Source organism: Pteronotus mesoamericanus, unplaced genomic scaffold, assembly GCF_021234165.1.
Source record: "Pteronotus mesoamericanus isolate MK-2021 breed Mesoamerican mustached bat unplaced genomic scaffold, CSHL_Meso_final scaffold_85, whole genome shotgun sequence".
Classification (NCBI taxonomy): Eukaryota; Metazoa; Chordata; class Mammalia; order Chiroptera; family Mormoopidae; genus Pteronotus; species Pteronotus mesoamericanus.
This window is the reverse complement of record NW_026555329.1, coordinates 41,171,294-41,315,472: the sequence shown is the minus strand read 5'-3', so window position 1 is coordinate 41,315,472 and position 144,179 is coordinate 41,171,294. Positions and strand designations below refer to the sequence as shown.

Sequence of the window (144,179 nt, the reverse complement as noted above, 5' to 3'; positions counted from 1 at the left end):
AGGCCCCACAGAGGAGCCAGCTCTGGCCCGACTCTGTGCCATCATGGAAAGTCTGACGACCATAATCAGCAATTTCTTCTCAGACCAGCCTCATTTTTTCGGTCACTTTTCTTTTTCACATTCTTATGCTTATAGGTTCATAAAAAGAAAAATATATCAGATAGAATAGTCATATGGACCATTGTTTACAGAAGAGGATTCTTAAAGCAAAAACCTTTCATTTCATTTTAGACTCTTTTCTGCCTATTAATTCTATATGCAATGAAGCTGATCAAGAATTCATGTTAGTTGACTTTTAATTTTGGTTTGTATTTCTGATTGATGGTTTCAGTTATCCTGGTGGATTACTGACTTTGAAGTTCAAGTGTTAATAGGGAAACACCAATTATTGACCCAAGATTTTTCAAGGGTCAATTTATAATGAGGCTGGATCATCATGAATGCTAGCCTAGTGTCATAACTGACAGTTCAGCAAATAATGTGCAGCATTGTAGTATTTAGAGTAGAATTCATATTAGTCATGGAGAGTATTAATCAAGCAGAGAGATTGGAAATTAAGTCTGAAAAAGTAGCTCTTAAATAAATGCACCTGATGTTCAACAAGCTCATTGTCACATATGAGCAGCTCCTCCACAATTCCTCTCACACTCTTCCTGCAGCGGCTCCCAGAGTGTGCAGCTGGGCAGGGTGTGGCTCCTTCCAAAACTGTAGCCCACACATGTGACATTCCTGGAGGAATTTAACAAGTCCTTCCAAAATGGCATGCTTTTAATTAGCTACTTTTTCCTAGTATATAGTCTCTGAAAAAAATTTTAACCCCAAATAAATGTAATAAGATTATTTGTTTCAGGAATTTTCAAGATCCTATATTTTCCAAAACAGTGAAAATTAAGAGGAGGAGGGGGAGGAGGAGGGGATAGTAGCATTCTCCAGAAATGTCTATAGATAAGGAATGAACCCATTTTTCCATTTCAGTGAATTTTCTAAGCGACCTGTGAGTAGTTAGTTTTACACACTGTGCACACTAAGTTGAGGGATCCTTCCATTTTCCTTTCTCAGTCTAATTCAAGTTCTCGGGCCACACTTCTGTTACTGGCAGTCGGTCTGGACCACTGGGTGTGGAATGAGGGCAGGGAACAGGAGGGACAGCAGGGGAGACAGAGCTAGGCCTTGGGAACGGGACCTGGAAGCAGCTTGTATACCCAGCCACACTTCTCAGGGACAGAGGTCGGTGGTTCGAGGACAGAGGGTGTGGCGTGCAGCCAGGAATGCCTTCATCAACCACCCAGGGCCATTGCAAGGATGTTGATTTTTGCAGCACCAGGCTTCACTTCTATTGGACTATGAGGCCATATTGCCTGAGTAATCAAGCAGGTGCCTTGTGGATGTTCTATCACCAGTGCGGAAGTCCTGCTCCTGGCTGTGCTTCATTATCCACATTACAAACACCTGCCTTGAGTTCCTCCCTCACAGTAGCATGAGACCCTGCCACCTGATCTAGGAGCCGTCCTCATCCTGCCAGGGAAGACCAGGTGGTCCGTCTTGTCTCCCTGATCTCCCACTCCCTCTTCTCCAACTGGCCTGTGCTCCTTAAAGCATCTGCTATACACTGATGTCTAAATGTTACCACTCTCACTTTTTTCCCCAGCTCCCCTCCCTGCACACACTGATGATGAGTATCTGTTGTACGTCCTATCACGTCCCTGCGCCTCCGCTTAGCTTTTCAAACCCGCCGTGCTTTCACCAACATCCTTCTACATCCTTCAGATGAGCCTCCGAGTCCCCTCACTGTTCCGTCCTGCCCTCCGACCGCCCCCAACACTCTGCTGGTTCTGTTACAGCCTCCTCCTCCAGGAGCGCCCGCCCCTCCCTGTTTGCTACTGCAACGCCCCCTCCCTCGGGGCACAGCTCGGGTCCCACCCCCTGAACAAAGCCTCCTCCAATTCACTCCTCTGCCTGCACCCATTTAGTATAATCAGGACACCATTTAGCCCTTCCTTCCCCATTAACTGATAAACTCTCTATCAACCTTTTTGTGCATTCTGGATCTACTCTAGGGACCTCAATACAAGTGCATGAAGCAAAAGAACAAGAGACTGTGTGACCAGCTCTTCAAAAATATCTGGAAATTCCAATCCTAGGATCAGAATGGACTGAAATCTGAAATTAAATAAAAAGAAAATATAGATTACTTTTGTGTCATGGAAGTGAGAAAAGTCTCAAGTCTCCAAAGTATGCAAAGTATTGTAAGGGGGCACATCCAGGGGTCCCCCAAAAGGTATTTGTAACAGGGTCCGGAGATTCGAGTGTCCAAGAAAAATATATTCTCCCCACCGCAAGGCGGGCAGCCATGGGGGATGGGAGCCTTGAGCAGGGCCATTGAGTGTCATTTTGCATGTCAATAACAGGATAGCTTCATTCTTCATATGCAAAGAGGGTTATTTTGCATATCACCAAGGCTAATCAGGAAGGTTTGAAAGACAATGTAGAATGTGACTGGGAGAGGAAGGAAGAGAGACAGGGGCCTGCAGGAGAGACAAAGGGACACAGACTCTGGGGAACAGTGTGAAGACTATGCGGGAAGAAAGAGGAGAGAAAGGACTCTTCCTAGTGGGCCATGAGTAGGTGCCACATGGTTATGGATTAAGAGCTGGAGATCGCAGCAACACAGCGGATGATGCTGAGAACTGCGAGAGGCCTGCCTAGCCGAGCCCCAGACTTCTGTTCTTTTTCTTCTGAAGGACGGTACCCCAGACAGGCCTGACTGGCCTAACTGGGCCAGGCGGGGAAAGGCAGGACTGTGGGTGTGCTGGTGATTGTTTTAAAAGAATTTTGAGGTTTAAGGGCGACATTTAGCCATTAATCAAACCTGTATAACTTTTGAATAAATAGTTCCTTTCCTTTTCACCAAACTCTGCCATTCAGAGCCATAATTCTAAGGGCGGTGGGCAAAGGACCTACAACTGAGGGACCCTGGGGACGGGGGAGCTGTTACTGTTTCGGTAATAGCATCTGGGCAACACCCCCTCCCCACGGGTTCATTTGTTTGGTAACAGTTTATGGCAAAAAAGTTTGACTACAGTACATGTTACTTTAGACAATGTTAGTAGACAGATGATAGATTTGCTGAGGATATTTGCATAACAGCCAAAATTCACAAAGGATGACTGTCTAGCAAACATAAAAAAATACATTCAAGTCAACAAGAAACTAATAACAATAATAATTACTATAACCTTAATATAATTTTAATAATTCAATCATGTTTCTACATCTACAATATTAATAAATTACTGTTTATAGTTAATATAATAACTAACCTTTGTTGCATGTCCATTAGTTCGCACTGCCAGTAAACGGCAGGGCCAGGCACTCCCCGGGCAGCCTGGCTCTTACGTACGCCTTAACCTTCTGCTTTTCAGTCTTCTTTCTCTTCCTAAAGGGCATGAAAAAGCAAGTCTCTGGAGGGGGCACTTTAATGGATCCCAGGTGTGTAAAGAGACCCCCAGCTTTCTAATAATCTGACCAGCACCAATAATCTCAGAGGACATTGGGATGCTGCTCTGTGGCCACCAGGTCACTAAAAATTAAAGTTGGATAACATTGCCTTGGCATTATTTAGTAAAAATGTGTGTGTATTTCCTGTGATCAGCAAGCCTGGGGATTGAATGCTTACTGGGCTGAGGAGACCCACTTAGGTGTCCACCTCAGCCCAGGTGGTGACAACTAGGACCCGGAAGCAGTTGAGGTGTCCTTACTAGGAAATGGGTGAAAAAACAGAGTGGATGCAAGTGGAACAATGAACACAGACAGGAGGAGTGAACTGGGTGTGCAGACATGGATAGACAAGGATGGTATCTATTTATATAAACCTCAAAACACATGAGTCACAAATACGCTATAGTTGCCAGAGAGATGTAGGCTCGAAGGACATACATCAAACACAGTAGACTGAACATCCCATAGGGAGAGTAGAATGAGGAATGAAGGGAGAAAAAGAATAACAAACAACAAATATATAAAACTATACAACATGACTGGCACAGATTAATGATGATAGTGTAGCACGCGCTGAGAAATACAACAGAAAAAATACCAGAACTAGGATTTTTTTAAAAAGCAGAAAACAAAACAAAATATATACCATGGAGACACTGAGAGAGTGGTAATTTTGGTGTAACCTCTTGAAATCTCTAATCTAAGCTTTGAGACTTTTTCATAATCTTTCAAAGTCAGATAGTCATTTCAACTAATCAAGATAAAGATAACTCAAGGGAATTTATTTATTTTTTTAGTGGTTGTGGAAAATGCCACATTTTCCTTCTTCAGGGAAAACCGAGGTACGCTGGCTGCCAACTGACATCTGACTGGTTCTGGCCATTTGCACTGGTCTTGGGGTGGCCCACATCTTCCAGACAGTGTTCTGCAAACAAACCTGGAATGAGGGTGCATTTAAGAGCACTGAACTCAGACATCCATACAAGCCCTTGGGAGCTTAGTGATATGAGAATGAAAGGAGGCATGAGAATCTAGTTAGCCAAGATATTTTCCAAACCATAAACAACTACCACGTCCTCCAGAGACAGGCATATTCAGTATGGTGTTGACAATCCTTTTGATTTTTAAAAACCATGATACATGGGAACACTCCAAAGTTGAAAAAAAAAAGTAAATCCTGAATCATAGTAGGGTGGTGCAGATGGATCACAAACTCCAAATATCCCTAAGAGAATTCTACTTTATATATACATATTGATTTACTAGAAGTGTTCTCTATAGTTTCTAGACAGGACCAGAACCAATGACCTGTAAGAATGAACACAACTGAGCCTTTTGGATCTACTGGAGTTGTATGCAATGCATGTGCGTGTGTGTGTGCACATGGGCTCCCTCCAAGGCTGTGTTCACATCCTTCTTGGCAATAAGAGCCTTGTGTAGTGGTTAAGCTGGGTAACAGACCAGCAGGCTAGGTGAACACATTAATGCCCAAGAACCAACCCAGATTAGAATTTTTCTAGACCAGTATCAAGTCAAGAGGACACAAGCAAACTGCAATTGTTGGATCAAAATAAAAATGATAAGCTTCGATTTTTAATTCCAATACACCTGTTATTTCAATATCTAGAATATCTGTTTAATTCAGAATCACAAATCACTAGAACCGAAAGGGACTAAAATTATCACCCAATTCCTCATTTGAAGCTGGTGAAATGGGGGCCTTGCAAGGAGGAATTGGTTATACCACTACCAATCACATGAAGAAGGAAATTGGTAAAACATGGTTCCTACTTTGCGTTTCAGAGTACTTTCATTCATTCTGCTGAGTCTATGCTGCTAATAGACACAAATTACAGGGGCTCCAATACTGAGCAATGTAACATGTATGACACATACCTCCAGTGGCCAGGAGGGGATGCTAGAAGTTTGTGTAAATAAGTAAATGCACTCAAAATAGTGCACCTTTTAAGCAGGACACATGGAATTGAAAACAGGAAGTATAACATCATCACATTTTACATTGAAATGCAACAAACCAATGAGTACAGAAATTAATCCCTGAATCACAAACAGCCAAACAGTTTTCTCAGGGCAGAGGTTCGGGAGACTCAGTGTGATTCACATTCTCGGTGTGCTCTTTATTAGCTAGGCAATCTCAGTAAGTCACTTAACCTACCCAAGGCTGTATTTCACCTGCAAACGGGGAGTGAGTAACAACTACTTCATGTTAGCAAGAGAAGAAATATGTACAATGTTTGACCTTCACTAAAGGGTACAGGTTATCACATAATGGATCAGTGACTTCTGTTGTGACCTTTAAAAATTAGTGTTTTACAGAAGGCAATAAACTATTTTCAAATGTGCTAGAAGAAATTTCTACTCCCTCTGATGTTCACTTCATTAAATGAATGAGTCCTCTTTAAACTATCGTATGCTCTATGCTTCCTGGCATGTGAATTTCTGCAATAATTCTGGAATTGCCATCATGGTCCATTATACTTTATAGTCTAAAAAGAACTTCTATATCTATTGAATTGGTTTTAGAATTTACTAGACCTGGGTTTGAATCTATTACTTATCTATCACTATTACTTCTCTATCACTTTCTACATCATCTATATTTTGGTATCAAGAAAGACCTGGTCAAGCCATGCAGTTCCTGCTGCACATTTCATCTGACAACACTGTAAAAATGGAATCAGGCACTGCATTGGGCAAATATGAGGTAGACAAGATATCCAAAACTTCTATATCTACCCACAGCATTCACAATGTAGAGAAACAAGACTTGGCCACCTACTGTTGTGCCTTGTGGGGGGTGCACAGCAGCAGATATTAGAGTTACCTCATTCAACAAATGCTCCTTGGTTCTTCATTCACTATTATGAACTGGAAAACCACAGTTCCCCACCACACGTTTCATACAGTTTTCTAGACACATTTTCATATGGATAATCTATGTAGAGTTTCCAAATTCTTGTTTTTCATAGAGTAAACAGCATAAATATGTACAAATGACCAGCCTCATTTTTCTGAGATCTAATCTCTCTCCAGTAGGATCATCCTGGCACCCATGTTTGTTCTTCTGTCCCCACCAAGACCCACTCTCCACGGTTCTCCACCCTTCTGTGGGTGCCTGGAGGCCAACCCCTACAGATTACACAAGTGAGCATCTTTGTTCTCTGATTTCATAAAATTTTGGCCAATGGAATTTGAATTTCAAAGGAATCACGCAAAGAAATCATGACTGTTCACCTGACAAAAGAATTCCTATCTTGTACCTTAGCGTTTTCAAGCCTGCAGATCCAGGGTCTTGGGGAAAAAAGAAGCCAATTCCTCCCATGGGTTAATTGGTAAAGAAGAGAATGGCCTCTTCCACCTGTGCCTCTTGGTTCCTGGACATAAGCCTCTGGCTATGGGTAGATAATACTATTTATTGACCAGCTGTCCCCAAGGAAGCCATAACTTCAGTCCCCTCCCACTTCCCAGTCTCCTTAACTGCTTCCGAACCACAACCAGAGGAAAAGGAAGACTATTACCACAGCCCACAACGGTTCAATTCACAAGGCATGAGAGAAGGAAAAGGGTGGCAGAGGGTCTATCTGGAGGAGCAAAAAGAAGGAATCAAGTGGTCACATAAGTGGATTGTATTTGCCCTCAAGAGCATAACAAGTTGGAAAGTAAGAAGAAAATATTATCTAGTTTGTTTCATTTCACTTTCCACAATCCCAACAAGAGCCCATCTCTAACAGAACATGATGTGTTGCTGTTCCTTCAGTAACAAAACGGCAAGTGAAACAGTGTTGAGAGATTATCATTAAATTTCATGTTTTTCTAGTGATGAACTTAATAATAAAGTGCATGTAGATTATCTGTAATGCTCTTGTTCTTGGGTTAAATGATGGATTCATAGGTATTTGTTGACATATTAAATAAATTATCAACACATAAATAGAATAAAATAAATAATATAAAAAGATCAATGTTTGTATTGCTTTATATATAATTTTATTGCCTTATGAATCAACATTATGATTAATTCAACTCTGTGTTCTTGTTCTTTAAAACAATAATGTAGACAACTGTACTTGAACAGCAATAAAAAATAAAATAAATAAGTATAGTGAAACAATCTCAGCTCTTAATAAATGATTCAGACTAGAGAAATGTCTGCCAGTTTTATAATGTCAACTAAAATCCACACACCCCAGTTAAAATTGATCTATCTCTTTCTGTAATTCCTTAATTTATTTTCTGGTTACCTTCAAGACATTGTTTAACTGCTTCATTCACACACTAATCAATTATTATTATACTGTAATTCTGTTGCTTTTATTTTTTAACTTAAAAACTAAATTTATGGAAAAATTAGCAAAAATCTATAGTTTTATTCTAATAGTGCTATAATTAGATTTGAGGTCTGTGGGTCAGTTGATTTCTATGACTTTTTCTTTGCTTAACCAAAGAAAAACAAGGAATTAATTTACAAGTACAGAATTGACTATATAGCCATTCTATCAAGGATCTCAGTTCTATATGAAAATAGTGGGTTGGCCAAAATGTTCATATGTTTTTTTTCCATAAAATAAGAGACATATTTTTAATTTTCACCAGTAACTTTATTGATGTGTATATTTTTATTATTTCTGCTACTTCTTGCATGGTATAACATGATTGTTCTCAATTAATGTCTCAGTTTGATCCCTAACAACTTCAAATGGTCTACCCAACTGTGAGGCATCATCCAGTGAGACATCTCCAGCACGAAACTTCACAAACCACTTTGGACACATTACATTAGTCAGAGCACCTTCTTCAGACACTGCACCATTCTTCTTTCTGCATTTCAGTTGGGTGTTTACCTTTCTTGAAATAATAAAGCATAGTATGCCAAACATGTTGCTTATTTTCTTTCACCTTCAATATTTAAATGGCTACGCAAAAACTCACCAATTTTGATGATTTTTAAATGAATGCTGATATGACAGCTGTCACAATACAATCTAACAAAATTATTTCAAATGAAGTTAAAGACAACTAAACGCTGCTAGAGCCATCATATAAAAAAAACAAACTAATGAGTTTTTAGCCAACCCAATAAGTAAATGTAATTTAATCTTCTGCTAAGAATATTATAATATTCAATAATAGATATTGTTTATTGAATGTTCCTCATGTGTGAGGCACTGCGTTAAGTACTTTATATACTTCATGTTATTTAATCTTAATAACAATGCTGAAGGATAGCTATTATTATTATTATCTCAATTTTATGGATATTTTATAGACTCAAATTTAAGACTTTGATGAATGAAGTGATTTGATAATAGGAAGCAAGCCTCGGATCTGAATCCAGATCTGTCTGGTTACAAAATATGTTCTTGAACCAGAGAAATGAGCAGAGAAATATATTTTGAAGGATATATTCTGGGGAAAATAGAAAATTTAGCCATCCATTATATGCTTAGTGGTGTGTTTTTTCTGCAGCATGAGGTTCTATTCCCCAGAGCCACATGAAGTTATTTAAATTGATACCTGCAGTGTTCACTGAGAGATAATCTGCACAAAATTCTCTACAGACAATTTCACTATGCAATTAATTTCTTTCTGACTTTTGGGTTTTATGAGGCTTTTTTAAAAGTACGTTTTACTGATTATGCTATTACAGTTGTCTCATATTGTTCTCCACTTTATCCCCCTCTGCCTGGTACCCCTACGCCCTCCAGCCACTCTCCTCTTAGTTCATGTCCATGGGTTGTACATATAAGTTATTTGGCTTCTCCATTTCCTATACTATTCTCAGTCTTCCCCTGTCTATTCTCTACCTACCATATATGCTTCTTATTCCCTGTACCTTTTCCTCCCATTCTCCTCCAGGCCCCTCCTCACTGATAACCTTCCATTTGATCTCACTTCTGTGATTCTGGTCCTTTTCTAGTTGTTTGCTTAGTTTGTTTATATTTTTTGTTTTTTAGGTTCTGTTGTTGGCAGTTGTGAGTTTGCTGTCATTTTACTGTTCATAGTTTTGACCTTCTTTTTCTTAGATAAGTCCCTTTAACATTTCATATAATAAGGGCTTGGTGATGATGAACTCCTTTCACTTGACCTTATCTGGGAAGCACTTTATCTGCCCTTCCATTCTAAATGATAGCTTTGCTCGTAGAGTACTCTTGGGTGTAGGTCCTTGTCTTTCATGACTTTCAATACTTCTCTCCAGCCCCTTCTTGCCTGCAAGGTTTCTTTTGAGAAAGCAGCTGATAGTCTTATGGGAACTCCTTTGTAGGTAACTCCTTTTCTCTTCCAGCTTTTAAGATTCTCTCCTTATCTTTAATTTTGGGCAATTTAATTATGTTGTGTCTTTGTGTGTTCCTGTTTGGGTTCAATTTATTTTGGACTCTCTGAATTTCCTGGGCCTGCATATCTATGTCCTTCACCAGACTGGGAAAGTTTCCTTTCATTATTTTTCAAATAAGTTTTCAGTTTCTTGCTCTTCTTCTTCTCCTTCTGGCACCCCTATGATTCAGCTGTTGAAACACTTAAAGTTGTCCCAGAGGTTCCCAAGCCTCTCCTCATTTTTTTGAATTTTGATAAATTTTGTTTTTGTTAGAAATGTTATCCTTTTACTTATAATTGAAATTGGATACATAAAATTAAAGTAACTGAAAATATTTATGGCAGTAGTATAAAGGAAGCATATATTTTCACTTAGGGTATCCAGACATAATATTTTATACATGTACAGGTACTGATAGACATCATATCAGACATCTGTAAACCAGATATTTACTAGAAAAAAAGAATTTCCTTGTATAAGGTCAGTTACTGGCAAAGAACTACAACCATAAGTGTCATTGGAGTCAAGATAATAAACACACACTCGCCTTACCATGAGTGTGACCATATCCTTCCCAAGAAGAAGCATCCTCAGTCTGGAGTCCAAGCCTTAGCCCTGGTTAGGCCTCAGCCTCAGTTTGCAGCACTTTCTGTGCTTCTCACATTGATGCCTCAGACTTAGAAGAAAGAAAAGGGAGTATTGTGGCTATCAATTGTACCCCGACAAGTGCCACTAACTTTGCCTCCAAATGTCTGGTTTGACATCATTTCATATTGACTTGGGTCCTCATTTAGAGACCCATATATTGAAAGGCCTGATAATTTCAGAGAGAAGGCAGGGTATATTATTTCATTTCTCAGAGGTTTTTGGTAATTATGAAAATCTCAGGCTAAAGGCACTGGCAATGAATAAATGGAGTTCATGTCAATTTTTCCATCATGGCTGTCAGATATTATGCTAGATGTTTTATGTGTTTAGAAGCCCATGTGATAATCATAAAAACCCTGCAAATAAAACTTTCATGAAAAAATAATTGATGCTTGTGAGGGGTGTGGGGAGTCAGTAGTCAATCCAAACAAATAGTCTGTGATGTTTCAATTGCATTATTGGGCCACGTTGAATATCTTTAATGTTTATTATCTTTATAAAACATACTGTGGCATTTGTGGGCAAATATGAGTTGCCCAACCTGTTTCCCCATCCATTAGAACCTGGTCAAGACAGAATGAAGAGTCATTCAACAAGCCATGACTAAAGGATTGCTGTGAGAACATATATGGAAGAGTTCCCTTTCTGGACATCCTTCCCTAAGGGAAAAGCCTAAGAAAAGCATCTATCATATATAATTTTGTGAACTTGGTCTAACAGGAAATATGGGATACATGGAAAGGGCTGAAATCTCCATAGCCTGGACTTAACTACACAATCAAAACATTAAATGAGGATAATGTTTTGGAAATTTGTAGCCAGAATATTTTTATTCTCCCACACAAGTCAGGTCACCTGTAGTCCTCCCTCTATTAAGAATAGACCATGAAATTTACCACCCATGGAAGGAGATGGTAGCTGTGCCCAGAAAACAATCATGTTTTTTTCTTATTCTTTTATTTGTTTTCCAGATTTAATCAAGATATAGTTGATACGTAGTATTGTATAATTTTATGGGATGCAATGTGTCCATAAGAAACAAAAGCAAAAATAAAGAAGTAGGTTGACATAAAACTAAAAATATTCTGCACAGCAAGGGAAACAATCAACAAAATGCCAAGGCAATGTACATAATGAAAGTATATGTAAATAACTCATACAACTCAATGGCTAAAAAACAAACAAACCTATTAAAAATAGAACTGAATAGATATTTTTCCAAAGAAGACATAACAAATGACCATAAGATACATGAAAAGGTGTGCAATATCTTAATCATTAGGTAATTTCAAATTAAAAACACAGTGAACTATCACCTCGTACCTGCTAAACTGGCATTCTTCCACAAGACAAGAGATAACAAACACTGGGGGGTATGTGGAGAAAAAGAAGCACTTGTACATTGTTGACAGCATTGTAAATTGGGACAGCCAACATGTGAAATAGTATGGTGGTTCCTCAAAAACTTAAAAATAGAACTATCTTATGATTAAACAATCCCTGTGGTAGGTATATATCCAAAGGAAATGAAGTTAAGATCTTGAAGAGATATCTACATTCCCATTCTTATTGCAGCATTATTCATAGTAGCCAAAATATGGAAACAACCTAAGTGTCTGTCAACAGATGAATGGATAAAAAAGATGATATATGTATGGAATTAAATGTTAGCCGTGAAAGAACATGAAATCCTGCCTTTAACTTTGATAAAACTTAATGGCATTAAATGCTAAGTGAAATAAGCGATACAGAGAAAGGAAAATGCCATAAGATCTCTCATACATTGGGTATCTTAAAAAGCCAAACTCATGGAAACAGAGAGTAGAATGGTGGTTAGCAGAGGCTGGAGGGTGGGAACAATAGGGAGATATTAGTGAAAGGGTACGAACTTCCAGTTATAACAGTAAGAAGTAATGGGTATCTAATGTACAGCATGGTAATTACAGCTCATAATACTCTATTATATACTTGAGAGTTGACAGACTCACTTTTTGAGTTAATCATGAGATAGTGGGCTTGAAAGTCTGGTTTAGTTGAAAAAGGAAAGGGTTTTCTAAATTTCCAAATGTCCTGTTTAAAGGTCAAGGCAAGCTGACAAATTAGAAACAGAACATTTTACTAGAGATCTAGGTACAGTTAAGTGGGGAAGTTGTGTCAGGAAAGACAGGATCCGCCCTAGAGGAAGGGGTAGCACTGCCAGCTGTGATGTCTTGTGAGAAAAGGGGAGAGGGCAAGAGGAGGTGCCTTTCTGGTTCCCTTGCTTCTGAAGGTCTTATCCCAGGGAGGACAGGACTTCAACAAAAACTCAAAATAGACGGAGAGAGAATCTGAGATTATCTGGTGAGAGCAAGCTCCCCCAAAATGGCTACAGTAAGTAAAACAACATGAACAGTGGAAGGCATCTATGAAGGTGAGCCCAAACCAGCACTGCTTTCCCCACAGCTTCACGTGGAGGAGACCCGAATGCCTCTCAGGTCCCTAGGAGGGTGAGATTTGCTGAGGGGACAAGGACATGCAGCACAACGATTTGGGTGAGAAGCTGCAGGGTGGGAACTTTGTACCCAAAGGCGTAGTGTGGAGACAGTAGTGGGGGGTTCAGGTCTGGTCATGGTGCCAGTCAATTCAGAGGAAGAACACAAATCCCAGACATAAGCAGTGCAAAGAGCTGGAGTTGGAGAAGAGGCAAAGGGGGGCAGACACTCCCGTTCCTCTCGTACGCACTGATGCCATCCTGGGGAGAAGGCGAGGAAGAGAGGGAAACACAGAAAACACAAGGAAGGTCCCAAAAGAGACTTAATTAACTGTAAGAGACTATTCTAAACTGAAGAAAATGATTTCATTATATATGATGTATAATATCTTGTTTAAGAACAGGATTTCCAGTGTCAAACCCTTTGGTGCAAATTATTGCTCTGCCACTTACACCTGTCAGGCTTCGGACAAGACACTGCTCTGTCAAATCCTCCATTTTCTCACCTAAAAAATGAGAACAATATTAACAACACCTACTTCATAGGTTTTGTGAAGATTAAATGACATAATGAAACCAAAATGTTTGTAGTACATTGCCTGACACATAGAATGTCTTTAATTATCACAAGCTATTAATATTGAGAAGCAAATGCAATAAAATGCCTATTTTCTGAAAGTGTTTAAAATAAGATGTAAAAGATAAATTCTAACTTTGTTTACCTCCTTGTTAGAAGAAATTTTTTTTTTTTTTTTGCCAGAAATGTCTCTGAAGTGGCGATTTATCTTCTTTTTGTCTTGTAACATTTAAAACCCTGCCCTAAGGGTAGGGAATTTCCCACCTTATAAGTCCTGGTGAAAGAATAAATCCATCTCCCAATATAGAAATGACAAATGTCAGATACTTTTTCTCAGCTTTCCTTGCAGCTAAAGTCAAATAGAGAGTGTGAACTCAACCAAATAGAGACACTCCAAACAGCTGCCCACCACACCATCTGCCATCTGGAAGGAAATGTCTGGATCTGGAAGGAAATGTCTGGCAGTGATGGAGGAGTGCAGGACTTAAGTCTGGGGTGACTATAGCTCCCGAGCAGTGGCAGCACCTAGGCCCCAGAGCAAGCACTTGCAGCAGCACTGGCCTGGGCTGCAGCATTAGTGTCCAGCTCCTCCTCTTTCTCACTCACAGGATGCCCCTCTGTGCACAGAGAAGAGTCACAGGCCTTCTGGTCTACCACCCTCTACCTTCTCGAAATTCAACTTTCCAGTGCTGTCATCTCAGAAATGGTATTTATTGGACAAGAGGGAAAATAGGGCAGCTGCCTCAGGAAAAAAATCTAGCCATAGTGATCTTTCTTCTTCCTCTCTTTTCTTCTTGAGAAGACCCAAGCTAGTCTGAGTTCATATCTGCTCCAAACAGTATATTGCAGGGCTGTACATAGGTTTCAGGGACAACTGCTGTCCAGGGTTCAAGAAGCTCTAATACATAAAATGATTTCGGAGATAACCATAAGGAATGAGTTGACAGTGTAAGGAAGTTAAATTATTAAGAAATGATAGTAGTATTAACAATAATATCTAATAATCACTGAAGATTTACTATATGCCAAAATCTGTAAAGGAACTCAATTATTTAATCTGCATAATCTTTTGAGATAAGCTTTATAACTGCATCCATTTTCAGGTGAGGAATCCGAGGCACAAAGAAATTAGGAAATTTGCCAGGATCAGGCAACTTCTAAGTGACAGAGATGAAGAGTGATTAGCTGCAGACATTAAAAATTACTTCAGTGGGAAGGGAAGTTATTCAGAATATAATGTGAACTGAAAGAGTACACACAATCCTGTACATATTCTCCATGCAACTTAAATATATTTATCATCCACAAAAATTACATTACTATTTCTATATATGCACAGAAGAAAGCTATACATTAACTCAAACATATTAACAAATAATAAATAGATTTTGTCTTGGTGATATAACTATGGTTATATTTATTTCTATCTTACCTTGTTTCTCTGAGTTTCTTCAAACTGCATCTTTGGCAGCATGTCCCAAGGTGCCTCCAAGGCCTGCTCACATTCATGCCAAAGAGCCCTACAGAGACCACCAGCCATATCCTGAGATCATGAGGCCCACAGAAAGGAGTAACACCCGACCAGCAGCCAGCACTAAAGGCCCAAGATCCTGCTGACCCACCACTTCCTTCCCTCTCCCCAGTTTAGGCTACACCCCCTTGCTACTGACTTGAGTTGCCCTGCCACCAGGTCTCCACTTTCCTGCTTCTCTCTGAGGACAGAGTTTGTTCCCAGGATGTCTCTGCTGGAAGCATTCACCTTCTTGTCCTTCTGGGCACGTGAGTAACAGTCCCTGACCATTTCAGTCTAGATGAGTGAGTAAAGAAATTATTTAGTATATCTTATATTATCAGAAGTTCATTGGAAATTCTCTTCATTTACATACAGTCGGACTTGGGTTATCAAAACTGGAGCAGTATCAGATATCAGTTTCCACAGAAGTAAAGAAAGTGTTGACATATATTGCACGGTATCAAGCACAGATTTTGAAAAAGACATCATTCACTGGTACCGGCAAAAACACAATCAGGCCTTGGAGCATCTGCTCTATGTGAGCTCAACAAAAAGCCCAGCTCGAAGTAACCAAGGTGGGAAGGCAAACAAAGTTGAGGCAAGAAAGAATTCTCAAACTCTCACTTCAATGCTGACCATAAATTTCATAGAAAAAGAAGATGTGGCCATTTACTTCTGTGCTGGCTGGTACTCACTATACTAGAACTGTCAAGAAACCCATACAAGATCCCCTCCTTGGATCTGTGCCCACCCACATCCTTCCCAACGGAGGAAACCACAACCAGCACCCCCTCCCCAGCTGGGCTCCAGCCCTCAGCCTCACCTCATCAGCAGCACTTCCCGAGCTCTCCAGGAAGCCATCCTGGATTACGCTTGCACGTGGCTTCCAGTAAATTCCAGGACTTGTGTTTCCAAAACTTTATTCGTCAATACATCCTAATTAATCAAAATCTTGTGTAGGGACAGAGAGCACAGGCTATGCCACTATCCATCATCTCACCATCCAGAGACCCTCAGCAAGTGGTCAAAGTTTCAGGCTGAGAGAAGGAATGGTGGAAACCATTACTGTCATGCATACTCAAGACAACCCCTTGGCAATGTAACTATTATTGGTCTGTTTTTCAATGAAAAAAAATTAAGCTTATAGAATTTAGGCTTAAAGATCAGCCAAAGACAAGAAGTTCATGCTTTTTGAACTGGACTAGGAGACCACAACATTAAGTTCAAGGATTCAGTATTTTAAGTAAACACGAGGGTATCTGGAGTAAATTAGGGATGGAGCAATGTCATTTTTTCTGGGAGGTGTGGGGGAAAAGGTTTCTGCCAGAATGATGTCATCAGACCAGAGCTCCTAATTCATTGGGAATGTTTTGATGAGCCCACCATATCAGATAACCCTTGATTTTGCCTGTAAACAAAGAGGGAACCTGCCATGATCCAAAGAACTCACGGTGTGTGCTGTTTATGGGTTTGGGTTGGGCAGGGTGTGTGTGTGTGTGAGTTGCCAGTTTATGCTCTCAATTCTTTTAATATATTAGCTCCTTTAACTCACACAACCTATACATCTGTTCTGTTATCACCAAGCATATTTGACTCATGCAGTAAGTGAACTACTAAGTGATTCACCCACTTGTTCAAGACACACAGCTGATATGTAGCTAGTTGGCAGAGCACGGTTGGAACCCAGATAATCTGGCTCCTCTTGTCTGTTACACTAAAACCTTTCCAACTGCAAGACAATAAAAGGAAGAATACACTATTCCCATCCCCTCATGGAAAACAGAAATAATCATGGGACATTTACTGACCCAATTTATCAATGTCTGCTAAAGCATGTGCCCAGGGTTTGAGTGATTCGGTGTCCTTACAGAATAAATTAAATGCAATAAATTATCAGTTGACTTTTTAATGTAAAACAATACAAAGGTCCTTATTTTCAATTTCTAAAAGTAGTGTCTATAGTGGGTTTCTTTAAGAATATAGCTATCTCCATTAAGTTTCCTATACACACTGCTCACCTTAGTTAAAACTTACCCAAATAAAGTCAACATGTTTATTCTCTCTTGTCTCTATTTCAATGATTCACAGTCTACTACTTCATTCTGAGATGTGCTGGAAGGGAAAACAGAGTAATTTTCAGGCCAGGCAGACTCAGGAGATGGAATTAGACATGATCCATCAGCTCTCTCCCACCTCTACTACACTCAGAATTCATTGATTTACACAGAGACCAACACTGTTTGTGACCATGACAGCATCTAAGTTGTGGCAATGTTGTGTTCTTGAGCCTAAACAAAACCTCCGTAGTCCCGTATATATTTTATGCAAGGACATTAGAGACCAGAACCTAAGTGGCAAACATCGCATGTGAGAAGATCCATTTCCAAAAGGAAAGCATGCAAAGTGTGTATCTCCTCAAAATATCTTTGCTAATGTACAGAGAACAGTATCCTTTAGGAATATAGTGTCTTCAGAGAAATACATATCAGGAAATAAATGTTATAACAGCTTTTCAGTATGACTCAGAAAAAAATTAGTGATGTTCCCTCAACAAAAGAAAAAGGGCAAATAGTTTATGCTGCTTTCAAAAGATAGAATATTATTAAGGCATTAAGAGGGCAATTTGAAGATTTATTAAAAGTTAAATAGTTTATACTTATAAATCAAAAAATATAAAGTACAAATGAGAATACATTAAATCTCAAATATATAAATGTCTAATTGGTGGAAGAAATCAAATGAAAGGAAATAGTTCTGTTTTAAGACAGATGTTTTTATTTCTGGATGGGTTATTTTCTTCTTTGTACTTTCATTGATTTTATACACTTTTACAAAAAGACTATGAGAATTTTACAATTAAAATATTATTTATAAGTTCATTTTCTCTGGTTTTTCAATAATAATAAAAACACAACTTGAAAACATAAGAATAGGCTTATTATGTGCCAGACACTATATATACTTTATGTTCATTCTCATTTTTAGTTTGATAAAGTACCTTTCTTAAGTATGTGAAAAATATTTATTTAAGCAATTAGAGATGTAGGACTTGAGACACAGAGAGATTAAGTAATTCAGTCAATGCCAGAAAGGGTAGGTAAGTAGTAGAGGGGGGTGCTTATTTTCATAGGTCATTTATAATGATGGTCGCATAATATTTTTTTAAAGATTTTACTTATGTATTTTTAGATGGAGGGGAAGTGAGGGAGAAAGAAAAGGAGAGAAACATCAATGTGTGGTTGCCTGTTGTGCACCCCCTACTGGGGACCTGGCCCACACCCCAGGCATGTGGCCTGACTGGGAATCGAACTGGCAACCCCTTCGGTTCACAGGCCAGCACTCAGTCCACTGAGCCAGGGCGATAGTCACATAAATTTTTAAGGACATATATTTTGAAAAATTATATGTTTTCAAAATATAAAGTTAATAAAAAAACTATAAAACTCTATCAGCAAAATTTAAAATAAAAATATAGTGAATATATTTTACAATTTAAAATATTTTTTAAAATGTGTAATGATCCAAGCCAACATACTACTTATGTATAAAAGAGTGGAAAAAACAATTAAAAGTAAATGACAAGAGATTTTATTTTTTAACATTCTATAAAACATTTACTCAAATTTTCTTCAAGGAGCATTTGTAACTTATCCAACCTCCCACATTCACCAGCTTTGTGACTTGGGACAAGTCACCTTTGCCACACTGTTCCATCTATCAAAAGGAGATAATAATACCACTAATTCTAAAAGATTGGTTATGTGTTGTATAAGTGAAATAATACAGGAAAACATTTAAGCAGTGCTATCAAATTCTCAATAGATATTAGATATATATGAATGTTGAAGGCTTATTATCACATATAAAAATGGACATAAGCCCTGACTGGATGGCTCAGTTGGCTGGAGCATCATCCTATACACCACAAGGTTGCAAGTTTGAGCCCCAGTCACAGCAAATACCTAAGTTGTGGGTTTGATCCTTAGTTTGGGTGCATACGGGAGGCTACTGATTGCTATTTCACATCAATGTTTCTCTCTCTCCCCTCCCTTCTTCTGCCTCAAAAATCAATAAGTATATACTCAGGAGAGAATTTTTTTTTTAAAGAGCATTAATTTAAAATAACCTTCCATGTCTCTGTGACATAGTGTTCACAAAACTGTTACAAGGTCCCAGGCAAGTAGAAGCTGGTCCCATTCTCACAGATTGTGCTATCTGACGTTGTGCTAGCAATTTCAGTTCTGTCTCCCCTTGAGGGCACCCAGATTATAAGTGAAATTTCATTTCTCTGAGTTTCAGATCTGTATGGCAACATCCCGATTAATTATAAAACAAAATGCTCCATTGTATTCCAAGTTAAAATGCTTATGACTTTTAAAATAAGGCATGAATAAGTGTCAGTTTGAAACTTTGGTTACCTTTTAAAAAATTGTGAAATATTGTCAGTGTTTCATACACCCAGGCCCTGAATCCAAACAAATTAAGAAAGGGACCAATTTTAATTTTATGACACAGAAGCTACACCCTCACAGCTCTGGAATAATGTTTCTGTAGCGTGAAAATTAAGGAGGGAACAGGTAAGTTTAAAGCTGAATTAAGTCACCTCCAGACCTGCCTCTCCCCAGCCCACAGTCACATGCCTGTCTAGGTCGTGACCCGTATTCCCGGTCAGTTCAGCACAACTGAGTCATCAGAACCCTGACACGGCTCAGGCTGCATCAGGCCACACAGGCCCCATGGGGCCACCTGTCCCACCGCTTCCTCTTCTCACACCCCCTCCCCCCGCCCTGGACACTCCAACCAGAGTCCTCACTTTCCTGCCTTCTCCCTGGTGACATAGTCTGGCAGACAGTGAGATGTCACTGCTGGGAACATTCATATTTTTCTCCCTTGTGAGAAATAAGTTAACTGAAAAAAGGGAATAAAAAGCCAAATATTCAAATTCCATTAAAATGTTTATTTATATATAATACCAAGCAATCCTCTTTCTATCCATAAATATGTAGAGAAATATTCAAAGTAACAGTAAAGTATGGGTACCTTGTTCTGTCATTTTTTATACCTCATTTTACTCAGACTTTCTTTACTGAACAACTATTGCGTTCTCCTATTTCCCACATCTGGGTCTTCAAGTCACTTCTCTTTGCCACTGTTCTTGTCACCAGATGGAGGTTATCATAACAGCTACCTCACAGGAGTGTTGTAGACAGGATTAAGTAAAATAAGTAAACATTTAGAATATTGTCTTACAAATAACAATTCTTCAATGGATATTAGAGACTATATTAATTTGAAAGCTTATTGTTACATATTAAATATAACATGACTTTGAAAATACTCCTGCATGTGGCATAGTATTCATGAGACAGTTCCGAGGTCCAGAATGGGAAGCTGAGTCTCCCAGATTGCTCTGTCTCCTCTACCTGCCAGCAACTGCAGTCCAGCCCCTTCTAAAAGGTACCCAGATGGTAAATGAAGTTTGGTTGCTGTGAGTCATAATCTGCGTGGTAACACATAGATTAATTTTTTTAAAAAACACAGAAATTCTTCAGTGCTTGTGCATATGGCATCATGTTAGTGAGGTATTGCAGTGTCTGATTTTTATGTTGTGGTAAAGAAAAATAAAGGTCAAGTTTCATACCGAGGTCCTGAATCCATAGCAAATCACAGAAAGATAGACATAGGTCTAAACACAGCAGGTATGTCTTCACTTTTCTGAAGTAATGTTTCCATGGCCTGATATTCCCCAGGGAATGGCTGAGTGGGTATGAGAACTGTCTCTGCCTCACCCCAAAATGGACATATCTCTCCCAGGATCCCACACTCTTACCCAATCTTCCCAGCACTCATGGGCCACAGGAAGCCCTAGAACGGCTCATATTTGTAGAAGACCATGAAGAACCGCAGGGAACTGTCTGAGCCATGACTTCCTGCTAGAAACCAGACCCAGCCCTGCCCTCCTGACACTGGTCTGCTAACAGAGACCACAGTTTCTTACCTTCTCCCTGGGGAGCCAGCCTGGTGTGCAGGATGTCGCTACTGGAAGCCGTCCTCTTCTTCTCCTTCTGGGCTTGTGAGTTCCCCCATCATTTGTTAGAGAGAGACCAAAGAAATCCTTTATTTTTACACCTTTACGTGTCATTTGTTCATGAAAATCTATTTAATTATTTTTGCTTACAGGTGGCCTTGGGCAGTTAAAGTTGGAGCAACGTGATATATCAATTTCCAGGGCAAGAGATAAGACTGCCCATATATCTTGTACCGTGTCTTCTAGCACCTTTAGCACAGACTACATACACTGGTACCGGCAGAAACCAGATCAGAGTATAGAACATTTAATATATGCTCACTCATCAACCCCTACTCGTGGGAAAAACAATAAAATTGAAGCAAGTAAAGATCTTCACACTTCCACTTCCACCTTGAAAATAAATTTCTTAGAGAAACAAGATGAGGCCGTGTACTTCTGTGCCTGCTGGACTAGCACGCACAACGTTAGAGTTGCCAAGATACCAGTGCAAGAACCACCCTCAGTCTGTGCCCACACACATCCTTCTCAATATGGGCGACCGCAGAGGCTGCACATCTGGGCACCCAGCCTGAGCCTCCCTCCCCACAGAACTTGAGTCGTGTACTATTTTTTTGGCTACAAGGATTACTCATAATGGAAATGGTATGGCGCAGGCTCAAAGAGGAAATCAAGTGCCAGGAAAGATGCCTGTGATATTATATCTTATGTGACCATCACAACACACTTGCAATGTAATGATCATTTTTCCACTTTACTTTTAATAATAGGTTAGAGAGATAAAAATTACTTTCAAAACCTGAAACCCCACACTGCTTCAACTCTGCCAGGCCATCCTAAAGGTGTTCAGTGTTTATTTACTCCATACATTTTGCGGTGGATATAGGATGGAGCGCCTGCCCTTTCCTCTCGGAGAGGAAGATTATCCATTCCATATTGAGGGATGTGTCACAGCCTGACCAACACACTTTTGCACAGGCCTCACGTCCCCTGGGATCATGAGATGATCACATGACAGGGTGGATACTCATCAGGGTCCACTTCCCTAGAATCCTGCTGGGATCCTGGGAGGATCATAGTGGTCATTCACTTCGGGCTGCCACTCTTTCTCAGGCACTGTTCTAATTCATCTCATGTTTGTGAGAATCTGTTGACATACTATCATGATTCACCCTTTACAGATGAGGAAACAGAAGCATAGAGATGTTATTTACTTTGTCTGTGGTCACTGAGATACTAAGGGTGGATAAAGGGCTGGGCTTCTGGCTTCAATGACTGTCCTTGCAACTGGCATGCTACCTGCATCTGAAACACAGGCAATAGAAATGGCATCTAGTCTGTAGTTCCTACAGTGAAAGAGGAAAAACTCTCATTCAAAAAATAATTACTGAAACAGATTACTATTCTAAGCTGAGTCTGAGTTTAAATGTTGTCTATCTAGAATAAGTATAGATATCATGCCCATTTGACTTTCAAAGTGTAAAACAAAAAGCAATAACATTATTTTACTATTTTTTTGAGTTAACAGAAATAAATGTAAAAAGAAACCCTGCTGGTAGGACATTTTCTAACAGAATATCTGTCCTTGACATTCCTGGAACACAGCCACACCTATACATTTACATACTGTCTATGGCTGCTTTGGAGCAGCTATAGGAGCAGAGATGAGTAATCACAGCATAGATCTATGGTTACAAAGCTAAAATATGTTATCTGACAACCTACGGAAAACATTTGCCAGCCTCCGTTGTGTACCATGAAGTTAGGGAGTGAGTTTTTAACTATAGAAAAAACTCAAAGATGTAATAAGAGAAAATAATGGTAACTTTTAGTACATGAAAATGAAAGCAAAGTTTGAATGGTAAAAAGCAACATAAGCTGAATCAAAGAACAAATCACAAACTATGGAAAATATTTGCAAGCTGTTTAGCCGATGAAACCCTACTATCACTGACATGAAAACTACATTTTTAAAATGGAGAAGAAACATTGAAAATATCCTATATGAACATGGGAAAAGACATAAAAGGCCAATTCATAAAGAGTGATATAAAAATATTTCTTAAACATATAAAAATGCTCATCTTCACTTATAGTAAGGTAAATGCAAATCAATACTACTTTGAGATACTATTTCTCATCCATGAGATTTGCAAGAATTTAAAAGTTTGACACTGTACTCTGCTGGTTAATCAATGCAGAAAAATAATATGCATTGCTGGCAAAAATACAAAATACAACTTTCTGTAGAGATATTTGGATATATCTAAAAAAACTTCATATGCACTTAGTTTTTCACCAAGCAAAAAATCTTTTGAAATTTACCCCAAATGCACAACTTTCAACAATATAAAAATATATATACTAATATTAATCATTGTGTGACTGCAAAATATTGGAAATCACATAAATATATAAACATAGGAGATTGAATACATGATAGCACATGCATAATGGAGTATATACAGCTCTGAAATAGAATGAGAGATGCAAAATTATTCATATTTCTATATATAGTTGACCCTTGAACAACATGGGAGTTAGGGGATTTGATGCCCTACACAGTAAAAAATTCTGTAACTTTTGACTCCCCAAAAACTCAACTGCTGTCTATCTTTGGTTTCAGTGGGGCAGTGGTTTCAGGGCCCCCTACAAATACCAAAATCTGTGGATGCTCAAATTCCTTATTTTAAAAAACATAGAACAATGCATAGAGTCAGCCCTCTGCATCTGTTGACTCCCAACTGCAGGCTGAAAATGCTATTTTTGATCAACCTTTGGTTGAATCTGTGGATACTAAACCCATGGGTCCATGCAGTTTAAATCTGTGTTGTTCAAGGGTCAACAGTCCTGACCATTAACAGTTGGAAATTTAAATTTTAAAAATAATACTATTTACAATAGTAACAAAAACCTATATAATATTTAGAAATAAATTTAAGCAAAGATACCAAGGATTTATATGCTGAAAACTATAAAACTTTGATGACAGAACTTGAAGAACAACCAAATAAATGGAGAGATGCCATGTTCATGGATTGGAAGACTCAGTATATTTAAAATCTCAAATTTTCCCCCAAAAGATAAATAAACTTAATGTAATCCTAATCAAAATCTCAGGAAGACCTTTTATAGAAATCAAGATGCTGGTTTTAAAATATATATGGGAAGGCAAAAGACATAGAATAGCCAAAACAATTTTGAAAAGATTAAAATCTCAGATATACTCTTAAGATACAATGATCTAGACAGTGGGATATTGCTGAAAAAGACAGAAACATAGATAAAAGAATCAGAAAAGAGAAACCAGAAGTAGGCCTACGAATATGTGGTTAAGTGATTTTTATCTAAGGTGCTAGGTAAATACAAAAATGAATAATGGATAGACTTTACAACAAAGAGTATTAGAACAATTGTTCATCTATTTGAAGAAAAAAAAAAACCCTCCATCCATACCAACCCCATAAGCAAAAATGAACTTGAAATGAATTACAGGACTTATATAAAACTGAAAGTGATAAAACTTCTAGATGAAAATACAGGAGAAATTTATTGTGACCATGGATTAGACAAATATTTTTTACTACAAAAAAAACCACATATAAATTCCATGTTCATAAAAATTAATATTTCTGCTATTTTTAAGACATTAAAAATGGAAAAAAAGAAGCTACAAATTAGGAGAAAACATTCTCAAAACACATGTCAAAAAATAAAATAAAACAAACCAAGAATGGTGTCAAAATACATACAGAGCTTTCACAACTCAATTTAAATAGCAATGCAATTAAAAAATGGGAAAGAGGACCAGCATGTGCTCAGAGATATAGAGAGGGGGAAATGACCTCGCACCCTCTTACAACAACATAAAAAAGGGACAAACTAAAACTTAATGACTTGCACAGATTGAACTTGCACAGAACTGAGTTGCAGGGAATGTGACTCAAAATCTGGAGGCAAAGAGACACTTTAGGGAGAAACATGAGCTAAGCATTTGTTTACCTCGCACACATGCTGCCCATCACCAATTAAGCTGGTCAAAGATTAAATAGAAATATTTACTAAAATAATAAGACCTGAGTATAGACAGGTACAGAGTGTGAACACTTAGGAATCACAGATATAGGGTATTTTCCACTATCTTTTAAGCTTTTTCTCCGTCCACGGATTCCTACACAGAAGATCAGGGAGAATCTGGAGAAAGCTCCACCGATAGTGCTGGCCGCAGATGGGGGACAGAGCTGCTGCTGCAATCCACCCAGACCTCATCCACTCCGTCTCCGCTGGAGGAGAAACAGAGACCTAATCTGCAGGGGAAGGCACAATGAAAACTTTGCCTGGAACCATCTCTTCTAATTCCACAAAGTAATAACTTTTCATCGGCAGGAAAATGGGCATCAAAGTGGTATTGGGAAAAATGCAATAAAAAATAAAAATATATTTATTAATTAATAAATAAATAAATATTTCTATGAGGGGAAAAAACAGTGTGAAGTGGGTGGGTACCTACTGCAGCTGGGCTAAGGAACATGGGTCAGAGTGTGCTGCCTCTGGGAGAGGGGCAGGAACATTTATGAAGGCCCCTTTTTCAACACCCAGTTTTACTGCACCTGTTTACAACTGGGTCAGAAAATATCCACTTTCCTCAACTCTCACCAGCATGCAGGAAATTGTGAATAAAAATCACTGGAATATAGCTATCGGTGCTTCAAGAGACAGACTTTCTCTGGGGAGCAGAGCAAAGGGAAGACTCAAAAAGTGAGAAGACAAAAACAAAGAATGACCGCACAAAGTTTAAATCTCTGCACCCTAAAAACAGCAAGCTCCAACTCTGATAATCAAACCAACCTCAAAATTGGTATAATTCCTGATTAGAATACCACAAATCCCCACACTAAAGTCCTAGCAGAAGGAAAGGTGTGCTCATTTCCAAGCATAAAATATATTTACCTCAGCATCTACTGTACCATACATGTTCATATTCCAACCAAGAATTTCAGAGGCACAAAAAAGGCAAGAGGAAAATCAGTCTAAAGACTCAAAGCAATCATTAGTGCCAGGCTGACACATGACACAGATGTCGGAGCTAACAGTCAGGGAATTTGAAATAAGTATGATTAATGTACTAAAGGCTCTAATGGAAAAGGTAAAGCAACATGTTATATCAGGTAGGTAATTGCAACAGAGAGATGGTAATTATTTAAAAAAAAAAAACAAAGAAAAACACAGTAACAGAAATGCAGAATGCCTCAGAAGGGCTCAACAGTAGACTCAGTAGATAAGGAACGAATTTGTTAATGGGAGGACAGGCCACTAGAATTTCCCCACATTGCAATGCAAGGAGATGAGGTAAAGAAAGAGACAGAGCATATAATCATACATCATAAAAGTATGGAACAATGGACAATATCCAGTTTTCAAACACACTTGTAATTACAATCCAAAAGCAGAAGAAATACAAAATGGAGAAAAAAAATATTTGAAGAAATAATGGCTTAAAGTCTTCCAGACTTAGTGGTAGGGACCAAAGACAAAGACAAAGAAAAATTCTTGAAGGCAGCTAGAGGAGAAAAAAATAGCAGACCTCCATCAGAAACAAGCAACCAAGGAGACTTTGCAGGGAAGTTTCTAAAGTATTTTAAAAAAACAAACTGGTAACTCAACAAAAATATCCTTCTTTATCTCTCCCTATCCCTCCTCCTCCCTCCATCTGTCCATCTCCCCATCTCTGTTTTGGACCAATAAAGGACTTTAGTTCTTTAACCAAAAAAAAAAAAAAAAGAAAAGAAAAGAAAAAGGCTTCCTTACAATAATATCATTGGTGGTGACAATCACACAGTAATGACAGAAATCTGCTGATGAATTTCATTAGCAGACCCATTTCCACAGGATGTTTTGGGGAAATACCTCTAACCCCTTTTACTGTAGCTTCTGGGTCTTAGCTGTGTGTTCAGTGCATTACTTCCTCTTAGTAAATTCGCCCTTGGATTTGCTCTACGATCATCCCATTATTCAACCTCCTCAACAGCCAAGGGCTGGCAGAATGCTGCTCCTGCCCCAGGTCGTCGTGGTGGCCTACCTTTGGACTTGTGAGTGGCTTTACTCAGTAGAGTAAATCTTATTTACTCGAATCTTATTGATTCAAAGGGAGGCAATAAAAAGCCTGGACATTCAAGTAACCCATGAAGGTGGGAGAAAGTCACATGGTCATTCAAACTAAACTGACAGATTCCACCACACCTTGAATTTTTCAGGAAGAAAATGGAAACTGCAGATTTCAAGATTTTCATTATCAGAGAACAAATATGTAGTTTTAATGCATGTCAAAATTTCACTAATTTTTGCTTTTGTTTTTCTTTCAGACACAGCTGGAGACACTCAAATAACACAATCCATAACATCTATTACCAAGAAAGAAGGAAACACAGCATTTCTTGAATGCCAAATAAGAGATATCTCAAGGAAGAATGTATATATACACTGGTACCGACTGAAGCCAGACGAGCCACTCAAACGAATTCTGTATATTTCTTCAAATGACAATGTTATCCATGATCGAGGAGTTAGTGAGGAAAGATATGAAGCAAGGAAACAGCAGAGTAATTTGCTGGCCAGCCTCAGGATACACCAAGTGACGAAGGCAGATGCTGGCCTGTATTACTGTGCCTGCTGGGTGGAATACACTGCATGGAAACCCTCACTGTCGCTGAACGAAAACCCTCCCGTGCTGTGCCATCTGTGCAAAAACACACCCTTCCTCCTTTCTGCCACCCACAGGGGCCTCCTAGTAACTGGAGGACTTTTCTCCTGTACCTGTGTCCTGAGCAAGGGCTGAGCTAGAGTCCTAGGAGCCAATTTATGATGGTCCTTTCAGTAATGTCATTTTATCATCTATGCTCACCTCTCTGGGGCCTATGCTGGCTTTTCTAAGTGTCCTAAATTGTCTCTGCTTCACCATCTATGGGAAGGGAGCCTCCTTGAAAAGAAGCCATAATCCAGTGCTCAACATGGTTTGTTGACTTTGAATGAATGAATGAATGATGGTAGATATAAGGGCTTTTGGGTGACATAGACCTAGGTTTCAAATTTCTGCTCAGTCTCTTACTGACAGCATAATCCAGGAAAGTTACTAAATTGGGCTCATTCTGTTTTCCCAATTTTAAGTGGTCAAAATGTTAACACCCTGATAAGGTTGCTGAGAACTGCATGGGTTTTCATGCATGAAAGTTTTTACATTGTGTTCAACAAATCACAATGTCTTTCCCCATGATCACTAAACCACTTCACTGAGCCATCTTAGGAACTTTTTGTTTTGTTACGTTTTGTTTTGTTTTGCTTTTTTGCAAAGAGAAAGTTTTTATTTGTGGGATGGGCTACAGGAAGGCACAGATATCTATTTCTCTTTATATATATATGTATATGTATATATATTATTGATTATGTTATTACAGTTGTCCCATTGTTTTCTCCCTTTTATTCCCCTCCACCCTGCACATCCCCATCCCAACAGAATTCTCCTCCCCCTTAGTACATGCCCATGGGTTGAACATATAAGTTCTTTGGCTTCTCCATTTCCTATACTATTCTTAACCTCCCCCTGCCTATTTTGTACTTACAATTTATGCTTCCTATTCCCTGTATTTTTCCCTTATCCCCTTCCCACCCCTCCCCACTGATAAACCTCCCTGTGATCCGCATTTCCGTGATTCTGTTCCTGTTCTAGTTATTTGCTTAGGTTATTTTTGGTTTTTGGTCTTTTTAAGTTAAGTTGTTGATAGTTTTGAGTTTGTTGTCATTTTACTGTTCATAGTGTTTGATCTTCTTTTCTTAGATAAGTCCCTTTAACATTTCATATAATAAGGGCTTGGTGATGATGAACTCCTTTCACTTTCCCTTTTCTGGGAGGCACTTTATCTGCCCTTCCATTCTAAATGATAACTTTGCTGGATATAGTGATTTGGGTTTTAGGTCCTTGCTTTTCATGACTTCGAATACTTCCTTCCAGCCCCTTCTTGCCTGCAAGGTTTCTTTTGAGAAATCAGCTCACAGTCTTATGGGAACTCCTTGGTAGGTAACCCTCTCCTTTTCTCTTGCTGCTTTTAAGATTCTCTCCTTATCTTTAACCTTGGGTAATGTAATGATGATGTGCCTTGGTGTGTGCTTCCTTGGGTCAACTTCTTTGGGACTCTCCGAGCTTCCTGGATCTCCTGGAAGTCTATTTCCTTGGCCAGATTGGGGAAGTTGTCCTTCATTATTTTTTCTAATAAGTTTTCAATTTCTTGCTTTTCTTCTCCTTCTTTTTCTGCATCTCTATGATTTGGATGTTGGAAGGTTTAAAATTGTGCAAGAGGTTCCTAAGCTTCTACTCATTTTTTGAATTCTTGTTTCTTCATTCTATTTTAGTTGAATGTTTATCTCTTCCTTCTGCTCCAAGTCATTGATTTGAGTCCTGGTTTAATTCCCTTCACTGTTGGTTCCCTGTATATTTTTCTTTATTTCACTTTGCATAGCCTTCATTTTTTCCTCCATTTTTCAACCATATACAACCATTTCTGTGAGCATCCTGATTATCAGTGTTTTGAACTGTGCATCTGATAGGTTGGCTATCTGTTCATCACTTAGTTCTATATTTGGAGCTTTGATCTGTTCTTTCATTTGGGCCACATATATTTTTGTCTCAGCATGCCTATTTCATTGTAAGGGGTGGAGCCTTAAGTATTCGCCAAGGTGGGGCAACCCAGTTTGCTGTGTTGTGGTGCTGTTTGTGAAGGAGGTGTCTGAGAGGGAACAATGCCACTTGCTTGGCTCTCGCCTGGCTTTCAGTAACTTACCCCACTATCCATAAGCACATTGGGCCCTTCTGGTGCTGATTCCCAGGTGGGTGGGTTTCTGTACATTCTAGGGCCCTGTGGGTTTCTCCAATGAACTCTCCTGTGAGGCTGGGAGTTTCTCCCCCCCCCTGCCACAACCCCCATAGGTTTTTACAACCAGAGGTTTTAGGGCTTTGTTTCCCCGCACTGAAACCCCAGGTTGCATGGTCTGGTCTCACTCCCCAGTTGTTCTTCCAGGTTTACCCACAAGCAAATGTGGGGCCACACAGTCCTCCAGCCACTGCCTTGCCATGCATCCTCTCTGCCCGGCTGCCCATCTCCGCCCCTCCAACCAGTCCAAATGAATGTTTCTTCTTTAACTCCTTGGTTGTCAGACATCCATACAGTTAAATTTTCTGGCAGTTCTGGTTAATTTTTGTTTTTAAATTTGTTGTTGTCTTTCTTTTGATTGTGCAAGACAGCAAAGTATATCTACCTATGCCTCCATCTTGGCCAGAAAAAAAATGGAACTCTTTAGAAATCATATCTTACATTGTCCTCCAAACAACAGTAGAATGTTAATTCTGAATAGCTAAGAATTGTGAATAGGAAAAGAGTGGAAGAAAGCAAACAAGATTTTTCTTCTCCAACATCCTTCTTCGCTCACAGCAGAATATAATAGCATCATAGTATTTAAAGAAATACCTACAATAATTGTTAATATTTACTAAACTTTGTAAATTTTCTGCAAATGATCTAGAATATGTTCATATTTCTACATACATATGTGGAAAGATGATTTTATTAGTGGTTATAAAGTAATGATACTTTCCATTCTTATGTTAGCCATAAAATAGCTACACACACTCACACAAAATATGGTTTAAAAAAAATCTATAACTGAGCTCAAGGAAATGTATGTTTGAAGCAACACTTTAAGGAAAAATGGGAGGAAATTGCTCTCAAGAGGAAGTTATTGAATTATTATAACACAGGTGTTTTGATGTGGTATTCTGAGACCTGAGAGATCCTGAATACCAGGAACATGATAAAATAACACTGCGACAGATTTTACTGAGAAAGACTTTCCTGGGTTATAAAGCAAGGCTTCCTCCCCTGTCACTGCCTCTGCAGAACAACAGTGGTCACTGTACCCCTGGTTTTGATTAACACCCCTCGGAGTGTCCACTCTGACTAGTCACTGGCAATGCCGAACCCATGGATTTTCCTTGTGTCTTTGGTTTGGGTTTGTAGGTTGACTTTTACCCTTACTTATCTTTTCATTGTTTTTATCTCCAGGGTCAACTTTTTCAAGTGCCTCTGAATTCCCCTCTTTGCTTTTCAGATGGAGACACCAAAATGAGAATATCTCAGGATCAGCTCTCCTTTACCCGGACACCAGATAAAACAGTGCACATAAACTGCAAGCTCTCTGGGCTTCCCCTCGAAAATGCCATTGTGCACTGGTATCAACAAAAAGAAGGGGAGCCCCTGAGACGAATCCTTTATGGCTCAACCAAGAATAACAAGGATGACAAGCTCAATCCCCGCTTGGAGACATACAGGAAAGAAGATGGCATCTTTTACCTGATAATCAATAATGTAGTCAAGTCCGATGAAGCCACCTACTACTGTGCCTGCTGGGATCTCACAATGTCACAGAGTCACAAGGGACCTGTAAAAAAACCTTCTCTGTTATTAACTCTCAATGCCAGTTACACTTGAACAACCAGAACATACCTTTTAATGCCTTTAATCATAAATTCATAAACTCTTGGGACAGGAATGGCTCTTAGGACATATTCAGCATAGTGCCTACACTGAAATGAGGAAGCTGGGGCCGCCTCAGAGATGGCAAGTGACTTGTCCAAAGCTAGTTAACCACAGAGGTAGGGCTCCACTTAGGTTACAGATTTTCAGTCCAGTGCCTCTCTAATGGTCTGTGTGGAAACTCTTTAGCAAAATTGTAATTCTTTCAAAAAGGAAGCTATAGCAACTAACTATACCTTGTTTCCAAAGTAAGGTCCCCAGAACTTGATACAGTCTGCTATGTAGGCAAAGTATGCGACTTCACACTGCTGAGAAGAGATAAAGCTCAGCAGGGGATGGAGTCCAAGCTCCTTCTATCTCCATGTTGTTTCCCCTTGGCTGCTTACTCCCCTTCATTTCTATAGTATCCTATCAGTTCAGAAATACCCAAGAACTGGAATAGTTTCCTGGCATACACATCAGATGTGTGGGCATGTAGGAGATAGAGTTTGGTTTTTCATTAATATATTTGTAAATGTTTGCCTGTTACAGAACAATGTGCTAAACCAAGTTTCAAATTTCCTGCTCTTCACTCTGACACCTGACACCTACCCTAACTGCATGGTTATACACTTGGTTCTAAACTTGATCGCCCTGACCTGCTTTCTACACTGTTAGAGTGATTTGAGACATTTTCACGTCCAAGGTCTTAGCAGCCACAACTTGAAAACAACAAATACAACAGTAGTAACAACAATCTACACCATGACATTGCAACTGAAAACCTCCCTTCTTGGATGTCTAATAAGTATCCAGAACACAATTATTGATTCTAATCTCACTCCCTCACCCCAACTCCCACAATTTGTAGTATTTTTCTCCATGAACTTTCCTGTCTCAGGAAAGTACAAAGGTGTATTATATCATTGAACACAATGGCAAGGATGTTTTATCAAACAGATGGTGTTTTCTTCATTTTTCTACATCTTTTACTTCCTCTAGTAACAAGAGAAAAAGAGGTGACAAAATCTGAGGATTCTTTAGTTTTTTCCCATGATATTAGATCTGAAAAAAGAGACAGGAGACCCTGGGAACCATGGCTTCACCGGCCAGAAAGTAAACCACAAACCCAGCCAACCCCAGGGGCACCGCCTTAGACTAGAATTGGCTTTCATTGGAGAGCCCCAACCTAAACCCTTAGATCCAGTGCAGAGAACTCGCACTGCTCTCTCTCTAACCTAATGCAAGTTTAGAAACTCTATTTTCTCACTGACTTGTGCAGGGTTGTCAGTGAGCTCATGATAGAAATAACCACTTAATCCAAATAATATGTATAATTTAAACCGTGTGGTTCAAATGTTCTCATGGACACTTTAATCTCCTAGTATAAGTCAAGGAAAGTGAAAAGAAACTATATTGTAGAATTTAATTGGATATTCCAATTAAACTAGACCTAGTCCTCCCAGATTCTTTTGCTAGGTGCTTGCACTGACTGCACAGTGCTGTTAGGATAATCAAAACAACCATTTCACCTGCTTTTTATTTAGGATGATACCATGATTCTCAGAAAGCAAGACCCAATGTCTCATATTTAACCATTTGAGACACAGGTCCTCTAATAATGTAGACCTGGAATGGGCCTGGAAACTGTCCCTGCCATACACATCTTTCCAACTCCACCCAAGAAGAGTGAAGTACTTGAAAGAACAGCGTTTGGGATTTTTTGACCTTGAAATCATATCCCTGCTCAGTTTGAAATCCCTAGCTTTCAGTTCCCTCTCTGCCTTCTAAGAGTAATAACCATTGTATAGGTAAAGCTGAGTAATTTATATGTATGTCTGATTCAGAGCACACCCTACATGTGTGAGTTTCTCTTCCTTTTAGTATGAGAGAATGCAGAGCCATGTCTTATGTCAGAGCAAGGAGAAACAAGAGAAAAGGAGATTTGGAGCTGAGATACAGTGTTCCTTCTCAAAGAACAATTTTTTTTTTCACAAAACCTGCCTTTCATGCATACCTATTCAGAAGAGACGAGCATATCTTGTTTACAAAATACAAACAAATGTTTCATCAAACATGTTTTCCTATAGGTGCTGTATGAATGAATTAAGAAGTGTCTGAATTGCACATAATAGCATGTGAAGTACCCAAAGTGGAAAGAAGCCCTGAGAGACTAGAAGTTCTTCAAGTTCAGAATGAAGACAAGTGGTAAATCTGCTAAAGGCAAGAACCTGATTGAATGTAACATGACCTGGCCTCTGCTGAACACAGGCCTGAGTTTTTGTAAACAAATAAACATAGTACTTTCCAATGATCTATTGTACTATATAGAAACATAACATATATGATCTAAGTGATGGGTAAATCAAAATTATGTCAGACTGTGAAAGCTAGTAGCTCCAGATAGTAATGATTTTGTCTTTTGTTCATGTCAACTAATATGTTAATTTTGCTTTAACTCAGCCTTTAGGCCGTCTTTCTTACAGAAGTTTCTGTTACTTACTCATGTACCAGATTTAATTAAGACAGTGAAATTTTTAGAACATAAACCAACATGGGAAAGATGCAGACATTCTTATTTTTTCAAGATGTCCACCACATCCTTAAATAAAACATGAAGTGTATCTTCATAACTTTTTAAACTATTTGATTGTTTATGCCATTACAGTTGTCCCAGTTTCCCCCTTTGTCCCTTTCCACCCATCTCCCCACGCCCTCAGGCAACACCCACACCATTGTCCTTTCCATGGGTCATGCATATATGTTCTTTGGCTGCTCCCTTCACCTTCTTTAAGCCAGTTCCCACATACCTCTTCTCTCTAAGAGATCTCAGTCTGTTCCCTGTTCCTATGCCTCGGATTCTATTTTGTTTGTTAGTTTATTTATTTCATTATACTGCATGAAAAAGTGAGCTTGTCCTTCATGACTGGCTTATTTCACTCAGCATAATAGTCTCCAGGTCCATCCATACTATCACAAAAGGTAAGAGTTCCTTCATTTTTACTGCTGTGTAGTATTCCATTGTGTAAATCAGGGGACTTCGCAGGCCGAGTATATTTTCCATGGATGGAAGAGTCATTCCAGACACCATTTGCTGGTCAAGGAAGGGGAAAGCAATTCTCTCTAGTGGGGAATGCCCTGAGCCCCCGTGCTCAGTGGCTTTTATTGAGAGGGTTACAAGCAGGGGATAGGTAGCAGGAATGTATAGGTAATCTAAGTACATCAGTAACTTAAGCTTACACAGAGAATAGGTGATGTTTAAAGGAGACAATGGCAGGATTCTGAATTGCTGGGGTCCGGGACAAACATTATGGCCCCAGGTGGGATTTGGATCAGGGTCCAGGAATTTTGTAAATTTCTTTCCCAGCCTTGAGCTGGTTATCTGGTATAAGATTAACAGAGCTTGAGGGAGAAACAAAGCATGCTTCAAGGAGTATAATTTACTTCTAGGCCTGATTTCCCCCCAGGGCCCTCGTAGTTATTATGGGGTCCTGCCTATCAACCGCATTACCAGTGTTCCAGCCAAGTCTTATGGGGCCTCTCCCAGGCCCCAGCTTGCATGGGACTACAGTCCCTGATACCACTCAAAGCAGCCCCCTAAATCGTAAATAACTACAGCTCTTTTATTCACTCATCTACTGTTGGGCACTTAGACTGTTTCCAGGTGTTCGCAATTATAAACAGTACTGCCATGAACATAGGGTTGCATATATACTTTTGAATTGGTGTTATGGAATTCTTTGGATATATTTCCATAAGTGGCATCATCTCTGGATCAAATGGCAGTTTCATTTTTAGTTTTGTTAGGAAATTCCATACTGTTTTGACACTGGCTGCACTAGTCTCATTCTCAACAGGAATTAGGGTCCCTTTTGCTCCGCATCCTCACCAGTACTTACTGTTTGATGATTTATGAAATGAAAACCATTTTGGCAGGTGTGAGGTGATATCTCATTGCAGTTTTAATTTGCATCTCTCTTATGATTAGTGCTGTTGAGCATTTTTTCATATGACTATGGGCCATCTCATTGTCCTCCTTGGAGAATTGTCTATTCAGATACTTTGCCCATTTTTAAATTGGATTGTTTGTGTCCTGGTTTTGAATCCTATAAGTACTTTATATCATTTGGATATTAAACTCTTATCTGATGTATAATTGGCAAATATGTTCTCCCATACAGTGTGTTCCCTTTTCATTTTGATGATAGTTTCTTTAGCTCTGCAGAACCTTTTAAATTTGTTGTAGCTCCATTTGTTTATTTTTTCCTTAGTTTCCCGTGCGCTGGGAGATGTGGGCAAAGATATTGCTACACAAGATACCTGAAACTTTACTGCTTTGTTTTCCTCTAGATATTTTATGGTATTGTGATTTATATTTAAGTCTTTTAACCATTTTGAGTTTATTCTGGTGTATGATGTAAGTTGGTGGTCTAGTTTTGGGGGTTTTTTTGCATGTATTAGTCCAGTTTTCCCAACACCATGTACTGAAGAGACTGTCTTTACTCCATGGTATGGTCTTGCCTCCTTAGTCAAATATTAATTGACCATAAAGGTGTGGGTTTATTTCTGGACTCTATGTTCTGTTCCAAGGATCTATATGTGTGTTCTTATGCCAGTACCAAGCTGTTTTGATTAGAGTGTCCTTACAGTATAGTTTGATATCAGGTATTGCGATCCATCCAACTTTGTTCTTCTTTCTCAAGATTGCTGAGTCTATTCAGGGTCTTTTTTCATTCCATTAAATTTTTGGAATATTTGTTCAAGATCTGTGAAATATGCCATTGATATTTTAATAGAAACTGCATTGAATCTATAGATTGCTTTGGGTAGTGCAGGCACTTTAATGATGTTAATTCTTTCAACCCATTAACATAGTATATGTTTTCACTTATTTATATCTTCCTCAATTTCTTTCTTCCATGTCCTATAGTTTTCCAAATACAGTTATTTTACCTCCTTAGTTAAATTTATTCATAGATACCTTTTCTGTAGCAATAGTAAGTGGGATTGTTTTCTAGGTTTTTCTTTCTGATAGTTCCTTATTGGTGTATAAAAATGCAATCAATTTCTGAGTACAAATTTTTGTATCCCACTAAATTGTTGAAATAATTTATTAAGTTGAGTAGCATTTTTGTGTGTTGTCTCTAGGGTTTTCTATGTACAATGTCATGTTAGCTAGGGCTTCCAGTACTATGTTGAATAAGAGTGGTGAAAGTGAATATATTTGTCTTGTTCCTGAACTTAAGGAAAACAATTTTTGTTTTGGCCTATTGAGCATGATGTTGGCTGTATGTTTTTTATAGATGGCCTTTGTTATGTTGAGGTATGATTCATCTATTGACACTTTGCTGGGAGTTTTTATCATAAATGGGTGTTGGGTTTTATCAAGTGCTTTTTCTGCATCTGTTAATATGATCGAGTGATTTTTATACATCATTTTGTTTATGTGATATATCACTCATATTGATTTGTGAATATTATACAAACCTTGCATCCTTGGGATAAATCCCACTTGATCATGGCATATGATCTTTGTAATATATTGCTGGATCCAGTTTGCTAATCAGGGATACTGGCATATAATTTTCTTTCTTTGTTGTGTCTTTATCTGGTTTTGAAATTTGAATAAATTTGGCCTTGTATAAAGAGCTTGAAAGTCTTCCTTCCTATGGATTTCTTTGGAATAGTATGAGAAGGATAAATGTTAGTTCTTCATTGAATGATTGGTAAAATTCACCTGAGAAGCCATCTAATGCAGGACTTTTGTTTGCTGGGAGTTTTTTTTTTTTATTATTGCTTTGGTTTCATTAGGAGTTGTTGGTCTATTTAGGTTTTCAGCTTCTTTCTGATTCATTTTTGGAAGAGTGTATGTTTCTAGAAATTTACCCAGTTAGCCCAGGCTGTCCAATTTCTTGGAATATAGTTGTTGATACTATTTTCTTACCATCCTTTATATTTCTGTGATATCAATTGTTACTTCTCCTCTTACTCTTCTGATTTATTTATTTGGGTCCTCTCTCTTTTCCTCTCAATGAGTCTGGTTAAAGGTTCATCAATTTTGCTTATCTTTACAAAAAAGGAATTCCTGGATTCATTGATCTTTTGAATTGTTTTCCTAGTCTCTAGGTCATTTATTTCCTCTCTGATCTTGATTATTTCCTTCCTTCTACTCACTATAGGCTTTGTTTGTTGTTTTTCTAGTTTTGTTAGGTGTAAGGTCAGACTGTTTATTTGATATCTTTTTTGCTTCTTAAGGTAGTCCTGTAATGCTATGAATGTCCCTTTCAGAACTGTTTTCTCTATGTCCCATAGATTTTGGGTTGTTTTATGTTAATTTGCATGTTTCCAGGTAATTTTTGACTTCTTCCTTGATCTCACTGATGACCCATTCATTATGTCACAATATGTTATTTGGGATCCATATATTTGAATGTTTTTGAGATTTTTTTTTTATAGAGGTTGATTTCTAGTGTCATGTCATTGTGATCTGAAAAAATGCTTGATATAATTTCAATTTTCTTGAATTTCTTTTTTTTGGCATATTGTATTTTATTACTTCAAGAAAGGTAAAAATGCAATTGAAACTCAAAAAATAAGATTCATACAGTGTATGGAGAAGGTGCTATGACTGATTAAACATGTCAAGAGTGGTTTGCGAAGATTTGTGTTGGAGATTTCTCACTGGACAAAGGGCCATGGTCAGGTAGACCAGTTGAAGTTGATAGCAATCAAATTGAGACATTAACTGAGAACAATCAATATTATACCACATGGGATATATCTGACATACTCAAAATACACAAATCAATTAAGTCATTGGTGAAAATGAAAAATGTATCTCTTATTTTGTGGAAAAAAAAAAAAAACAACCATACAGGCTTTGTGGCCAACTCAATAGTTATTTATGCCAGAAATGTAAGTTTTATCCTGATTTTCCCATCTGGACAGGAAATGTAATTACTTTCTTTATTTTTTACTGATAATTTGTATGTTGAAAGAGTATCAATTGCTCTTACCAAATTGTTTTGGCTTCCCCCCCACCCCCCAAAAAAAGGCTGTTTTCTTTTATGTATATTAGATTCTCACCCAATTGTGAAGATTAATTAATGAGAAAGAATAGCCTAAATTAAAATGGTACCCCTTAAACATTTTTTCTTTAATATCTTCCAAAAGAATTTTGTAAAAGTATATGTATCTTTGCACATTTTAAAGTTAACATTTAAATATTTTTATTTAAATACTTTTTGCAAAAGATATGTTATCTAGCATACTGCAAAAACTGACATTGAATTTCTTAAAACTTATTTTGTGTCCTAACATGTGATCTATCTTTGAGAGTGATCCATGTACACTTGAGAAAAATGTGTATTCTGCTGCTTTGGAATGAAATGCTCTATAAATGTCAATTACATCCATTTAATCTAGTGTGTTGTTTAAGGTCGTTGTTTCTTTTTCAATTTTTTTTTTTTTTTTTTGGTCTGGAAGACATATTTATTGGTGATAATAGTGTGTTAAAATCTTCTACAATGACTGTATTGCTGTCTCCTCTTCCTTTAAGCCAACCAAGAATTTCTTTATATATTGAGATGCTCCTATAAGAGGTACATACATATCTACCAGGGTTATGTCCTTTTGTTGGATCTATCCCTTTAGTATTATGTAGTGTCTTTCTCTGTCTCTTGTTATGGTCTTTGTTTTGAGGTCTATTTTGTCAAATATAAGTATTGCTACCTCAGCTTTTTTTCCACCTCCATTTGCATCAAATATTTTTCCCATCCCTTCATTTTTTAGCCTGTGTAAATCTTCTGTTCTGAGAAAGGTCCCTTGTATACAGCATATATATGGGCCATATTTTCTTATCCACTCAGCTACCCTATGTTATTTAATTGGAGTATTTAATCTATTTATATTTGAGGGTGTTACTAAGAGGTGTTTATTCATTACCATTTTATCTTTATACCTGTGTTCCTTTCTCTATTTCTTCTTCTTAAAGCAGTCCCATTAACATCTCTTGCAGTGCTGTTTTGGTGGTAATGAATTCCTTTAGCTTTTTTTTTTTTTTTTTCTGGGAAGCTTTTTACTTCACCTTCAATTTTAAATGATAGCCTACTGGAGAGGGTAGTCTTGTTTGCAGGTGCTTGCTTTTTATTACTCTGAATACTTTCTGTCACTCCCTTCTGGCCAGAACCGTTTCTGTTGAGAAATCAGCTGACAGTCTTATGAGGGCTCCCTTGTAGGTAACTAATTCTTTCTCTCTTGCTGCCTTTAAGATTCTCTCTTTGTCTTTAAACTTAGCTATTTTAATTATGAGGTGTTTTGGTGTGGTCTCTTTGGGTTTGTGTTGAGACTCTTTATGCTTCCTGAAATTGTGTGATTTTTTTCCTTCAGCAGGTTGGGAGAGTTTTCTGTCATTATTTCATCAAACAGGTTTTCTCTTTCTTTCTCCCTTTTTTCTCATTCTGGTACCCCTATGATGCACATATTTTATGTTTTACAGTGTTTCAAAGTTCCCTTAAACTATCCTCACTCTTTTTATGTCTTTTTTTCTTTTTGTTTTCTGATTGGATGTTTTTTCTACCCTGTCTTTCACATTGCCAATTTGATTCTCTGCTCCATCCAGCCTACTTTGAATTCCTTCTAGTGAATTCTTCATTTCAGATATTATACTCTTCATTTCTAACTCATCCTTATTCATAATTTTTTGTCCTTTTTCATGCTGATGTAATTCCCACTAAGTTCCTAATAGTTCCCCTAAACTTTCTTGTAGTTCTCACTAAATTCCTTGAGAATCCTTATAAGGATTGCTTTGAACTCCATCTCTGATAAATTTCTTTCCTTAATTTAGCTCTTTTTTCTGAGGATTTTCCCCACTAATTCTTTGAGGTTGTTTCTTTATATCCTTATTTTAGCTGTCTCTTTGTGTTTGCTTCTGTGTATTATATATACATATATGCCCTTTGACTCCCAGTCATTGTGGGGTGGCCTTATGTGGTAAGCATTCTATGGGAACCATTGATACAGCCTCCTTGATCTCTCCTGAGCTGGATGCTCTCAGAATGCCATTGCTCTCCTGTTGTAATTGGGCTTTAATGTTATTGGCCCATTTAATGGTTGGATCACCTCTTTGGCTGGCTGACTGAGAGGCTCAACCACAACTCAATCTTGTAAGCTGTTGCACAAGTGCTAACAGAAGAAAACAAAACAAAACAACTTAAAAAAAAAAGCAAAAAACCCCAACACCAGCAAAATCAACAATAAAAAAGCAAAGAATAAGAAAAGAGAAATAGAGTAGTAAAAGAGAAAAAAGAATATTAGACCAAAGGGAAAAAAATGATTATGAGCAGAAAGAAGAAATAGTAATAAGAATAAAGATCAGAAAGACAAAGATGGCAACAAAAAAAAGAACAAAGTAAGAGAAAAAATAAGAAGAGGAAAGAAGAAAAAATACATTAAGAAAAAGAAAGAGTAAAATAAGAGATATGAAAGAAAAATAGGGAGAAGTTAATAAAAAGTCTATGAAAGACAGAAAGTAATGAAAATAATGAATAAGAACAAATTAGAATTCATCTCCGTAGAGTTTAGTACCTGCCTCCTAGGATTTCCCTTTCAATATTGCTCTGATGTTGCCTGATGCTGGTGTAAACTAATGTCAGGTGTTGTCCATATCTGCCCCTTGGCAGCCTATTCAAAGTTACAAGCTATCTACACAGGAAGGGCCAAGCTGTGCTGGAAGGCCAGCTTTTACTGGGACCAGGGGTGGGTCAGCAAACATCCCAGGGCAATGCAGGATATGCCTTTGCCTTCCTCTTCCTGCCAGCCTGACACTGACTATTCTTGAAAGGGCTTCTGGCAGAACTGGGAGGATCTCCCATCAGGGGAGGTGCCATTGAAACTCAGGAAAAATGGTGGGTATGTTCCTCTGTCCGCAGATCACAAGTCTGAGTATGTTCTGGATTGTTTCTCTGAGCTCAGCAGGGCAGATATCCTCATAACATTTGATGGTCTATCAAATTTGGTTGAAGTTAATTAACCATGAAATCATTATCAAACCTGAAGAAATGATACAAAATTTCAAGAATTCAGTTGACACTTGAGTTGACCTCACTTGACTTGCTTATTATTTATATATTTATTCATCCACTACCGTGTTTGAAGAATTTTTATTGTCTTAACTGGTCACCTCAGAATATGGTAAGTGAGTTGTGTGGGTGTATGTGTGTGTTACGTAAAGCCAAGTTAGAGACAAAATTATTTCTTTTTGTACACAAGATCAGGAAGTTTCCATTCTGTCTTAGGAAGTGAATTCCCTGTGTATGAACTTTCACATCATCTGTTCTAAACCCATTAGATAAAAGTCCTGAGAAATAGATGTTATCACCTCCATTTTAGAGGTAAGGAAACAGGCTCTGAGAAGGGCCTAAGCATCACCAGCAGTCGAAAACCTGGAATTGGAACCTAATCTTTCTGATTTAAAAATGCCTTTTTCTTTACCTTCAACTTCCTTAATGGTGATTTGATTTATCTCATGTGAGTTCTTTTACAGCTCTAATAAAGCTTTAAAGTTGATTGCATCAGCCCTTCTGCCCATTCCCACTGTCACTACAATAACATGGACCCTTAGAGTCCTCTTTGTGGCTTATGGTCATCATCTTTGAAACACTCATCGACCAACCTATCTTCCTGTTCATACATTATCTTTCTAAGCATAGATCTGATATGTCCCATTCCTTAAGTCCTGATCATTTATTATTTTTTAGAAAATGTTCATTTGAAAATACTATAGAGTAAAAATTCTCTAAATTCCTCTTTCTTACAAATTAACTATAAAGTAAAAGTGTCTGTTACTCACTTTCCATGGAAAGCTCCTCTAACAATGGACACAGAGTTTCCTACTTGTTCTTTCTAGTTTATTGCCATGTACTTTCTAATTTAAATGTTAATCTACCTAGAAGCTCTTTTATATGGCATGAGGTAGGGAGCTATTTTCATTTTCACTGCAGATCATCAATAGTGCAAAGTCAGATTTTAAGTAATCTATCATATCCATGGAATTTTAATATCGACATATACTTAGAACATTTTGTAGAGAATTTCTGATTATTTTGTTTCATATTCTACACCATTATCATGTTATATCAGTGGCTCTGTAATAAGTACCCAATATCTATTCACTAATATTTTACAAAAAAATTGTTTTTTAATTATTTCATATTTATTCTCCACAATAGCATTTAAAATCAAATTATCTCACCCATCCCAACTCTATACCATAGAACAAATATAAAATGTAATTGTGATTGTAGTTGCAGTCAATTTACTTATTGGAATTTAAGAAGGGTTAGCATAATTTTTATTTTGAGGTGTTTATTCATGAATAGGGTATATCTATCATTTATTCAAGTTTTATTTTATGTCCTTTAGTAAAATCTTATACTGTTTTCTTCATATAGTTCTCATATTTTCTTGTAAATTTAATAAACAATTTTGTAATTCCTTACTCTCTTGCATTTTATCACTTAAATTCATCATGGATCAGGAACACAGACAACTCTTAAAGCTCCAAATTATTTTGCTATGATCTTACAATAAGGAAATAAAGAGGACAAACTATCTGTAAGGACTTAGGTGGGTAGTATTTACATCTACAATAGGTGCAAAAGGTATTTGATAGCGCTAAGTAATAATAACTTGAAATGCTCTGTTAAAAAATAAGCTTTAAAATACAATTTTCATCCAACCCCACATCCTCTCCCATCGTGTTTGGTGCTGTCAGCTGCTGTGAATGCACAGTTTCCCACCATGACCACATCACAGCTTCATTCTCAGGGACAGAGGCAAAGTTTGCTCATGGGACCCAGGTCTGGACCTGGATCTGATGTGCACATGGGGGTCATCAGGCCATGTCCTCCCTGGATCCTGGCAGATGGGCAACTCATCCGTATTCCCAGGAGCACTTGGAAGCTTCTCTCCATTACTTTTCCCCTGATTCAAGACAAGAGGCAGAAGATTACAGAACAACTTCCAAGAGGATTCTTCTTTCAATATATCGTAGAACTGGGTTTTGTTTTAAAATTTCAATTTAAATAAGGCATCTGTTATTTTGCAAGATATGGAATTCTACATATTTCTTCTTTGTTTCAGGAATAGTAATGCGGTCAAAATATTATTTTCTCATTTTGAATTGCCTGGTAGATTATCACAATGTCAAATGATAAATGTGGCTTTATTAAAAATGCTGTTCACATTTGTCAAGTATATTTGTGTTGGCAGATTTACATTTTTTGCTACTGAAGAGGTTCCTCCTTTCAGAATCACATTCCGAAACTGCTGAAGGACCAGCCCTGGAAACTGTGAGAACAGAAAGAAGGGGCTTTCCTTTTGATGCAATCTCTGAGGATTTTCACCCAATTGAACAGCTGGAAGTAAAAAAGTCTTAATTCTCTGAATACATTTCCTGGTAATTTAGAAAAGTTGTGGTTGACGAGTTGGGCTTGATCTCTTCTTTTCCTGCCTTTATTCTTTTCATTTTCTATCAGTTCTTTACAATAATTACTCCCAGATGTCCCTTGATAAAAAACAGACATCTGGGTCAGTTTATCTGAGAAAAACATAAATATCAGATGCCACAAAACCTATATTTAAGGGTTTCCAAAGGAACCCAGAAGATCAAATGTCCATTTTTGTTTGTTTGTTTGTTTTTGTTTTTTGCAATGCTGGTCAGAACATGAAGCTTAGGAGAATGATGAGATTTTTTGTAGGAGCTGGAACCAGTGTGTTAGCTCAGGCTGGATCAAGATATTTGCAGAAGGGACTAAGCTCATAGTAATCCCCCATGGTAAGTAACTTTTTTCTATTTTTGAAAAACTGGTAGATGCTATTTAGGTAAAAACAATTTAGGATCACTCAGGTCTGACTCCCACATTCTCAGCATATGAATAGCAATTTTGTAGCTACTTGTCACCGTATGTGGAAACACTACTTTGTAAATGGTTTCTTTCCTTCTCTGCTTGTAACCAGATCAAAATTCTTTTCTTTGAATACACATACACCAAAAAGGGTAGACTCGGGCTACAAATTAAAATATTTTAAGTACAATGTCTGTAAATCATTGGTATCAGTTATGGGTTTAAGATGCTTTTCTTGTAGGCAATCTTTTAATTGAGAGATACTTTTATGAATGATCTCTACATTTTCAGATAAAACATAGTGCTTAGTTCTCTCAATAATCTGATAAATTATTTGGTTTTTATCTCATCCCTAACAGCCATGCAAAACCTGAATTCTTACAGTGAATGAGTAAAGAACTTCCCAATTTATGCTGTAACAAGTCTTGTTATACTGTCTAAAGATGGACCAGTTTAATGAAATTATTAGTTCAATAAACCATTTCAGGTCCACAACTATGAAGAGTTTGCATTATTATACATCCTCATTTGTTTATTCATTGTCTCAGAAAACAGTTTAGAACACAGTTTTGGTGCTGAATGCTGGAGATAAAAGAATGAAAAAGACATAGTCTCAGCACTCATAAACCTTCTAGCCTAGTATATAAGTATTCTAGATTCTGGTTCATTTGGGCCCCACATTCTTTGGCCTATGGCTCCCATAGATGTGGAAGGTCTTGGGCTCATGAGCTGCTTCCTTTCTCAATTTATGTAAGAATTATTGTGTATGAAATACATGTATTTTGTTTTGTGGAAGAGTTTGATAAAATGGCCCCAGACTGTCCCATTAAAGAGAATCATATTAGCTAGTATTTACTGAGGGCCAGACACCACATCAAATAGCTTTATTGCCTTATCTAATTCCTCAGTAGCCCCGGGCAGGGGATCTTCTTAGTCCCATTTCATAGATAGGAAAACTGAGGCTTAGAGTAGTTTGCTTATTTGTCTCAAGTCACACTGCAAGTTACTATGGCAAAGTTCAGGATTCAATAGAGACTTGTCTATTTCAAGGTGCATGGTCAGGACCATTATATGGTATTAAAAACAGTCATTTTCTCTTCTGAATATTTACTTTTCTATAGTTTGACCATTGAAATGGACTCTTTAATTGACTACTTAATTAGTAATAGCCCACAATTTGTGTTACTATTCTTGCATGAAAACAGTGCTTCTGCTTCTATATATGCCACCTCTCTTTCTTCCCAAAAAGATCAAGTCATGCTAAATATGCATTTATTAAATACTTAAAATATGATTACTAACATATTTATATAAGATGCCAACTTATTTTGACATCATTCCACCCAATTTTCTTTCCATTTTGGCATCAAATTTGCTAAAAGTATTGTAGCAGTTAAAAGAACTAGATCAGTTGTACCAAACTTCATTACTAACTAAATTGCATAACTCAATTCAGCCTTTCCACTCGTGATGCGACAGCTGCAGAAATACCAAACGGAACAGGGGCCTCTGATAAGCAGCACAGCAAGGATAGCAAATGCCCTGGAAGCTGTAAGGGCAAGAAATCCAAAGGAGCAGTCTTTCAGCAGAAAATAGCTTAAGGGCCGATCATTAAGAATTTAGACTCTGTAACAACTAACCTGGTCTATCAGTGGGGATTGGATTCTACAAAGAAGTTCCTTGAGAATCAATCCAGATACCCACCTCTTCGTATGGATACATATAAATAACAAATACCTGTAAAACGTATTGAAATACTTCTATTAAATACTCAAATATATTATTTCTGTTATTCTTTCTCTAACTCTAAATTATGCTCTAGGCAAAAAAAAAAAATTACTTTATATGTGAAAACCCTTTAAAGAAGGACAAGTAGGAAATTCAGGGAAAATGGTGACAAAAGATAAAAAGACACAACCCAAGGTACCCCGGCAGAGAGGGGCCGGTTTGTAGTTCTGGACTACATTTATATCTGATGTGATTTTTCTTAAGCTTCATCTTTGTGAAATGTTACAGGGTCAAATTTTGTATGTTTAAATGACTATTGGAAAATATGAGCACAACTTTATAGCAGGTACATAGGAATATTTCTATAAAAGTTTTTCAGATAGTGGGCAAATAAAGTCAGGAGAATCAAAGTATTTGGTCCTGGCACACAGCTCACTGTTACAGGTAAATTTTCTTTAAATTCTTCAGTTAAGGTAGGGAAGGAAGGCAGGTAATGCAGGTGCTGCAGGCGAGGTGCTGGTGTGGGCTCAGAATTGGTGGATTCAGTCCCAGGCCGGTCACATATCATGTCGCTCACCAGAGAGGCTCATGACGCCATTCAGGTTTTCGGAGGCAGCTGTCTCCTGACCTAGCAAGACAGCATTAGTGGGGCATTAACTAGTAAGTGTAGCTCTGGGAGCCTAAGAAGTGGAGATGTTTGGTCCATGTGGTATTTTTATGTTGAAAGGTTTTTAAAGACATTTATATAATTTATTAATTTATACCAAAAATAACCAAAGAAAAAAAATGGGAAAAAAATCACTGCATTTGTTATTTGATTAGATGATAATTAATATCAAAATACTTAACTGTGTTAAGAATGTCATAAACTAGATTTGTTTTATTCTAAGTTCAGTCCAGCAAATCTGTTCATTCTTCATTAGCCTTAAAAATGAAACCTTGCCTGTCTGAGTGAGGGAGAACATTTCACAAGGATGTTCTGGCCCACCAGGTCCATTCAAACAAAGGTTTTCAGAGACTTTTCAGAGTTTTTCACAAAGTTGACAAAGCATTGAAAAAAAAAGAAATGTCATATTTGGTTTTCTTAGTGGTTGTGATATGAAATTGAAAAGCAACTTTTCTGGTCCTCTTTTTTTCCCAGCTGACTACATAGTCAATGTAAATTGTAGCAATCAAATTAAATATTGGTGACAGATATAATTCATGAGGGTCCTGAAAAATGTTTTTAGGAGAGTGTGAGGCAGGGACATTCATAGACTTTGATTCTGGATCCTTCAGTTTCTATACAATCATCCATTAGCAAATAAATTTTCATTCACTGGTTATTGCTTTATTAAATTTATAAACATAGTACATGCCTATCATGGAAAAAATGGAAAATGCAAAAAATAAGTAAGAAAAAGAAAGCATTTTTCTCAGTCTATTGAGATCTTGCTTCCAGGCATATCCTCTGTTTGGCTGAAATAAACTTTTAATAAAAATTCTCTACAAGTTTTCATGGGGATGTGAAGTACAGCATAGGGAATATAGTCAGTAATACTGTAATAACTATGTATGGGGTCAGGTGGGTACTAGATTTATCACGGTGATCTCTTTGAAGATTATATAAATGTCCATCACTATGTTGTACACCTGAAACTAATATAATATTGTATGTTGACTGTAATTGAAAATTTTAAAAATGATTTAAAAAGTTTAAATAAAAGAAAAAATAAACAAAAATTTAATATTGACATACCACTTTTACTATTTTGATATATTTCTGTCCACTCATTCTGTATATGCAGCAACCAGCTGAAGTGGATGTTGTGAGGATTAAATGAAATTAAATATGGAAATTACCTACCACAAATGTTGGGACATGGTCAGTGACAAAAATGTCAAGTCTCCAGAATCCAGATTACCACCAATTGGAGTTCTTTATGAAATCAGGAGTAGAGCTAAATATACTAATTTTATCTAGTCTGATCGTCAGTATTTGCAAAATGCTTTCAATTTCTAAGACTAATCGTTACATGCTTCTAAATATGACTAAATGTAATAAACATTATATCAAATACTACTAACCTAAATATAAGGTGATCTCTAATTTTTCAGTAGATATATTCTAGAAGTAAAAAAGGGGGTTGCAACTTGCATATATAAATTTATACTAATATAAAGTCAAAAATCCAATTATAACATTTAGATTCTTAATTAGATTATAGCTACAAAGTTAAAAATTATACCATAACAAATATCAAATGTGAAATATAAATAAAATTTTATCAATACAAATGTCAGGTGATTTTTTTTTTTTTTTGCCCTCACATTTCATTAAAATTTTTATTCAGACTCTTCGCATGCATCTAAAACATCTACTTTAGAGCAATTTCTAAGTTACTGAATGTCTGCTTTGGGATCCTTGTATGAAGATGTCACTGGAAATGCAGATAGGCAAGACAAATGATGGTGCACTAATTAAGTGTGAGAAAGTCACCTTTCCCGTAGTGATGGCTTTGTGAATTCCAGACATATTAGAGCAAAGTGGAAGCATTTATCTGCAATGCCAAAGAGGTGAATTCCTATTAGTAAGGGCAAGGTATGGTCCCATGAGATTAAAAGGTCAGGTTGGAGCAGAAAGTCATACAGTCAAATGGCTAATAATTATTATAATCTTTTATTTCCATAGCATTTTTAATCAAATTGCTTTTCAAATCTTGTTTCATTTTGGTCTCAGTAGCGATGTTGAATTGATTTACATTCGCATCATTGTTTTCAGACAAATAAAGCACCAAAAAATGTTAATTTACTTTATTGGCTCAGTCACAGAACTTGTTATGAGCAAAATGAACCAGAAGCAGAGCACTGATCCCCTTGATTTACAGACCATCATAGTTCCACTAGAATTTGAAAAACTCAGAGAAGCTAAATGAGTCTACAGTTTTTGATACTGGTTGAATCACTGTGGAGCTATGACAGAAAACTCTTTGGTGATGGAACAAAACTTGTTGTCACAGGTAGGTATCAGAAGAATGCAATTTTTCAAAATAATAGAGGGAAGGCAAGAAACAATTAAATTGAAATAATAGTAAGAATATTTCGATAACACAGGAATGTGATGAGGATTAAATGTAAAAATCGTAGGAGAGATTGTAAAACAAATCCTTACAGGCACACAGAGACAATACTGCGATTATTGTAGCAGGGGTTGGCTTTTGTGTACACACGGACTTGTACAAAATGCTCATGATTAATGTATGCAATTATCATGGAAGATCTGGCCCAAAGACAAAGGTTATTACTATAGGTCAGCTTTGTGAGTTGATGCATTTCCATTTCTCATGGTGTAAACGTCTTGCAAAAGAGGCTGGGCTTTGGAGTCAGGATCACATGGAGCTCTGGCTCCACCACTTACTGCGTATGTGAACTTGGGCAACCATTCTGTGGCCTCAGTTTCTTAATTCGAAAAATGGGATAGGATGCATCCAGAAGGGTTGTATGAGAATTGACTGAGATGGTGTGAATGAAGTACTTGCACATAGTCTGTTCCTTCAATTCAAATGTAAAGGGGAAGTGTATCCAGTATGAAGAGTTGTTTGTAGCCAATAATACTGAAAGAGCAGAAATTCCCCAGAAACTCAGCTGTACTTCTAACTACTTATAAAAAAATGAATCTGGAGGTATTGGTTTCTTTCTTCCACCACTGTTCTTAACCCTTGGCAAGAAAAATAAGGTTAACATGTGTTTGTTTTTAATTTTTAGTGTTGGTTTATGTGCTTTAAATCTTAATCCCTTATCTTAAATGATATTATTTCTAACAGCAACATTTATCAGCCTCAAAACTTATAGTCAATAAGTTTGAGCTTTATGCTCATGTTGATTTTAAAAATCTTAAATTCATACTGAAAATGATCAATACGTAAAGTCAATCAAATATAGCTAGAAAAGCCATAACTAAAATTCATACTAAACATAAAATAACTATAACTACTTATTTGATAAAAGATTATTGACAAGAAAAAAATAACACAATATCAATATGTAGGAGTGAAATATCGTAATTTCTATTGAAAATATAGTTTACATTTATGTAAAATTTGGTAAATTTATATAGAATTCTTGCTGCTACATCTGAACACCTCAGGCAATTTAACTCAGATATATTATTTGATTATACAAATGGCTTTATAGAAGTTTATTAGAAGCCTTGTTTACTTTTTGATGTTATTTCTGTTGTATGCATCATGAAAAAGATTTTGACCATAAAAATACTTTTAATGAATTAAAAAATATTTAAAGAGAAACATATAGTATAATTATCCAAATATAGGTACTAGCCATATTTAATCAAGTACGCTATTTAATACTCAGTTAACTATTACATGGAGAAAATCACAGAAGTTACAGATTCATTTTATCTTGAAAAGAATGACACACAATAAATCTAGCTATGGAAAAGGGCCAGGCAATAAGAATACTGTGTTACCAGACAGAAATATTTCAAGATTGTCATTTGATTTTCAATTTCTTTAGTATAATGAACCAGAAATATTACTATGAAGAAAAAAGTTATTATTTATTATATTGACTGGACTACAATTATGTATATAATGTAGAATTAAAAATTAATATTATTTTATATAGCATGCTTTTATAATAAAAACAAAGTATATGGTTGGAGAAATACACATCTTACTATTATAATTAATAAAATACTATTGCAATAAAAGCAAGATGTATAAATTTAAAATAAGCACATTATGACTTACTTACATTTACAAAACAATAAAAAAAACCCTCAACATTGTTTGCTTACTGATTTAGTATAAAAATCAGGAGCTTTGCCCCACAGGCAGAAATACTCAAGAATTTTTTTCCTTTACTTCTCAAATGAGAAATCCAATTTTTTTCCTTAAAATATTTCCCATTGAATTGTATAGTAAGACAATATAATAAAGAGTTTTTGTTTAAATTCGAAATCAAACTGGAAAGGATTCTAACATTTGTAATTTCAAAAATCAGATTACTAATAAATGTATAAGCAAGTAACATTCCAGCATTCATGTGATATGCTTTTTGTAAATGTATGTTTTCTATATATTTTGACATTATAGCTGCAAAAAACTCTAGAACTATAACTTTTCATATTACTCCAATTATGTATGTGTTTTTATTCAGCAGATGACTTCAGCTCTAAAATTAACTCAGCAGCCATTCAGCGTAGACATAAATTTTAGGGGAGATATACAGGGCCAAAATATGGTATAGTAGTCATGTTTAATCTTCAAGTAAAATTCCAAACTAAAACACATTTTTGGTGAATCTTTCTAAGGCCAAATGAAATTCTGTTAAGGGCATTATCTCACTAGATTAACATAAGTGTTTTTGAAAATAATAGAATTGTTAATAGACATGTTGTAAATATTGCTATTTTACCTCTTAATTCAAAGGGTCATAAATAATTTGGAAGTTCAGTTTTAAATACTGTCCCCAAAAATTTAGAGTGGTACAGGTGTAAAAATAACATGTTATACAGAATTAGAAATCAACTAGGAACCCTATTTCTTCAGAACTGGGCAGGGAGGTCCATATTTAAAGCTAAAAAAAAATAACTTGAAGTAAATTTCCATTAAAACGAGTGACAGTGTATTGCTTAGAAAAAATAAAATATTTCCTCCAGGCATTTATTTTTTTATGGAAAAAAGAAAATTTGTTGCCTTCCAGAATCAGTTGAATGGAGAGTGAGTTTCCACAGGGTTACAGAACATAAGAATGTGTGGCCAACGAGAGCTTAAGTTACAAAATTTATGGGGAGAGATAAGTACTTTTTATTTTTTTATTTTTGTTGAACTTATTGAGGTGACACTGGTTAATAAAATTATACAGGTTTCAGGTGTACAATTTTATACCACAGCATCATACATTCACCATCCAAACTCAACTCTCTTTCCATTACCGTCAGTCCTCCCTTTACCGTCTTCTGCCTCTCCCACCCCACCTTCCCTCTGGCAAGCACCATATTGGGGTTTGTGTCTGTTTTTGTTTTTGTTTTTTTTCTTACACTTTATAAGCCACTAAAAATTCTTATCTGAATCTCAGTTACCTCCTGGCCTTTTCCCCTATTCCCATCATCTACTCTCCACATATGATAGTATGAAAGACATTAAAAACAAATTAATAAGTTTACACATGTTGGAGCTCTTAAAAGTCATATTCCATTTTAACTTGTGGAAAAGGAACAAAGGTCAAGATTCAATTCAGGCTGTGTCATTTAATAGCTATGACTTTGGGAGAGTGACATAACCTCTCGAACTTCTCTTCCCCTCTGAAAATAAGAACAATAATAAATATACCACAATATATCGTGGATGAAAGACCATTAAAAGCACTAATTAAATGGCAACTTTTCTTCCTTTCACAATATGCCAGGTTGTTCCAAACAACAAAATGTTGTTTCCTTAATTCTTAATTGTTACTCCATTTCCCCCCACAGAGAGAAGCCTTGATTCAGAGATTGCCCCCAAGCCCACAATTTTTCTTCCTTCAGCAGCTGAAATAAACCTTCATAATGCTGGGACATATCTTTGCCTCCTTGAGAAATTTTTCCCTGATGCTATTAAGGTATATTGGAAGGAAAAGAACAACAATACAATTCTGGCATCCCAGCAGGGAAATACCATGAAGACTAATGACACATACATGAAATTCAGCTGGCTGACCGTGACTGCGAAGTCAATGGATGAAGAACACAAATGCATCGTCAAACATGAGAATAATAGAAGAGGAGCTGATCAAGAGATTCTTTTTCCTTCAATAAATAAAGGTATGTGCATATAAATATAACCTCCCAGAACACTTCTCTTCCCAAAGGGAATGCCTTATGTCTGTCAAGTATTAATAAAAAAGGTATATATAAATCTTTCTTAAATGTTGCTACATTCAATAGTAGCATAAATGTCCTGCTATTTTCCCACAGAATTAAAATATTATAGGCTTTGGAACATAAAAAGATAAAGAAATAAAGAATTTTACTCTTCTCAGCCTCAGTTTTATCATCCAAATATTAAAGTCACATGATGGTTTTAGGGTTGCTGTATGGTTTAAATGAAACAACATACATGAAAACACCTAGCAACTTAGCACACAATAAATGCTCAAAAAGAGATTCCACTTTGGATGATCTTATTTGACCAGAGAATAAGAACAGTTATACATCTTTCAAGAATTTTCTACTGATCAGGCAAAGTCACAGTCACTTCAGTGTTGCTAAACTCAAAGTGTAATCAGTGAGTTGCGAGGCAACAGGTGGTGTCCTTCTGAGGGAGTCGGATCAAGGTTCAACAAAAAAAGAATAATTTAGGCCTCCAGTTTTTGTATGGTCCTTAGTTTTTCAGGTTTGTATTTTATATATCACTGTAGGTAAACTTTATAATTAAAAATTGGGTGAGGCTGATGTGTAGAAACAAATTTCCATTCTACATAACGAGCATATATTTATTGCCATTGGAAAAACACATGTACTGCAGCAGTAGCATGTTTCTGGCCTGGAAGGATGTGGATGAATACACCAGGATGACTTGCCGTCCCAAGGCGGATGTGCCCAGTGAAGAGAATATCCTCTTTCCCTAAACATTCAGGGCCACTCGAGATTCAAGCATGATGTCCCAAAAGAGTGCCTTTGTCAGATTTTGTACATATTTAAACAGTGAGGGCCGAGCCCTGAATGTGCCCTAGTCCCAGCAGAGGTCTGGGAACTCCCTAGACGCAGACCTTAAAGTCCTGAGTATCAACATAACCAGGCCAACGTCCCCAGAGTGCCCACAGGAAGGAGTCAGTTGGAACTGTACCTGGTGGTTAACAAGGCCTTTCAAACAGTGGGGAGCAAGCCCATAACAAGACGTGCTAAGACCTTTGCTGTGTACCAGTCTGAATTTTGGAGTAAGACTTTTTTCTCAAATCTGGTTTCCCCAGTGATCAAATCAGGTTTGAACCCTGGCCTTGGCTTTCTCCTGGGGCTGCAATGAAGAGAAAATGAAATAATGTCAGTGAAAATGCTTCCTTTTGAAAATATAACGTAGATGTATCAATACATATACATGTGTTATTTATATCCTTTCCTAAAACTAAAGTAACATTGCCAAAACAGCCCTAATTTTTCTGTTTCTACAGCAAAGAAACAGAGAGGAAGCAAATATACAAAGCACAAGTTTAATATACTCACTGGCTTAAGTGTCCTATTATGTTTTCATTTTTCTAGTGGTCAGGGATGGCCATCTTAAAGGAGAGAAGGACCAGTTTATAAGGTATTTTACTTGGCACTTAATTTCTGAAATATGGAAACAAAGCTAAAATGGGCATTTTGGTTAATGTCATTCTATGGCAAATTACTAATGCTGTTGCTTGTAAGGTATTTTGTTGTTGTTGGGTTTGATTTTTTTTTTTTTTTGGTTTATTTGATAAAAGCTAAGATTATAATATGGAAGCACAAATCAATGAAGCGATTCTAAAGAGAGATGAAACTAATCTGGTTTTAGTTTTTGACCAGATTAGGAAAAAGAATTTAGTAAACATACAGATTTTATTATGAAAAATTGACACTTCATTGCTTTTACTTCCAGCAATATGAGATCTTATATTTATCTTTTGATGAATAAAGTCACTGTAAGGAAAATAAGAGTGTTTTAAGAGACAGCAAAGTGAGTTTTTGAGGATATTTTAACATCTAAACATGATTAGACTAGTTTTTCCAATCTTGGGATTTACCCCAAGGCTTATATACCTCACAACCATTTCTTTAGTGCATCCCAAGAAAAAATGTCATGAGCGCATTAAACTGCACACCGGAACTGTGTCCACACGGTCTGGAACACTCCTAGTAGAAAAATAATAAACCAAAGCAACCATTGCAACTGCTTTCCTTCATCCAATGGTCAATGAGAAACTTTGTCTTTGTATGTATATTTGCCTTTTTTAAAAAACATTGTAGATAAATGCAATTCTTATCTCAGGCTTCATAATTCAGGGAACTATAAATGTGACTTGGTTTATTTTCTTTTCCTGGAAGCATTGCACTGAAATGCCGAGCTCCTGAAATGAAACGGTCATTTACTAAGTATGATTAAGATATCTGGAAGAGACAACATTTTACTGTCCACAATCTTGGAATTTTGTTGTCTCTCTAGATTATTTTCTACTTCTGTGGATTATTTTTGCAGAGTACTTTCCACATGTTCTCTCCCATTTACTCCCCCACAGCGATCCTTTGAATGCTGGCTCTGCCGTCACTGGTATGACTCTCAGCAAGTTGCTGGTACTCTCTGCACCTCATTTTCTCGTCTGTAACATGGAGTCCAAAATACTACTCACTTTCATGTTACTGGGGGATGAAATGAGATCATGAGTGTGAAGCATTTAAAATACACTATGCCACACAGCCTTGCACAGTAATAACCACTCAGTAGACATTAGCTTTTATGACTATTGTCATGTCCACAGAGACCACAACTGCAGAAAATTATGAGTATGAGCTCGGGTCACTGGGGATATGCATGAGTAGGAAAGGTATGGCTTAGACGAGAAATATGCCTAACCCAGACTCCTTCAAATATGTAAGATTCTGTTATGGATTCTACGATTAAATGAATTTATTTGGGTAGCAACTGCTCATGTCAGCAGTGCGTGCTGAAGACTGCAGAGCAGCTCCTTTTTCTGTTTATTTTTTCCAATCAACAAGTGTCATATATACTGAAGAGATACTTTGTTGTTGGCAGTGTGCTAGGAGAGATGAATGCAGGAGGAAAACAGGTAGTCTTGGGTAGGACCCTCCAGTTATGATTAAAAAGAAAAAAACATGTATCTTTTGTGAACTTCAACATCTTCATGTGCAGAAACAATACTCAGTAAATTAGATATACTGAATTACATAATCTAGCATCTCTTCCTGGAATTGAGGGACTCATTTTTAATGGCTCTCTCCTCTCTGTGGATAGATACTCTCTCTCTCTCTCTCTCTCTCTCTCTATATATATATATATATAACTATCTGTCATCTATTTATGTGTCTGTCTTTACACACACACAAACACACAAAGTCAAATAACAGTTATGAACAATTTATTAATAGTTGCTTTCATTTCTTGTAGAGGTTGCTGGTATTATTCCTATAATAGAAGATTGTGAGGAAGATATACATGGTAAGTTTTGCATATACTTGTCTTTATGACATGCTATATCATTTTTCCCTTTTCATCAACACAAGTTTTGAGCTTCTCTGGCTTAAGATAGAAAAATCAGAAACGCTGGGTTTGCAGAATAGACTGAGTGCTATTTTAAGTCAATCCTTCATTTCCTAGCAGTCATCTTAACACAGCAAATGCTGACTTTTGGTATAAGGTGACTGTGAATTAGATGCTGCTGTAATATACTCGGGATTATTTCAACAATGACTTTACTCATTTATATGACTTTTGTTTCTAATGACTAGTGACGTGATATCAAGTCTAGATTTTTGTCTTTGGTCCTTGCTAGCAGTTAATGACCTGAACTCACATGTTTAATTCTTATAATACTCCTGTGGTGTGTACAATATATTTTCCCACTTGACAAGTGAGACCAATGATCTAAAATGAAGTCCTTTACACTATGCCAAGCAGCTAGATCTGGGGTTTTAATCCAGGCCATCGGAATCAAGACTTCATACACTTACTCAGTTCTCTATTCCACTTTTGAGAGTAAAGTCATAGGGCAAGAAAGCCCAGAGCCAAGACCCGAGATACAATGGATACATGGCTGAGGTGCAGGGTAGGGGCAGTTTCTGGCTTCCCAGTACCACAGATGGGACTTCAACCCCAGTTCTTTTAATTATTAGTGGCATGAATATTGGTACTTACACTTCATGAGAAATACTTTCCTCACCTGCCAATCAGGAATAATTAGACCTAACCCAGTTATTGAGGAGATAAGGTCACATATGTGGAATGTCCAGCATAGGGTATCTCGTTTAGCTGGCATAGAATACAAGTTCCTGGCCCTTCCTCCCTATACATGTACAAAGGAAGCACCTAGAAGCATTGGCTCTGGTCCTGCTGAGCTCCCCTCCATTCCCAGTATCAAGGGGGCTCTGGACCTCAGCTAACACCTTGCCTGACCAACCCAAAGGATTTCTGAGCACATTGGCTCTTGAGGGTCTTTTCCACATGAAGAGCTAATTATTCTGGAGTTCCGACACTATGGAGATAAAACATGTCAAAGGGAAATTTCCACAGGAAAAGGCTTGGCCTTGTGGTTTACTGAGCAGCAGTCTGGCCCACCATCACTGCCTTCAATTGTTCCTTGACATCACATATTTCTTGCAAAACTTAAAGAACATTAAGTACAATTACATTATAGTGTCAGAGGCACAATGAAGAAAATTCAGGAAAGACAAGTGAGAGAGCCATGACCTCTTAAAGTTTCAGAGAATTTGGATTAACCACTTTCTTCCAGTTAACATAAAGCCCTCTTTTAAACCTGCAGCCACCAGCTGTGAACACCACATTTTCAAGGATTGTACCCTCAGTAGGAATCACATTGCATTCACACGCACTGACTCAGATGCTTCTACATCAGCAGGTCAACTTTCTATTAATGCTTAACCCTTTGATGTCAGGGTATTGTTTACTGCACTTGGAGATACAGAATTCCAGAGTGATTAAAAATGTTTTCTCGGAAGTCATGTTGCTGGGACTGAAATTTGGTTTCTGGGATTTACTAAATGCATGACAACTGGCAAATCTCTTCTCTCCCTGTCCTCATGTTATTTGTAAAATGGCAACTAAAATAATAATCTCGTAAGTTACTGTAAACATTATATAAGATTAAAGTTTCGAATACAAAGCTCTCAGAGTGTTTGGGATTTGGTTAGTGGTTAATGAAGAATATTAACTTTTATTATTAATTAGAGACAGAATGGTGTTAAGAAATGATAAAAGTCATTTACCACAATTACTTGCTTCTCATTGGACTCTCTCATTTAAAACACCACCTTAGTTCTAATATTTTGGAGTGTTCTAAGTGACTTGACCTGCAAGCTACATTCTAAGTTGTCTTGCTGCTGCTGCTGCTGGTGGTAGATGTTTACTTATTTTGGGGTTGGTGGTGTGGAAGTGTCACTTCAATGTAGATCATAAACATAAATAATTATGACCCCCTCCCATTAATATTTCCTATCCTTTCAAAAGAACAGATGAAACTAATTAAATGACTTCTCCTAGGTGTATTGCAGTTGCAGCTCACCAATACCTCCGCTTACTACACCTACCTCCTCCTCCTCCTCAAGAGCCTGGTCTACTTTGCCATCGTTTCCTTCTGTCTATTTAGGAGAACAGCCATCTGTGGCCATGGAAAAAGTTCATAACAGATGACAGCACAAAAGGATCAACAATTGTTCTTCATTTATTTTCGCTGGACATGTCTGCTGAGGATCTTGCTGGGCTTCCTTTCTGAGTTTGAGTTATTTCGTTCACATGCATTTTTCTATTATGTCATTATTGCATAATGGTTTTCACACCCCTGGGCAAAAGAAACTTCTCTCTGTAGCAGTAACAGAATCTGCCATTACTCAGGCGCAGGGCCCAAGGGTGCCCTTTGTCACCACTCTTCCCATAACCCCAATCAGCTCCTCTCGCCAACCCACATCACCACGCCTTCTGCGTACAGACAACATGCAGCTCCTAGTCACGTTCCTCAGTGCTCCTCATCCAGACAACCGCCTCAGAGCTTCCATGTCGCACACCCAGAAGCTGCCTTCTCAGCTACTTGTATTCTGTATTTTGTTTGTCATAATAAGCACAATAAATATTTTTAAAAACCAAAAGTCTACTTTTGTCCATGTACTTTAATCTGATACATCTAATTGAGGTCCCAGCTAAGGAGGAACATGGCAAATGAGGTCTCAAATTCTGTACTGTCGTCATGGCCAACACTACCTTTGTGTTTCTTTCCCTGAGACTCTAGTTGCAATCCTTTCTTTGGAGCACAGATTCCAAGAGGGCCAGAGCCCAGTGAAGGTGCCCAGCTAACTTCTCTCTGAAAGGTCACCATTCACATACTCTTTTGGTTTGGGATAGTCCAATGGTGACAGCGTAACATCTGCCATGATTGGCACTGTGTGCTCAGATCTATGCCAGCGTTTCACATGCATCAGGTTTCCTGATTCTCACAATGACCCACGAGAACTGCTCTGACACTGGAGAGGCAGGGTGGTGAGGGCTGAGCCCCTCTCCTCTGACCCGAAGGGCCTGAATTTGAATCCCGGGTCTAGTGTTGGTATCTGGGTGACCTCAGAGAACCTATTTGAACTCTATGTGCCATAATTTTCTCATGTGTAAAATGAAGTTACAGTGCCTGGCCTCCTGAAGTTGTGTGAATTAGATGAGTTAATAATGTTTGGTACATGCAAGTCCTCAGCAGTTACTGTTAGTTGCTCTACTTTAGAAAAAATAGAAATGATAAAAGTCATTTACCACAATTACTTGCTTCTCATTGGACTCTCTCATTTAAAACACCACCTTAGTTCTAATATTTTGGAGTGTTCTAAGTGACTTGACCTGCAAGCTACATTCTAAGTTGTCTTGCTGCTGCTGCTGCTGGTGGTAGATGTTTACTTATTTTGGGGTTGGTGGTGTGGAAGTGTCACTTCAATGTAGATCATAAACATAAATAATTATGACCCCCTCCCATTAATATTTCCTAGCCTTTCAAAAGAACAGATGAAACTAATTAAATGACTTCTCCTAGGTGTATTGCAGTTGCCTTATGAGCACGCACACACACACCCTATCAATCCTCCCTAATTATATTTCTCCACAGCCAGATTAGATGTGGATGGAATAGGGACTCAGTGAGTTTCTGCTAAGCATCCGGCAATCCCGTTAATCATCTCTGAGCCCGTGGAGGTAGGTGCAGTCCACAGTTTACAGATGGGAGAGATTGTTCTCTCCTAATGGTCACCACTTTGTAAGTAATAGTCATTTGAAGCCAACTCTCCCTAAACTCAGAGCACGAATTTTGTTACCTCGTATGTTGTGGCTTCCCCTTCCCGTACTTTCACCAAGGAAGAACAAAACAAGCACTGCTTCTTCTCCAAAGTCAGTGGGAATTTTCTTAAGCACTTATGGGTGCATCTCTATTTTCTTCTCATCTGTATACTCTGGCACAACCATAATTGCTCCCTTTATTATCAACAGTATGAAAATCCTGCCTTATTTTATGTGTGTCCTAGATTTGCAACTCCTCCTTGCGGTATTAATGAAATGAACTGAGGATCTCAGGTAACGCAAGGCCTTTGACAGTGCCACTGCGTGCACCACTCTGGTATTCCAGCTTCTCCCTTAGACTAAACAGGTCCAGATGTCCTGGGAATCACCTTGTGGAAGCCTCGGGTATGTCTGTGGCCATTTCTGAGGAAGGAGGTAGCTGTACTTCCTTTTGAGTCCAGTACTTTTCCATCACAGCAGCACTGCCACGTGGTGGTGAGGTGGGAGGGACACTATACCAGAACTTTTGCCTCACGCTCCATACTTAGAGCCTCTGTTACTTGGTCTGGCTCCAACTAGCAGTGTCATTTGCTCTTGACGATGTCATATTTCCTACATTTACCCATCTTTAGAAGAAGGTGTTGAAATTCTAAATAATTTCAGATTTCTAGCATAGTTTACAAATTCAATGATTAACAAGTTAATGGAGTAAAAATAGCAAACACTTGCATAGTGCTTACTAGTTTTGGTCTAAGCATGTGTAACTTGTTTCTCACAAGAACCCCATGAAATGAGGACAATTATGTCTGATCTACAGATGGGAAAACTGAGGCAAGAGAGGATAAATATTATCCCCACAGTTAGACATCTAATAACAAGCAGCACAGGTATTTAAACCCAAGCAGCCTGGCCACAGGCTCTGCCCCTGAGTTCTACATTACTTGCTACTAAAGTAGAAACAGGTTCCTTTAGATCTGAATTAAGATGGGAAAATTTCCTTCTTATTAGGCAAAGAACTGATAAAGAGAACTGCCTTTTCCCCTGTCCACACTTCCTCTCCTTACTCCTACCCTGTTCAAACAATTAGCGGGTTGTAACAACCTGCACACAATTTTCTGTCTTGGGAAGATTTTAATATGCTGAGCTCCCACACACCAATCAGACACCTGTCATTAAAGCATATGCCACTTGGTTGGAGAAAAGAAATACCAGAACAACAGGTTGCATCCACAGGTGCACAATGGAGAATTGGGCATAGATTTATACATTTCCACAGGAAAGCTCTCATGTCTCTAATCTTTATCAGCTAGTGTACTCCACACACTTCTCAACCATAAAAAAGGGCAAACTTCAAGGAAACTATTCTTAAAATTTTTCGCATTATGAATTCTCCCCACTGTTTCAGGATTCATAAACTCATAGATTTTTTGTAGGCTTTCTCTCAAGCAAGCAGGCTATGGTTAATTAATACTTGATTTTCCCCTTTAATCAAAGGTCTATATAATTGCCAATTAGAAATTCTGAGTAATAAAAGATAGCCAGGGATACTATACCAGCATGACACAACTCAGCCACATAGCTAGAAACCCAACACTCCGAGAGCCGTAAATACTAACCTGGTTTAAACCATGGTCTCTGTCAGGCTCTCTGAGGTTGTTTTTCTTTACTTTTGTTTTGTTTGAGTAACAGCAAGTGCCTGCAACATAGTGAGCAGCAGGAATTCCACCCGGCAGTCTGCATGCTCTGTGTCTAATGCTCTCACTGTACCACAGTACAGGGATCACGCTCCTTTCACTGTGGGAACGACCAGAGAGGCAGGAGATATGCCCAAGGCCAATCACGGAGTTGTGCCAGGAGTTGTGTCCACATGATTCCAGGGCCATCTGACAAACTCTGCTGCTTTACCCATTGCATCAGTGGCTCTCTTCTTGGAGCCTTTGAAAATCACTGAGGCCCAGACTTCCTCACAAAGTCAGGCATCGGACTTTAAACAGACTCCTGCGCTAATTCTACGGTGTGGCTGGGCTTGAGGCCAGCAAGTGACTGGAATAGCTCCTGAGCTCGGGGGGCTGCTCTCAGGCAGCGAGGAGCCATCGCAGAGCCCATCCCACAGGAGAAGGTGCCGCAACTTGGGAAGTGTTCATACCATCGGCCCATCAATTCCTAAGAAAACAGAAGGCATGGACTAAGGTTTATGTGTGAGGATGTTCATTGACTGTAGCATTATTTAGAGCAGCCACAAATTAACCCAAATGCCCTGTAAGAAAGTAAAAGAATAAACAAAAGAATGTCATATGACAGAGTACTCTGAATCTTCAAAAACTGTAGATTACTTAAATGAAATATCAATCAGGAAGTGTTGTAGAAAAAATACTATGCATAGAAGAACCCTACTAAAATTGTTAGATAATACATTTATGTGGCTCAAAAATCAACAAACTAAGAAGTACACTAAGAAATGTTGCTTCAACCTCTGTCTCTACCTCCCCAGCCTCTTACAGGTCACACATTTGTTTCTTGGGCATCCTTTTAGTTTTTATTATGCAGCTATGAATGCATGCAGTCTGTCCAGAAAGTATCCAGTGACATACTATGAAAAAGGGACATTTATTGAAAAAGATACAAGAAACACTGCGCGTAGGACAATGATTCCTCAGTCTCATTCAATGTAGGCAACTTGGGACCTCACACAGTTCTCCCAGTCACCATCAGCTGCCCTGTCATACTTTCTTGAATTTCATCAATGGTCAGAAATCCTTCCCCTTTCAAAGGTGATCTTAGTTTTGGAAAAAACCGTAAGACTCATGGTGTCCAATCTGGGCTGTAGGTGGGCTGAGTAATCTAGGTGGGTTGATGTTTTACTAAAAACTCCATACAAGATGTGATGCATGAGCCAGCACACTGTTATCACAGAAGCTGCCAATCACCAGTTTCCCAGAGCTGAGGTGTTCTGAAACTTCCGAATAGCATCCATGGAGGAATGTTCAAGTTTAATGTAAAATTTGATGCAAATTTGTTGCTATACTTACTCAGTCATTTTGAATGTGACCACAGAGTACACATGCTCATTCAGCAGTGTCTACTGCCCCCATGGACTAGCACAGTAAAGTCATCATTGTTCATACATGCGCATTCCAGTCCACTCTCCTTGGCTGCCAGGTTACACTGATGTTGCGCAAATCATTCTTATATTAATAGTGGTTGGACTTTTTCCAGATAGCCCTTGTACATATATAAATACATATGCATGCGTCTATATATTATTTCCTCTTAGTACACAAGGGTAGTATACAATATACATTATTCTGCACTACACTTTACTTACATATCCTAGAGCTCATATGTCAGTATACAGGGACACTTTGCTGCATATTTCACTGGTAAATGTACAATACTTTATAAAACCAATTCTCAATGATAGACTGTTGCCTTATTTCCAACCCTGTGCTATTATAAAAAATGTTGAAATGATTGTCATTTTGAACACATGAATTGGTCATCTCTACCACAATGTTAAGTGAATGCCCAGAGTGTACTGTCAAATGTCAGGACTTGGCTAATATGACAAGGTAAAAATAATCTTATCATGGCTTTACTTTGCCCTTCTCTTATGAGTGAGCATAAGCTCTTTTCATATATTAAAGTCTGTCTACATTTCTTCTTCTGTGAACTATTCATGTTCTTTGACCACTTTTTCTGTTAGTAACACTAAAAAGTATGGCACTCATTTTCATGTGTCTGTGAGTGTTTAAGGGCAAAGGTATAAAACAAAATGTTCAATGTATGGTAGGTGGGTACAAAAAGTTACGAGATTGTATATATTTTTATTTTCTCTAATGAATTTAAAAGTAAAAATTTCTATACATCAGAATTAAAACGTCTGATTTAAAATTGGGAGGATTTTGTTGGATTACAATCAGCTTTAGGTTCTGTGAAATCAAGTCACAGGTTCTTTTAGGTTCTTTTGGAAATCAAGTAGAGGTTCCCATTCAGAAGCAAAATAAGACCAAATGGATACAAGAAAGATCAAATTTAATTAGATTTACTTCTTGATTCTCATTAATTTTGTCAGATCTCTTTAGGCCAAATACTCAGTCTTCTACGCAGAACGATTTTCAAGTGGCATGCCACAAGAATTTTTGAAACATGCAATGCCTGTTTAGTCAGGGGCACTGAGCTCTTTTCCCTTAGGTTGTCAAAAAAAAAAAAAAAGGCAACAGCTAAGATGATTATAGCCCTCTGGAGTGAATGCTGTCTTCAACCATAAATATATAGATCATATAATAGATTTGTTATCTTATTGTTCATGTCATACAATAAGGTTGTGTCTGATTGGTTAAGCCATGGTACCAGAAATCCTTAAGTCACCTCAAGCAAAAAGAATAGGCAATTACTATTATTATTCTTTTGGTAAATCAATCAAAATTAGATGTATTTTTTGTCAGATCAGTAAAATATTTTTGGGAGTGCCACCATATTTTAAGTTTATGTGTGCCATGAGATGAAAAAGGTAGCAAAATGCTGAGTTAGTGGAAACTACTGTTAGGAAAGGTAGGAGCACACAGGACACTTGAAAATCACTGAACACTCTGTGTGGCCAATTTCACAGCTGAGCACTACTAGGCGGCATCTCTTGTGGCTTCAAACTTCTTAGCGACTTCCTTCCTCAGCTCAGCCTGGGCTGCCCTGAAGTGGGCGGTAATGGAGGGGAGAGAAGGTGGTGGAGGCGACAGCGTGGCTGGTGGGAGGGTGCTGCTGGGGCTGATGGTGGTTTAGCTTCTCAGGCTTCCTTTGTTGACGTGCTCTGGCAAATGTGGTTGATTCGTGGAAAATGCTCAAAGTCAAACCGGCCCCTACTAGTTAGGTCTGTGCAAGCAGTGGCTTGGGTATTATAAGATAAAATAAGGGCAGTTAAACCACAACCAACTTTGCTCACATTCGAGAGGCCACAGATAATGTAAAGAAAATATCCATCTGCATACACATGCAGGGGGGTTATCAGACATACTTTTAGGAGTGGGTAGGGGCTCCTCATTTTTTATATACAAAGTTGACTCCAGTTGGTTACTATGTGAGCTGGAAATCTTATGTCCAGGACTGTTTAGATGCTGCACCATCCGTCCAACAAGAACCTGTGGGGCGGAATGAGCAGACGACTCTAAGGTAATCCTGAATGTTACACCCAATATCTGTGCTTTTCCATGGAATCTGATTTACCGAGGTTTGTGCCTTGTGTTTGTTTCACAGTGTAGACAAGGCGACCCAAGGCCCATGGCTGTGAACCTCATGGTGTGGGCAGACTACAGATGTGGGCAACAGGGACGAGCTTTTTCCTTCACAAGAACACAGCGACAGCAAGGCCCTACGTTCAACTGTGCCACTGAATGTCATATACTGAATCATGCAAGTCCCTCTGAAGGGACAAGACTTAAAGGTTAACCTAAGCAAAACTTAATAGAGGTTGGCGTCAGGCAGAAGAGGGCTGTTCAGCAATGTGAACATAGAAACCAAATGCTGTCCTCCATACCTCAATCCAGCATAGGACAAAGTGGGTGCTCAGGTCCCAGGCTCTAACTGTGCAGTCCTGGGGGGAGTATAGCTCTATTTTGCAGATCAGCACTTCAGGCTTTCATAGTGTGACTTCACAACACATTCATAGCAGATACTTCATTCTTTGGTCTGTGCTCCTAAGAGACGACTACTGGGAACCTTGGCTACTGGTTCAGCTCACTGTGTTTGAGTAAAAGATGTTTCCCAGGTTAAATTAATACAATGACATCCAGCTTAGGCATCACCTGAGTGCTTGGTGTGTATGTGCATCCACTCCTGAGGCAAAGCATTATCGCTGTGATACTGCCATTGTGTTCCATAGGTGTTATTCCCAAGGCCAGGCCCTGGAGCTTTCCATCTCCCTTTCTCCTCCATAGGAAGCTCTTCCTGGTTAGGCTCCCGCCTCCCAAGGGCATTTCGGTCATTTGGCCCAGTCTTAGAACAAGCACAGATGGAGCTGATTTGATCTGCACAAATGGCCAGTTCCCACCCAAACCAGCACTGTTACCATGATGCACAACCGAGTTTTTCTTAAATGAAAGAAAACAAATGAAAGAAAGAAAACAAATAGACATGCTGCCTTCCTATGAAGCAGTGAGGTTGTAGTTCACATGTTAAAATCACTTCACCATATAATTTAGTTTACTTTAATCCATATTAGTTAAACACAAAGGGAAAATGATGGCAAAGATTTCATAGTGTGGTTTCAAATAAGATGTCTCAGACTACTTTAGAACCAGTCTGCTAAGAGAAAGATACAAAATGTCTGGTGACCTTTAATATATACTTAAAACCTCTCTTTCCCCTCCTTTGGTAATTACAACACTTTGGGCCAAATAAATAATGCAAAACAAGAAAAATAAAACTAGTAACTTTGGTATATGGGATTTTATTACATTTTAAAGTTGTACAAAGAGCACATGTGCATGAGTTAAAAAACACAAAGAAAATGTAGGATGTTAAAAAAGAGATACAGAAGAAATCTGAGACATGAAACAAAACAATTCCATTCAGTGAATCCAAATAAAAGATATTGTGCTTACTAAAAACGTGTTACTATAATATATTAAGCAGTCTGTTGATTAGGAATACAGCAAAAGACCTTTCTGCAACTATTTATTACAGATCAGACTCAGTCTCACTGAACAGAGGGTAGATCATTACGTTACCTTACCTGCCACAGGCAGGGTGCTAAATGCATGTGAATATGGTACAGTGTCTGTGAGGTATTACAATAAATAGATGCTTTATTCGCCAATCAATCAAGTCAGCCGTGGATGTCACCACTTCAGCTCTCCATAGGGAGACCCATCACCAGTCCTCTTTGCCCTCATTTTCAATGAGAGTTTTTCACACTTTGAAAAAGAGAGAACACAAAAATATTTGAGAAGTTGTTTTACAAGGAGAAATGCTACACTTGGCCTTAACAAAGTCTGTGTACCTGGGTGGGCTCTGTTACAGACAATTAAAAGCATTTAATGTAGGCACACAAGAATTTATTTCAAAGCATTTTAGAAAAGATCAACTCTTCACATGCCCACCCTTTTCCTTCGTCTCAAGCACTGTTGTGGAAAGAAGGGGACAGAGAAGTGCTGGGTGCTGCTGACGCAGGTAAAGGGCCCCGTTCGCCAGGATCTAGCTGCCTCTGCCGGCCCATCTGTCTCTACACTGGCTTCCCAATTATGCTGAATGTGTCTACCGTCTTTCCTTTTTTTTTTTTTTTTTGAAATTTTAAATTTTATTAATTCTTTTGTTCAGATAAAACTGACATTTAAAATTATATTATTTTCAAGAATATAACATAATAGTTCGGTGTCTGACTATATTACAAAATGGTCACCATAAGTCTAGTTAACATCTATCACCATATATAGTTACAAGATTGTTTTATTTCTTGTGATGAGAACATTTAAGATCTACTCTCCTTTCCCTTCTGTGTTTTAATAATTAAGCAAAGTCACTACTACCACAATTTATGTTTATCTTGTTTTTCTGAGGTGGAAATAGTTTCCTTTGATGATTTGATGGGATTTAAGAATGTGCCCCCACCTTGAGGCACATCCAGTACTACTGCTTTGACGGACTGGATCACATCTTTAACCTCAGAAGCTCCAACAACTTGAGAGACAATCTGGTGCACGGTCAGAGTGAATACTGGTACCAGACAGGAGGGCCTGCATCCTGGCTCTGCCACCTGCTAGCTATGCGACCTCGAACAAGTCACTCTACCACGCCAAGTCTCACCTTCCACAGATATAAATGCAGGCAGTACCAGGACCCTGCCTCCTAGGACTGCTACCCTCACAGCACACAAAAAGGGTCTGCAATCAGACAATATCTGAAACGGAGACCTTCTGGCTAAGTAAACAAAAATGCATACATCTTATTGGAAAATTTGGGACTAGGAGGTGTTTTTCATACTTCACCAATATTCCCGTACAGAAATTAAGAAATTTTACAGAAATTAAAACGTGACTGACAAATTCATGTAAATAGTATGAACACGGCTACATATAAACACTCATATTCTTTGAATTTTACTCTGAATCCACTAGAGGAAATGCTCCCTATTTCAGCACTTTGTTGATACAGTTTCATTTTCAAAGACTTACTTTAGCAAAAGTAGTACTCATAGCTCTAATAGTGGTTTTTCACTGTCCTGTTTTTCTTCAGCTTCTTCAGATCCTACATGGTAAGAAAGGGAAAGCAGAAAAAGTATTGCTTTTCATTAAAGTAATAAATGACTTCTTTAAAATTACAATATATACACATAACATTTTAAAGGACAGATACATGTTTAATACTCAAGACACTTAGGTGAACAAAACTGTAACTATAAGATAAAGTTCTATGTTATTTCTTACAGGAGGGAAACCTACCTATAAAATAGAATATCACTTGCACTAATCTGTCACAGAGAATTTTACTTACGTTCCTTTAAAACATTCATACAAAGCAAGAATCATTATCAAGGCTATTCATCTTCCACCTCCTTGCTGACAAGCCTGCTTATGTTTTTCAAGTGCAAATAACCTTGAACTTTGGCACAAATAACTTATTCTACATATTTTTTAAAAACCTCTGTGCCAATGAGAAAGCAGTAAGGTCCTCCTAATGCCAAGGGTGATGCCAGATGATCACTCTCAAGTGCTGCTGCCAGTGACCACTGTCATGACCATTCCAGGTCAATGTCTAGTGAGCCCCAAACTAGTTGTGCCTTTGACCCACTCATTCCACTCTTGAATTATTTCCTTAGGCTATATCCCTGAGGAAACAGTCCTTGCTTTCTGCTATGTAGCTTTCCCTCTAAAAAGTAGAAAAAAAGTCCAAGTCTAAGAGCAGAGATTAAAAATTACTACATTTCCATGAAATAGCATGCATCCATTTAAAATTATATAGGCTATAACAACATGGAAAATATGTCACATATAATGTAAAAACAAATATGTAATGAAAAACTGTATATATTATAAGATCATATTTGATAAAAATAGAACTAAATACGTGTGCAAATCAGAAAGACCAGAAGCAACCAACCAAGTGACATACATACATATTTGCATTTCCAAAATTTCTACAATAACTCTAAGCTAACATTATAATTTTTGAAACAGGATATAAAATATAGGCAGCATGGCCACAATTACATAAATTACAAACACAAAAGTAGAAGGAAACAACAGTCAACAATGATGTTGCTGAATACTTTGAAGAACCATACTCTTATTTTGTTCTTCGCACATTTTTATAAAAAGCACATGTTACATTAATAATCAGGCGTAAGAAAAACAAAAAGAGCAGTGAGAAGACAATGGCAGTAGTTAGGAGTATAGCCTATTCACTCACAAACGCAGCCTGCCTCACCCTGCTGCTGGACTCTTGTCAGGTAACGCACTTTGCTTCCGAGAATGTCTGGCTGGATTATAGCCAAAAATAAATCCGCTACAGGAGAATGAGTCTACGGCCACACCGCCCTGAACGCACCCGATCTTGTCTGATCTCAGAGGCTAAGCAGGATTGGGCCTGGTTGGTACTTCAATGGGAGGAGAATGAAAGGCCGAGAATCTTAAAAAAAGGCTGTGTCTCACATCTCAACTTCATAAATGTCACAGGGTGAGGGTTAAATGTGTGATAAATGTGTGATAAAGGCTTCACTTTCCAGCTTATTATGCTGCTGTGAAGCATATGGACAGTGGGCTGGCTCAACGGCCTTCTTCTCACACCGAAAGGAGTCTGAGGAAGACAGTCACACCAGCTTCTTGTTTCTGAGCTCATTTTCCAGCTGTCAGGCTAACGTCATGTGAGCCACAAACTGACAGGTCTTGGAATTATTTGGGAATCCTCTAAAGACAAACTCTCAATTAAAATGATAACAGCTGTGCTTTTCGTAATTTAAAAGCGAATGCTAGAAAGGACTTTTGGTTATAATGGAGTGAGGAGCAAATAAATCTCCTTGAAAGACAACTATAAAACTGGACTAGATGAACAAGACTTCCTGTTCCAGCACTCAGAAAGTGAACCAAAGCATACAACCACCTGAGGAGTGCTGATGCTGGGACAAGAGCAGAGTTCTGGGATCAACGGTGGTGTTCTTGCCTGGAGCTGCTTCCAAGTCCTCCACTCCCAACACCTTGCTTGATAGGCATGAAGGTTCCTCCAGGGTAGGGCAGACCATAAGGACTTGCCACAAAACTTCACAGTTGAAGGGACCTCCCATAATTTGGGCTGGGGATTGATGCGGTGAACTGACAAAATCAGCTGTGTGCGAGCAGGAAGGGCCAGAGACTCTCCTGGTTTGAGGCTGTGGTCATGGCTACAGTCAACACATGCCTGGCTGAAGTTGTGTGTGTGCTGAGTGGACCCAAAAGAGCCCAAGCCGGCCAAACAGGGTTGCTGGTCAACCCTGAGGCTATGAGCATGTGTACAGAAGAGACATGAGAAGACTTACAAGAAAGCACAAACTGGGGAGGACTCGATATAGACTGAAATTTGAATGTGCCAAAACATACACATATCCTTTTTGCAGAAGACAGAAGACTTAATTAAGGTGCCTGATCACAATCTCTGTCCATCACTTGCTACCACTAAGCTATGTAGACAAAGGCATGAACCCATAAAGCTATGCTTAAAAATAAAAGCAATTAAAAAGAATATAAAAAACTAAAAGGCACATCAGCAGCCACACACCATGGGAAAAACAATTTCACAGATTCAGTCCAGGCAATTTTCTAAGCAAACAGACATTAACAATAGTAACCTTTTGGGTAGAAATCAGAATCTACAGTTGACACAGTATATCTTCAATAACCTACCTTTCAATAAAAAAATTACAAGATAAGCAAAGAATAAGAAAGTGTGACTATTCTCAAAAGAAAAAAACAAAACCCACAACTCAATACAAAAGATCTCTATTTCCAGACATTTTATTGAGCATACCATGAGTTCAAAGAATCTATTGTAAATATGATATTTATATTTAGAATTGTTATTTTATAGATATACATATTCAAGTAACTGTAAAAAACCATAGTTAAAGTATTAAAGGAAAGTACAAATCAAAACTACAAATCAACAGAGATTATAAATCAAGGAGACAGAAATTATAAAATGATCAGATAACAAAATAAAATCTGGACTAGAAGTTTATAATAACTAAAGTGAAATATTCACTAGAGAGTGGCTGAGAGAATATTCAAGTTGACAAAAGAGAGAATCTGTGAACTTGATCATAGAGCAATAGAAGTTACCCAATCTAAATAACAAAGAGAAAAAGACTGAAGAAAAATTGAACAGAAACCCGAGAGCTATGAGGTAACATTGAGCATATCAACACACATATACTGGGACTCCCTGATAAAGCAGAGGAAAAAAGAATCAGGAAAAATGTTCGAAGAAATTATGCCCAAAACTCCTCAAATTTGTTGAGAAATGTTTGTACATTTAATAAGCTAAACAAATACTGATTAGGATATATACAAAGAGATCCATGTGTAGTTGTTACAACATGTTTTATAAGCAACAGCTGAAAACCGCAGAATGCATTAAACACAATACATCAAAATTTGTAAGATGTTGCTAGAGCAATCCCTTCAGGGGGAATACATGGCTTTAAATGCCTCTATGAGAAAAAAAAAAAGGATTTAAAATCAATCATGAAAAAGAAGGGCAAGCTAAACACAACTGCACAGTAAATGGAGGCAGTCTGGCTTCCGCACCCCGGTGTCTGGGTAACTAAGGGACGCAGTTTCTCACAATCCGGAATGGGCCTGATAAAGTCGTGTTCTCATAGCCTTGAGTCTGGGTCTGATAAACGGTTCCCATAACACGAAGTGGGCTTGCATGCGCAGGATCTCACTATGTTACACAATCTGCTGGCTCCCTGCTAGCACAGACACACAAACCGGAGAGAGAGGGGATAGGTGACATGCAGTGTGACAAACGTGACACACCGCCTGCAGCATGCATGGCTCGCCCACCCTTACAGGAAGTCGTGTCAGGCATCCCCACAGCGCTGAGACTCTTCTTCCGCCGGCTGGAATCCCGTGAACTTATCCGGACTTGAACAGTCACAACACATCAACCCAAGCAGAATAATTGAAGTAATAAAAAATGGGAATGTAAACAACTAAAATGGAAAACTAAAACACAAGACAGAAAAGTCCAGGGAAACAAGTTAGTTCTTTGAAAATATAAATGAATTTGACAAACCTCAAGCCAGAATTACTAAGAAGAAATGAAAGCACAAACTACCAAAATCAAGAAAAAAATTACTACCAATTCTACAGAAACAAAAAAGGAGTAAAGGGAATGTAACAAATAATTTATATAAGCAAACTAGGTAATTTACATTACCTAGGATGAACTCTTAGAATGACACAAATTACCAAAATGGACTCGCAAATAAATAATTTGAATAGATTTATATATAAAATGAAATTTAATTCATAATTAAAAATCCTCCCACAAATGAAATTCCTGACCTAGAAGGTTTCATTGGAGAACCTATTGAACATTTAAGAAGGAATAATGTTGATCCTTCACAACAAGGATTCATTCAGAAAACAGAGGAGATGGAAACACTTCCCCAAGTGTTCGATGAAGCCAGCGTTACTCTACTGTCAAATCCAAAGATACAATAAGAAAAATACAGACAATAAGGTACAACCCCCCTCCAAAAGTACTAGCAAATCAAAACCACTAAAGTTCATAATAGATTATACAACTTGACCAAGTGGGATTTATCCCAGATAGTTTATTTAACATCTAAAAATTAATGTAATATACTGTATTAATTGCATACAAAACAAAAAACACCTGATTACTCAACAGATGTATAAAAAGCATTTGTAAAATCCAATGCTCATTCATTATAAAAACTTTCAACACACTAGGAATAAAATGGAACTTCCTTAGCCTAATAAAGGGCATCTGTGAAAACCCGTAAATGTCCCATACTTAACGCTGAAAGACTAAATGCTTTTCCCTAAGACCAGCAACAAGACAAGGATGTCTGCTCTTGCCACTCCTATTCAACATTGGATTGGATGTTCTAGACAGTGCAACTGGAGAAAATCAAAAGTAAAGCTTTCCAGAAGATTGGAAAACAAAAGATAAACAGTCTATGTACAGATGGCCTGATCCTCTATATAGAAAAATTACACGGAATACACACTAAACCAAAACTAGAACAGGTTTACCAAGTGCACAAGATACAAGTTTAATACACAAAATACCAATTGTATTTCTATACTCTAGCTATGAACAATCTGAAAATGAAAGTAAGAAAACATTTACATTCAAAATAAAACCAGAAAGAATCAAATCCCTGGGAATTAATTTAAGAAAAGAACAAAACATGTATGTGGAAAACTACAAAACATTGCAAAGAAAAACTGAAAAATATCTAAATAAATGTAGAGAGTCCATGTTCATGGATCAGAAGACGCAGTATTTTCATGATGGCAATTCATCCTACATTAATCTAGAAATATAATGCAGCACGCTTTTGGGGCAAAAATTAACAAACATCCTAAATTTATATGAAAACACAAGAGACACAGAATAGTATAAGTAATTTTGAAAAAGAACAAAGTCGGAAGACTGTTATGGGCACCCTGCATAAGTGGTGTGTTGGGGGGCAGTCACCCAAAATTCCATTTGGACGTGAAAGCTGATGTCGCCACATTCCAAAGAGGATGAGAACGTATTTATTACTTACACAAATGAAGTTTCTGGGAACAGTAGTGCAGGCTTTTCAAATAAGGTTTTATAGTGTCTGATTTCAAAAGCTCATATACAAATAAAATAATAGTAATGATGGCATGCAGTACTAGTACAAAGAGAGCATACAGGTCAATGGAAGAGAAATGAGTCCAGAAATAAAACCTTACATGTAAAGTCAACTGGCTTTTGACAAATGTGCTGAAGGTTAGTCTTTTCAACAAATGGTGCTGTTACAACTGGATATCCAAAGGCAACAGAATGAATTTAGTTCCCTACAGCCATACCCAAAAATTAGTTCAAAATGGTTCATGAACTTAAACTGAAAGAGCTAAAACAAAATCTAGAAGAAAATATCAGATAAAATCTTCATGACATAGTGGTTAGGAAGAGTTCTTAGATATAACCTGAAACATATTATCCATAGAAGGAAAAATTTCAATAAGCTTAACATCAACATTAAGAAGTTATGCTTCAAAAGACTCCATTACAAAAATGAAAAGCCTACAGATGGAACAAAATATTTGCAAACCAGGTATCTGATGAAGGACCTTTACCTAGAATGTACAAAGAACTCTTCAACTCAATAAGACAAACGACATAACTAAAAATTAAAGGCAAAAGACTTAGAAGAGACATTTCTCCAAAGGAGATAGGTGAATAACCATGAAGCCCATGAAAGTTTCTCAACATCATTAGTCATTAGGGGCATGCAAATTAAAATCACAGGGAGATGCCACTTGACATGTGCAAGAGTGTCTCCAGTCAAAATTCAGCCAATACCAAGTGTCAGTGAGCATATGAAAAACCCGCCTCTTACACATTGCTGGAGGGAATGTAAAATGGTTTAAAAATTTTGGATAACAGTTTGAAATTATTTAGTTAAAAAACTAAACAGGAGGAATCAAGATAACAAAGGAGTGAGTGGAAGTCATGCTGGCCTCCTCCCAGGACCAACCTGGAATTACAACTAAATCGTGGAGAAATCACCTGGGACGAATGACTGAGCAGTGGCAAGAGAGAAGCCTTGTAACCTCAGAGTCAGAAGAATCGGCTTTAGCGCAATCTGACTGGTGGGGAGTGCGGTACAGACCTGAGAAGACAGGCAGGGCACCCGCGGTCGGCAGCACAAGAAAATATTGAAATGGCCATTTGGATCCCCCTGAGAAGAGTGGGGTCTAAACCAAAAGCGGGGATCTCTAGCTCATAGCACAAGAGCCCAAAAAGTATACAGAAAACAGCCAGCTGCGAAAAGCAGCACGGTTGCTCTCTGCCAGAGACAGGTGGCTGGAGATGCAAAGAAATGTTTAAAGGACCAGAGAATAAATTTTTGTTTGCAGCCACTTACCTGGTCTGCAGCAAAGGCGGGGGCAGAGTGGGCTAGAAACGCCTGAGGAGACACTGGGGAAGGAGGCTTTGGGGAGAGAACTGAGAGAGTAGCTGGTGGGATCTCGGTGCTGACTCATCCCCCACGCAGCAGCAGCCAACTTGCTCAGGTACAGACCACTCCCCCTGAGTGGCACCAGTGTCAAAGGACCCAACAGCCCTGCCCCATGCTGTTTAAGCTGCCTGCTGAGTGCAGAGTGGCAGCCACAGACAGTAGATCCCTGGCTAAAGGGGGCACAGAGATGTCTGGTGACACTGAGGGGAGACTGGAGAAGGAGGCTTTGGGGAGAGAACGGAGAGAGTAGCTGGCGGGATCCCAGCGCGGACGCCTCCCCCCAGCGGCAGCAGCGGGAGAGGACCCAATAACCCCGCCCCTAGGAGGGACTCCGCCCCACCCTGAGCTGTCTAAGGAGGCCTGCTGAGTGCAGAGTGAATAGCTTAACAGCTGAAGGAGACAGCCACAAACAGTAGATTACTGGAAGTCTCAAACAGACTGTCTAAGGTCAGACAGGGTCAACATCTGACATTATCAGAGGCAGATCCACAAGGTAAAAACAATGGTCTCCAACCATAGACGTTCACACCACAAAGTCAGGAAATCAAGACAGATCAACTCAAGAAGCAGAAGCAAAAGAGAAGAGTCTCACAAACAATGGGAAGACAAAGAAATACACCCCACTCGAAGGGAAAGGAGGAATCACCACAAAGAGAACTAAATGAAATACAGGCAAGTAAACCATCAGATATTGAGTTCAAAACAATGGTTCTAAGGAAGCTCAATGAGCTCAGTGAGCTCAGAAAGAATTACCAAAAACTACAGGGAAACTACCAGGAACTTATGCAAACTACATCAGCATAAAAAAGAACATGGAAACTATCAGTAAGAGACAAGAGGAAATGAAGAATACAATTTCTGAATTGGAGAACACAGTAGAAGCAATCAAAAGCAGGCTAGATGAAGCTGAGGACTGAATCAGCGAGCGGAGGATGAGGTAGAAAAAAGCTCCCAGGAAGAGCAAGAAAATGAAAAAAGACTCAAAAAGAATGAAGAGGCATTTAGGGAAATGCAGGACAACCTGAAACGGAATAATATCCGCATAACAGGGATACCAGAAGGAGAAGAGGATGAGGAAGGGATAGAGAACCTGTTTGAAAAAGTAATGATGGAAAACTTCCCTCACTGGAGGAGAGAAAAAGTCACCCAAGTCCAGGAAGCACAGAGGGTCCCATTCAAGAGGAACCCAATGAGGCCCACTCCAAGAAACATCATCATTAAAATGGCAAATATCAAAGGCAAACAGAGAATTCTAAAGCAAGCAAGGGAGAAAGAGGTAGTGACATATAAGGGAGCCCCAATACAGCTGGCAGCTGACTTCTCAACAGAAACACTGCAAGCCACAAGGGAATGGCAAGAAATATTCCAAGTCATGAAAAGCAAAGGCCTGCAACCAAGACTGCTCTACCCAGCAAGGTTCTCAATTAAAATGGAAGGCGAAATAAGCAGTTTCCCAGACAAAAGAAGGCTAAAAGAATACACCTCCACCAAACTAGCATTGCAAGATATGCTAAAGAGACTGCTTGAAAATGAAGAAAAAGTTTCTATGAATACCTAGTTCCTTTCAGAGTTGCCAATACTTGATAGTACCAATATTTTTAATACTCATTAATCTGATTGTGCAATGATGTTATTTTAGTTCTTCCTTATTATTTGTTGAAACTAAACCTGTTTTAGTATATTTCTTGCCCATTTCTATTTTTTTAAAGCTTTAAATGACTTTTTGGTATTCTTTATCCATTTATTGATTTAAGGTTCGTAGAACTTTTTTTCCCTAAAAAAACAAAATAAAACCTATTAACCATATTTTAGATGTGTTGCAAATACTTTTCTATTCTATTCCTGGTCCTTTAACTTTTTTTTATATGTATATTACTATACAGTTTTAAATGTTTAATATAGTCATAATGTCAATATTTACTTTATAGTTTCTTGGTTTGAATATTTTACTTCAGGTTATGAAAAATAATAGTTCTATTTTCTTCTAAAACTCCTTAGATTCTATGTATTGATTTTTAACTCACCTGAATATTTCTTTTATAATGTGTGAAACAGGACTCTATATTTGTTTTATTTCAAGTAATAGTGGTCCATGCACCTTATTTGTTGAATAAGGTTTATTTTATTCATAGACTTGAAATATCAACTTAATCATATATTGTTAGACAGATATATATGTTTGTCTCTAGAATGTTCATTATATTCCATTGATCTACTCGATTATTTCTGTGCTGGTGTCATGTTGGTGTAATTGCTGAGACTTTATAAGGGTTTTAAATTTTTTTAATATAATTAACTTTGACATTTCAAAAAATAAATAAAACCCATCTGCGTTTAAGAAAGAAAGAAAGAAAGAGAGAGAGAGAGATGGAACTGCTACGTTTTGTGACAACATGGATGTAACTGGAGAATATTATGCTAAGTGAAATAAGCCAGCTGATGAAAGACAAATACCATATGATCTCACCTATAAGTGGACTCTATTCAACAAAATATACTAACGAACAAAATAAACCACAGGTGTGGAAACATGGAGCAGACTGAAAGTGACCAGAGGGGATGGGGAAAAGGGACAATGGTGGTAAGAAGGGGAAGGGACTAGACAAAGAACATGTATGAATGACCCATGAACACGGACAACAGAGTGGGAATTGACTGTGGGAGTGGGGGGTGGGCATGGGATGGGTGGAGTGGGGTAAAGGGGGAAAAATTGAGACAACTGTAATAGAATAAACATGATTTATAAATTAGTTAAAAAAATTATAAAAACAAAAAAAAATAACTAAACAGAATCCTACCACATGACACAGCAAATTCTCTCCTAGGAATCTATCTAAGAAAAAAAAATCTTACGTCCCCACAAAAACATGTGCATGAAATGTTCATGGCAGGATTACTCGTAATAGCCAAAAACTAGAAACAATCCAAATGTCCAACAACTTGAGAAAACAAAATGGTGTATATCCACATAATGGAATAGTTCTCAGCCATATAGAGGAACAAGCTACAGACACATGCTACAACATGACCCTCAAAAACATCATGCTAAGTAAAAGAAGCCAGATGCAAAAAATTAGATATTGTATGATTACATTTATATTAGTCTGTCAAAAAGGGAAAATTTTCAAGACAGAAAGATTACCTAGGACTGGATGTAGAAGTGGGGATTAACTGCAATTAAAGGAACTTTTTAAAAATTATATCATACAATACCATGATTAAAAACTCATTTCACACTTCTTAAGTTCTTCCAAAGGGAGTTTCTTTATTGTTGTTCAATTACAGTTGTCCCATTTCACCTCATTTCTTTCCCCTGCCCTACCCACCTCCACCTCCCACATTCAATCCTCCCCCCACCCGTTGTCTTTGTTCACAGGTCCTACATACATGTTCCTTGAAGACCCTTCCCCTTCTTTCCCGTTATCCCCCTCCCCGCCCCCCCAGTTACTGTCAGTTTGTTTTTTATTTCCATGTCTCTGGTTTTATTTTGTTCACTTGTTTGTTTTGTTGAATAGGTTCTGCTTACAGATGAGGGCATATGGTATTTGTCTTTCACCCCTCTGGCTTATTTCACTTACCATGATGCTCTCCAGCTCCATCCATGATGTTTGAAGGGTAGGAGTTCCTTCTTTCTGCTGCATAGTAGTCCAGTGTGTAAACATACCACTGTTTTTTGATCATTTACTGATGGGCGCTTAAGCTGTTTCTAGTACTTGGCTATTATAAAGTATGCTGCTATGAACATTAGGGTACATAGGTTCTTTTGAATTGGTGTTTCAGGATTCTTAGTGTATAAACCAAGCAGTGGAATTGCTGGGCCTAACGGTAGTTACCTTTTTAGTTTTTGAGGAAATTCCATACTGTTTGCCACAGTGGCTGCGCCTGTCTGCATTCCCACCAAGAGTACACTAGGGTTCCCCTTTCCCCACATCCTTGCCAGCACTTGCTGTTTGTTGATTTGTTTATGATGACTACTCTGACCGATGAGAAGTAGTGTCTCACTGTGGTTTTAATTTGCATCTCTCTGATGGCTAGTGATGCTGCGCATCCTTTCATATGCCTCTGGGCCCTCTGTGTGTCCTCCTTGGAGAAGGGTCTGTTCAGGTCTAAAGGAACTTTTTGGATGATAAAACTGCTCTAAAATTGTACTGTAATATTTGTTGAAAAACTGAAACTTGCTAAAAATCATGCAATTGCACATGCAAAATGTATGAATTTTATGGTACGTAAATTTTACATTAAAGCTGTTTTTTAAAAAAATGAACGTTGGAGATCCAAGAGGGCTACAGAGGAAGTAGAGGCTACATATGCTTCCTTCTGGTGCCAAACCAGATTTAAAGCTAATTATAGTACAATCAACCTGAATGACCAACTGAAGGACAGCTGAATAGGAGTATTACATCCAAGGATTTATGGAAGAAGCTACACAGAGACTGTTAAGAAGGGGTGAGATGCAGAGAGGGCTGGTCCCTGCACCTAGGTGCTGGGTCTCAGAAGCTGCAGGGATATCCCAGAAGTAAAAGTTGACCCTGAGGAGCAAGAAATCTTGCCGGGCATAGCATGAATGTCACAGCTCTAAAGTGAAGTGCCTTCCTCCCACAGCAGGGGGTCAGGGAGACTTGGAGGAGCAGATCAAGGCCGCCCTTCGCTGGTAGTGCCCCATGCCAGGACCTTAAAAGCAGGGCACTGGGGCCAGGAAGAGGAACCTGCATAGCAGCTAACCGGGAAAATTGGCAGGAACTGTCCGCTGGAAGAAGAGGAAGTCTGCTAGAATCTCAGGTGCTCTCCTAAAGGGCCAATGCTCAGGAGCTCACTTTTGGGCACTCCTTCCCAGACTGTGGTAGAAGGAAGGCATTCGGGGCATATGTAAACCATATAGAGAGTATCTGGGTGGCGTGACTCTGAAGAGACACCTGAAGGGTTGGCTACTGAGGTCCTGGTCCTCAGGCAATGTTCCCCACTGCACTCAATACAGTCTTTCAGGGTTGGGCACTCCTATTACCACACCACCAGCTACCAGCTGGGGGAGCGTACTAACACGGTCCTCCAAAGACTGATGACATCACCCTGCCAAGTTCAGGTAGGGCAGAAAGGACTGTTGGCTGCATCCAACAGGGGACGTGAGGTGAACTCTTTTACTGGAGAAACTACAGGCAGATTCTCAGATGGTCATTGGACTGTGTGGCTTTGGAACAGGGGTCAATATTTCCCACCCCCAATGGAGGATTCCCTTGTTGAGGTCTCTGGAAGCATGGCTACGGAGCTAAGTGGAAGTGTGCAGCTACCCCCTGCCCATGGGCCTGCGCCAACGCCAATGGGGGCTGCCTTAATCTCCATTCCCAAATCCTGCTGGACCCGTCCTGCTGAACCCTGAGCCTCCTGCCAGGGTCTCAGGCAGCATGGCTGCAGAGCTAGTGGGAGGCGTGCAGCTCACCTGCTTCTTGAGGGCTGGTGCCACTACCAGCGAAGGGCTGCCTTGATCTTCTCCTCCAAGTTCCCCTGACCCCATGTTGCAGGGGGAAGGCACCTCACTTCAGAGGTAGGACATTCAGAGTGCACCTCTCTCAGAGGCTCCAGTCTGGGGCTCGAGCAAGCATAGCTACAGAGATAAGGGAATGAATGTCGGCCAGTGCCACTCCTAACAGAGGCTTTCTCAATTTATTTTCCTGAGTCCCAGTGTCCCTATCCACCTGAGCTTGCCCCTGCAGTGTGGACAGCTGGCTGCACACAACCTGAACCTGTGGTGTGCTCTTCCTGGAGGAGCTAGAATTGAAGACTCCAGCAGAGACTGAGTGGTTTGGCCCTGGAGTAGAGGCCACGTTCTCCTGACTGAGTGACTGACCATGACGCTCCCAAGTTGGGGACCTACTAGTTCTGTCCTCCCAGCCCAGTCACTCAAAAGAGCCATGCTCTTTTGAACTAAGTCTTGTAGATGGGTCAGTGGGGCGCAGCCAGCTTGGGTCCACTCCACAGCCTTTGTTCATAATATTCTGGAAGAAGTCCAGGCAATCTCAGAGAGAGGAAAGGGCAGAGTAGCCAACAGGTAGATGCCAAACTCTGAGGGGAGCCTTGGACATTTATTGATCTGCCCCTGGCTCAGAGATTCTGGAAGCCAGTCCTGGGTCATGGTCTGGCCCCTCCCACAGACACCCAGGCCCAGTAGATGTAGCCACAAACACTGAAGAGCATGGTACCTCCAGATGGGTAGCTAAAGGCCAGTTACTTACAGCATCTGACATTGAAATGCACTGGAGCCCTGGCCCAAGGGGGGCCAAAACCAATACAACCAGTTGTGGGCTTCAACAACACCAGAGCTCGACCCAACTATCCAGACAAATGGCACAGCCAAAGGGATTTCTGGCAGACACCAGACCCTGCCGAGAACTACTCTACCTCAGGGAGAGCCCCTGAAGAGCGACTCCTACATGGCGAATAAGGTATATCCTAATAGAATGCCATCCTCAGGGTTAAATCTCTCCATGAACAGGACAACAGCATTCAAGATTCAACTACTACAGGAAAGGACACATAACCCCCCCACCCCCACCGTCGTACACACACACATACAAAAATCATTTCTGGAGCACTTAGCTCAGGTAATCTGGAAGACTGCTCTACTGAAATCCCCAAAGCACCTACATGAGGAGGTCCTCATAACAAGCTGATCCCTTGGGACTCAAATACAACAGGAGAGTCTACATAACCCATTCCTAGAGCATCCAGATCAGGAGATCAAGGAGTCTGTACCACTGGGTCCCACAGGTCTCCTAACACACAAGGCCACTCCACAAGACGGAGTCAAAGCAAGTCAATATAATACACAGAAACAAATACAAAGAGCTGGCTAAAACAGGGAGACATAGAAACAACCTTGAAACAAAAGAAACGGGAGTAATATCCAGTAAAAGAGCTAAGTGAAACTGAATCAAGCAATTTATCAGATACAGAGTTCAAAGTAATGGTTATAAAGATGCTCAAGGAACTCAGTGAGAACTACAAGGAACTTAGTGGGATCTACGTCAGCATGAAAAGAAATCTTGAATAAGAACCAGATGGAAATGAAGAACGCAGTATCTGCAATAAAGAACACACTATAAGGAAATAAGAGCAGGCTAGATGAAGTAGAGGATCCACTCAGGAAGATGAAAGACAAGGAGGTAAAAACAGAGCAACAAAATGAAAAAAGGCTCAAAAAGAATGAGGATAGTCTAAGGGAACTTTGGGACAACATGAAACATAATAATATTTGCATCACAGGGATACCAGAAAGAGAAGAAAAGGAGTAAGGGATACAAAGCCTGTTTGAAAAAAAAAATGATGGAAAACTTTCCTAACTTGGTAAAGGGAAAAGTCACACAAGTCCAAGAAGCACAGAGGGTCCCAATCAAGATTAACCCAAAGAGGCCCAACCCAGACACATTATAATCAAAATGGAAAAATTTAAAGACAAAGAGAATATTAAAGGCAACAAGAGAGAAACAGCTGGTAACATACAATGGAGCTCCAATAAGGCTATCAGCTTCTTTCTCAACAGAAACACTATAGGCCAGAGGGGAATGGCAAGAAATATTCCAAATAATGAAAAACAAGAAACTGCAACCAAGACTATTCTATCCAGCAAGGCTTTCATTTAAAATGGAAGGCAAAATAAAGAGCTTCCCAGACAAAGAGGCTAAAAGTACATCTCAACCAAGCCATCACTGCAAGAGTTGCTAAGGGGACTAATTTAAGAAGAAGAAAGAGAAAGGGGGGGAGGGGGGACACAGGTACAAAGGAAAAGAATGGCAATGAATAAGTACCTGTCAGTAATAACCTTAAATGTAATTGGACTAAATGTTCCAGTCAAAAGACATGGGGTAGCTGAATGGATAAGAAAACATGACCCAAATATATACTGTCGACAAGAGTTCGTACTTTAGAATAAAAGATATACACAGACTGAAAGTGAAGGGATGGAAAAAATTATTCCAGGCAATGGACAGGAAAAAAAGCTGGGCGAGCAATACTTACATCAGACAAGATAGACTTCAAAACAGAAGCCATGAGAGACGAAGGTGACTTCATAATACTTAAAGGAGCAGTCCAACAAGAATATATAACTCCTGTAAACATACATGCACTCAGCACAGGTGCACCTAAATATATAAAGAAAATATTGGAGGACTTTAAGAAAGAGAAAAACAGCAATACAGTCACTGTAGGGGATTTTAACCACACAATGTCAACAATGGACAGATCTTTCAAACTAAAAAATCAACAAAAATATTGCAGAGTTGAAAAACACTCTAAATCAAATGGACTTAATTGATATTTATAGAACATTTCACCCTAAAGAAGCAAAATGCACATTCTTCTGTGTTGGGAACTTTCCTGCCTGGTTTCAGGGACTGTAGCCTCACCGACAGGCAAGAGGGTCCCAAGGCTGGAGCTGAGCAAGGAGGCCTTGGGAAAATAGGCCACGGAGGAAACAACCTGTCCCCCTTGCAGAGCTGCAACCTCACATCACCCTGGTTGGCCCTGGAGGATGGCTGGTTAGTCAATGACAGGTCAGACCCGTCAATGGCAGGGGCAACCTAAGACAGGCAAAGTTGCATAGGGGCCGTCAGGGAAGGACTTGGGAGACACAGAGAAGGGGCAAAAGACCCTCATGCCTTGGCTTTGTCATGGCCAGAGGCCTCATTCTATATTAAAGAAGTCTCATCTCTTGGCTGCTCCACCCACCTGACACCATCTTGAAACAATACTAAAGGCAGGTACAGCCCTGATCTGGATCAGGTGGTTCTCTGGGGACAATTAGGCCTGGAAAAGGAATGCATTAAATCCTATGAAAATTACTTTGCTAAGAATGCCCTTGAGTTAATGAATACTGATGTTTGGGGTCCAAGCATAGGATGAGATCAGTTTCCCAGGTTTGAGGGCCGAATGTGTGCCACCCTGTCTGCCAGACCATGACCTGAGGTAAATCTCTGTGTTCCTTCAATTCTTATCTATGATCTCTATCAGTTTTCTGTAAACATAGCCTTTAGGCATTGATTGATAAGCTTTGCATGCATGCTGTATACCCCTGCACATATTGTTCTCAATAGAAGCCACTTTAAGAGAAGAGTTTGGGGCATTCTCCACTGGAGGGAATTGCCACTTCCTTTTCCTGGCAGACCAAGAGTGTCTTATTTCCTCATCCACCGTGGCCAAGGGGACTCTGTGGGATGGGGTACCCCCCTCACTTCTGAAATGCACATGAATCATTCTCAAAGATAGACCATGTGTTAGAACACCCAAACAAGCCTTAACAAATGCAAGAAAATTGATATCATGTTAGGCACCCTCTGTGATCACAATGGCTTGAAACTAGAAACCAATCTCAAAAAACAAACTCAAAAACATTCAAATTCATGGAGGCTGAATAACATGCTATTAAACAATGAATGGGTTAACGATGAGATCAAGAAAGAATTCAAAAAGTTTCTGGAAACAAATGAAAATAAACACACAACAGCCCAAAACCTAGGATACAGAGTGAAGGCAGTCCTGAGAGGGTAGTTCACAGTAATACAAACCTACCTTAAAAAGACAGAAAAATCTCAAATAAAAAACCTAACCTTACAACTATAAGAACCAGAGAACAACAACACACAAGGTGCAGAGTGAGTAGAAGGGAGGAAATAATCAAGATCGGTACAGAATTGAATGATACAGAGACTAAAAGAACAATTCAAAGGATCAATAAATCCAGGAGCTGGTTCTTAGAGAAGATAAACAAAATTGACAAGCCATTAACCAGATTCATCAAGGAAAAAGGGATATGCCCCAAATAAATAAAATCAGAAATGAAAGAGGGGAAGAGTCAACTGATACTGTAATGGGGCCAGGCTCCCCCTCTTCAAAGGGTTTTTGTAACAGGGTCCAGAAAATGAGGTGTCCAAGAAAAAATATATTCTCCCCATCCCAGGGCGGGCTTCCATGGGGCGTAGGGAGCCTTGAGCATGGCCATTGAGAGTCATTTTGCATGTCAGTAACAGGATAGCTTCATTCCTCATATGCAAAGAAGGTTATTTTGCATAGCACCAAGTTTTAAAAGACTTAATATAGAATGTAACTGGGAGAGGGAGGAGGAGAGACAGGGGCCTTTGGGAGAGACAAAGAGACACAGATTCTGGGGAACAGTGTGAAGACCAAACGGGAAGAAAGAGGGGAGAAAGGACTCTTGCTAGTGGGCCTTGAGAAGGTGCACATGGCGTGGATTAATAACTGGAGATCGCAGCGACACAGCGGATGGTGCTGAGATCCGCGACAGGCCTGCCTAGCTGAGCCCCGGACTTCTGTCCTTTTTCTTCTGAAGGACGGTTCCCCTGACTGGCCTGACTGGCCTAGCTGGGCAAGCGGGGGGAAGGCAGGACTGTGTGTGTGCTGGTGATTGTTTTAAAAGGATTTTGAGGTTCAAGGATGACATTTAGCCATTAATCAAACCTGTATAACTTTTGAATAAATAGTTCCTTTTCACCAAACTCTGCCATTCAGAGCCATAATTCGAAGGGCGCTGGGCAAAGGACCTACAATCGAGGGACCCTGGGGAAGGGGGCATCATTTTTTCGGTAATACAATCTGGGCACCCTCCTTCCCCCCGCCCCCACACACACAGGTCCATTTGTTCGGTAACAATACCACAGAAATACAAAGGATGATAAGAAATTACCAGAACAACTATGTGCCAAGAAATTGGACAACCTGGGTTAAATAGATAAATTTCTAGAAACACATTTTTCCAAAACTGAACCAGGAAGAAGCAGAAAACCTGAATGGACTGATAAGAATTAGCAAAATGAAGCAGTAATAAAAATACTCCTGCTATCCAAAATCCCTGTACCAGATGACTTCACAGGCTTCTTTTAAAGAAGGCTAACACCAATCCTTCACAAACTATTCTGAAAAATTCAAGAGGGAAGACTCCCAAACTCTTCTAATGAGGACAGTATATTATCCTAATCCCCAAACCAGGTAAAGACACAACAAAGAAAGAAAATTACAGGCCAGTATCTCTGATGAACATAGATGCAAAAATCCTCAACAAAACACTAGTAAACCAGATCCAACAATACATTAAAAAAATCATACACCATGATCAAGTGGGGTTTATTCCAGGGATGCAAGGATGGTACAATATCCACAAATTAATAAATGTGATACACCACATAAAAAAATCAAGTATAAAAATTAAATGTGGGAATTGAGGAACCATACCTCAACACAATAAAGACCATATATGGCAAACCAACCACCAATGGGCAAAAACTAAAAGTGTTTTCCCTAAGATCAGGAACAAGACAGGCATGTCCACTTTCACCACTCCTATTCAACACAGTACTGAAAATTCTAGCCACAGCAATCAGATAAGAAAAAGAAATAGAAGACATTTACATTGAAAAAGAGGAAGTATAACTGTAATTGTTCACAGACCACATGATATTGTATATGGAAAACCCTAAAGATTCCACCAAAAAGCTACTAGTTCTAATAAATGAATTCAGCAAAATAGTGGGATACAAAATTAATATTCAGAAGTTGGTGGTATTCCCAAACACCAGTAATGAACTATCAGAAAAAGAAACTAATAAAACAATACCATTTACTATTGCAATAACAAAAATGGTACCCAGGAATAAATATAGCCAAGGTGGTAAAAGACCTGTATTGGAAAACTATGTAGGAAAAATGAAGAAAGAGATTGAGAGCAAATATTCCAAAAATATGCATGGAACTGCAGAAGACACCATAGCTCTAGCAATCTGAAAAAGAACAAAGTCATAGGAATCTCAATACCAGAAATCAAGCTATACTACAAGGCCACAGTAATCAAAACAGCCTAGTAGTGGCATAGGAACAGGTATAGAGATCAATAGAATAGAACAAAACCCAGAAATCAACCCATGCCTATATAGCCAATTAATATTTGAGAAAGGAGAAAAGAACTGACAACAGAGCCTCTTCAATAAACGGTGTTGGGAAAACTGGACAGGTACATGTTAAAAAAATGAAACTAGATCACCAGCTTAAACTATACACAAGAATAAACTCAAAATGGATAAAAGACTTAAATGTAATTTGTGAAACTATAAAAATCCTAGAAGAAGGCATAGGCAGTGAAATCTCAGACCTCTCTCAGAGCAGTACCTTTTGCCAATATATCTCCTAGGGCAAGGGAAATAAAGGAAAAACAAAAACAACCCCAAAAAACCAAACAGGGCTACATGAAACTAAAAAGCTTTTGCAAAGCAAAAGAAACCAAAAAAAATTAAAAGGGAACCCATTGAATGGGACAGCATATTTGCCAATGATATATCTGATAAGAGGTTAATTTCCACAATATATAAAGAATTTGTACAACTCAACATCAGGAAGATAAACAACTCAATTAAAAATTAGGCAAAAGAACTGAATAAACACTTCTCCAAAGAGGATATACAGATGGTCAATAGACATGAAAAAATGCTCAACATCACTAATCGTAAGAGGGATGCAATTAAAACCACAATGAGATATCACCTTAGGACTGGCAGAATGGCCATCATCAATAAATCAACAAACAGCAAGTGCTAGCGAGAATGTGGAGAAAAAGGGTCCTTTGTGCACTGTTGGTGGGAAAGCAGACTGGTGCGGCCTCTATAGGAAACAGTATGGGATTTCCTTAAAAAATTAAAAATGGAACTACCTTTTGACCCAGCGATCTCTCTTCTGAGAGCATATCTGAAGAAACCCAAGACACTAACACAAAAGAATACAGGCATCCTTATGTGCATTTCAGCATAATTTACAATACACAAGTTCTGAAAATAGCCCAAGTGCCCATCAGTAAATGAGTGAATAAAAAAGCTCTGGTATATTTACCCAATAAAATACTGCTCTGCCATCAAAAAAAAAAAAAAAAAATATTACCTTTTGAGATAGCACGGACAGACCTGGAGATTACTATGCTAAGTGAAATAAGCCAGTCAAAGAAAGATAAATACCATATTATCTCAGTTATGTTTGGAATCTTATAAATAAATAAACCGACCAAAAAGAATAGAAACAGAGGCATAGATACATGGAATAGGCTAACAGCTGTGAGGGGGAAGGCGTTGAGAAAGAATGTGAAGGAATTAAGCAAAAAACATATAGGTAGATAGAGAGATCTACAGATATATATCTATAGGTATAGATATATACATAACACACAGACACAGACAACAGTATAATTATTTCCAGAGGATAGAGAGGAGGGCTGAATGGAGGTGGGCAAATCAGGGGAAAATGGGGATGGAAAGACTTCCCTTTGGGTGATGGGTGCACAATACAGTGTGCAGATGTTTTATAGTGTTGTGCACTTGAAACCAATAACCCCATAAATTCAATAAAAAATATAAATATTTTAAAATGAACGTTACCTAGTATTTTCAACTATGATTTTTTAATAATTTCCAAAATTTTAATGAAAAAGTGAAATAACGGTGTTTCAAATATATTACTATACATAGGATGACTATATAACTGATCACCTAAACAAGAATATGCTCAGAGATCAGAGAAATTCCAACAATGATCACATGGGGCCACGGGAGCAAGCCAAGACTATTGCAGGCAAACCGAAATGTATGATTACTTTCAGTAGGTGTTAAAATTCAAATTTTAATGCCTTCATCTAACTTTTTTCAGCACGGATTATACAGGGTATGGCAAAAGTAAGTTTACAGTTGTGAGTTCGCAAAACATTATCATTATTTATTAATGTTTGTATTGTTTTCCATTCAAAGAACTGTGAACCTACTTTCATCCCACCCTGTATTATGCAATTGAGCTATTCTTAATTTTCAGTCAGTCTCTCAATGATTTAGGAGATAATACTGTCCCCAGCATCACAACTACTTCATTTAAGCTGTCTAACCACATGTAACAACTTCAACCCTATCATCTGAGAGAGAACTTGCTTCCTCGTTCTTTTCATTTAATACAGAGGCAGAAAGGAAATGGATAGACCAAAAGCAAACCTGCAAACAAAACATCTTTATGTCCTGTAAATGTGTATCTACTAAAATGTGCTAATTTTCCAAATCTTTGTGATACTAAAATTCAAGTCACTCCTTTACAAGGAAAAATGCTAACATTTCAATTTTTAGTGCCTGCAATATCTTTCTCTCTTATTTTCATTTGTTCCTTCAACAGTTATAAGTTTACTATGTGCCAGGCACTGTACTAGGTGCTGGAAAAGCAAGATAAGAAAAGGCAAGAGGTCCTCAGGTGCCCTCTTACCTCTAGGACCCAATCAGAGCTGTATAAGGACAACACAAGCTTATAACTTCTGCTGCTGAAAGACTGTTTAATATGCAGCCACTGACCTCATGAGAAAACTTTAGAGTAGAATCCACTTTTCTAGGCACATTAATTACAATAATGGTTTTTAATTCTTTCTTAAAGTGAGCACTCAGACAATAAAATAATAAAACACAATATGATATACAATATAATACAGCAGAGTAAGCCATTCTGAACACTCCATCTCTGGCCACTACTAATCTGTATTTTGTCTCAGTTTGCAAAGCAGGGGAACACTGTGAAAGCATTTGTTGATCTCCTTTAAGTATCATAAGCCAATGAAATGGTAATATTTTCAACTACCACTAGGTGGTGGTAAAAGTCACCAGCAGGAAGCCAATGGATTGCTTTTTGAAGAATGAGAAGTATTCCTCACATTATCTTTATTAGTAATTTAGAACTAATTAAGAAAATACATTAGTGCTGAGAAATTTTATTAATCTTAGAAAAATATAAGCTATACAAAAGCATGAACTGCAGTGCAAAAGACCTAGTTTTTTAAAGGAATGAGTTCTTTGACATGCAAAAGTCTCAATGAAATAATCCTTACAACAAGGTAATGAAAAGTTTAATACATACTCTAATCGTTTCTGCTGGCTGAGAGATAGCTTTTCTGCTAATCCATATGTTTATATCACCTGAGTCTATGCTTTTGGCTTTACACTGCTTTTAGATCCAACACAAACAGTCCAGAATATCAAGTTACTTCAAGTTCCCCCAATACGCTATGCCTCATTGCTGTGCCTTTGATCTCCATGTCTCTTTCTGCCTGGAGTCTGTTTTACTGTATCACACATATGTGTGTCTGCATATTTAAAATATTTACTAAGCCTAACACTGGGAATAAAATAATGCCGTCTCCAATTCAAGTTTATATCCCAGTGATAGAAACAGGCTAAGTCACTACTGAAGACAGAGCATACAACACAGGATGACAGGGTTGTGGGACAGGTTCCAAAGATCAGGCAAAGGACAGGGACGTATTGCCCAGGTAGCCAGGAGCTCGGGGTACGTGGGCGATGGGGAGAAAGCTTCTGAATACATAAGAGGAGACTAGGATTGCAGAGATGCAGTATTAAGGGTAAAGAAAAGCAAGGTGCACAATGGCTTGAGAGGGTTTTGGCACAGAGCATTTTCAGAAAAACTAAGGACAGAACACAAGGGAAGTGACAAGGAGAGGAGGGACAATGGGCAAGGGTGGTCACAGAAACGCGTTCTGCCAGGCTAAGGACTCACGGCTTTTTCTAATCCTTGATGCTGCTGAAAGCTTTTGGGCTGGGCAATAATGTGATCAGCTTTTAATTTTTATTAATATTAAAAAGCTGTGTATTTATTAGCTGTGAGCGTGGACTCTAGCAGTAGAGCCAGGGTTCAAATCCTAGCACCACCTCTTATTCTTTGTATGATGTTGGACAAATTACTTCACCTCTCTGTGCCTCAATATGCTCATCTCTGAAATGGGGATAACGAGACCGTTACATCTCTATTCGGGTGGTTACAAGGAACACTTAGAACAATGCAATTGTTTTTTAACACTGCACTCTAGTGGCTGGTTGTGAGAAGGCAATTACAGCAGAGACAGGCTGTTGCAGAACCTGAAGCAAGAAAGGCTAAATTGAAGTTCAAGACAAAATAATGGCTGTACCATGAGTCATGGTTGGAGCCCTGCCAGACTTCCACTCCGCTGAATGTGTGCCACCACTGCAGCCTCCTGGCTTGAGACTGACACTGGCCTCTCTACCTGTGGATGCCACCAGTGACGAGGACTTCATGCAGGGCGCTTGCTCTGATCGCGTCTATCCCGTAAGCTCCCCGTCTCTGTGTGTAACCTGAGTGTGACTCTATTGGCTTATTAAAGAGGTCTCCCCTAAGAATCCTGGCATTGTGGAAAGGCAAAAAAAAAAAAAAAAAATTTAAAAAATTTAAAAATTTTAAAAAAATTAAGTGGCACCACTTGAATGTGGTAAAGGAGGCAGAAATAAAGAGGATCAAAAGGGGTTGGTTAATGATGGGATGTGAGCCAAGAAACAGATGGAGTCCCCAGGGAGGCTCTGGCTTCTGACTTAGAAAATTCTTAGACATTGAGATCAAAAGACATGACTTTTTCTCCTATTAGGCAGAACAAATAGAGCCAGATGACTGACAGGGCATAAAAAAACAGCATGAAGGTGGGAAAACCTGAAGGATGATTAGTTTAAGAAGTGACAGGTAAGTGAGCATCAAAACCCTTGTCTCTGCCTGCCTGCCCTCTGGGGCACAGATCACAAGACACAGTGTCTCTCACACTCTATTACATTTATTTTCATCTCTATGTCTCACCACTGACCACATATCAAGACCATTTCTCAATTATTCTCATATCCCAAATACCTTGTATGTTAAGTGTTTGCTGAGTGTTTTGAGAAGAAGAAGGAGAAGGAGACAGGGCGTGCCAGGCTTTTGAAAGATGAACAAAAATGCAAACAATAATTAAATTTTTTTACCTGCTTCAGATTCAGGAGGAGAATAAAACTGACCATCAGAAAGACCACCAGGTATAAGTGCTGCCCTCTCCGAAGCATCCTGAACTATCAGGAGTCCTGGAAGAGAAGAAATTCAGATGCTGGGAATGAGATCATTGTTCTGGTAGCTTCTAAGCAAGGTTAATTAACCACAATAAAATGATGCTAATACTGTATTTTTTAAAAAAACTCTTAGCAAAAAGAGGTACTTTAAAAATATTCTAACCAAAAAAGTAAGTTTTTATAACTATGAACCTGTGCTATAGGGACAGATTCCAAGTAGTTTTTAAAAACTGCCTCGTTACTCATGCCATTCTTTGATTCAGTATCTACAGCATCTTCCCTTGAGAATCCATCCTCCCAACAGAAATAACATTGAGATCAAAACACAAAGCTAAATAAAAAGCTTGGTCAGCTCATATAAATGGCCCCCAGCCTGCATGTTGTTGGAGAAAGCCAGGTGTGAAACATAAGAAACGAACATAACTTTGTAAGTATAAAAAGAGTAATTAAGATGGTGAAGAAATATTTATCCATTAAAAAAGTCCTTAGAAAAGAAAGGTATTAAAAAAAAAAAAAAGAAAAGGAAGCATGATGTGGATGTCTCAAGAACACTAACACATGATGAGAGAGGCCATCAAATATGAGTTCTTTTGACTGAACCTGAGTTAGCAATGAGAAAAAGTTGGATGAAGCACTAGGACAGAGAGCAGGAATCAGGTATGCGTGTAAAATGTGCTACAGATAGTGAAAATAAACACTACTGTAAAATTTTTCATTAACTGTGTGTTCTGCTTTATTAGTTATTTTGAACTTGGCTTAATTATATAAGCATTCAGGCCTCAGTCATTAACAGTTGTTCTGTTTTCAATAAAGTACAATTTCATCTTTATATACAATTTAAAAAATCACTCCCATTAACTTTATTGGTCCCTTCCCCACAACGCCACAATGTTTTCATTAAGGAAAAGAAGGCAGAAGACAGATACAGCTTGGTCTCATTAATTTGTCTTAAAACCTACTCTTGAGTAATTAATTCTTTCTTATAGATTTTTGTAAATGAGATTTTCCAAAAGAAAACCATTTGCAAGGTTCCTTTTCCTTTTGCTGTTCCCTGAGGTTATAATCGTGTTTAACTTTACATAAGACATGACTTTTTTTCCTATTAGGCAGAGCAAATAGAGCCAGATGACTGACAGGGCATAAAAAAACAGCATGTCTTAAATCTGTCTAGGTCTTTGCATTGAGCCTGCCCCGTGTCACACCTCCAGGAGGGTGGGCAGGGTATGTGGGCTTCCACGAAGGCCATCATTTGGAAAAAATTCCTGCTCAATAATCAATCATAAAGTTCAATGAATCATTTGGCCTTCTTAGTCAATCCAGGAATACTCAAAACCACACAGGGAGATTACAACAGCTTTGACAAGACTCATGATTCTACAGTGCTGTCATTCAGCTCCTCAGAGGAGGACAGTGAAAGCCAGAGATGGCCGAGCATTTCCTTGTCTGCTTTTTCCTCTTTCTGAACTCCATCTTCATCATTAACCCACCAAGAGTTATATCTAAGCACTCAACTGTTCTAATTGTAGGCCATTCAAAGCCACTAGCTGTATGGACAGCCATCTGAAACTCTGGGGAATCAGAGACTTTTAGAATTGCTGGCTCAGTTCCCCTGAAACTGTTTTACATTTCTCTGACCCTAGACAACAGTTCTGTTTAGAGGCACAAAGTGCCTAGTGTCCTGTGGGTATTATTAACAAAGAGAAAAAAAATCAACCTGTCTGAGGAGAAAGAGGTGTTGTCTATTTTTATTGTTTGAATGAGTTTTTCACCAGTGTTCACACTTCTTCTAAGGAAGCCAGGTCTGACAGCTGGAGAAAGGAGCCACATTCTGTCACTAACCTTTCATCCAACCCTTCTTGTGATTTCTGCTCTACCCACTAAAGAAGGAGACACGGCCTTCCACCTACCTGCAGCTCCATTCAAATCCAGCTCAGTATCTAGCCAGTCTCAGAAGGCTGACTTTGAGACAAACTTACTGTTTTCTTCTTCTGCTTCTTGAGGTAACACTTTGAAATCCAGGAACCATGTCTCGATCCAAGCAAGAATGAATGAAATAATGGGCAGCACATAACCAAAAGCTCCTTGAGAGAAAAGCTGAAAAACAGACGTGACCAGCAGAGGGAAACACAGTTACCATGAGCTCACAATGGAAAAAGAGGCTTGGTCATTGTAGTTGGTACTGTTCAGAAAAAGTGGTAGGTCATACCTTTGAGAGGATCACTTTTGCTAGTAAAAAGGCACTGGTCACTGCTGTCGTCAACTGAAAGACACATAATTTGACACCACTCAAATTAGACATTGTACATTGTAGAGGCACGTTCCTCACACGAGACCCACCTGAACCAGACGCACGTAAAGCCTGAGAAAGCTATGCCCCACCTGGCTCCTTCCCACATTACTTTATCTCTATTCCCTAAACCCAGACTGCGGTAAAGGCGGCTTCTATGTGGCACACAATCCCAGGCTGGCTCTCATGGCTTCCTGTCTCTCACATTTTAGCAGACTGGTGTGTTGGGAAACTAAGTTTTATCCAGACACTATCACAAAGAAGGAGGGACAGTGAAATACAGAGGTAAGGCTCCCCCTAGGGGTTGGGATTATCCCACAGGACCTGGCCTTGACACGCCATCCTCTAAGATTTGTAGCGATATGAAACCCAACCAAAGTGAATGCCAAAGAGTAGCCTTGACTGACAGAATGGGGGTCAGGGGACATCAGGGGTCATGCTCAGTAAGTATTAACAAAGTTACAGAGTCAGTACTTGTTAGCAAAAACACAACCAGCTAGCACACCAGCGCCAGCATGCACACAAACACCAGCCAGAGTGAGCCACTTGGGAGAAGCAGCATTTTACATTCTGATACTAATTAACTTTACAGGCTAAACTAAGTGCTCTTTAGATATCAGCTGACTTCTTCCGGCCCTTTCTACAAATGTTTTTAAAAATAAAAATCAGAAACAATAAAATGAGTGGGTTAAATCTGACCTGTCCTTTTGATAATTTATCATCAGATATTGAAGATAACTTTCTTAAAACTCTCCTAGAGTATCAACCACTTTTCTGAGGGAAAAAAAGAAAAACCACTGAGACAGGTGGACTGACAAATACTAGTGTACATTGCATGTTAAAGAGATTCAAATAGGTACTATTATAGCAAATTGGGAAGGACCAGTCATCGCAGCTCTTTGGTACTGGCAAAAGCATATTTAAGACAGGGTGTCAAGTCTGGCTAAACTGTCAGCCCACATTCAGGAAACATGAGTTTGGGGCTCAAAAGAGAGTCTAACGATTCTATGGATGCTCAGAAGAGACGGCCCAGGCAGAGGTGGCCCCGGGCGCACTCTCTGTTAGGAGTGCGGGACAAGCCTGGGACCGGCCAGGCGCAGACCTCGGTCTCACACTCCCACGGCGGGACTGCAGTTTACTCTTCAGCAGCATTCCCCTCATACGCCTGCCCTATTAGGGCCCTCAGAAAGGTGAGTGTTCAGTGTCTACAGAAATGGCAAAAGCAATTCAGGCAGAATTGCTTATAATTCTTTCAATCAATAAATATTTATTAAGGGTGAACAGCATGTGTCAAAGCATGCTCGCTGCAAGGAAACACATGAGCAAAAAGGCCACTGCCTTTAAGAAGCCTAAAGGCAACAATAAAAAGGAAGATGAGGGCTTCTCCTTTTAAAATTAGAGGGAAATGAATAAAACAGGGAGAAAGGCAATTATGAAAATAAGCAGATAGCAAGTCATGAAAAAAATCACCAAGCAGTTTCAACCAAAGGGAAATTTTCTAAGTATCTTTATGACAGAGGTACTGACCTTACCTCTCACCGTAAAATGAGGTAGAGGGAGGGCTGGTGCTTGGCCAGTAATCCTGCTGGGACTCTAGATCTCTCATTTGGCTCAGTATCCATACGGACAAACCTAGTCAGTCATTACCACTGGAAAGAAGCCCTGGAGTGTTATACCTGTTGAAGTGTGGAGGAAAGGGGACTCAGGAAAAGCTAGCAGAATTCAGCCTAGGTGAAAACCTCCTCTTCTCCTAGCTCAGCCCTGTTGTGAGCAGGTGCTAGCCACCAGCACAGAAGGAGACAAACCATTCACCCAGGCATACTCACCGCTATTGCCCACCAATGGCGCAGTCTGCATACAGCATAGGCAAGTATTAACACTTTGAATCGAAAAACTGCCAAAAGCTATATTAAAAAAAGACAAGTTTTTAAAAATACATACAAAAGTAAGCAATTTAGTTTTCTGAGGAACCCACCAAAGTGCCTTCATTATTCTGATTTAGCTGAAGACTGCCACAGACTAGCATTGGTCTATACGCTAGCATTCGAGATTCCTGCTCTAGAACTTATATAATACCACTCAAATAAGTATTTAAATCAACTTCTCATTCCCAAGAAAAAGATATAAATTAAATGCTTGTTTTTCCTTTCTGTTTGAGTCCATATATATATTTGATATACTTTTAAGATTGGAAAACATGTTATGAAAGTTCACTTATCCACTTCAGGAACAAATGCTCACTACCGAAAGGCAGCATGTTTTTAGTCAAGTCTACTGTAAAGCTCTGGGTTACTGGGATACTGGAAGAGTTCAGCGTACGCCAGCAGCTACTATCTGATTACTTAGGGTGATTCTGGGATTTTTGTGAAACTCTTTAGTGTATTATTATCCCATGTAATCCCCACCACAAAAACCATGGTCAACTGCTATCATCAAACCTATTACACAGATAAGATGGGCAGAAAAATTGTGAAAAACCACACACTCAGTGAGGAAGCCAGGCTTTGAATCCAGGTAGCGTGACTACAAAGATCACTATACTCTTAACCACTATAGTACAGCTGTCTTAGTAACTAGGAAATAAACACAGAATAAAGGGTACCAATTTTACTTAGAAAATATGCTTATTCTGAGTTGGGAGAAGTCAGGCTGACTCCTGAGACTCAGTGTTGGCATCGGCCAATAGTTCCTCACTAATCAAACTGCCGAAAGGCTGGAGGCTAAACTTTTTTTCTGCCGTTGACTAGATAATCTCACATAAGATCCTTTTACATGAATGAAGTTCACAAGTTGTATTTGTTTTTAATTTGCTGTTTTCATTAAAAATGTGTTTCCCAACAATTTCCTAATCATTTAGTTTCTCTACTCATTCCAAACTCTGTGTTCTGGACTTGGTGAAAGAGTAAGTCTCTATCTTAAAAGTCTCCCAGATCCCAGTTTCCTAGCCCCTGCATGGGAGTTCTTCCTCTCTAAGCTATTTGTCTAGTAACCCCCTAAACTTAAGAGTACAGACAACCAATGGAGATCTAGAGTCTAGAATTCAGTACAATTTGGGTTTATTCAGTACAATAAACCCAAAAACTTCAGGGGGAATTTTTCATTGGCGCCAGTGAGGTCGCCTTCATGGAAACTTTTAAGCAAGTCCTCGACTCACAGAAAAGGTCAGTGTTGAAAAAAGATACTTGTCCTGTCATATATGGAACAAAATGGCACATGGAGAAATGACTTGGTAATTACAAAAGATAAGAAATAACTGCAAGTGACTTTTATGGTCAGTTACACACTTCGATCTGAACATCAAAAACTTACAACCTTATTTGAGCACAGTGTTTTAACTGGAAATAAAGAAAATCACATTAATGGCAACTAATTACTTTTTAAACTCCCGATCGGGATTCCTGTTGGTGAAAGAAAAAAAGTAATGAATGTTGCAAGAGTAGGAGGAGGCCCAGCACTCTGTCTGTGCCGTGTTGGCGGGAGGCCTTCCCGCCTTCCCAGGAGCACCAGGCGGCCGTCCTGCTCACCGCCAGCTTTGAAGAGTCTAGACTTCAATACAACTACCAGGGGATTAATCTGGCTTCCTGGCAATTCCTGACTCAGGCTATTTTAAGGTAAGTTCAGCAAGGGAAATAAGGGGAAAAAAGAGAAATCAATTTTGTTGTTTGTATGTCAATAATTTCAAAAGAAATAAATATCAAGAGATTTGGAATATAACATGTTCTGCCACCAACTTCAATGACCTAGGGTAGTTCAACACACTGAACCGTGAAACTGGATTTCTTACATTAGTGGTTTTCAAAATATTCTGTAGCAGCCAAACACTTTTTCTTCTTTAGACACTATAAAAAACCCTAATACACAATACAGATAAGAATGAACCCTAACATATTACACAGATAAAAATGAACCCTAAGATACTATACAGATAAAAAAAATACCCTTAACATACTATGCAGATAAAAATGGAACTAGTTAGGCTGCAAGGGGGGAATGACAAGGATCCTGATCTTTGTTTAGTGGGAATTCCACTTCTTTCCCCATACACACTTCTGCAGTCCCCTTCAAAAACAAAACAAGGCCTTTTAGAGCTGTTTGAAAGCCATTTGAAAATATAATTATTAAAATTCTCAACCATAAATAATGACAGTGATTGCAGGTGATTCTTTTCAGCAGGATGTACCTGTTTTCCATGTATTATTTCACTGACTTTTCAGTATGATGATGATCTAATTTTAAATACTGAGGAAACTGAAACTTAGACCTAATCTATTCACAGAAATAAAACTAGTAGTAGTGTTGTGAAAGTCAGATTTTCCTGACTTTAAGGGTCCTACTTGTAACCATTGCATATACAGTTTCTAAAGAGAGTGAATAAAGTAGTTAAAATGAATTTAGGGGAACTCACTGTGAATTTTAATTGTCTAGGCTGTGTCTAGCACAATGTTAGCCTCTGATTTACTTACACTATAAAGAGATACCATGGAGATGTCTCAAACCCAGAGTCACGATGTTTCCTAAAAAGACAATGCTAGCCTAAAATGTCTGCCTCACCTACAGACAAATGCATCTACGTAATTCCACAACTGGCTCATGTTGTCCACGACTACCAATATAGAGCTTTCCTCAAATTCTATCAGAGAAGAATGAAACACATGCTTATTATTAAATAAAAATACACTGAGAGAGACTCGAGATGGCGGAGGAGTGAGTGGAAGTCACACTGACCTCCTTCCAGAACCAACCTGGAATTACAACTAAATTATGGAGAAATCACCTGGAACAAACAACTGAACAATAGCGAGAGAGGAGCCTTGTAACCTTGGGGACAGAAGAATCGGCTTTAGCGCAATCTAACTGGTAAGGAGTGCGGTATAGACCTGAGAGGGCGGGTGAGGCGCCCATGGGCAGCAGCACTAGAAGGATATTAAAAAGGTCAGTTGGATCCCCGTGAGAAGAGCAGGGTCTAAACCAAAAGCAGAGATCTCTAGTCCACAGCACCAGAACACAGAAAGTACACAGAAAACAGCCAGCTGTGAAAAGCGGCAGGGCTGCTCTCTGCCAGAGACAGGCGGCTGGAGATGCAAAGAAATGTTTAAAGGACCAGAGAATAAATTTTTGTTTGCAGCCACTTACCTGGTCTCCAGCAAAGGCGGGGGCAGAGTGGGCTAGAAACGCCTGAGGAGACACTGGGGAAGGAGGCTTTGGGGAGAGAACTGAGAGAGTAGCTGGTGGGATCTCGGTGCTGACTCATCCCCCACGCAGCAGCAGCCAACTTGCTCAGGTACAGACCACTCCCCCTGAGTGGCACCAGTGTCAAAGGACCCAACAGCCCTGCCCCATGCTGTTTAAGCTGCCTGCTGAGTGCAGAGTGGCAGCCACAGACAGTAGATCCCTGGCTAAAGGGGGCACAGAGATGTCTGGTGACACTGAGGGGAGACTGGAGAAGGAGGCTTTGGGGAGAGAACGGAGAGAGTAGCTGGCGGGATCCCAGTGCGGACGCCTCCCCCCAGCGGCAGCAGCGGGAGAGGACCCAATAACCCCGCCCCTAGGAGGGACTCCGCCCCCACCCTGAGCTGTCTAAGGAGGCCTGCTGAGTGCAGAGTGAATAGCTTAACAGCTGAAGGAGACAGCCACAAACAGTAGATTACTGGAAGTCTCAAACAGACTGTCTAAGGTCAGACAGGGTCAACATCTGACATTATCAGAGGCAGATCCACAAGGTAAAAACAATGGTCTCCAACCATAGACGTTCACACCACAAAGTCAGGAAATCAAGACAGATCAACTCAAGAAGCAGAAGCAAAAGAGAAGAGTCTCACAAATAATGGGAAGACAAAGAAATACACCCCACTCGAAGGGAAAGGAGGAATCACCACAAAGAGAACTAAATGAAATACAGGCAAGTAAACCATCAGATATTGAGTTCAAAACAATGGTTCTAAGGAAGCTCAATGAGCTCAGTGAGCTCAGAAAGAATTACCAAAAACTTCAGGGAAACTACCAGGAACTTATGCAAACTACATCAGCATAAAAAAGAACATGGAAACTATCAGTAAGAGACAAGAGGAAATGAAGAATACAATTTCTGAATTGGAGAACACAGTAGAAGCAATCAAAAGCAGGCTAGATGAAGCTGAGGACTGAATCAGCGAGCGGAGGATGAGGTAGAAAAAAGCTCCCAGGAAGAGCAAGAAAATGAAAAAAGACTCAAAAAGAATGAAGAGGCATTTAGGGAAATGCAGGACAACCTGAAATGGAATAATATCCGCATAACAGGGATACCAGAAGGAGAAGAGGATGAGGAAGGGATAGAGAACCTGTTTGAAAAAGTAATGATGGAAAACTTCCCTCACTGGAGGAGAGAAAAAGTCACCCAAGTCCAGGAAGCACAGAGGGTCCCATTCAAGAGGAACCCAATGAGGCCCACTCCAAGAAACATCATCATTAAAATGGCAAATATCAAAGGCAAACAGAGAATTCTAAAGCAAGCAAGGGAGAAAGAGGTAGTGACATATAAGGGAGCCCCAATACAGCTGGCAGCTGACTTCTCAACAGAAACACTGCAAGCCACAAGGGAATGGCAAGAAATATTCCAAGTCATGAAAAGCAAAGGCCTGCAACCAAGACTGCTCTACCCAGCAAGGTTCTCAATTAAAATGGAAGGCGAAATAAGCAGTTTCCCAGACAAAAGAAGGCTAAAAGAATACACCTCCACCAAACTAGAATTGCAAGATATGCTAAAGAGACTGCTTGAAAATGAAGAAAAAGTTTCTATGAATACCTAGTTCCTTTCAGAGTTGCCAATACTTGATAGTACCAATATTTTTAATACTCATTAATCTGATTGTGCAATGATGTTATTTTAGTTCTTCCTTTATTATTTGTTGAAACCTAACCTGTTTTAGTGTATTTCTTGCCCATTTCTATTTTTTTTTAAAAGCTTTAAATGACTTTTTGGTATTCTTTATCCATTTATTGATTTAAGGTTCGTAGAACTTTTTTCCCTAAAAAAACAAAATAAAACCTATTAACCATATTTTCGATGTGTTGCAAATACTTTTCTATTCTATTCCTGGTCCTTTAACTTTTTTTATATGTATATTACTATATAGTCTTAAATGTTTAATATAATCATAATGTCAATATTTACTTTATAGCTTCTTAGTTTGAATATTTTACTTCAGGTCATGAAAAATATTAGTTCTATTTTCTTCTTAAACTCCTTAGATTCTACGTATTGATTTTTAACTCTCCTGAATATTTCTTTTATAATGTGTGAAATAGGACTCTATGTGTTTTATTTCAAGTAATAGTGGTCCATGCACCTTATTTGTTGAGTAAGACTTATTTTATCCATTGATTTGAAATATCAACTTAATCATATATTATATTGTTAGATATATACATTTGTCTCTAGAATGCTCATTATATTTCATTGATCTACTTGATTATTTCTGTGCTGATGTCATGTTGGTTTAATTGCTGAGACTTTATAACGGTTTTAAATTTGATATTTTATAGTTACCTTTGACATCTAAAAAAATAAAATCAATCTGCATTTAAGAAAGAAAGACAGAAAGAAAGAGAGAGAGAGATGGAACTCCTACCTTTTGCGACAACATGGATGAAACTGGAGAATATTAAGCTAAGTGAAATAAGCCAGCTGATGAAAGACAAATACCATATGATCTCACCTATAAGTGGACTCTATTCAACAAAATAAACTAACGAACAAAATAAACCACAGGCATGGAACCATGGAGCAGACTGAAGGTGACCAGAGGGGATGGGGAAAGAGGATAATGGTTGAAAGAAAGGGAAGGGACTAGACAAAGAACATGTATGAATGACCCATAGACATGGACAACAGAGTGGGAATTGACTGTGGGAGCGAGGGGTGGGGGTGGGATGGGTGGAGGAGGGTAAAGGGGTAAAAATTGAGACAACTGTAATAGAATAAACATGATTTATAAATTAAAAAAAGAGTATTCTCACTAGATATAAAAATTAAAAAAATACACTGAAATCTATGTTGAGACAGAAAAGAAACTGCATTTTCATGCTGTCATTATATAAAGATAGAAATTTTCCTTTTAGTGATTAGTAGTCAATGGTTTCTATTTCGGCCATTTAAAAGAAAAAAGGCTTTTCTCCAAGAAAATCAGAACAGCTTCTGCTGCCTCCCTCACCTCTGATTATTCTTTTTTATCCTTGAAGTGAACAGATAATTCCTTAGAAAGAGGGAAAGAGAAGAATGGGCCAGTAACTAAAGAAGAGAAAGGTAGAGTTCAAGGGTAGAAGCAAATAGAACTGCACAGGATTTGAGATCTATTGAAAGGAAATTTGCCTTTTGGTTAACTCATCATATCTGAAATAAAATATACAACAGAGAATACTTACAAATATATCAAAATAAGAAGAGTAGAAGTCATAGTGTACCACCTCCTTCTCTAATGTGTTCTCAATGCCTCCATTCACCTGGGAGGGAAGAGGAAAAAGTAAAAACAAAAGATTCGTAAGTGAAAGTGATACAAGAAACATATAAATAAGGTTCCATATAAACTTTTCTGCCTATCTTCTCAGAATTCAGAAATGCTAAAATATAGAACCCTTATACTTCTAAATAGGAAAATGCTAAACGGAATTCTGAATTCATTCAACAAATGTAAATGTATAATGAAAAACAACGCATTTTTTGTAGTTCATATTTTGGCAAACTAAAATTTTAAATTAAAAAAACACCCTCAAACTTTATTTCAGAAGAGAAAAACTTAGCCCAAACTTAAAATCCTAGAAACATATACTTTGAAAAAAGACAATTCATATTTCTCTAGGGCTTCTCTCACTTTCTAATCACTCTCTACTGCTTTAGGTCTTGAAAGTAGATTTGACAGAATGTACTTTTAGACTGGAATGGAGTCTGAGAAATACAAAACAAGCTAATCAATCAAGGATGAGACTACATTTGAGGCCTGAGCACCTGGGTATAGTTAACTGATGAAGAAGAAAGGGAAAGGCAGGGGTGGGTGTATGCTGGGGGAGACCATGTTAAGTTAGACATCCAACTGGACATGGCAGGTAGGTCACAATAGAGCAAGACACTAACTTCTGGAAGATCTCAAAACCATGTCTTCTAGTCTACTCTGGAACCTGTAAGAGCTCCCTATTACAGTAAGTCCAACATTTCTACATAGGAAAGAATGTTAATAGTCTAGAACCAGCTTACCTATGCCAAGTTCATTTTTCTACAAGCATTTTCTGTAGACACTTTCTAGCTGGACTAATATTTCCTCTGTCTCTGCCTGTCTCCTCCAACACACAGACACGTGCAACCGCAAGCACACACTCCTGCTCCAGTGCTTCTGCTTACCTTGCTCTCCAAACCCTTTCCCTATTGTTCCCACAATCTAATTCCAGTTCATTCTCCTATCCCAAATTCCACCCATCCTTCTACCCAATCTTCCACATCCAGTTCACAGTCCATCTTCTCCACTTACTCCTCAGATAATTCCAACTCACTGACTTCCCCCTAATCTGAATTTGTTACAGTTGGTTATCACAGTGTAACTACAGAACATAGTGACAGCGGATAATAAAATCAGAATCAGAAACAGGAGAGTAGTAAGTACCTGAAACATAAATGTAACAATAGTGAGAGAATAACCAACATTTTCCCTCTTTCACGGTAAAAATTATTTCAGTTAATAATAAATTACATAATCTATAATTGTGAAGAGTTTTATAACTGCAAGGGGCTGCTGTACAGGATATTATTTTCACTTGATCCTCACAGGAATTCACAAGGCAGGCAGGACAGGAATTAGTTCAGCTCACTGAGAAACCAAAACCTAGAGAACTGAAATGGCTTGCCTCTTAAGGCCGCAGAACTGGTCATGATTGTTCCCGGTTGAATTAGAAGCATTTTGACACCTTCTAGTACACCAGTTAGAAATTAATAAAACAAGCAGAGCCCTTTTTCGAACCATAATCTCATTCAAAGTGTCAAAGCTAAAATAAACTACTTCCTTTCTGTTGCTTTTTGGATCCCTGTCCTTATCAGTCTAAAGAGTCTGAGGGAGAAGAGTTTAAAGAGAAAGGACAGTCCTCAGGGAATTCAAGCCATGGTGAATTCCAGATTCAATTCCAGCCATCAGTTCACTCGGGGGTGCACTAGGAGGCCCTACACAGAATCAGAACCATCCCTTCAACTAGCCCAAACATCAGCTGCCCTAAGGTCCTCCAGAGGAAAATGAACCACTGTGGTATAAGGCTTCTGTAGGCTCACCCGTCTGCACTCCATGCTGGGTCAGTGCCAGTCAACTCCCTGGAGCAGGGAAGCAAAGTGGCTACGCCAAAGTCATATATAAATGCAAAGTATTTTGGTATTGTTATGATTGCATAGAACAGTTTGGTCCCCATATGCTTCTGAAGGCCTAAGTACCCTTTATGCTATTTCTTTTTTTAAAGAAAAATACTAGAGGCAATATAAGACATGTATATCTCCTTAGCTAAACTTTATTATCTTTTTTGTGGAACTTGCAACACCTGAAGCAGCAACCTGTACCCTGGTACTCAGTTAATGTACAGAACAAACTGACAGTAACCAGAGGGAAGGGGGAGGGGGATAATGGGGTTCTCGAGGAACATGTATAAAGGACCCATGGACAAAGCCAAAGCAGGCGTGGGACTGAGGGTGGGAGGTAGGGGTGGGTGAGCCTGGGGAGAGTGATAGCAGGAAAATGGAGACAACTGTACTTGAACAACAATAGAAATTTTTTTTAAATGAATTTGAGTGATTATTTACAGAGAGAGACAAAAGAAAATGTATCGTACTGTGTGTAGGGAAAAACCCACGTCAGAATTAACAATTCAAAGCAAACAGAACTAGAAATTGAATGTCTTAAAAAAAATTTTAAAAGTCATGATATACTATCTTAAAGATCGTATACTTTTGTGTGATCTTTTATGACTGAGTAAACTAGAAATCAATGGAAAAGTGAAGATAAAAACACATTTCTTAATTGCTAGACCTGGTGATTTTTCACTTGTAACACATTGCTTAGATGTAAACAGATCGCTTCTGATGAACAAGACCTAGTGCAGCCCACTTCACTTCCAGTCCAATTTTTTTTAACCAATAAAAAAGGAGAGAAGTGAGAAGTGTGATCCTGTGATCACAGCTCTGTCCCATGGCCTCTGTCACTTAAAAGCATGTAGCGATATTAGTGGTAAATCAGTGAATTCCTTGATTTTGTGCTGTCACTGCAATTGTTAAGTGTACTCCCCTAACACTGCTGCTATGCTTTCTTGTTAAAAGATGCATTTCTTTTTCACCCCTCATTATGCGGCTTTTAGTTTTAAAAATATATTACTCCTTAAATACATATTAATTTAAATATCTTCTCTTATGTGTACATATGGAACACACAGGAAAAGAGATATGAAATTACTGTGACATATCACTGGTTTTGTTGGTTTTAAACAAAAATAAGGCATATCTACAGTGCTAGATTAATAGAAGAAAACTCTGTAAACAGAAACTTAATAGATTCATGCTGCATATTACTGTGATTCTCAAATAAATCTTATTTTCTAATATAAGTATCTGCTGTCATGGAGTTTTGTTTCTGTATTAGTATAAAATTCAATGAGCCCAATTAACCTAATTTCTGAGAGTCTAGAGTCCAGAACTAAAATTGCAATTATGAATCAGAATATTGAAGTTTAGATTAAGATGTTGACTCTACAAAAAGGCAAAATCAAAAAATAATTTCAAAGAATCTCAGCATCTTTTCATATTTTTTTATATTTTAATAAATTTCTTATAAAGCACCTAGCACTATGCCTAGCAAAGAGTAACCTCTTAATAAAAAAACAACAGCCAAAAACTATTACTACCTAGGACTTAGCAAATATGTCTTGGAAATAAATGAACTATTGAAAATGGAGAGAGCAAACCACATTTTCCTGGGAGAAAAGCACTTTCGAAGAGTTTACCTATTATTGTTGGTAAGAAATGTAAACAGAAAACCAAGGCTTTTGGAGAAAACAGATTATGTTAGGTTAAATAGAATACATTATTAACTTCACCTGTCACCTTTTTACTTTTACTAAATAAATGTAGCAACTAGAGAACTTAAAATAACACATGAAGTTTGCATTATACTTCTACTGGACAGTGCTAGTCTAGCCCAGTTATTTTCAACTGGTGAGCCACAAGAATTTTTAAAGCATGCAACACCTGACTATGTAGTCAGGGGCACTGACTGATCTCTTTTTTCTTAGACTGTCAAATTAAAAAATGACAACAGCCAACACAGTAATAGTCATCTGATGTGAATGAATCAAAATTATACCTATTTTTTGTTGGACTGGCAAAAAATACATCTTTTGATGTGCCCCAGAACTTTAGTAATTGGTTTATGTGTGCCATGAGATTAAAAAGGTTGGAAATCGCTGGTCTAGACAATTATTTAACAATGTAACTGCATAAACCTAACAAAGCACAGACAAACCTCCAAATGCTTCTAGAACATTTTTTGAAAAAATATAAATAATCTGTATGCAAACGGTTAAATACACGCAAATTCTTAAATATGGAAATTAGAAAAGTAGATCCAACATCTAAAACATATTCCAGAAGCATGCTACATTTTTTGGAGGAAGGATCAGCAATCATTTTCTGAAAGGACCAGAGAATATGCATTTTTTGCCTTTTTGGGACAAAAGGACTCTGTCACAACTACTCTACTCAACCACTCAGCATAAAAGCCAGCCATACACAATATGGGCAGGGCTGTGTTCCAATAAAACTTTATTTATAAGAGCAGTCCAGCTGAACTTCACCCCCAAGCTACAGTGTGCTTGCCGGGTGAAATACCATGAATTCAAATTTCAAAATCCCAGACAGAATAAGTTTTAAATTAACTAGGTTTGGTTTAAAGAATAACAGTAAAGAAAAAAAATGTCCAGCTCAGCTGGAGAAGGCCAATGTTGCCTCAATTAGGAAAAAAAATGGAATTCACTGAGACAGAAATGGTGAGAAAATAAGAGCTCTGGCAGGTGTGGCTGAGTTGGTTGGAGCATCGTCCCACAGACCAAAGGGTCATGGGTTTAATTCTCAGTCAGGGAACATAACCAGGTTTCAATCCCTGGTTGTCACGTGTACTAGAAAGTGGCAAATCAATCTATCTCCCAACCTCCCTCTCTTTCTAAAAGCAATGAAAAAAATGTCCTTGGGTGATAAATAAATAAATAAGAAAATTATGTTTTGTCTCTGAAAACAATTCTTATACAGTCATGCAGGGAAAAAAAACACTTACATTTAACTCTATTATCCACAGTAATGTTACAAATAAGAGGTCAAAGGTGACAAACAAACAGAAAGTCCTCCTGACATCAGATATGCCTTTTTTTCCCCTTCCTTCATAGGACTCAATCCTGGCCATGAGCTGTGTAGGGTTGACGGAATGGACATTGCGCAAAGAAGCGTGAGAGGTCTGGCTCCCTGTGAGAACACTCTCCATGTCTTCTGGCACGGAGTTCATTCAGAAGGAGAGTTACAGGAGCTTTTTTCCAACTCCACCATCACTAGAGAGAAGAAATCTTTAGGGAATAAAAGAGAGACACCATGTTAAATCAGAGCTCACCTAACACCACAGGATCACCCACCCCGCCCCCGCCCCACCATGCAACTCTTCCTCAAAGCATGAGTTTTAACTGAAGACCCAGAGAGAATGTGAAAGGAGAAGTAATTCTTTTTTTAGATTTTTTTTATTGCTGTTCAATTGCAGTTGTCCCCATTTTTCCATTACTCTCCCCTGTCCTACCCATCCCCTATTCTCAATGTTAAGAATTAATACTACAAAATAGCTTTATGTAAAAGAATGACAGTAGAGAAGAATGCAAACTTATAGCCGTAAAGGACAAAGGACATTAATCACAACAAAAAGGTGTGCCTGATAACCTGGAGGCCTCTTGGTGAACAAACCCTCTCTTTCCCTGTGGGAAGATTATATCATATTCCTTTGGCTCTACTGAATGCACGTGCCTTTCTTTGGCCAATGTAACATGGGCAGAAGTTTGTGCGTCGCTTAAGTCCAGACCTTATGAACAAGTGTACAGTTCATCAGGCTCTTTTCTTTCTGCCATAATAACTAGCAATGTCCAGAAAGCAGAACATAAGAACATTTTCAAGATGGGTAAAATAAAATTTCAAAACGCTACTGGAATTTCCCTAAAGTAATATGATTCTATTTGGTACTATTCACAGTCCAGAACTCTCTTTACACTTGACCCTCATTTCTCTCCCTTCCCACACTCAGAAACAGAAGTCTTTTCCATATTTTCATACAATATGGTAAGATAAAATAACATGACATTTTGGAAACAATTTGGTATGTGAACTAAGATACTTTAAAATATTCATACAGCTTGATCTAGAAACCCTCTTTTTGAAATCCAGAAGAAATTAAATGTTGACCTTTTAGGCAAAATTTGATCTATGCCATTAGAGGTGGGGTTACTGATTGTCTTTGAGACAGAAGGAGGGAAAAGTGACTAGAGGTACAAGCCTAGTCAAGTTCAACTTCCTGGCCTAAGTAATGCTAACGTGACTCTGCTCACTTAGTAAAAATTTATTGACATAGGCAGTAGTTTTAGTGGTGTGTTTACCTATGAAAAATTCAAATGCTGTACACTTACGTATATGTACACATACGTGAATTGTATATGTTGTCTTTCAATAAAAATCTCTATCAAAAAAGACTTTATCATACCTATAATAACCTATTTGGAAAACAACCTAAATATCTAACAATAGGGGAATAATTATGTAAGTCATGGTATAGTTACAGTAGTCATTAAAACATAAAGCATTTATAGTAACATGAAAAATGCATGTATTACAATGGTAATTCGATTAAAATCTGGATACTAAATGGAATATACACATACACATAGTATGTTCACAACTCTGTGAAATATCAAAACCATACTATTAGCAGAATGTACCTGTAAAATATACCATATGTTAATACTGATTATCTCTGACTGATAAGATTATATTTTCCCCTTTTACTTTCTCTATTTTTTTCTAATTTCTTATTTTGCACATATTACATTTACAACAGAAGGAACTAAAATTCAAATATCATTTTTTTAGCATCCTGGACACATGTGACAGATTTCCTTGCCCGAGGCAGGGATGTGGCAGGAGGAAGCCTTGCACAGAGTATGCGCAGGGCTACAGCGTGAAGGATGAAGGGAAGAGCCCTCCTACCTGCTTTCAGCTGCTGATTAAAGGGAAAACCAGGGGCCAGAGCAGCATGGGTACCACAGAGGTTAACATGGTGGCAGTGGGAGGTGCTGACCTGACAGTCTAGCCTGGGAAAAAAACACGACTGGCTGAGGAGCTGAACCCTTCCAGAGCACACAGAACTTTGGGCCAGATTAAAAGGGAGGGAGGGCAGAGACTCGCTCCTTCTCTTCCTCTGGGACCCGTGCATAGCTGCATGGGCCAGAGCACTTGCAGGACCCAGTGGGCCCTGGGAACTGCATGGCCAGGTGACAGGCAATAGGCCCCATGGACGGAGTCCCTGCATGGGAGGCTGCCGTGGTCGCCAGCAGCCCTGGGCCTCTGGTGTAGGAAGCTGCTGTGTGGTGATGGCAGTGCAGGCGATATGCAGAGGCTCCAGGGAGACTGAAACCAGAGAGCTGTCCACTTAGCAGCCTTGTGCTTGGTAGGGCCGCTAAGAATGGGGGGGATTCCTGGGCATGGTTTTGGGTTTGTCTTTTTGGGAACAGTTTTTTTCTACATGTTGCAGAAGAGAGGAACCTGGAGCCAGGGGGTCCTGAGTGCCCCCAAATGGTACATTTTAATAAAGATCTTTTTCCTTCCCCACCAACCTTTGTCGTAGGCCTGTGCTCGGCAGCTGGTAGCTGAACCTTCCTTTTGTTCAGTAGCACTGAGATACTCTCTGGGGTTGGCTTAAGGAAAGCTATGCCTGAGTACTGAATAGCTGTACATGCAGAAACAAAAATCTGTAATTCAAGATTTATTCCAACCATGGGGAAAGCATGAGAAATGAGGACTGGCATCGAGAATTATAAAATAAAAACACCCCCTTATCTTTTTCTCAAATTTATGTGCAGAAATGAGAATCCTCTTTTGTTGTTTAGGTTTCTAAAAATGAGATTCATGTAGTTATTATTTTATCTAAATGGAAAACTATCTTCCACTGTACTATATTAGCTGGCTACTTCTACAACTATGCTGTATTAAACTACCTCAAAACTCAATGGCTTAAAACAACCCATATTCATTCTCAAGCTCACAGCTGAGCAGGCCACCTTAAGTTCAGCTGACCTAGACTGAGCTCAGCTGGGAACTCTGCTACAGGCTGGGCTTTGTAGAACTTGGCTTCAAACTGTGTTGGGTGAGTGGGTCTAAGTCTTCTTTCTACATGTATCTTCCTCCTTGGATCAGGACTGTCTGGGGCATGCTCTTTTATGGCAATTGGCAAGAGCACATTAGAATAGCTAGATCATATAAACACATTTAAAATCTCTGTATATAACATCGTATCTGCTCACCGTCTATTGGCCAAAATATGTCTCAGGCCAAACCCAAAGGCAGTAGAGCTGGGGTGTACACTCTACCCAAAGAGAGAGTGTAGGTAAGTGAATATTTGTTGATTGTTATTCCAATCTACCACAACTATCAATGTTCTAAATCAGGAGTTGACAAACTACAGCCTGCAGATTAAGTACGGCCTTTTGCCTGTTTTTGAATACTGAGCTTTATTAGAACACAACCATACCCACTCTTTTTGTCTATGGATGCTTTCACACTAAGATGGCAGAGATGATTTGTTCCAATGGAGACCATATGGTTACAAAGCTGGGCCAAATCTATAGCTGACTCAGCTTAGAACTGATACTACCCAGATGGCAAACAGCAGTTTCTTTGGAGCAGTAGCTACCACTGCTAGGGCTTTACAAAGTCTCATAATTTCTCATCGCTTCCTGGGAGGAGTAAAGAGTCAAAACAAGTCTCTCAACCCAACCAACCAGCCTTCTCAGTACTATTCTGGCAACAGCCATGACACTGTTCTCCTCTGAAAGAGTGTCAGAATAACAGACATTAAAAATATTTAATTCAGAAAGACCTTAGTCATCATCTTATCCAAAGGTACAGGGAGCAGATTTGGCTTAAGACATGTTTTGCTTGGTCTTATACAGTGTTTCTAAAAATTTCAAACTGTTAACATTTTAAATAGTAATTTTTCATATAAAAACCCAGATGTCCAGCTTCTCTTGAAAAGTTAGGAGATATAGAATCACCAGGCCTGCATTTCCTTACCATGATGAAAAAAGCCATGGCACACGCATTAGCTTTAGTCTTGACCTAGCCTGGCGGCATTGGAGTTTTCTACTGTGATCTATTCCCACTCCCTTGTTTTACAGGCAAAGAAGTGCATTAATACCTGAAGACTGTCTCTCATCCTGTTGTTTCAGAGCTCTCTTCATCTTTGTTATCAAAGTTATTTTTGCCTATAAAGTAAATGTTTACTTATATTAAAACAAAAAGAAGCTGAAGCCTTGTGTGGATTATAGGGATGCACCCATCTAAGAGATATTTCAAGACATATATTAGGATTAAAATTTTGGTCTTCCATTTCTTTCCTCTCCATCACCTTGCCTCACCTCAGATTCCTAGAAGGAAATCAGTTATTGCAAAGTAGGTGAAAAATTCCATAAAGCATTTCAATAAAAATCACCTAACCAATTGTTTATTACTTTAAAAACCTTTCCTGAGATAAGGAGTAAAATTTTGACAGCAGATCCCTATTAATTTGCCTACAGAAATAAGTGAAATACTTCTAAAAGAAAAAAAAAAAGACTTGTGTGCATGTATGAAACTCTGCAAGGCTTTTTATAGATCTGCCCATATCATCGAGGCTTCAATGGGGAAAAGGTACAGCAGAGAATTTTGAAATAACTAAAGTAGTAACACTGCCCTATGAGAGTTAAACTATAAGTTCAACACAGAATGAATTCAGAGTAGATGTGCTGTGTCCTTGAAGAAGCAAACTGGCTCACAGACCAAGATATGAGTATAAAGTGACAGGACATATTTCGATCTCAAGGGGAGAAGAGGGAATTTGCCAAGAAGAAAGTCTGGAAGCACAGGAAAAGAAATGTCACAGGCAAATGGCAGCAGTACCCAGCCTGGCACTCCATCCACTGGCCAGATTAATTCCTATGATGAATGTAAAAGCATGAGGGTACTGTCAATCCTTTTTCACACTAAACAATTTAATAATTCCCTGTATGCCTCCCACAACCTTTTAAAATTCTGTTTCTTATTAAAATTATATTCATTGTAAGGAAACAACAGATGGGTCAGCTTGAAATTAATATTTAGTTTACATGGCAGCTATAATGTTCACTGTACATTCTGAGACACGAGTCTACTGACAAGAAGCAGAGCCACTCTCCACAGGACTCTGCAGCCAGAAGCTGATAATCATGCCTCTTGGTCAGCAATAAAGAGGGCTGCAGTCGAACCCTAAGAAAGTCATTACTGTGAGAAGCTTTTTAAGAGGTAGACTCTAGACATGTCCTGATGACCCACAACAGCATTATCGGGTACAAAGTGCTCTTTGGGAACTTCTACAGATACCATTCAGATAACAACCCAATATTAGTTAGCTACCACTAAGTATTAGCATATCCTGTATACAGTATGCAAGTAGTAATGTTTGGAAACAGAATTATAAGAGGTTGTATCATCACTACTGTATTCTGCCAATATCTCTTTATAAACTAACATGACAATCACCTTTAACTTTCCTTAAGTAGAATTATTAAACCAGCTGTCAGGCTCAAACCAAAGTTACAATACCTGAACTTGTGCAATGGTAATACAACATTTGCTTATTTTAAATCTGACTTGCAAGTATTTCGGTCTGATTACTAATTCATAACCAATAAAAAGGGTAGTTACACAGTTTAGCCAAAAGTTTTTAATTAGTACACAAAATCTTCAAAAACTCAGTATTCATAAGTAAGCTCTAAAGATTCTGACATACATCCTCTCAACTCAGCAAATCTAGCTAATATTTGGATTTCTAAAAAATAAGGTTTAAGATTTACCACTCGGTATCAATGTATGTCTTACCAGAAAGAACAAAGATGTAAAATACATCTTTAAAAACTAATAAAATACAAAAGCTAAGTAAATGATAGATTTAATCAAAATGGGAGGTTTTGAGAGTTTACTTTTTAATCATTTTGGTATTTTAAAGATGTAAGTATGGAAATAGTAGTGTGAACTCTGAGGAAGAATATGCCTATTAAGAAGGGCTCCTGGTGGCTTATCAGAACTCAGATTTAAACAAACAAACAAACAACACAGAGCCTAGCTATTTCTACATATGGGCCTCTCACAGAAATTGCTCTTCAGGGAGAAGCCTGCACTGAATTACCTTCCTCTGCATTGAACTGCCTTCCTGCACTGTGTTTATGCCATCTTAGCATGCCCTTATAAAGGAGCTCCGGGAATCCTGTTTCAAAAAACAGGTTCCATCAGCTTCTTCACCGACCAATCAGAGAAGCCCCATTCTGACCAATCAGGACAGTGCCTTTTTGACCAATCAGACCATGAGGATTTGGAGTCCTCCTTGCCACAAGGATAAACCAATTAGGGACCAGGAGTGGGGACTTCTGTCTATATAAGCCAGCTCTCCTCTGGCTTGGGGAGCACACTTTACCTTTCCACTTAAGACTGAAGAGTGAGTTTCCCTTGCCGAGGAAGCAAAGTAGCCCAGAATGAGGCAGACTAGGGTACAGTAGAACAGAGCAGACCGGCACAGTGTGAAGCTTCTGGCATGGAGCAGAGCAGAGCTGTCTAGCTGGAGAGGGGTCTGGCCCCAGGGCCAATTCAGTTGTGCTGTTTTCACAGAAGTGATGTATCTCAATTGAGCTGTTCTGCACTGCATAGTTTCCTTCTTCACCTCCCCCTACTTGGAGACTCCTGTTGGTGCTGAACTGACACCAATTACTATTGGTTGACAGTAGATTATCTGAACAGTGAAATTTTTTTTGAAGATTGATACTTATTTTCTTAACCCTACAATCAGAGACTATATGCTATTTGAGAGTAAAATACGTCATGTCCACAAAATTGATCATAAAACTAGACTACTAAAAGTATGTAAAAGTCTTGCATTTAGGAACTATAAAGAAAACCAACAATGCTCAAAGGAGATATTTAAGACATTGTAATACTGAAAATAATAACATTTAAATATATTTACAAATTAAATAACCTACAGAAAACAGTGAGAGTAAAAACAGTAAAAAGTTATCGAACTTGAGCTTACCATCAAATTCACTTCCTTAAAGTGCTTTCATTACTCTTCGAAATTACTTTTTAAATAAAGAGTAAAAATAAAGAATTGGGCATTTAATAAAGTTATAAAAACTACAAGTATCCTATGGGGGAAAATATAAAAAATAAAATATATGACTACAGTTAATAAACATATCCAAAAGGAGGATGATAATTTTTCCAAGCGGGGGCATGGATAAGATGTGATTCATTATACTAAATTCTACTTTTGTACGTGAATAAACATTTCCACAAATTTTACATTTAAAAGAAATTTAAAATAAATAAACCCAAGAATCAGCCTTTTAAAACAGTAAATAGGCAAACCTAAATTGAGGAGGAAGAGGCTAAGAAAGGAATGCAAATACCACTATAGAAAAGGTTATTTTTTCAAAATACATGTGATACTTTACATTAATTACATTTGGAAATCATAAAGGCAATACTCTGGAAGATGCAGATGGCCTGAATAGAATGATCCACACCAAAAAGAAAAGGGAAAAAGCTGACAAAGAAACACCTAGCAAAGGAACTAGAGTCAGACAATTTGATAGATACTTCAAAATTTGAAATAAAAGATAAAATCCTATAAACTGTTACAGTACATTAAAATGAGAGCTATCCTATCATTAAATAAAGGTAGCATGATAGTGACATTACCTGACCAAGAACACACAAGAAGATAACACAACAAAAGTATAAACTAATTCCACCTGTTAATTTATTACTATGTAACACGTGTACCATATATTAACATAATGAAAAAAACAATAGTTTTTTTACACCAAGATTGTGTCAGACACAATGCTGAGTATTTAACATATATTAATTACATGTTTAAGCCTCACAACAGCTCTCACAAACAGGATCCATGTACTAGAAATATTCCTGAAACATTACGTAAGTCAAAATCATTGAACTAAAAGCTAAACCTAATAGGAAGGAAGATATTTCTGTTTACCCATTAAAATGTTTCATTGCATTTCAAAAGCATACATGAACTCAAACTTACAATTCATGCAGGACAAAAAAACATTACATTTTGACTGGTTTTTAATTTGGGGGTACTGGCTAAACATCTAATATCTCCCACTTTTCTTAAAATGTGTCTCTCTCAAGTTTTTTATCCCCATGTTTTCAAAGAGACATAAGGAAATATATTAGTAATGTAAGAAAAACAGTGTAAGCTGAAAGAATATTGGCAACTGACAATGAGGCTTGGGAGGAACTAGAGGCAAAGAGGAGAGGAATGTGTGCAGGATCTTCACAGACCACACATATGGACACAGAGACACGTTTTTGATTTATCAGTATAAGCCATAAATCTGAACAGTAATAAGAAATTTACCAAGCATCAAGCATTAATTCAATTTTAAAAAATAAAACCAGAGAAGATCAAGGAAAACGCATAACTTGAAAGTCACCATCTAACCTTTACTTTTCTAAGGTTTTCTGCAAAGAAAAACTTCTGTAAACCAAAAAATATCTACAGATGATGATGTCATCAAAACCCAATTGCAAAGGAATAAAACTATTAAAATAGTCATTCTAATAATACATGGAGAAAGAAATCTACAAATCAAAATATACTTAAGTTTTCCTTTAATACTTAATAAAGCAACTATTTGCATAAGCTATGTATTAGAAAAAATTGTAGATAATGGAACAGATGATTTTAGGATGAGAAGTTCTAAGAAAATCCATAAAGGGAAACAGCTCTAATACATAAAAATCAAAACTTCTCTATCTTAAAAAAACCTTAAAAATGATTTAAAAAATAAAGAAATGATTAAAACTTAATTAGAAAAATAAGCAAAAAAAGACAAGGCACACAAGAAAAATAAGTATATTGATAAAACAAAAGAAATTCTCACCAATACCACTAAGTTTTTTTAGAGAAGCAAATTAAATTTATCAGCCCTAGCTGGTGTGGCGCAGTGGACTGAGTGTCAGCCTGCAAACTAAAAAGTCGCTGGTTGGATTCCCAGTCACGGCACATGCCTGGGTTGCAGGCCAGGTCCCCAGTAGGGGGCGCATGAGAGGCAACCACACATTGATGTTTCTCTTTCTCCCTCCCTTCCCCTCTCTAAAAATAAATAAATGTAATTTTTTTTAATTTTTTATTTTTAAATCATGTTTATTCTATTAGAGTTGTCTCATTTTCCCCTTCTGCCCCCCTCAACCCAACCCACCCTGTCCCCCTCTCTCACAGTCAATTCCTACTTTGTTGTCCATGTCCGTGGGTCATTCATACATGTTCTTTGTTTAGTTCCTTCTCCTTCTTTCCACCATTGTTCTCCCCCATCCCCTCTGGTCACTTTAAGTCTGCTCCATGTTTCCGTGCCTGTGGTTTATTTTGTTCGTTAGTTTATTTTGTTGAATAGATTCCATTTATAGGTGAGATCATATGGTATTTGTCTTTCACTGACTGACTTACTTCACTTAGCCCAATATTCTCTTGAGAATTGCACTCTCAATAAATGCAATCTTAAAAAAAATTATCTAATTATTTATTAGTTTCCTGAGACCTTCAGTAGACCTCAAACTCCTTAATCTTGCGTAATCTAGCACATGGTCTACTTCTGTGTGCTTCTCCAATACAACTTTACCATGTTAAAAAGTCAAAAGCAGTTTCCTAAAAAAAAATTACATTCTCTAGAACCTCTGTATTTTCCTCTCTAAGTGAAGTGCTACTCTCCTTATCTCTATGGCTCTTACTCTTCCCATAAGCCTTAACTCAAAGGTCACCTTCTTACGTAAGCTTTTGTTTCCTCCTACTATTTCTTCCACAACTATCAGAGAATAGGGTTACACAGACCTCTATAATAACTTCTATTACACAACATTAAGATTATTTTTGCTTAAGTGGAAAGACACTAGAGACAAAAAAATGGTGGCCATTTAAAATAGAAAAAAAATACTGTTAACCAGTAGACAGTCTTGTCCAGAGTGCTGGGGGAGTCTCCCCCATTGGCGAAGATGGCGGCAGGGGGGAGGTTCTTACACTGAGCACATGGAAAACTAGAAATATCAGTGGATAAGGACCTAGCAAGATAATTGGATAGGGGAAAAGCCCCACCCCCACCCCCGCCACCCCCTTACTAGATCCAAAGGCAGACACACGCCCCACAGAAATCAAAATGGTGCAGGGCAGGTTCTGGACCAAAGTGGTCTGTCAATCTAGCTTGGGGAAAGAAGGTATTGGTTGGGAGTTGGTCCCACCCATAGCTAACGAAGGTTTGGGAAGCTGATTGGTCATGTGGAGAAACCACCTCGTCTGTCCCACATCCAAGCTAATATTTCTCCAAGGAACAAAGAGGTTGTTCTTGCTCATGACCTGCAGTGTCTTTGCCTGTTCTCTCCATGGGCCACATGGCCAATAGCCTCCAGGAGGGGGCCCTTCTCTTTCTCTTGCGCACCAGTTTATGTACTGGCTTATACACTCAAGTGCTCTCTTGCCTGGGGGTAGGCAAATGTGCAGCCCAGCAGCCACATGGCCTCCACACGCAGGACCCAGTAGGGAGCTTGAAATGAACTGCGGCCAGGAATAAACTAAGATACCAAGATGGGGACTGAGACCACCTAGCAGCCATCTGCGGGCTCCAAAGGGCAGTACTTTAAATTGGAGCAAGCGCTCCAGACACTGGCTTTTGTCTTGCTCTTTCTGAGGAGAGGGGCTTTAAGACAGGAGTCCACCATTCTGCCAGATGGCCCAGCACCTAAATAAAACCTCTTTCCCCTTTCACCAGCCATCTGCCTCACAAATTTGGTTTTTGTGGTGAAAGGCAGCCAAACTCCCATTTTTGTTCAGTTGCAATATAACACACTAAGAAATAGATTTCACAAAAATGTGCAAGGTCCTAACATTGAAAACTATAAAACACTGCTTAGAGAAATAAAAGAAAATAAAAATAAATAGAGAGATATTTCAATTCTCCCCAAATTAATCTACAGATCCAACTGAATCCCAATCATAATCCCATTAAGCCTTTAGTAGAATTGACAAGGCAATTCTAAAATATATGTAAAAATACAAAAAAATGGGAACAGCCAAAACAACCTTGAAAAAAGAACAAAATTGGAACGCACACTGTTTAACTTAAAGATTTCTCTAAAGCTTCAGTAAAGAAAACAGTGTGAAACTAACATAGAATCAACAAATAGATCAATGGAACATAATGGAGAGCCTAGAATTAGAAGAGCACTAATATGATGACTTAACTTTTAACAAAAATGTCAAAGCAACTGAATGATGAAAAACAAAATTTGTTTTCAACAAATGACGCTGGGTTAACCAGACATCAAAACTGAAAAAACAAATTAAAAGAAAAGGAACCCTAACTCACAACATGCAAAAAATAAGACTGTACAGGAAAACGTATTTTTACAGCCTTTTTTGAAGACAAAGATTTCTTTTGGAAGTTACAAAAAGCCACATTCATCTGAAAAAAAAAAAATAGGCTGCCAGTAAAATTGTAGAAAAGTGAGATAGAGAAGTTCTCCCTCACAGAAAAATGTCTGATAAAAAAAGGTAGAAGAAATAATAAAATTAGAAAAATCAACAGTTTGTAACCCCAAGTTGAAGTTGCTGATTTAGGCAAAGATTTTTAATAGATGAGATAAAGTATTAAAAGCTTGTTAGGGAATAGAATCTTTATACCTCAAAGTATTACTTGTCAGATTACTTAATTTCATTAAGGGATAATATACCTTTACAGTGGAGGGACTTGCAGTCACCACGTAATACTAAGTAATGAAACAATATCACCCATACGAAAACAAGCTGACATTATGCGTCTTCTGACATAATGCAGTGAAAAGTACATGATAACAATGATCAATTATGATATACCCTTACCAAAAATGTTTAATCTCAATTTAGTCATACAGAAATTATCAGAAAAACACTACACATGGGATATTCTACAAGACAGCTACCATGAGGGACTTCTGGCCAACATGCGGGCGTAGGTAGATATACTTTGCCTCCTCACACAACCAAAAGGAGGACAACAACAAATTTAAAAACAAAAAATAACCAGAACTGCCAAAAAATCGAACTGTATGGAAGTCTAACAACCAAGGGGCTAAAGAAGAAACATTCATCCAGACCAGCAGGAGGGGTGGAGAAGGGCAGCTGGGGTGGAGGGGACAAGCGGCCAGGCAGCAGCTGGAGGACTGGATGAGCCAGGTGGAGGCCGGCAGACCGGGCGGTCCCACATTTGCGTGCAGGTAAACCAGAGGAACAGCTGGGGAGTGAGACAGACCCTGCAACCCAGGGTTCCAGTTGGAGAAAAGAAAGCCTCAAAACCTTTGAAGGTAAAAATCTGTGGGGGTTGTGGTGGCTGGAGAAACTCCCAGTCTCACAGGAGAATGTGTTGGAGAGACCCACAGGGTCCTAGAACATACACAAACCTATCCACCCGGGAATCAGCACCAGAAGGGCCCAATTTGCTTGTGGGTAGTGGGGGAAGTGACTAAAAGCCGGCTGAGAGCTGAGCAAACTGCATTGTTCCCTCTCAGACCCCTCCCCCACAGACAGCGTCACAACTCAGGAACCTGTGTTTCCCACCCTGGAGAACACCTCAGGCTCCGCCCCTTCCAACAATTTTCAAGGCGCACAGAGACAAAGAAATATGGCCCAAATGAAAGAACAGATTAAAGCGACAAAAATACAACTAAGCAATGAACAGACAGCCAACCTATCATATGCATAGTTCAAAACACTGGCGATCAGAATGCTCACAGAAATGGTTGTGTATAGTTGAAAAATGGAGAAAAAAATGAAGGCTATGCAAAGTGAAATAAAGAAAAATATACAGGGAACCAACAGTGAAGGGAATTAAACCAGTACTCAAATCAATGACATGGAGCAGAAGGAAGAGATAAACACTCAACTAGAACAGGATGAAGAGACAAGAATGCAAAAAAATGAGGGGAGGCTTAGGAACCTCTGGGACAACTTTAAACCTTCCAACATCCAAATCATAGGGGTGCAGAAGAAGAAGAAAAAGAGCAAGAAATTGAAAACTTATTAGAAAAAATAATGAAGGACAACTTCCCCAATCTGGCCAAGGAAATAGACTTCCAGGAGATCCAGGAAGCTCAGAGAGTTCCAAAGAAGTTGGACCCAAGGAAGCACACACCGAGGCACATCATCATTACATTACCCAAGATTAAAGATAAGGAGAGAATCTTAAAAGCAGCAAGAGAAAAGGAGACGGTTACCTACAGAGGAGTTCCCATAAGACAATCAGCTGATTTCTCAAAAGAAACCTTGCAGGCCAAGAAGGGGCTGGAACGAAGTATTCGAAGTCATGAAAAGCAAGGACCTAAAACCCAAATTACTCTATCCAGCAAAGCTATCATTTAGAATGGAAGGGCAGATAAAGTGCCTCCCAGATAAGGGAAAGTGAAAGGAGCTCATCATCACCAAGCCCTTATTATATGAAATGTTACAGTGATTTACCTAAGAAAAAGAAGATCAAAACCTATGAACAGTAAAATGACAACAAACTCAAAACTATCAACAACTTAAAAATACCAAAAACCAAAAACAAACTAAGCAAATAACTAGAACAGGAACAGAATCATGGAAATGCAGATCACAGGGAGGTTTATCAGTGGGGAGGGGGAAGAATGGGGGAAAAGGTACAGGGAATAAGTAGCATAAATAGTCAGTACGAAATACGCGAAGGAGGTTAAGAATAGTATAGGAAATGGAGAAGCCAAAGAACTTGTATGTACAACTCATGGGCATGAACTAAGGGGTAGAGGGAACGCTGGGGGGTGGGGTGGTATAGGGTGGAGGGGAATAAAGAGGAGGAAAACATGGGACTGTAATAGCATAATCAATAAAATATATATTTTTTTAAAAAGACAGATACCATGGGCTCTTAAGAGAATTCAGGGTGGTGAAAAGCAAACAAAAACAAGAGAAGTGGTATGGATACTCTTCAAACTTAAAAAAAGCATAAAGAGACACCAGCATCACCTGCAATGCACAAGCCAAAACTGAATCTTGAATGGAAGGGAGGGAAAGAAAGAAAGAAAATATTACAAAAGACAAGTGAAGAGTTGATTACACGTTAGAATCCTGGTTATGGAGAAGAATGCCTTTATTCTCAGGAGAGGAATGCTGGGGTACTGAGTGGCAGTAAGCGCCATGATGTGCAGAACTTAACTGGAATGGAGTTGTTCACTTAGTCCAACCATCCATGCATCCACCCATCCAGTATATATAAGCATATATATGTAATGAATACATTTAAACACAATGTGTACATAGTATTGACAATGGAGAAAATAAAATGGAATAAACACTGTTAAGTGAGTCACTCAAAATAGTCAGGAGGCTATTTAAGGAAGTGGGGCCCATGTGTATCTTGTGCCTCAGTTCCTAGAACTGCTATTAAGTTGCTAAACCTGTTGCTAAACTCAGCTCAAGGCTAAACCATAAACATCCTGGAGCCACAAACATCTTGAACAACTACTGCTACATGGACATATATGGAATTCACTTCCTTTCTTGTAGTTTTCACCTCCCTTGTTTGCATATTGGAACTAACCAATCCCTGTTAACCTAGCAAGCAATCCTTCGCTTTCCAAAGAATTTTATTTTGTGGCTTTTGCCTTTATGAACTCTTTCTTTGTTCTGTCAAGAGAACATTTTGGGTTGCTAACTGAATCTGCATCCCCTGGGAATGCAATCTTCTTGCTCAAATAAATGTCTTTTGTTCTTTATTACAGCCTGAACCTCTTACTTGGTTAACAGTATACATATGCATACGTAGTATACATATTATCAAAGAAAGTAAAGGCAGATTTTCATTGCAAAAGAAATCATTAACTATGAGTATGAGCTCATAAAAATCACAGTAAAGAACCAAAATTTCCTAGAAAACCTCTTAAATAATTCTATAAAGTAGAACGGACATGGATTTTGTACATATCTTTGTGTGATAACTCTGTTCACAACAGCTTGGGATGCCATGAGAAATTAAAAGAAACACCTATGTAAGATTTCTGGGTATCCAAGTCACTCTGCCTTTTATATAGCTATTAAATCACCTAGACACTAACGGAGATTTGAGTGTGTAAGTTAAAGGCTTCTAAAGTGCTTGTGACTGCAGATAGGAGTCATTCTGTTTGAATCTTGAGCCAATGTCAAAGACTTAAGAAGGTCTTTTCATTAATGTCATATGGCTTAAATGAAACAGTAGAGTGTACACTGTGCGGCAATATGGGGTCTAATTTCCTTAGAGTTTTAGTGAATATGTGTAGATATCACTTTAAGCATTTAAAAGCCAAATTTGTCCTTCATTTGTTCCATTCATTAGGACTCTTCCCAGACACTTAGAGAAAACAGATTTTTCGCAAAGCACCACTCACTGCACTGCCCTGGCCAGTGTGGCTCAGCTGGCTGAACCGTCATCCAGTAAACCAGCAAGTTCGATTCCTGTTCAGAGCACAGGCATAGGGGTTGCAGGTCAGGTCCCCGGTCAGGACGTGTACCAGAGGCAACCAATCGCTGTTTCTCGCATCACTGTTTCTTGCATCAATATCTCAAGGCAGTGAGCTCCCTGCTCTCCAGAACAGGAAGGTGGCTAAATATGTACTTCTTTTCGTAACTACTTTCTTCATCTTAAAGACGAGAATTAAGAATGTGTTCATCCCACATTCTTCTTAGCCTCCCCAGACCTATCTTGTCTACACAGAGTAAACAGAAGCTAAATTCCAAGTAGCCAGCTGAGTAGATAGCAAAGCCAAGGTGACTGACTATTCAGAGTAAAACTGGGTTTCCTTTCATCCAACAACACAAGACTTCTCTGGAGAGAGACGGGATCCTGCAAGCGTCACTCCAGTTGACAGAGCCATCTTCTGCTCGCTGCTCCTGCAGTGGCTCAGTGGCTGGTAGAAGTGGCACACAAGAGCAATGTTAGGGTGGACGTAACATCAACTGGCCCCGGAGTTTTCTGGGGCCAATTTCCTATTTCACAAACTAGAACAACTCAATAAAAGGGAATGCTATTCACATCCAGGAACATCTACCAACAGGCAGAAATTACCTACATTATCTCCTATACTTTGATATACAAGGATGATAGAATTCATTAAACAGAAATTAATATCTACCATGAATGAAGGTTTGATGTCTAAAGCTTGGTGCATGTGACAAATAAGGAAATCTCAAAATCTTGATTCCTAGATTTTAAAAACATCAGTACCTTTGACTTTTTTCATCAGACTGCTTAGGCAGACATACAAGAAACCAGACCCCCTCTAGATCAGCATCAGATGACTTTATCAACCTAGCTTGTGCTTCAAAAAACAAACTTATATAAACATAAGACTCAACACAACTACAGGCTAATATATCCAGAAAACAGATTATGAATTATAGCCCAATAATGAGAAAGGGCTCAGAGCACATGTTACAGGCAGAGGATATCACGTAAGTAGTAGCATCTCTTTAAGATCACAAAGTTCTCAATGAAGTTTTGAAACTAGCTCTACTTTCAAAAAAATTTGCTTTCAAATTATTTAACAAGAGATAAGCAATTACAAAATTAAAAAGACAATGATAAATGGCTTAAAAAAATAGATATTGATATATATAATACATACACTACCTATAAATATTTCAAAATGCTTAAGGTAAGAAAAATTAATAATAACTGATTAAGTTTTTAATCAGTTAAAATTATTTAAGCTTATTTACAGCTTTTATCATTAAAACAATGTTAAGGTTGATTCTGCTACTGACTCCATCTTCCAAACATGCCAAACTTGTGACCACATCATTCTCCCTAATATCTCTCATTGGTCTCTTCCATGGTTTTTCAAATCACTCATTCATGCTACTCCAGTGATTCAGTCTCACTCATCTCCAAACCATTCTCCATACTGGTATCATGCTAGTTTTTCTAAGATGGAAACTTGAATGAATCACTTCATCCCTCTACTGAAAACTCCATTTTCTGCACACCCAGCACCCTAGCTGCACTAACCTATTTCTAGTTCCCTTGTAGAGGAGGAGGTTTCTCCATCCATGCCTTTGCCCTAACACTCCCTCTGCCTGGAGTGCCTTTTCCTCTAACCACGAAGCAATTAACAGCAAAAATAGGCTTGCCTACTCACTGTTCAAGGAAGCTTAAGTATCACTTCCTCAATGAAACCTCTGATCCCATTGGTATAACAAGACAATTTTTAACTGGTGTACCACAAGAGTTTTTAAAACATGCAACACCTGACTATTTCAAGAATTTATGTCTTTGCAATGTCCTATGAAATATTTATTTTAATATCTGGATAAGTAGAGGTCATGAGAGAAATAGTTAGGAATGATGCTGCTGAAGGACCTAAAAGTACAGAACTTTCAAACTGAGTCTGCACTGAGCAGCAGATCATCGAAAGTTTGCAGGGGTATCCAACCCGCAGCCCACAGTCCATATGCATCCCAGGATGGCTATGAATGCAGCCCACCACAAAATCATGAATTTACTTAAAACACTATGAGATTCTTTTGTGATTACATGTGGGCAACGTATTTAATATGTGCCCAAGATCATTCTTCCTCCAGTGTGGCCTGGAGATGCCGAAAGGTTGGACACCCCTGGTAAAGTGCGGCAGGTGGACAGCTTTAATTCTCACGCTCTTCTGACTCAAAAGAAAGCACATCCAGCCTAGAAGCCCCACCCCAGCCAACCTCATTCCCAGAGCTTTCAAAGAAGGGAAACTTTTGCCCTTCATGCAGAATAAAATTAACGTGCACTTCTCTATAATGTTACATTGCTGTGAAGTTTACACAGAAAAAACTGGAAACTGATGGCCTGGAGTCAAGTGTTCTCTGCATATAGGTGACAGTGTTTGTTGGCTTAAATTATGTTTTTTAAACATCAAATTATTTGCCTATATTAAAAGATGAGTTTTTTTCCACACAAATAAAATCCATATTTCTAGAAACAGGTAATTCTGGCAATACTCCCCAATTTGCCACCCAGATACCTCACTTGTAGTCCTGTATGGCCCCTACTGACATTTGCTTTGTCCCCTATTTACATGCATGGGTCTTTGGATCCCTAACAGTTGGTGCCCAGTTTGAGCTGGTTGCGTTTAGCTAGGGTTCACAAAGAACACTGCCTAGTCTCACATTTAGTACCCCTGCTTACTAGTTATATAACCTTAGACAAGTTACTTACTTCTCTATACCTCAGCTTCTCCTTTTATAAAATGAAGGCAATAACAATGCAACTTACCTCAGAGGGTTGTGGGATGAATAAATTAGTTTAGATAAAGAAGGGGTTCTCAAGGTGTCGGTGGATGGGGAGACATTTTTGGTTGTCACAATCTGGGGGACAGCCACTGACATCTAGTATGTAGAAGCCAAGGATGCTGTTAAACATCCCATAGTGCACAAGACAGCCCCCACAACAAAGAAGTATCTAGCCCAAAGAGTCAATAGTACTAAGGATGAAAATCTGGACATAAAAGCATTTAAGAACAGCACCTGACACAGAGAAAGTCAGTCCTCTGTGTTAGTTACGATCGATAATGACAAGTCCTGACTAGTGTTTCCACCTCAGCTGAAGAAACATCAGCTGAAGAAACATCTAATAGTTCAAGAGCTCCTTGTGTTACCTTTGATGAATTTAACTATCATGCAAATAGTTAAATATACTTAAAATTCTCTGGTTCCACATAATTAATTAAAAAGTGATTAATTTGAGAAGTAAGTATGAGAATATATTTTCCTGAAACAAAAAGCAAACAAGAATATACTTTGGCAAGCAATAATGCATATTATTTGTAAAACATAATGTTCTGAAAAATACAGTATGCAGAAAACTGTGATTACCACAACTTATAAGACACTAGGCCAAGTTCTTCCAAACACCAAGTTTAACACACTGAGGATGCCCGCCAGTCCCAAGATAGTTTTCTGGAAAACTGTAACAAGAGGGGAAGTAGAAAAGAGGGTATTAAATTAAAGAGCCTACCAAACCTGATACTACCCCAATGCCTGCCCAGAAAGATTCGGAGGCTTAAATAGCTCAGTCAGGGATCCATGGTTAGAGGTCCTGCTTTGATCTTGAGTCAGCACAAGAGGTATCTTCCAGAACCAGGTCAACTCACAAGAAAAGCAAGCAAAACAGTCCAGAAATGGCTGAGTTGTGCTGATATACTTGGCGCAGGTTTTCAGGACCTCTGATGTAGGACATTGGAACCAAAAACGGCCTGCACAAGGCCCTGCTGCTGTGAACCAGGGGTACTGGCTAGGGTGCTCAGCCCAACATGCAGGGGCCCCTGGCTAGCCGCTTAGGGCCTGAGTTTTCTTATCTTTAATATTAAAATGTGGAACTGCTATTATTTTTTTCTGACACCATAAACACACAGAACATTCATTTTTATTTGCGATTATCTCTCTTCAACATTTATAACCCAAAGATTTGAGTTCCTCTCAAGGGACACCTTGGGAACTGAAGAAGTCAGACCCTTAACTGAAACAGGAAAGAGTTCTATTGAATCAAAGCCAAGGAAAGCATACCAGTGTGTCTCTCAAACATGAGGTAATAAAAGCATAAATAAAGCTAAAGGGCTCTACAATCTACAAAAAACTCTGCATGTATAACAAGAATTAAGTCTCTTTTAAATTCAAGCTAACATCTACTTGAACACCCAGGTATATAACACAAATTGTTATGTCTCTTTTAAGCTCAAGCCAACATTTATTTAAACATCTATGAATAAAATAGTGCATTGCCAAAGATATCGTGATTGGTAACATGTGTCACAGAGAGACTCCCAAAGTGCTGTGAAAAGGAAGGCTTTCCAGTCACAGGAAATATCTCATCGAGAGAGTAGCGCGGACAGATTCAGAGGGAGAGGTAAAGCTTTGTCTGGCTGGATCTGTCCATCTAGAAGGCATTTCAGGCTGCAAGCAGAACACTAGCAATGGCACTGACAGATCCACTGTCCCGGGTGCTGGGATCATGGTGGAAGAGGGGCACTATGATTTGGGGCCAAATCACGACAGTCTGCACCATCACAATGTGGATTCAGTTGCATGAACAATCTTAAAAGACAGACATACTAGGTCAAAATATACACAGGATGGCCTAAAGGTCAAAAGCTCTCTCTTGCCTAAATTTAAATATCTTCCAACATTTAAGAAAGAAGGTGCTAATTCCATTAACATTATTCTAATATGACTAATGAAAAAGATTCCCGCAGTTGTAAGCATAGGTTAAAGCTTGGAAAACAGTAACAACTTTAAACTCCCTTTGAGAGATAAAACTTAAAGTTATTTTAAAACCATCTTCTACTAACAAAAACCAAAGCTTCATCCAGGAAGCAAACTTGTTTAATGCTTAGAAAAGGAAAGAGAAATAAAGGATTTTTTAGCCCCCAAAGCAGCACTGTTTAATCTTTTAAAAATTACCTTCTGTAAGTTTTCATAGTTGAATGCTGTATTTTTATATTTACAGAAATCCTCTGGGCTAAAACTTTTAAAAAATACTAGGCTGAGAATCAGCGGGGAGACAATTTGATGTCAGTTATGTTTTGAAAATCACTAACATCCAAAGGTCTCCACAGCCCCAGCTTTCAACTGAGAATACTGAATCATCATCTTCAAATGCCATTTCATAAAATATGATCTGAAATAAGGAAGATTTGTAGCTCCTGTTATATACTCAGGGAAGCAGTGGAGAAGCACTGATTAGGCTTTGGGGCAGGCTAACTGGAGTGTTCAAATCTAAGCTCCCTCATTACTCGCTGGTGGCTCTAAGTGTAGGTTTCCTTTTCCATCAAGAAGGGATAATATTTACCTTTGCAATATGTTGGAAGGATTAAAATATATATAATGCACCTGGCATACTGGAGACACTAAATAAAGGCAGACATTAAGTCCCTGGTCAGTCATAAAATAGAAAATGGTTGTCCACTTCACAATGTAGTTTCCTAGAATTCAACTTGGAGAACAGCAGGGATTGACTTCCAGTCCTTTCCGAAGGGCAAGCACATAAAAATGATACTGGAGAGCGCTTGTTAAGTACGAAGGATAAAACCAGGAAGTCGAAGATAAACAGAAGCTTAGAGTCCTACACATATAACAGTGAACAAGAAAGAAACATGGGACACTGTGCTTGAAGGAAGATGACATTTTCTCATTAAGAAAAAAGACCTCTGATGAGAAAAACTATAATAAATTATTGCAATGATTTCATAACCAAAATAAAGCAGAGAGCTGGTTAGAGCCCATGAGTGTCACTAAAGAAAACAAAGAGGGCTTTGGCAATACACAAATCCTATTTCCTTTGTCTGTTTGCAATTCTTACAGGGGGTTCAAATGATCCTGCTCCTGCCCATCTCGAGTTGTCATCTCCTACCACGGTCCCCCAACTTCACGCTACCCTGGGTTCACTCTATTCCAGTCACATGGCTTCTCTTCTATCCCCAGTATATGCCAAGCACATTTTTCCTTTTGCTCTTTTGCACATCTGCCTGGAAACTTTCAGCAGATCTTCCCATCATTGCCTCATTCTAAATATTCAGATCTCACTCAAACTGTCACTTCTTCAAGGAAGTGTTCACTGACCACCATACCTAGATTTCTCCCCACATCCCAATCACTCTCTAGTCTCTTTACCTGTAATATTTTTTCTAGCATTTATCATTATAAAGTTGTTCTTTGTTTACATGTTTTTTTTTTGTATCCTTGCCAAAATAAAAGGTCTTTGAGGCAGAAACCTTATCTAAATTTTTCAGCACTCAGTCCCCAACACCAAACAAAAGTGTGACACAGATGATGCAGTCATCAGATAAACTCATCCAAAGAATAAATTCAAATGATAATAATCACCATCCCTCTGTGAACAAAAGAAAAGTCCCCAGCCGTGGCTTTAGTTCCATTTCTTTAATGCAGTTTTATGCAATAATGCAGCTTTTAAAGGTCAATGTTTGAGACAGCAAGATTTAGAGAATGAATTCTTCAAAATAATAGAAAATATATATGCATGTATATATTACACAACAAACACTTTTTATTTTATCAATAAAGCAACAATACCGTAAGTTGTTTTGTGGGATGCTGAGTTTCTAGAAAAAGAGGGTATATGAGTAGATGGTGTATAGATGGGAATTTATCTTTCAGAAGCTTCTGAACAAAGAATTCTGATAAACAAACTGAACTAATCACTGTATATTTGAGAGGTTAAATCTGTTACTTTGTTACCTTGCTAAACTTATCCAAACTATTACTGAGTGAAGTGATGAATTCAGGGATTCCGTCTGTGAAATAAAGACAAATGACATGGTGAACAATCAGCACATTAGGAGAATGGCAGGAAGAGTTCACAATGTTAACCCATGTTTCAACTAAAAGAGGGGAAAAAAATCCCTTTCTAATCCTAAACCAAAGTAAGCATGCTACTGAGATTTCAAAACATATCAGGTGCCCCTGAGTGGGTAAAACAGTTAACTAAAACCATAGCCTGCACATTCATGACTTGTGCTTTAATTTCTAAATTTTGTTTTGTTTTGAACACAGCTTTTATTGATGAATATAAGATACCAGTTACACTTGTCTGTATAACCCAGGCATCATCTGAGTCACCATTCTTGGTCGCTCTGGAAGGCCCAGGGCACCAGCACGAAGCTGGACCCACTGAGGACTTCTCGGGGTCTGCAGGGGGCTGGTAGAGAGACCTCGCTCCTGCAAACATCCCCAGAATCCCAGCCCAAGCTCTGGATGAAAAAGGGCTAAGCATTTACAACTTCACTTTTGTATATCTTTTATAAACATAACCTTGGCTAGCCCATCCTCCTCTCCGGAGGGCGCCGCAGGGCTCAAAAAACAGAACCGGATGCTCGGGCTCTGGCCTCCGTTGGCGGATTTCCCGAGGCCCGGAAAAGTCATCTGACCCCGAGTGACTCAGTTTTCCAATCTGTCAAATAGGATGACGAGAAACCCAGCCTACCTCATCGGGTGGTTACGGGCCCACTGGCCCAGGCTGCCGGGGCCAGCAACTCCGTGGTCGCGCCCCCGAGGGGCCTCCCGAGCGGAGGGGCGGGCTCGGCGGGGCGGGACCTGGGGACCCAGCCCTGCAGGTGACGCGTAGCCCAAAGCCTGCAGCCAGCCGCCCCGGACCTCCTCCACCACCCGGCCCGTGATGTCAGCACGCTGACGTAGACGCACTGTGGCCGCAGCTCGCCCTGGGCGACCCAAGACCGGCAGGAGCCCTCAGCAGGCTCGCGATTGGTGAAGGCATCTGTCAATCATTCACTGCCCAGTAAGCAAGGTGGAAAGGCAAGAGAGGGTGGGCTGGCCTGTCCCTAGGAGAGGGTGGGAATTTGGAATTTGCGCTTTATCACCGCGGAGCTGCACTTACCTAAACTGGTACTGCTGAGATTATTAAGCGGCCGCTTTCCCCTTGTCGACAATTTTTCTTCTTCCGCCTTTCGCCAGTTTCTTGATGGGGATTTAGTCTACAGCTCGTGGACAATAATCATGGGACTGGATGTCACGGCACCTGGGCACCTCGTACTAAGCAGTCCCGCAATGAAAAAGTTGGATATGTCCTTTCTCTGTTCAAAGTTCACCTCCGCTTTGAATTCTATTCAAGTCCTCCAGATCTACTTAGGAGACCCTTTCTCTGAGCTCCTATCACATAACTGACCCTCGATCTTCATAATAGTCACATTTAATTACATCTGTGTACGTTTTCCCACGAGATAGGGCATCTTTTCATTATTGCTTTAATTCAAGTTATGCGTATTTTTTAATTAAACGTTTTCCCTAATAAATGCTACATTTATATCCTTCAAATATTTAAAGAAATAAAAGGTTTATATAGTGAAAATTCGCCTTCTGCTTTTAGTTGCCCACTCAGTTCACCTACTGGAGGGAATTAGTGTTGCTGACATCTTGAATATTCTTCCAAAGACATTGTAAGTGCTGTTATTAACTTAAATTACACATAACCATTACAAATTAGGCTAATAGTCTGCTTAATATGCAAATTTTATATCTTAGTAGATTTCCTCCACTTGCTCCTTTAAGTAGCTATTACATTTTACATTCCTACTGCTACTGTATGAGAAGACCTTTCTTTGAACGCTTGCCAAAATTGATAAAATACAATATTTAAAATTTTCTGAATCGATGGATGTGAAAAGTTTTTCAAGGATAACATGTACAAAAGAACTGCAATAATCATGACTATATCTTACTAACAAAGTGAATGAACTTGTGTAACAACCTCCTGGATCAAGATTTTAAATGTTTACCAAGTATATATAGAAGCTCCATGCTCCTTAGTCATTGCATGCCTACACAAAAATAGCCACTGTTCAGAATTTTACTACCAAATTAGTTTGGTCCATTTTTGAAAACTTATAAATGGCCACACATAGTATGTACCCTTGTGTGGCCCTTTCACTCAATAATATATTTGTAAGATTGGGCCATATTAAAGAATGTAGTAGTAGATTATTCACTTTCATGTGTGTACATAATCTCAAAATTTCTTTTATCTATTCTAATATTGCTTGACATTAGGTTGTTTAAAGTTTGGGATGGCTATAAGTGATGCTGCTGTGAATGTTTTTCGACCAGTCTGTTCATGCACATAGTTACAGATTTGATTTTGGTATATAGCTAGTAGTAATATTACTGTGCCACAGGACATGCATATATTCAGTATTAGTAAACAGTGCCAAATTGTTTTCTAGTTTATCAATTTATAACTCACTAGAAGTGAATGAAAATTCCAGTTGTTCCACATCTTTGCCAGTGCTGATATTCTCAGTTGTTTGGTTTGTCTTCTTTCTTGTTTTTTGTTTTTGTTTTCAACTTTATTGATCCAGCTGAATTACAAAAAACTGCTTATATTTGGTGTATACATTTTAATGAGTTTGAATATATGCATACCCCTGTGACACCATTACCACAAATAAGGTAATTAACATATCTATCATCAGCAAAAGATTTCTTGTGTATTCTTGCTTTTTCTTTTCTTTTTCTTTTTAATGTTTTTTGTTTGTTTGTTTGTTTGTTTTTGGTGATAAGAACACATAGCATGAGATCTACCTTCTTAAGCTTTTAAGTGCACAACACCCTATTAACTCCAGCACCCAAACCCGAAATTTCTCTGACTCACCCAGGTTCAGGCTGTGGGTCTCTGCTGATGCCCAAGTGGTCATGGAGAAGTTTTAACCATGAATTTTGTATTCAGAAATCCCTAGGAATTATTCAGACAAAACAGATACTGTAAAGAAAAAAGTAATCATTGAAGCAAGTGAAGCAATGTCAGAGTAAGAAAAATGTCTCTGGTTGTGCTACTGATCTCTCACGTGTCTTTTTAGCAATTAGAACTAGATAATGCAATCATTTATCATCCAATTAACTTTGAAAGGCCAGAAATGCATGGTTTAGCACTTTAGTATTTGCTTCAGTGAAAGCAATTGTTATTTAGATAAAATGACATTTAAAATGAGAAATGAATTTCGATAAAAATATGCAGATGTTGATATTCACTTCTACTGCTTAAAAAAATCCATAATGTTTTCCTGGTCCATGATGTCACAAATAGAAAGATTTCTTTCTTCTTGAAGGCTGAATTGCATTCTATTGCGTAAATATACCACATTATTTTTATCCATTTGTCTGTTAATGAAAATTTGGATTGGTTCCAAATCTTGACAAGTGTGATATCATGCAATAAACATGGCAGTATAGATAGCTCATTGAGATACTGATTTCAGTTCTTTTGGGAAGATACTGATGAGTGGAATTATCAGTAACACATAAGGATGTCCTGGCTGGTGTGGCCCAGTGGACTGAGTGCCCGCCAGCTAAGTAAAAGCTTTGATTTCAGCCAGGGGCACATGCCTGGATTGCAGATCAGGTCCGGAGTAGGGGGCATGCAAGAGGCAACCACAGATTGATGTTTCTCTCACTCTTTCTCCCTCCCTTCCACTCTAAAAATAAATAAATACAATTTTAAAAAAGAAACAAAAAAATAATAACACATAAGGAAATGAATCAGTAATGTAAAACCTCCCAGCAAAGAAAAGCCCAGGGCCCTGTGACTTTACTAGTGATTTTACCAAACATTTAAAGAATTAACACCAGTACTTCTCAAACTTCAAAAAAATTGAAGAGAAGGCAACATTTTCAAACTTATTTTAAAGGCCTGTATCACTTGATACCAGAACCTGAAAAAGGCACTATAAGAAAAGAAAATTGCAGGCCTATATCTTTGATGAATGTAAATGCAAAATTGTATGACCAAAATTATAACAAGCAGAATTCAACATCACATTAAAGTGATCATAAACCATGATCAAATGAAATTTATCCCTGGGATGCCAGGATAGTTCAACACATGCAAATCAATAAATGTAATACACAACATCAACAGAATGAAGGATATTATCATTTCAATAGATGCCTAAAAAGCCCTTGTAAATATTCAACTTCCCTTCATGACAGAAGTTCTGAACAAATTCAGTATAGAGAGAATATTCCTGAACATAACAAAGACTATATATGACAAGCTGACTGCTAACATCATACTCAATGGAGAAAAATAAAGTTTTTCTCTAAGGTCAATAACAAAGCAAGAGTACCAACTCTCACCGCTTCTATTCACCATAGTATTGGAAGCCCTAGCCTGAGCAATTAGACAAGAAAAAAAGGCATCCAAATTGGAAAGGAAGAAGTGAAATTGTCTCTATTTGCAAATGACATGACCTTGTATATAGAAAAACCCTAAAAATCTCTCACACACACACACACACACACACACACCCCTATGAAATAAACAAATTCAGAAAAGTTACAGGATACAAAGTCAACATAAAAAAAAACTGTTGCATTTCCATCACTAAAAATGAGCTACCTCTAAAAAATTAGGAAAACATTCTCATCTACAATGGCACCAAAAACAAATAAAACATTTAGGAATAAATTTAAACAAGGAGACGAAAGATTTGTACACCAAAAACTACAATATACTGACAAAAGAAACTAAAGAAAACACAAATTGAAAAAAATCTGTCATGTATTGGAAGACTTAATATTATTAAACTGTCCATATTATCCAAAGCAATCTACATGTTTAATGCTATCCCCATCAAAATTCCAATGCCATTTTTTACAGAAATAGAAAAAGAATCCTAAAGTTCATATCAAACAGCAAAAAATACAGAATTGCCCAAGCAACCTTAAGAAAGAAGATCCAAGAAGAAGCACCACACCTCCTGATTTCAAAATATATTGCAAAGCTACCATAAAAGCAATATGGTACTGGCACCAAGACAGAAAGTCAATCCAATAAAACAGGATAGAAAGCTCAGAAATAAACCCACACGTACAAAGGCAACTGAACTTCAACAATAGTACCAAAAATACAAAATGAAGAAAGGATAGTCTCTTCAGCAAAAATGCTGGTAAAACTGGATACCTACCTGTAAAAGGGTGAAAACAGATCCCAATCTTACAACACACAGAAAATGCAAATCAGAATGGATTAAAAATTTAAATGTAAGACCTGAAACTGCAAAACTTCTAGAAGAAAATAAGAAAAGCTTCACGACATTAATCTTGGCAATGATTTCTGAATATGACACGAAAAGAAAAAATAAACAAGTAGGATTATATCAATCTAAAAATCTTAGCAAAAAAATCAACAGTGAAAGAACAACCTAAAAAATGTGAAAAACTATTTTCAAACCTAACTTCCAAACAATGTAAAGAACTCTTACAATGTTTTAGCAAAAAAAAAACCCCAAAAACCTATTTAAAAAAATGGGCAAATTACTTGAATAGACATTTCTCCAAAGAAGTCATACCAATGATCAACAGATATATGAAAAGATCCTTAACATCACTACTCATCAGAAAAATGCAAATTAAAAATACCGTGAGATAGCTAGCACCTTACACAAGTTAAGAAGGATGGTAACAAAATAACAAGTGTTGGCAAAGATATGGAGAAATCGTAACTCTTGTATGTGGGAATGTAAAATGGTGTAGCAACTATGAAAAACAGCAAAAAGGGTTTTTTTGTTATACATTTTGATGCATATATAGAGGTATCACATGAGGATTTAATTTGCATTTCATGGATGACAAAGAGTTTCACATTTTTTAATATGTTCACATGTCATTTGGATATCCTCTTTTATAAATGCCTGTTCAAGCCTTTTGCCCATTTTAAAATTAGGTTATATGTCTCATTAATTTCTAGGAGATTTTTCTGTGTCCTACATTTGATTCTTTTGTTAGATATATGTGTTGTAGATATTTATCTTACTCTGTGGCTTTTTCATTGCAAAATGACTTTTGATTTATTAGAATCTACTATGAATTAATACTATTTCTAGTTTCTGTGCAAAGCCAGGACTTTACAACACTTTAATTTCATTTACCCAGCTCCTGATTTTTGTGCAATTGTTGTCATGTATTTTAATTCTATTTGATTATTTTAAAACCAAATAAAACATTTTATTTTACACGGACAATATTCATTTACATGTATTCATATATTAATACTTTGCTTTGCTTTTCATTACTTTTTGCATTTCTGGGATTACATTTGAAATCATTTCATTTGTTATTAAGTTTTAGAGCATACCAGCTGGTGACAAAAATCACCAGACTATCTAATATGAGATACTTAGCTTCTCTCCTGCCTGCTTTGGACACTCTCAGATGAAACTCTTTATTTTTCAAATTTAATCCAGTCTTGTGGTTATTGGGAAGTTTTTCTGATACCAGATATTGAATTATAGCTCAAAATGAATTGGGCAAGTTGACAGGTATAAATAACATTATTTTAGTATCCCTTAGTCTAGAATAGCGCTGTGCACGTAAGAAAAAAGTTTGGAGTGACATCTTTGAAAATGATGCAGTAGGACGTTCCAATAGCTTATCCCTCCAGAGAAACATCAAAAAATTAAGCAGAAACTGTCAGAATCAATGTTGTGAGAAGACTGGAAAACAGACTAAGGCTTACCATAACCAAGAAAATGTTGAATCAATAAAAAAGCAACTTTATAATGGTAGAGAAGTTTGCGGGTGTTCTTACTTGCCCTTGACCAACCCCCTCTCAGGTTCTGCAACAACCTTGAAGATAGCATCCTGTGTTTCCAGTATAGGACCATGCTGCCTGAGCTTGGAAGAAATAGAGAAGAAATAAAAGGTATCTAAATGGGAAAGGAAGAAGTAAAAATTATATGTATTCACAGATGGTATGACCTAATATGTAGAAAATCTCAAAAGATTTTTAAAAATCTCTCTGAGATAACAGATAAATTTAACAAAGTTGCAGGTGTAATATCAACACACAGAAAAATCAGTTTTGTTTCTATACACCAGCAATAAATATATGAAAATGGAATTAAGAAAAGCAATTCCATTTATGTTAGCATTAAGAAACCACCTAGAAATAAGTTTAACTGATGGTATGAAAGACTTGTATACTGAAAACTATAATACATTGCTTTAGGAAATTTAAGAAGACCTAAACAAATCTAAAGATATCCCATGTTCATAGATTGAAAACTTAATATTGTTAACATAGCAATACTTCTCAAAGTCATCTACAGATATAATGCAATAACTACCATAATTTCAATACCTTATTTTCAGAAAGGGAAAAGCTGGTTCTCATGTTCATATGGAATTGTAAGGTGCCCCCAAAAGCCAAAAACAACCTTGAAAAAGAACAAAGTTGGAGAATTCATACTTCCTGATTTTAAAACTTACAACAAAACTACAATAATCAAGGCAGTATGGTACTGGAGTAAAGAAACATATAGATCAGTGGAATAGTATTGAGAGTCCAGAAATAAACCCAAATATCTATGACCAACTGATTTTCAATATAGATGCCAAAAACATTCAATGAAGTAAAAATAGCTTCTTCAATAAATGGTGCCCAGACAACTGGATATACATATGCAAAAGAATGAAATTAGACTACTACCTAATTCCATACACAAAAGTTATCTCAAAAGAGGTCAAAAGCCTAAATATAACAGCTAAAAACATAAAACTCTTATAAGAAAACATTGGTTAAATCTTAATGTCCTTGGATTTGACAATGTATTGTTAGATACGGCAAAAGCACAAACAACAACAACTAAAGCAGATAAATTGGACCACATAAAAATTAAAAACTTTTGTGAATTAAAGAACAGTATCAAGAAAGTGAAAAACAACCTACAGAATGAGACAAAATATTTGCAAATCATATATCTGATAAGAGTCTAGTATCCAGATTATATAAAGAGCTTCCACAACTCAGGAACAACAAACTATCAAATAAATTTAAAAATTTAAAGAAGATACACAAATGGTCATTAAGACATGAAATATGCTCAACATCATTTGTTATTAAGGAAATTAAAATTAAAACCACAATGAAGTATGGCTTACCCTTTCTAAGTGCAAAACAAAACAAAACAAAGCAGAAACACCACACCCGCCAAAGGAAAATAAAAAGTGTTAGGAAGAATGTGGAGAAATTGGAACATTTTTAAATTGTTGGTGCAAATGTAAAATATATAAAATGGTGCCTTTACCACTGAAAACAGTTTGACAATTCCTCAAAAAGTTATACATAGTATTCCAAAGCATTTCCATTTATAGGTGTATACACAAATAATTAAGAACATGTAATCAACCAAATACATTTATATGCCTGTACTAGTCACCATAACCAAAATATGGAAACAGTCCAAATGTCCATGAATGACTGAATAGATAAACAAAACATGGTATATACACGCAATTAAATATCACTCAACCAGAACAAGGAATAAAGTACTGAAACATTATAAGTGAAAGAAGTCTGACACAAAAGGTCATATATTGTATGATGACACTTATATGACATATTCTGAATAGGTAATTCCATAAAGACAGAATGCACATTGGTAATTATCAGGGAGAGGAGGAGGAAGAGAGCAGAGATTTAAGGGATAAGAGGTTTTTGAATGGGTGTTAATGTTTTAGAACTTTATAGAGATGATGTTTGCTTAACATTTGGAATGCACTAAATAAACACCATGGAATTGTTCACTTTAAAGTGATTAAATTTATGTTATGTGAATTTCACTTCAATTAAAAAACTAACAATTCAATGACTCACCCCAAAAAATGTTCAAAAGGAGTGTTTTTTCCTCCTCTAATTTCCATGGATAGTGGGGAGACCTACAGATATTGTAAATATGAAAGAATTATCAAAATTACATGAAACATATTGCAATGTCCTATTTAAGCTATGTAAATGTAAAAATAGAAATTAATAAGAAAAGTTTTATTACTGTATGTCCCACTCATCTGCTACTCCTCCTCCTAATTTTTATTTCTGCTGTAGATCAGGTGCTTACAAATATTTGTTGAGGAGAGATCCAAAATGGAAGCAGAGTAGGTAGAAGTTACACTCACCTCCTCCAAAAACCAAATCAAAATTACAACTAAATTATAGATCAAACTGAATAACCAACTGAAGACTAGCTGAAAGAAATCTTAAACTAAGGATTTACAGAGGAAGCCATATTGAGACTGGTAGGAAGGGCGTGGACAGAAAAAGTGTCGGCAGTTGAGAAACCAGAGGGATATCTCAACTGCAAATATTCCCCCATATGAGTGAAGGGTCTCAATCTCACCTGGGGTTCCCAGCCTGGAGCACTGGAGCCAGTAAAATGGGCACACATAGCATTTGGCTACAAAATTCAATGGAGATGTTTTTCCACCAGCAAGAGATAGGAGTCTGCAAGAAACCCAAGCACCCTCTAAAAAGGCCAGCACACAAAAGCTCACCCTGGGCTCTGGCAGAGGGAGGGTGGCTCAGAACAGACTGGAGTCATACAAGGAAATACTGGGTAGTACAGATTTGGAGAGAGGACCAGAGGGACAGCAGCCAGCATCCCTGTGCTGGGTCCCTCTCCCACACTTCCACTATGCCAAATTTCCAGGGTAAGCACTCCTCTCCATATGGCACCATCCTGGGGGGATGCACTAGCCCCACCCTCCTGACTCCCTATAGTCCCATCTTGCCAAGTTCATGCCCTGCAGAGGAGTCTGCTGGTTGTGGATAGCAGGGCCCATAGTCCACACTTTCTTAGAAGGTTCTCCAGGAGGTCCCAGCAGACTCAAGATGGCACAAAGAAAGAGGGAGAGACATAGTAGTTGGCTCTAGGGTAATGGTCATTTTTCCCTGTCATGCAGACCAGCATCATCAATACTGTGCAGAGCTCTCTCTTCACATGGCCAAATTTTAGACTGTTTTATCCTGATGCACTGTGATGGCCTCTCCCTAAGAATTCTCTGAGAACCCACACACCACAAATGTTTGCAGGTGAGGTTGACCCTGGTGTTCATTGAGACTTTTGTTGAGTGGCCGCAGACCCAGCAAGAGAGCCAAGTTTGAATCTGTAGCATACTAGTGAACACCCACTTGTCCCTACCAGGGGACTCACTAAGAACCTAATGAAACTCATATATTGCCAGAGGTTCTTTCAGTGATTGAGCCTAACAAGCAGCAGGCAGTCAGAAGGAGATCTCTGGGTTCTTGGGCATTTTCTGGCCTACCCCCCAGGCTCAGTGGTGGTGAAAGCCAGCGTCGGTACACATCACCACTCACACACACACACACCCCAAGCCCAGTAGAGGCAGCCACAAACTGTGAATTGTTGTGTAGCTCAAAACAAGTAGTCCATAGCCTGACATTGACCTGCACTGGAATTCCTTGCAAGAGGATCCAGAACCAATACACCAGGTCATGAGCATCAGACCACATCAGAGTACTACGACCCATTAGCTCCACAATGAGTACACCTAAAGACAGATTTAGACAGGCACCAGACCTTGATGGGATGATGTCCACTTCTTAGAGTCAGCACCCACACAGCAACTCATTTTACTGTGTGTGGGTCAATCCTCATAGTCAGCCCAACTGAGGGTCAACCTTACTCATAGATGGGCCAACAGCAATCAAGATTCAAGCACAACAGGAGAGCTCAGACAAACCACACAGGAGACGTTCCTGGAGCACCTAGTTCAGGTGGTCTTGCCACTGAGCCAAAGAAACCTACGACATGAGGCCACCATACCAAGACTGAGAGACATGGCAGATCTACCCAATACATAGAAACAAATACAAAGAGGCAGCCAGAATGGGGAGGCCAAAAAACATGGCCCAAATGAAAGAACAAGAGAAATACCTAGGAAAACAACTAAATAAAATGTAGGCAAGCAATCTACCAGCTACAGAACTCAAAACAATAATCATATGGATGTTCAAGAAATTTAGGGGAACAATAGATGAACTAAGTGAGAAGTTAAACAAAAGGTAGTAAACATGAAAAGGACATAGAAACCATAAAAAAGAACCAGTCAGAAATTAAGAGTACAATATATGAAATAGAGAATACACTGGAAGGAATCAACAGCAGATTAGATGGAGGAGAGAATCAAGTCAGTGATTTGGAAGAAAAGGTAGGAGAAAATACCCAATAAAAGCAGATAAAAAATAAAGTTGCTGTCTTTCTGTTTTAATGAGCATAGTTTAATATACCTCTGGGAAAATATCAAGTATAACAACTTCTGCATTTATGGTCAGCAGAAGGAGAAGAGAGAGAACAAGGGACTGAGAATCTGTTTGAAGAAATAATGACTAAAATCTTCCCAAAGCTAGGAAAACAAAAAGACACACAAGTCCAGTAAGCACAGAAAATCCCAGATGAGATAAACCAAAAAGGCCCACGCCAAGAAACATCATAATTAAAATGGGAACAGTTAAAGACAAAGAGAGAATCTTAAAAGCAGCAGCAACAACAACAACAAAAAAGCAGTTAGTTAACTACAAGGGAGCTCCCATAAGATTGTCAATTGATTTTACAACATAAATATTACAGGCCAGGAGGTATTGTCACAAAATATTCAAAGTAATGAAAACCAAAGTTCTATAATTAAGACTATTCTACCCAAGAAGGCTATCATTTAAAATTGAAAGGGAAATAAAGAGCTTCCTAGAAAAGATAAAGCTAAAGGAGTTTATTACCACCACATCAGTACTCCAAGAAATGTTAAGGAAAGGAAAAAAAAAGATGACCATAATTACAAAAAATAAAATGGCAATGAATACATTCCTATCAATAATCACTTTAGAGACAGAAGAAACCACTTCACCACAATAATATTGGTAGGCAGTGCAGAGGAGGCATGAGAGTGCAGGCTGGGCTCCCGCAGGCTATAGCTAAAGTTCTAGAGTGATATTTCAGTGGTTGCGGGGTTCCCCTGAGAAGTGTGGGGTCTAAACCACAAGCTGAGTTTCCTAGTCTACAGCACAGCTGTGAAAAGCAGCAAGGTTTCTGTCTGCCAAGGAGAGATGGCTGGAGATGCAGAGCCTCATAAAGGGCCAGTGCACAAAATTTCATTTGCAGCCACCTACCCTGGGCTCTGGCAAATGGAGACATTAGAGGAGTCTGGGAAGAGAGCTGAAGTAATAGCTGCCAAGAACCTCTGCTGAGTCATTCCCCATACTGCAGGAGCTATCTTTCTCAGGCAGAACATTCCTCTCTGAGTGGCATCTTCCTAAGGAGAGGCAATAGTCCTGCTCACAGGAATTACTCTGTCCCACTCTGTGGAGCTTAAGCCAGGCTGCTGATTAATTAACAACAGATTAATTTAACAGCTGATTAGTTTAACAGCTAAGGCAGAAAGTACAAAAAAGCAGGCAAAATAGGAAGACAAAGAAATAGACCCCAAATGAAAGAACAAGAAAATTCTCCAGTACCAAAACTAGATGAAATGGAAACAATTTATCAGATAGAGTATTTAGAGTAATAATTATAAGGATATTCAACAGCATGAAAAAAGACATAGAAAACATAAAAGAGGACCAGTCAGAAATAAAATGTGCAGTATCTGAAATAAATAATACACTGGAAGGAATAAACAGTAAGTTAGATGAAGCAGAGAATCGAATCAGTGATTTGGAAAGCAAGGTATGAAAAAAAGCACCCAGGCAGAGCAGCAGAAAGAAAAAAAAATTAAATATGAGGAGAGCTTAAGAAACCTTTGGGACAACATGAAGCACAACAACATCTGCATCATAGGAATACCAGGAGGAGAAGAGAGTGAGCAAGGAATCAAGAACATACTTGAAGAAATAATGACTGAAAACTTCCTTACTCTGGTGAAGGAAAAAGACACACAAGTCTAGGAAGCTCGGAGATTCCAAAACAAATAAGACACAAAGAGGCCTACAAAGAGACATATGATAGTTACAATGACAAGTCTTAAAAACAAGGAGAGAAAAGCAGGTAGTTACCTACAAGGGAGCACCAATTAGGCTGGCATCTGATTACACAACAGAAACATTTGTGTGATATATTCAAAGTGATGAAGAGCAAGGACTTATAACCAAGGCCACTTTAACCAGAAAGGCTATCATTTAAAGTTGGAGAAATAGAGAACTTCCCAGACAAGAAAAAGCTAAAGGAGTTTGTTAACACCAAACCAGTACTGCAACAGGAATTACTCTGTTAAAGGGCTTGCTATAAGAAGAAAAGAAAGAGAAAGAAAAAAAGAGGAAAACAATCTAACTATAAAATGACACCACATACATATCTATCAGTAATCACCTTAAGTGCAAATAGCTTAAATGCTCCAACCAAAACACATAAGGTAGCTGAATGGATAAGAAAATAAAACCCATATATATGCTGCCTCCAAGAGACCCATCTCAGATTGAAAGATACACACAGACTAAAGTAAAGGAATGGAAAAAGATATTTCGTGCCAATGGAAAAGGGGAAAAAAAGCTGGGGTAGCAATACTTATATCTGACAAAATAGACTTTAAAATAAAGGCTATAGAAAGAGACAAAGAAGGACACTACACAATGATAAAGGGAACCACCCAACAAGAAGATATAACCCTGGTGAACATTTATGCACACAATATAGGAACACCTAAATATGTGAAGCAAATCTTGATGGACATTAAGGGATATATCAACAGAAATACAGTCATAGTCAAGGATTTAACACACCATTGACTTCAATGGATAAATCTTCTAGATTGAAAATCAACAAGGAG

The 144,179-nt window shown here is 38.4% G+C and overlaps 2 protein-coding genes and 1 gene segment (V, D, J or C); 2 read left to right on the top strand and 1 right to left on the bottom strand.

The window, feature by feature from the left end:
- The first annotated feature begins 21,052 nt into the window (after window positions 1-21,052).
- Window positions 21,053-21,666, top strand: LOC129063172 (probable non-functional T cell receptor gamma variable 11). The segment is given in 2 exon segments: window positions 21,053-21,113; window positions 21,221-21,666. Coding segments are annotated over 2 exon segments (489 nt in total).
- A 5,445-nt stretch (window positions 21,667-27,111) lies between these two features.
- On the top strand, window positions 27,112-65,696 carry LOC129063171 (uncharacterized). The gene is made up of 8 exons (XM_054564198.1): window positions 27,112-27,157; window positions 27,431-27,741; window positions 29,628-29,641; window positions 49,222-49,259; window positions 52,736-53,065; window positions 56,385-56,435; window positions 58,819-59,039; window positions 65,505-65,696. Exons 1-8 carry the CDS (start codon window positions 27,112-27,114, stop codon window positions 65,694-65,696), a joined length of 1,203 nt encoding a protein of 400 aa, XP_054420173.1.
- A 1,034-nt stretch (window positions 65,697-66,730) lies between these two features.
- On the bottom strand, window positions 66,731-131,214 carry STARD3NL (STARD3 N-terminal like). Of its 4 annotated transcripts, XM_054564031.1 has the most exons (10): window positions 131,041-131,214; window positions 130,296-130,351; window positions 107,988-108,270; window positions 103,066-103,143; window positions 96,492-96,569; window positions 94,585-94,638; window positions 94,355-94,472; window positions 92,298-92,393; window positions 68,420-68,492; window positions 66,731-67,162 (listed from the first exon to the last, which is right to left on the bottom strand). In XM_054564031.1, the coding sequence occupies exons 3-9, from the start codon at window positions 108,210-108,212 to the stop codon at window positions 68,437-68,439; spliced, it is 705 nt and encodes a 234-aa protein (XP_054420006.1). In that variant the 5' UTR covers window positions 108,213-108,270; window positions 130,296-130,351; window positions 131,041-131,214; the 3' UTR covers window positions 66,731-67,162; window positions 68,420-68,436. The 4 variants fall into 4 exon arrangements, with proteins under 4 accessions (XP_054420006.1, XP_054420005.1, XP_054420007.1 ...); XM_054564030.1 differs by lacking the exon at window positions 130,296-130,351; XM_054564032.1 differs by lacking the exons at window positions 130,296-130,351; window positions 131,041-131,214 and adding an exon at window positions 112,152-112,417.
- Between the last annotated feature and the right edge of the window lie 12,965 nt (window positions 131,215-144,179).

Coding starts and splice junctions, on each gene's coding strand:
- LOC129063171 (XM_054564198.1), top strand. CDS start 27,112: ATGCTGCTCCTGCCCCAGGTCGTCGTGGTGGCCTACCTTTGGACTT. Junction 49,260..52,735: donor AACAAAACTTGTTGTCACAG/GTAGGTATCAGA, acceptor TTCCCCCCACAG/AGAGAAGCCTTGATTCAGAG. Junction 56,436..58,818: donor TTGTGAGGAAGATATACATG/GTAAGTTTTGCA, acceptor TTCTCTCTGTAG/CAGTAACAGAATCTGCCATT.
- STARD3NL (XM_054564031.1), bottom strand. CDS start 108,212: ATGAACTCCGTGCCAGAAGACATGGAGAGTGTTCTCACAGGGAGCCAG. Junction 94,473..94,584: donor CAAAAGTGATCCTCTCAAAG/GTATGACCTACC, acceptor TCTGTTTTTCAG/CTTTTCTCTCAAGGAGCTTT. Junction 92,394..94,354: donor AGAAGCAGAAGAAGAAAACA/GTAAGTTTGTCT, acceptor CTTCTCTTCCAG/GACTCCTGATAGTTCAGGAT.